Source organism: Vicia villosa, linkage group LG2 (assembly GCF_029867415.1).
Source record: "Vicia villosa cultivar HV-30 ecotype Madison, WI linkage group LG2, Vvil1.0, whole genome shotgun sequence".
Lineage (NCBI taxonomy): Eukaryota > Viridiplantae > Streptophyta > Magnoliopsida > Fabales > Fabaceae > Vicia > Vicia villosa.
Window position 1 is genome coordinate 149,768,271 of NC_081181.1, and position 144,179 is coordinate 149,912,449.

Below are 144,179 nucleotides of genomic sequence, written 5' to 3' on the forward strand. Positions count from 1 at the left end.
TCATGACATGCTTTCTGTTGTTGTGAAGACCTTCCTTGCAGGCCTTTACCTGATGTCAAGGCCGATGTCATGACATTCGCAGCTGTTCGTTATTTTTCTATTACTACTTATGATTTTATGATCTGATAAGACCTTATGCGCTATATTTGGTAATGATGGATTCTGATCTGCTTTAAGGACGATTTGGATGATTTCTATTATCAGCTTCTTGTGTTATGAAGATTTGTTTTATTAGGGCAAAAACTATTTTTATGGATCCAAGGCTCAGTTGCTGTATTGCTGAAGGCTATTTATTCCACGCAAGGGCTACTGTTGCCGTCAAGGGTTTTTGGTTGAGAAACTGTTAGAGTTCTGTGTGTTTAAGGTTCTCGTTGTAGTTTTCTTGTAAGCCAAACAATCATCATGATGATTGTCTTGGTCTAGGTGTTTTGATTTGAGTTGTAAGAAGTACTCAAAGCTTTTAAGCAAGAGTACCATTGTACTTGATCAAAGCTTTTAAGCAAGATCAAGTTGTGTTTTTGAAGAGTGTCTTCTTTTGTTATTCATTGGTTAGTTTTTCATCACTGCTGTGATTGAGGGGGAGTGAGTAGGATCTCTGGTCTGAGTGGTTTAGATTGAAGTTGCATTGGGTAGATATTAAGTGAAAGGCGTAATCTTGTTTTGTATTACCTTGAATTAATATTACTTATAGTGGACTTCCTCCCTGGCTTGGTAGCCCCCAGATGTAGGTGTGTTTGCACCGAACTGGGTTAACAACTCTCCTGTGTTGTTTTTCTGTTTTTACTTTGTTCATTTGTTTAAAAACATTCAGATAGTGATGTCGTGACATCCTGTTTGACATCGCGTGTCTGAGTCCAGAATTTCAAATCCTATTAACTAAAATGATTTTAATTAATTTATTTGTTTTAGTTAAATTCTTTTTAAATACTCATTCATATAATAATGATTTATTTTTATAAATAAATTAATATATGATACTAGTATTTAAAATGACAATTTATTGTTCGTTCCGATTAAATCAACTAATCGTGATGGTCAATAATAATTTTAATTAAAATGATTATTTAATTAAAATGCAATTAATTTCTATTTGATTAAATGGTTTCGACTATCTTATTAGTCGCGATGATTAATCTTTCTATCTTTCTTCTAAAATTCGTTATTCTTTTTAATCGAATCAATCGATTGCGAGGGGTAATGATACAAATTAAATCATACAAATTATTAATAAAAATATCCTAATTCGTTATTAGTAATAATCAAATCAATTGATTAAAATTGGTAACGGTGCAACTTCAAATCTGTTAACTATGGCGATCGAATCTATTGATTGTTGCGGTTAATAGTGCAAAACTAAATCAGGGTTGTACGCCCAAATCCTAAAACACTCAAAATACACTAAACCACGATACTACGGTGTTTCAACACTGCGATGTTCACAACTACGATAAGGTAACTCAAAATACCTTCGAACATTCGCATTTCAAAACAACTTCAAAACAAATTCAAATACATTCAATTCAACTCTAAGGCGTACAATCCTGTGCCCCGAACTACGTAGACTCTGATCCTCCATAAGGAGGTACGTAGGCAGTTGGCAACAAGGCGAGTCCCCTTCCCAAAAATCTCAATTTTTCCCCTTCTCATTTCCTTAGCTATTAACCTCTGTAATTTTGCTATAAACCTTTACCTTAGATTCAAAGCCAATAGGAAAGGGTTGAGGGTGCCTAACACCTTCCCTCGACCTGAATATAGTATCTTACCCCGATCTCTCAACTACGTAAGGTTTCCTATTCGCCTTGGTAGAATAGGTGACGACTCTAAAGTTATAAATTTTTAGGGCAGGTTGCTACAGCTGGCGACTCTGCTGGGGATAACTTAAATGGTGAATACTATGCTCCTATAGGTTTTAGGTTTTGACAGGGTTTAGGTTTGACAACTTTTTAGGGTTTGGCTAATTCGCTTTTTTTAGGGTTTGCAATTATTTTTTTTATTATTTTTTTTAAAAAAATTTTATTTGTTTTTTATCTAAAAAATATTTAATCGTTTATAATATGTTTATATTTAATTGTTTATGTTAATATATTTATATTTAATTGCCTAATTGTCATATTTTTATATGCATTGCTGACATATTATGTAATGTTAAAACCCTAAGTGTGGGAGTTAACTTTGAGATCAATAGGGGACATGAATCGCCTACGAGTCTCATTGATAACTCCACTCGGAGTGGGTTGAATATTCGGAAATGTCCAAAACGAGGCTTGACTTTGTTAAGGGCAGGACTGGATACTTGGCTGATCTCTCCGAGAACCTACCCCAAAAATTCGAACCTCATGGATAAAATGAGTTGTTCTAAAATCCAAAGAGACAAAAAGTCTCGGAGGCTACGAACGACCCCATGAGACCTTCTAGAACCCCCTATAAAAAGGTTGGCTCCCAAGAGCCGCTACGTCGAACCTATGAACTTATGTGATTATGTGCTATATGTATATATATGTGTTGATCATTTTTTTTATTATTTCTTTTTCCATTCATCATACATCAGGGGCATTCTTGCATCATACTTTATTCAAAAAAAAAAAAGAAAAAAAAAGATATCATACATATCATGCATGGCATACACATCATTTTCATGACATTAAGAGAAGATTCCTCTTCTATCTCCAGAACAAGGGACCATTGGGAAGGATAACCTAACATCCCGACCATATTATCCAACAAGATTTCAGCAGAAGAGATCAATGGATTAGAAAAAGCAACAGGGTGGCCAACGCACCTGGAGGTCCAAGCCAAAACGATCATTCACTCAGTTGTACATGCAACTGTCTCAAGCTTTGCAACGTCTGCTCAGTCAGAACCTGGTGACTTTGCTGCCTCCATACTCCATACTCAGCTCCAGCTAACCCCGCTCCTGGGTACAAGCATCATGCTAGATGCGCTTATCATTCAGACAGTCCTGGCCATGATACAGAGGATTGTGGGCCATTGAAGCACAAGATCCAAGATTTGATTGAAGAATGGCTCATTGAGTTCGAAGATCCTCGCAAGTCTAATACCATAGGTGGCTAGAAGGAGGATTTCTTAGATCATTAGTTTTGTTTTCATTCGCAAGTTCTTTCCGTTTGTTTAAACATTAGTCTTACGACATATGCTGTGTACTTTACAATAATCATTAATGCATTGCTTACGTTTGTCTTGATTTACTCCTAGTGTTCCCACTATATTTAAAACTGCGTTTTTACTCGGTCTTCTTATTTGTGATATTCAACTCTAGTTAAAAGTTTTACACCTTTAGAGGGAGAATGACGAAAACGATACCACAATTTCATACACTACGCTTTCGAACAGACCGTGTTGACGATGTACAGGCATTGTTTCAATTCCCAAACAGTGGAGATATAAGGATGTTAATCCCTTGTCAACCCTTTTGAGCCAAAGAAGTAGGAGTTTTCCTTCATATAAAATAAAACCCTTCATATATAACCTGGGGTAGGGTAGTTGCTCAGTTAACTTAATCATTCCAAATTGTTCCTTTGAACATAATCGCTGATGGTTCTCTGTCATCAATTAAGTCCGGCAGTCAATGTCCGCAAAGAAAAAGAAAGCAATACAAGGGCCTGCTAAGTCAAAACCTATTAAGGATACTTAGGCAAAATTGGGGCATCCCGCTGACTGTAGTTTTAAAACGAACAGTTCAGGCAAAGTTGAAAAGGGGTCACTACATACCCTCACAAAAGAAAAGAAAGGAGGATGACTGCCTTTGCAAAGTAAACTTCTGTTTTTTGAACCATCATAAATGTCAACGTCATAATTCCCAAATTCTTTTGGAGACTAAATGCATAGTTAACTGAGCATAGGACTGGAGAACATCACGAAGATGGGGATGGGTACAAATGAACTTTGAGCCTCTATCTTTTGTTTCTTTAAACCCTGAACCAGGCCACGTTACAACCCTTAAAAGTCTTAACTGAAGCATGGTTAGTTCGAAAGCATACCGTTACCAAAGGTATCCCGACTCCTTAAGGTCTACTATAACTCTTGAGTTGATATCACTTTCTTACAAAAAAAACTTCGTTTTACTCAAAAAATGTTTTTAAACTTTCAAGACAGACATATGCATTCGCATCTTATGAATTTCATTACAAAGTACATTTGTCTATGTGGATTCAGATGTTTAAACATCAGGGAGAAGTTGCATGGAGCATGGCTAATGACTAAAAATCCCACTAACTGACAAAGTAGCTTTAGAAGCTCATCAAAAGAAGAAACATCTCTTACACATGACTGAGATAGTTGAGGTGTACGCGGGGCATAACCCGTCATTATCCCATTTATATGGGGCAATCTAATCAAGATCCATGGAATCTCTCAAGGGCGCTGAATAGCCCATGGGGCAAGCCCATTACCTGGGGGCATGTTGCAAAGGTCACTCGGTATCAGATGGCATTAATACCACTCTCACATCCTTTCCAGGAACCTTTTTAGGATATTTCTCAATCTGTCCATATAGTCTTCTCTAAGACATGTTCAAATACTTTTTACCCTTTCCAGGAGCCTTTTTCAGATAGTCTTTTTAAGACCCATCTTCTTATCCCTTCTACTTTCAAACCCTTTCAGATAGTCTTCTCTAAGACATATTCCTTTCTAAGAACCTTTTCTAGGTAGTCTTCTGTAGGACATCTCTTAACTTTGTCAGTTAGTCTTTTAAGATACATTCAAACTTCTCTCATGCTTTCAAGAACCTCGTCAAACTTTGTTTAAAGTACATAGTCTTCTATAAGACAGTCTCATATCCTTTCCAAGTTAATCTTCTTCAAGATGTCTTTTCCTAAGTTTTGTTTAAAACATCACAAAAAAACAGTCTTTATCCTCTATAGGAATATTTTTTACCCTCTGCACAACACATCCCTTTGAGCTTTGTTTAAAGCGTAATCTTGTTTAAGACAATTTCCCATTCTTCCCAAGGACCTCTTCAGGTAGTCTTATAGAAGACATCATCTCATTCTGAGTACTCAGCAAATCACTGTCCGTCAGGACGCAACCGAAACGCATGACTCACTCTGAAAAGCATCCGCTTCACATTCAAATCAATACTTACAATCAAGGATCCTATTGACTAGGGGCATATCTTTCAAGAATTCAAACACTGGGGCAATGCATATCAGGCAAGACATGGTGAAACTCGAGTTCTCTCTAAAGGTCCTTCATTCAGATTAAGGGGCATGCCTCAAAATTTCTGATATTCGGGAAGTCACACTAGTATCATACAAGAAGCATTGTTGCGTAATTAATCTTCCCACGCCTGCACTATTTACGTCCCGCAGTGTGGGATGAGCATACATGCATAATTCTCATTTATTTTGAGGATCTCATTACATGACACATGCATCATGACATTGCATAAAACTAACACTGCCTTTTCAGGTCACTTCATAATCAAGAGGATGTTATCATCACATTACAGCGCCAATACGATCGTATCAACGATTCAATCTCAACATGTACAATTCTAGTACCTCATTCCTAGTCTTTCTTCAAAGACAATCCAGAAGCAATCAAAGAATTTCTCACCTCTCCAGGTAGTCTTGTCCAAGACAATTATCCTAACCTTTCCAAGCAGTCTTGTGTAAGACATATCCTGACCTTTTCTAGGTAGTTTTGTTTAAAATATATCGCGCCCTCTATAGGAACCTTTCGAGGTAGTTTTGTTTAAAACGTTTCATGTCCTTTGTAGGAACCTTTCTAGACAGTTTTGTTTAAAAACGTTCCACGACCTTTATAGGAACCTTTCTAGGTAGTTTTGTTTAAAATATTTCATAGCCTTTATAGGAATCTTTCTAGATAGTTTTGTTTAAAACACATCATTCCCTTTATAGGAATCTTTCTAGATAGTTTTGTTTAAAACACATCATTCCCTTTATAGGAATCTTTCCAGATAGTTTTGTTTAAAACATATCATTCCCTTTGTAGGAACCTCTATAGGTAGTTTTGTTTAAAACGTTTCATGTCCTTTATAGGAATCTGTTTAGTTGAGTTTTGTTTAAAACGTTTCATATCCTTTATAGGAACCTTTATAGGTAGTTTTGTTTAAAACATGTCATATCCTTTATAGGAACCTTTATAGGTAGTTTTGTTTAAAACATATCATTCCCTTTGTAGGAACCTCTATAGGTAGTTTTGTTTAAAACATTTCATGTCCTTTATAGGAATCTGTTTAGTTGAGTTTTGTTTAAAGCGTTTCATATCCTTTATAGGAACCTTTATAGGTAGTTTTGTTTAAAACATGTCATATCCTTTATAGGAACCTTTATAGGTAATTTTGTTTAAAACATATCATTCCCTTTGTAGGAACCTCTATAGGTAGTTTTGTTTAAAACGTTTCATGTCCTATATAGGAATGTTTCTAGATAGTTTTGTTTAAAACGTATCATATCCTGTCTAAGAGCCTCTCCAGGTCAGTCTTGTCTAAGACATATCACACCCTTTCCAAATATTTTTATAGGTTAGTCTTGTTTAAGATGTATCATACCTTTTTAGGTAATCTTTTCGAAACATGTATCCAATCTCTTCTTACCTCTCTAGGTAGTCTTCTTCAAGACATTCCTTTTTCTAAGACCCCTTTTTAGGTAGCCTTCTTCGAGGCATTCTTGTTTTAAGTACCTTTTTGAGGTAGTCTTCTTCAAGACAAATTTTCGTATCCATTCCAGAAACCTCTTCAGGTAGTCTTATGTAAGACATTACTTCTTCTCTCTTCAAATACAATCAAATGATCAAGGTCAGAAAAGCATATGCTTTAGACAAGTATCCTGCCAGACAAATGGGTGGCATCTATAAGCCCATCTCCCACAGAGCTCTTTCCCTACGCAAGCAAATTTCAGGGCATTTCAGTGTCCAATCATCTTCTACCTCTTCAGGTTAAAGAAGATTGAACAGGGGCAGCTGTCATACCCCAAAATTTGCCTCCCATATTCCATCTACAATGGTTCAAAATTCAAGATGCAGTCCCAAAGATTATTCATTCAAAAGTCCACATGATCCACAGTCAATTGGTTTGACCTAAAAGTCAACCATAATCAGAGCATAGTCAAAGCCTCCCAATTTTGGTCAACATCAAGTATGTGAGGTATAACCATCATTTGATCAAGGATTGATCATGATTCCATTAATAGAAACTCAGAGATGAACGAATACAAAAAGGTTCAAATTAGGGTTTCTTAGGAGAAAGTCAACCCAACTTTGACTGGGCATAACTTTCACATGGAACATCAAAAATTCCCCACTCAAAGCCTATTTTGAAGGAAATTGGATTCTCTACAACTTTGTCTCTCACAAGCCAGGGCTAGAAATGATTCATTTGAGAGATACAGTGCAAAAGATTACAGGTCATTTTCAGGCATCCTTCAAAAGCAGTTTTTTGTCAGAGAAGATATGATCAAGATAAAAGCTCCAAATGAAAAATATGTTCCAAAGTGGCTTGTAGAGGACACTTTGAGGTTTCCAAAAAGTCTTAGAACTCACTCATAGATTAAAAATTGAGTGAGATATGCTTGATCAAAGTTGGGCAATTTTTGGAAGCAAAATGTGAAGTAAAGAGGGTTCAAATTGGAATATTTTGCAAATGGGCCTATGTTTTATAACTCAAACTTGATCCACAAGATGCCCAAACCATAAGCCATGAATTTCACCTTTTATTTTATTTTATATGATTTTTTATTTTATTTAAAAATGATATAAAATGATATAATTGAAGAGAATCAAATATTATGTCAAAAATACTCACATAAACCACTTCCAATCAACATTTATGGCTAAATATAAGATATTTTCGTGGATTATTGATTGAGGAAGGAATTGATACAATATTGGTTCAAATATAGCAAGTTTTCATTCAAGAGTAAAGTGAATTTCTCAAATTTTGCAAGATTGGATTTAGGAGGCCTTTGGACTATTTTCTTGACCTAATTGGTGCCTCTATAAATATATAAGACAATGCAATGGAGTAGGGGACGAAAGGCTGGGCAGAGAAAGCTTTGGAGAACACAAAAATCTTCAAGAAATTGAGATTTCGGTTTCAAGGAATTAGTGGCTCTCAACAAAATCTAAAGGTTTCAAAGCGTTCCTCAAGCGATTCTGAACGTGTGGGGATCATTACGCATCATCAGCAACCCCAGAATTACCTCCTATAAGCCGAGGTAGGTCCTTCTAAATCATGTCTCGATTAGCATAATTATGGCATTCATGTGTTAAATTGTATGTGTATTATGCTTTGGGTGGTAACTGTGAATGTTTCTGGGTAATCTAATTGGAGTTTGCGTGGTCCGGTCGTATTCTGCCATTAACGGCCAAGCTAGGGTTCTTGGTCAAAATTTGGGGTTTTTTGATAAAGGGGAAATTAGGTTAAATAAAGCATAGGGTTGAATTCGTATGGTTTAGACGAGGCTTTATGAATAGGTGCGAAAAGTTTATATACGCAGGGGCTCGATTCGTTATTTTTCCAGGTTCTTGTTTGCTACGAACGAAGCGTAGCTACTTCGTAGCTATTTCTCTGAATATTACAGATCTTCATGAAGAAGATGAATATGTGGCAACGTGCCATTGGGTCTTTTAAAAACTTCGCGCGCGTTTGTCTCTTTGGTAATGGCGCATCTGATATACTGACATGGGCGCGTGTTGTAAACAAACATGAATGGTAGATGGGTTGGTGGAGAAACGCGTATCGGAGTGGAGGGTCGCAGGTTCGAACCCTCCCTCCAACATATTATTTTTCTGAAATTTCTAACTCTGGATCCGGTGTGTGCATCATCATAGGACTCACCATACACCCTCAAAATCTGACCATTCCATCACTACCAACTCAGATCTAACGCCCAAGATCTGATCCCCTATAATATGCACCCTCAAGCCACTCATACTGAATCAAAATCCTATTAACTAAAATGATTTTAATTAATTTATTTGTTTTAGTTAAATTCTTTTTAAATACTCATTCATATAATAATGATTTATTTTTATAAATAAATTAATATATGATACTAGTATTTAAAATGACAATTTATTGTTCGTTCCGATTAAATCAACTAATCGTGATGGTCAATAATAATTTTAATTAAAATGATTATTTAATTAAAATGCAATTAATTTCTATTTGATTAAATGGTTTCGACTATCTTATTAGTCGCGATGATTAATCTTTCTATCTTTCTTCTAAAATTCGTTATTCTTTTTAATCGAATCAATCGATTGCGAGGGGTAATGATACAAATTAAATCATACAAATTATTAATAAAAATATCCTAATTCGTTATTAGTAATAATCAAATCAATTGATTAAAATTGGTAACGGCGCAACTTCAAATCTGTTAACTATGGCGATCGAATCTATTGATTGTTGCGGTTAATAGTGCAAAACTAAATCAGGGTTGTACGCCCAAATCCTAAAACACTCAAAATACACTAAACCACGATACTACGGTGTTTCAACACTGCGATGTTCACAACTACGATAAGGTAACTCAAAATACCTTCGAACATTCGCATTTCAAAACAACTTCAAAACAAATTCAAATACATTCAATTCAACTCTAAGGCGTACAATCCTATGCCCCGAACTACGTAGACTCTGATCCTCCATAAGGAGGTACGTAGGCACTTGGCAACAAGGCGAGTCCCCTTCCCAAAAATCTCAATTTTTTCCCCTTCTCATTTCCTTAGCTATTAACCTCTGTAATTTTGCTATAAACCTTTACCTTAGATTCAAAGCCAATAGGAAAGGGTTGAGGGTGCCTAACACCTTCCCTCGACCTGAATATAGTATCTTACCCCGATCTCTCAACTACGTAAGGTTTCCTATTCACCTTGGTAGAATAGGTGGCGACTCTAAAGTTATAAATTTTTAGGGCAGGTTGCTACACAAAGTGGTGCTAAAGATAATAAGTTCATCTGGATCCTCAAGTGGTAATGCGTCGGTCAACTGTTGGTTTCTTATTTTGGTCAGATCATTCTCTCCTTAAACTTTTATTTTATGCACTAGGTTAGCCTCTTCATCTCCTCCACTTCTTATATTTTCAAAATCTTCTTCCTTTTTTTCCAAAATCTTCTTATGTTTGTAAAACCCTTTTTTAAAAACCTTTCTTAAAAATGTCTTTTGCCCTTAGTGGCTTTTCTGCAAAAGTTTAGACACGATTAATTGTTGTAGTGAGTTGTGATACCCCACGATTTTGAAATTGGTTGATATAATGAGATCTTTTCTGCGTGAGAGAGCTAGTGGCATACTCGTTGATTTTATCCGAGTTGGAGCCCTTCTTTCATTAGCGATGCAAAGAACTCATTTGTTCTCATGCTCAAGATCAATGGCCGAGTATTTCTCTCCGACGATGATAAAGTGTTTATTCATTTTTTTTAAAACCGTTTTCCCTTTTAAGCGGAACTACATTAGCTCTGACTTCTCCATTGCACCGAGGAGGTATGTAGGCACAAGGCTTAATGTCTTGCCGAGCTTATTTTAAAAATCAAACAAGAGCAAAAGTGATCTAAGCAAAACTAAGAGCCCATGGATAACCATGGATACAAAGGGTGCTTAAAACCTTCCCTTTGTATAACCAACCCCCCGAACCCAAAATCTGTCAAAAGGTCTTTCCTGTTCTTTTATGCCTTTCCTTTTTTTGGATAAAATAAAAGTCGGTGGCGACTCTTGCAAAAATAAAAAATATAAAAAATCAAAAAAAGAGAGCAAGGAGTCAGTTCGCCTCAAAAAACCGAGTTTACAAAACCCTTTGTGGACTCAGATATTTAACCAATGTGAGACTTGAGTTCTTCTAAATATTCCTCGCAACTCTTTCGTTTCTTCTAAAGTTTACCTTGTTTTCACAACAAGTGTTTGAACACATCTTTGACAACAAATTTACCAAGAAGTACTGATGTGTTTTATATTAAGAGTCCAATATCAGACAAAATATGGCATGAACGTGTCCTTATAAGTGAGGTAATCCTCACTCTACAAGTCGGTTTTGTAAGGATGAGTTAGGCCCAACCGCATTTCTTAATATGGTATCAAGAGCCTCGTTTAAGATCTGGATGAGTCACCTACTATCAGGTTTTCGCATCGGGCCACCCACCATTTATTTTCACGCTCTAGATGTCCAGTCCTGGGCATGAGGAAGTGTGTTAAGAGTTTCACATCGGATAATATATGGCCTCGACATGTTCTTATAAGTTTGAGTGATCCTCACTCTACAAGTCGGTTTTTAAGCTCATTTTGTAAGGATGAGTTAGGCCTAACCACATTTCTTAACATTTTAGGTGGTATGAATGTGATCTTGGCTAATCGAGATAATTGGGATGCGTTTCTTATAGAGTTTTCTTGTAATGGTGTATCAGGCTTTTGTATAGTGTATCTGATAGTTATTCTAAGTTAGTAAAAAGATTGGTTTAGAAAAAGGATGAGGGATGAGATTACCATAGGTTATGCACAACCATCATTTTGTACAATGAAATACTCATGCGAGGAAGTAAAGGTTAAATATGGCTAAGAAGAAAAGGTTAGATTTGGAGAAAAGGTCGGATGAGTTGGTTGATATGGAGTAGAAGATAAAGGACTTATCCTTTATGATTTGGAATTTAACGATGAATTTTTTTTCATATGATAATACTAATATATACATGGAGAAAATGTCGAATGATGGAGTGAAATTGAGGAGATATGAAGAATATTTAAGTAATAAAGCCAAAGAGGCTCTTATGCGCAACAACATTTAATTTGAAGATTGATGATCACCAAGACAGGGGGTGAAAACACTGAAAGTTGATAACATATCTCAACCAAAAGAGGATGAAGAACAAAATGTTGGAAATAATGAAATTGAAATGAACATAACTTTAGAGTTTGAAGAAATATTTGTAGAAGTTGTTTTCCAAGTAAAGATGGTAACCTCCGATGTTAATTTCTCTAAGGTGAGTTTTACTAGGAAAATAAGGATGTTAGAACCAAGTTGGTTTAAAGAACAATATTTATCTCTCATTTTGATTTTGATGGTGAAAAGTATATTAGAAAAAAATTATTATTTAATGTTTGTCACATACTTAGAAAGTCATTTAGAATATTGAAAGGAATTAACATACATAGAAGGAAAGGAAGCTATATAAATTCCTTATGGCACCATTATCTCCATTGTAAGGAACGAGTGCACCATTGTCTCGTACTTTTATTTCTAACCAAACGGGAAAAAGACACCCTTCATGTGATGTGTTATCTCTATAAGAAAGAACGTATGCATCATCGTCGGGAAGCAGTTCCTATGAACAACGAAAAATGAGTTATTCACTCTATTTTATCATTTTGCCTCTTTTAAAGATTACCCTAATCATTTGATTAACAATATAAAAGTCACCACATTTAATCATCTGGTACAAGACCTAAAATAGATATCCTATAGCTATTATTCCTCTTAAGATCAAGTTGGTTCCCTATATTAATTCCCCTCCCAAACAGTAGTTTTCAAATAAACACACCTAAAAATATTACAAGTTACAATATTACAAGTTATGCAGTAAAATAGTACAAGTTGTATGCAAATTACTGAAAACCGCTATAAGTCATACATTGACTCAAATCCCAAAAGAGTGTTTCTTCAGTGGCCCAATCAAGATGATTTAAATATTCAACTTGGGACTTGCATATAAAATTTCAAATTTAAGTATTCACGAAACTATTTAAATTTTGTTCCTTAGGGGACAGGAGTCACACGCAATGTCCTGACAATTGATACGATAACTTAAACTATAACCTATAACAAATAACTTGTACAACATGCAGCAAAAAAGCAATAAATAACACAATCAATTGGTAAGCTAATTCAATGTAACCTGCACCTACGTCTGGAGGATTGGCTTCCAACCCAAGAAAGGAAATTCACTATTAGTAGCTTTGTACAATCACTCTTACAAGCAACAACAAACTCTATGTTTTCCAATGTCATTTCTTTAGAGTACCCAATGACTTTATATTTAGGACTCTCCCTAAATATGAGACACCCTCCCACTTTATCTCAAACCCTAGCCCCAAGTTTTAGGACTCCAATCACTAAACCCTAGTGATCAACTTCAATCACAACTATGAGTGATGTTGAATTTTATAACTCAACCAGACTAATTTATAATTATGCCAAGTAATTGAAACATAGTGTTGTGTGCATAAAACCGAGTCTTTTTTGAATCCTAAACTCTATTGATCTTCAATCTATGATCAGTGTCTTCAAAGCTAGAAAAGAGCTCATTATATAGCATAATTATTATGGACTTTTCTTCATGGATTTTAGCATGGATTTCGTCCAAAAGTAATGCAAATTTTGTTGGATATGATTTTGTCCACAAATATCTCCAACAAAAAGATATGATTTGGTTTGTTTCAAATTCAAATTCAAACCTCCATTTAAATATACTTTAATCGTTACAGTTGTTCAATAAGCCATATAATCATATTGCTAAATAAAAGCAATAAAATCTTTAATAAAGCTTCTGTAGAAAATACTCCAAAACGCAACAGTTTGGCCTGTTGAGCAAAGGCATAACAAAATTAAGGACATAACAAAATTGATTTTCACTTAAATACATAACAAAAAAGTCCTTATTTTTTAAATCAAATTCGAAATTTCTCTTATCTTCTTTGGTCTAAAGTAAATCAGGTTTATCTACTACTTCACCATTAACATAGTGAGTAGGAATAAATAGACCACTAGTTATCATTTCCCACAATTCAAAATTAATAGTTTGAATGAAAATTTTAATTCTAGCTTTCCACAATTCAAAGCTAACACCATTAAACAGCGGAGGTGTGTTTAGGAATGTCCTTTTGTTAAAAGAAGTATTGAAAGTCAACTTCCCCCTAAGACGATTAGTCTTTAAATAGGAGTTAGGATCTAATGTCACTTGTTGGACATTTGGCCTTATACACAAGAGGCAGGTGAATTCTGTAGGTTTAAAAAATATTGATTTAAAATAAAATCATTTCCAAAATCAAAGTTTAAAATCATTTTTAAAACAAACGAGTAAATAGGCAGTGGAAAACCAAAGGAAAGGCAATAACGTAAAGAGATAAGGAATAGAGATATACACCAAATATTTATACATGTTAGGCTTTATTTGACCTACTTTTGTCTCCAAGAACTATTCTTGAGAGTGTCTAATAAACTTGAGGTATTTTAGAAGGATAAATCCACAAACCTCATTATACAAGAAAATAAAGTTTTAAGGCTAACTTTCAACCAACATAACAACAAGGCTTAGAGTGATTATCTTCCAAATCATACATATATTTTCCACAGGGTGATCTCGAACAAAGATGGAGTTTTGATTTGGCTATCCTCTGAACCAAACTGGGGTTTTACATAGGTTGGCCACGAACCAAGTTGAGATTTTATACCAGATAATCTCGAACCAACTGAGAATTTATACCAAGTTGAACTCGGGAACCAAGTGAGATATTAACTAGAATAGTTTAAACCTATTTGAGATTTTGTGTGGGTTAATCTTAACCTAATTGAGCTTTTATACTAGGTTGAACTCAGGAACCAAGTGGAGACGTCCTAAGTCAATCCCCCAAAACAAACAATTTTTTAACTAGTTTAGCTTGTAACCAAACAACTTATTACAAAAGAATTATTTACTCAAGATATAACACACTCTTGATAAATTACAACTAAGCCCTCATCCAAAATAAAGATATTCACTTAGACTCAATAGTACTCTTGAAGCACCAGGACTAAATATATGTGAGAAAATGAGATATTTAAAGAAAATAATGAGAGAGATGAAAGTGAGATCAAAGCTCATTTTCTGGATATTAAAAAGTCCATAAACAACCCCCGTCAAAGTTTGAATTGAAGAAATGTAGGAAAATTAACAAGGCAAATAGAGTTTCTTGTAAGACTCCAAAATCAATGACGTTGGTTATTTAATCCATTTTGCACTTATGGACGGTTCTAAACCTGTTACAACGGAGGAAGCCTTGAGTGATCCAAAATAAATTTGTTCTATGAATGAGGAACTGGAATCAATTCAGTTTTACAAGTACAATAAGGGACTGTTCATGCACCAAAGAAGGTATGCATTTGAGATTTTGAAGAAATTTGAAATGGAGAATTGTAGTGCTACAATTACTCTGGCTGACCTGAGGTTGCAGTTGTCGAAGAATGAGGATGAGCAAGATGTAAATTCAACGTAGTATCAGAGGCTGATTAAATCCTTGCTTTACTTGTATAACACACGAGTGGATTTGGCATTTAATGTCTTTATTGTGAGCATATTCAAGGAGAGATCGAAGGTGTCTCACTTAGCAACAATCAAGAGGATTTTGTGATACACCAAAGGTTTTGTTGACTGTCGAATAATGTTTTCCGCAATTGAAAAGGGCGTAAAATGCAATTTACTCAAATATACTGAGTTCAACTAGTGTGGAAATAAAGATGATGAAAAATCCACGGTTGGATACATCTTTATGTTTGGAGAAACACCAATATCATGGTGTTCAAAGAAGGAACAGGTAGTGGCGCTCTCTTCTTGTGAGGTCGATTTTATTGTAGCTTCGTTGTGTGTGTGCCAAGTCGTGTGGTTGAAGAATATATTGAAGGAGATGGGCATCGAAGAGGGTGATGATGTAACGCTCATGGTGGAAGAGAATGTCATTGGTTTTAATTATAAACCTTGCAAAGAATCTCATTGCACATGGGAGAAGCAAGCGTATTGAGGTGAGGTTTCACTATTTCAGAGAGTTTGTTAGTGAAGGAAGACTGCGGTTCGAGTATTGTAGAAGTGAAGACCTAGTGGCTAATTTGCTACCAAAGGAGTCTCGATTGAAGCATTTAAGTGATTGAAAAAGCAAATGGGTATGGAAGACTTGGAGGACTTGAATTAAGGTGGTGCGATGCGGCGTAGACATGAATAACAAGGTTAAGATCTGATACCAAATGTTAGAACTTGGAACCACAAGGATGGTGAATAATTGAATATGGAGAAGGAGTGAGTGAGAGAGAATGAGAGAGAGTAATTGAGGGTGAAAATATGAGTATTCTCTCTTCGGTGAGATGCCTAAAGGGTGTATATATATATATATATATATATATATATATATATATATATATATATATATATATATATATATATATATATATATATAAGATGAGGTACAATTATCAAACAGAAAACTGAAAAAACTCTCCGATGTAACCGGTTGACATAATATATCAGTCGATTGCATTTAGCTATTGTCTCAAAATTTACAGAAAAATAACAAATGTTACTTATTGACATAATATATCAACCGGATACATTATGGTTCTGTTTAAAAACTAAATACTGCATAACATGATGCAATCCGTTTCATATTTTCTACAACATGATGTACTGATCACTTGCATTATATTATTTTCTCAACAATTTGTATCCCACTTTGGATTACCTAGGGCAGTTCTAACCATCTTTTATATTTAAAGCTCTTCATATGCCAAGGTTCAAATATTCTACTCATTCTCACACTCACATTATTTTTTAATTATTTAATAATTTTGATATTAAAATGTTAACTTTACAGATCCGTCGACTTGACATGACTTTGCCTATTTCACTTTCTCATCATCTAATTTTGGTTCGCAACATAATACAATGTCTATTTTTTCCTTCCTCTCTAGGGGTGGGAATAGGCTGGGCCGAGTTAGGCTTTGTCAAGCCTGAGTCTGACCTACTAAAAAATTTAAAACCTAAGTCTGACCTGTAGCCTGTCGTAGGCTTATTTTTTTTGGCCTGAGCCTAGCCTTTTTGAAGACTTGATTGGCCTATTAGCCTACTTAAAAGCCTATTTCATTTGAACATTTGTAAATAAGTCATTCAACTCAACTTTATATAAACTAACAAATTAAAAGATATGAGAGATTAAATGTTTCTTTGTATTGACTTATTTGAGTTTATCTAGTAACATAAATTTTGTGATACTATTTGTTTGAGAGAACTTATGGAAACAAGTTATGACATTGTTCATAAGTTTTTTTTTTCATCTTATTTTCATAATTTCTTCAAAATAACTAAGATTTATTTTTATATTTTAATTTAAAGTACAAAATATAATATAATATAATATAATAATAATAAAACTATTCATATTTATTTAAATAGGTCGGACTCATAGACTTGAAAGACTTTTTATATATCCCGTGACCTAGCCTTTTTAGCTAAATAGGCTTATGTAAAAGCCTAGACCTTTTCTATTTATACAAAAAGTCTGATCTGGTCTAGTTCTATATAAGTTGAACCGGTTAGTCGGTCTGACTTATTATTACCCGTGTTCCACTCCAATAAAAACTTTTCGGTGTACACTTAATATGGTGCTTACACTTTGGAGAGTTTGAAATTATAAATAAATATAATAAGTATGTAAAAATATCACTGCTCACGTCACATACAATTAAGTTTAACGCGTAAAGATGAAGGCATACTTTGATTTCTTAAAATGCTAAAAGTGAAATAGAATAACATATTACGTTTCTTTCTTCTACTAGTTTTTCTTGAAAATGTACATTATTGTTGCTATTATTATATGTATATTATCATTCATTGACTTTTCTGATCAATTAATTTAAAATTATATATAGTATCTTGCAATGTTTGATTTGTAAAGATTGAAATGAACCAAAGCCACCAAATAGTTGTTATTCTTCTTAAACAATTGACTAATGATAATTAGCTTGGTAATTATAATTAAACCAATGTGTCCTGAATCCTGATATGAATGTATAAAATAAAATTGCCTGTATTTTCTGCGGCTTAGTGCATAATCATTAGAGTTAACATTAAACTCCATAATTAAACATTAATAACCATAATTAAACTCAACAAAGTGAACCCATGAGATGATGGCATAATTTGGTAGATCTCTTTGAAGTGGACATGCCACCTACATATGCTTATGCACTACAAGATTTTGTGCTATTTTACATTCAGACAGGTAGGACCCTATTTTCTACAAAAACATTAGAATTTCTCATGTTATTAGAAAATCTTATATTTTGGAATAAAATCTTTAACAAAAAGGATTAGATGGTGAGAGATGGAATAAATAATATAGAAACATATGTTAATAATTATAATATTTGTGTGAACTAGGATAAAAATGGGGCTCTTATTATTCATATGATAAGAACTTGTAAAGTTATGAAGCAATTAATACATGGCATCCTCGTGGAAGACTACCCTATAACTATTTTAATATTGAGAGGTCAAGTCCCCCTAAGAAAAAGAAAGGGACAGTATACCAATTATAGTTGATAGATAAATATTTCTTCATGTTTTGGTGACCAAGTTGTCCGGATATCATTTTAAATGGTTTTTGTCTTTCATTATTTATAAGAAAAAAGACAGAATATTACAAAAGTTTTTGGGGAGGGAGGACCAAAAGGCACCAAGGGAACATAAGGCACCAAGGGTGCTCTACATCTCAAAGTATAAGAATATGAGAAACAAAAAGTATGTATTAGACAAAATTTCTGCCCTAAAAAAAAAAGCTCGGCGACTATACACAACTTCTCATTAAAAAAATTGAAATAAAGATTTGCCATTTAATACAACAATTCCGTGTGAAAAGATAAACCCTCTAAATTCAATCGGATCATATGCCTAAAAGATTTTATCATCCACTCGGAAAAGAGCATATAGATAACACAAAGTCTTATCAAGAAACTACTTTTAAAAGATAGACAACTAAATCAATTAATTCTTCAAAAGTCACGGTTAAGTTCGAAAAAATATAATCATTTTGAAATTTTTATAAGGCTCACACCACAAAATGTTAAATCAAGATCGAACTAACTCCCAACCTAATCACCTAAAAATTCTATATCAAAAACATATTGCTAAATCCACTAAACCCTAGTGTATATAAAAAGTTCTCTCGTGGGCACTATATTATAAAGTAACGGTTAATAAAAGACGATAATCTTAGAAAAGACTCAACTTTTATAGACCAGAGACAAGTTCTAACATGCTCAAATAGAAGAATCTTTTACATGTAAAGTAAAACCTCATTAAGATATGTAGGCTTATTCGACTCAGAACTCTTGACACCACAACCAATAATCATTTTTCTTGAAAATGAGTGACACCTTAAATGTTATAGACTAGATTATTCACCAGCTCGAGTTCCTTCAGAAAATGTCTTTTCCTTCATCTAAGAATCCAAATTTATGACCCATTTTCCAATAGTACATGTTCCTCACAATTTTTACACGTTGCACTGAAATATGGTAAGTCCTAGGAAACAAAGCCACAAGGAGATTGAGTCCATTTAGGGATCTTCTAAAAAGGAGGTGTGAAAGTCACTACATGCCTTCCTCGACAAACAATCAACAAACTAGTCAGAAGTAACATTTGAATTTGTGCAAAGGAAGAAGATCCTTTTCCACCAAGATGAAGTGGATCTAAATCCTTCATATCTTCTCCCAACATAGGATGAGTTAACTCGAGACTCATGTTTCCTTGAAAGGATATCAAGCTAAAGACTATTATCTTGCAATATTTTCCACCTTCATTTACCTAGCAGTACTAAATTTACTAGAAGAAGATCTCTAACTCTCAACTCACCTTTACATTTCGGCTTGCATACTTTAGACACTCATTTCCCCCTGTCTAAAAAATTTCTTTGGAAGTATCAATAACTTCTTCTAAACCTCAATTGGTATCTTCATGAAAGACATGTAAAAGATAGGAAACTAATTAAAGGTTGAATTGATAAAGATCACTCTATTTCCCAAACCAACAAACCTATTACTACACAAAATCAAAGTGATAAAAATAAGCCTAATAAAGGACTCCTAAGTGGACTCTTTTAAAAGGTTGGACCTACCGAAAATTCAGAGTATTTATAAGGTAGAGTATCTTATCAGCAATGCATGAATTCCTCTACTATTGCTATAAAATTTGGTTTCACGTTAATCTCAATCATACTACTTTCGGGAAAATTGACTTATTGGTTGATGCAACCTCAAAAAACTCCAAGGATGATTTTAATGATCCATAAGTTTTCAATTTGTGTTTATAATTATAAGGCTCTTTCAAATACTGTAAAAAAAATTATAAATATGAGCATATTTTTAAATTTCTATATATTTATCAACTTTATAAAAAAAAATTATTAATACAATTAATTTATTTTAGGATATCAAAATTGAATATGCCTATATAAAGAGGAATTTAATAAAACTCATTCATAAAATATACTCATAAATTATACTACTAATATTTTTAATATATTTAAAAAATATATTAGAGAAGCTTGTAAAACGGGATAGATGAAGCTCAAAATCTTTAAATAATAATAATAATAATAATAATAATAATAATAATAATAATAATAATAATAATAATAATAATAATAATAATTAAAGAGCATTGAAAAGAATAACTAATAGTCTAAAATTATTAAGATATTAAGACATCACGTCTTTATTCAAAATTTTAAAATATTTTATGAGATTTTTCTTTGTTATATTTTAAGTAATTAATTTATTTATAGTTAGATTGTTTATATTTTTTTTACAAAAACAAACTCAATGCATATCATTAATCAACTATTGTTCAATACAAGGAGGAATCAAATTTATAAAACTACATCTAGACTAAAAATTGACCGCCTTTACAAGGAAATGGACAACCAAATTCGCTTAGCGTTTGATAAATTTCACCTCGAAGTTAGGAAAAACATATAACAAATTTATAATAGACATAATAATTAAACTGAATTTAGAATCGCCATTATGCTTAAACTGATTTCCACCAATTTTACTATAGACGGGTTTCAAAAAATTGACTAGTCATATAAGTATCATATATATTAAAAAAATATTGTTTAAATGTATTTTAGTCTCTATTTCACCAAAAATAAAATTTTAGTTTCTCCATTTCAAAGTCTAGATTTTGATCTTCAATTTAACACATTGTTTATTTTTGGTTTAATCCTATTTTTTTAATTGATTCTTACTCTAACTTGATCTCAAGAGAATATACCAAAAATTGCTACTTTTTGAGACAAAAATTACCACTTTAGGGGTTTATAAATTTGGTTTTGAACCAAAATTGCAACAATGCATAAACTATTAAACTGGATGATCAAAACCCTTATTTTGAAATGTGAAAATTAAAATTTTATTTCATATAAAGTTAAACCAAAAACACATTTAAATTTTTTTGTATAAAAATACATCAAATCATTTATAATTAAGCAAACAAAAGTTAAAAAACTATACAATTATATTAAAAAACTTAGATGATTAATTTATTTATTTTAAACCGTTCTCCTAGGAAATGAATATCAACTTCTTTTATATGTGACGAAATAATTATTCAATAATTTATCTCTCATTTGATTGAACATTTAATTCTTTACGACATTCATATTGAACAAAAAAGTATTTTTAATTGTTGCAGTTGTCATATCAAAATATCAAATTTTACATCAAAAAAAGTACATACACCATTAGAATAATTGGATTTACGATCTTTCTTTTAGTTTTCACTAAAAATTTCAAAAAAAAAAAAGTCGTAAGTGGAACAGTCAAAAATGCAGGAAGTAGGGATATGCCATGAGTTATTGTTATCTCCAAAGTATTTGGCAATCATCACAGTTAGGGTAAGTGGAACAGTCAAAGAACCAACAGACATTAGTCAGTCACGATCAAAGGACGCCATGCCTGAAAAAACAAGAGAAAACTTGTCCGAAAGGATCATCCGTTGGGATGCACCAGATAACCATTGATCGGTCTCGTAAAAGCATTTTGTCCTTACGCGACTCATATTTGAGGGGTTGTGTATATGTCCTATTTTTTGGTAGGTCTCGGAAAAGCATTTCGCTCCTACGCGATTCATGCTTGAAGGAATGCATACATGTCTAGTCTCTAGGTAGGTCTCAAAAAAGCATTTTGCCCCTATGCGATTTATACTTGAGAGATTGTGTACATCTTTGGTCTCTTGGTAGGTCCCATGAAAGTATTTTGCTCCTATGCAACTCATGCTTAAGAGGTTCTGTGCATGTCTAATTTATAGGATCAGGTCAGCAAGAGTGGGTTGGGATGCAATCCAGGCTCAATAGAGTCTGCTCCAAATGATAACTCATCCAACAGAGCAGGGTGGGGCTGATGCAACTAACGGGTCAGGTTGATTATGTCGGCTCAAAACTAATACGGAGAGAATATATTGAATTAAGATACGAGAGATACCACGATTATGATTAATTGAGACGAGAGCATTACAGCCTATGATTAGACAATTAAGACTGATTTCCAGTTATCGTAAGAGACCATGCTGATTGGAGACAATCACCTTAAATAATACCTAATAGACCTTAGGTATGAAATGAGTCATAAATGCTATATAAGGAGATTAGGGGTGGTTAACGGGCATGCCCGCCCCGTTTAGGTCCTCCCCGCAAAAACCCGCGAAAAAACGGGACAGAGCGGACATATTTGAAAGTGCGGGTCTAAGACCTTACTCCGCCCCGTAAAAAAATGAGGGCGGGGAAGATCTGCGGGCATTGAACCTTTTAGGCCTAGAAATAGTAAAATTGTAAGAAAAAACTCATGCCTGCAAAAACCCGCAAAAAAACGGGACGAGACGAGACGGACACATTACAGAGAACGGGTATAAAACCTTGCCCCGCGCCACGAAAAAGTGCGGGCAAAACGGACTTTTCCCGCGGGGCGGACCCATTTTGCAACTCCTAAAGGAGATGATCAAAAAGGGAAAAGATATACACAATTTATAAGAGCATTTGAATGCAACTTTAGTGATCCTAGCTGATAAAGTTATCTTTGGTATACTTTTACTAGTAAAGAATTCAAATATAGCAATATCTCTGCATGATACCAAGTACTTTACAGGCTACTAGCTAGCATTGGAGGTATTGAAAGTGCCTAACACATATAGTCCGTGTACAATATGTAAGGGAATTTCAGAACCACTTGCCAGATATTTGGGATTTGACCATACCATTATGTACACTTTGTCTTCTTAGAGTCTGAACAAAACTTATACAGTACCCTGTCTGGTGACACCTAATCCAGATTAATTAAGATAAATAAAAATGATGATCATAACTCATATACTAATTAACAGTGACCTACCTATATCATAGTAATTGCTGCAATTTGGTCAAGTTCGTGGCTCAATGGTCACATGGGATGGTGCTCAATAACTAAACTCATCTACCACAGAAAATAGCTATGTATAAGCTTTTTTCTTTTCAAGTCTCTTGACCTAGCTAGATTACCATTAGTTGCCAATAATTGCCACCAAGAAAATACATATAAACAAATAAAAGACAACACATAAGATCTGTTTAGATTAATTTGTTAATTTGTTTAAATTTATCTACTGCATAGTATTTGATAGTATACTGGTATGATGCACTTCTAGAATCTTGCAATGGACAAAACTGAATCACCAATGACGTACTGTATATCTTGAGATTCAAGAGATGAAATTTTAGTTAGGGTGAAATTATTAATTATCCATTTTGGTAGCTGAGAAAAAGATCTATCAAAAGATCTTGCTCTACCTAAAAACAAAGGAATTAATAAGAAAAGCATTAATGTGCCTTCTGTTGAGAATTTAGTATAGATATTGGAAAGATTTAAACTTTTTTTTTTTTTTTTTTTTTTTTTTTTTTTTTTTTTGCTATTTGCACCGGTGTCGACCCACCACAGGTGGGCCACTAATCCGGCTCGTGCGGAGAGGCATGCGCACTGGCCAAACAAGATTGTTCCGCCTGGGAATCGAACTCGGTATTCCCCGAATACGTCCTTGGACGGGGCTCCTTGCCAATGGAGCTCAACCGCTTGGTTGGAAAGATTTAAACTTTGACAAAGAGCATTACAAGTTTAACAGTTGAAGCATTCAATGATATGATATCCATGAGTAGATTTACTCAAGATGCTTATTTTGGCCAGACAAATTCCTAACTCATTTATCAAATCTAGGAAAAATCTCCTTAAAAACTGCCATATACACCTGCCTCGTGCTCCAGTTTTTGTATTATAGTTATAGGTACTCTTCCTCACCACAATAATAAAGATAATAATGAAAAATAATAGTAATGTTTCCTTGAAGAAACAAGACGTGGGGAAGAGGAAGCATCCTAAAGTGATTAAGATTCATATAATGTAAGGCTAGCTATTAAACACATCATATCATATGTATGCCGTTGACAAAACATTGAGTGGTTTAATATTATAGACAGATATATAATTCATATTATTCTATTTTATCTGCAACTACTAGTACAGCTCTTTTTCACAACAAACTTCACAAAAAACTATACCAATCCCAATATTTTATATTATTTTCTTTAACTGATTCTGAGAATTGCTCTGTCTATTTAAGACATTTTCTGATACTACTATCTTCTCATTCTTACCTCCTTCCACCATTCTAATAAGCCTTTTTCATCTATTTTCGCTACGTCACTCGATATTTAGAGTTTCATTTCATTCTTTTTTTAGAAGAGAAATGTGGGTTTTGTGTCTTGGAGTGTTGGTTATTGTATGCATTGTTACACATTGGGTTTATAGATGGAGAAATCCTAGTTGTAATGGCAAACTTCCACCTGGTTCAATGGGTTTACCCCTTCTTGGTGAGAGCCTTCAGTTTTTTTCTCCTAACACTTCTTCTGATATTCCTCCATTCATCAAGCAGAGAATGAAAAGGTATCTATAAAACTATATTTCAAGTTACCAGTGTAATTAAGTTTAAATTTTCCATTAGAAGGTAGTTAGGAATATCATAGTTTCTTCGGAGAACCGGAATTTGAATTCTGTCAGACTTTACTCACCTTCCGACCAGACTCCGGATTACCAGGGTCCATATTTTCTGGTAACCGGAGGGTTGAGACCAAAAAAGAAAAGAAATATGATGGTTTGTTTTGTCTTTTTTTCAGATATGGACCAATCTTCAAGACAAACTTGGTTGGAAGACCGGTTGTAGTGTCTGCAGACCCTGATCTTAACTACTTCATATTCCAACAAGAAGGAAAAGTATTCCAGAGCTGGTATCCCGATACATTCACAGAGATATTTGGGAAACAAAATGTTGGTTCGTTACACGGTTTTATGTATAAGTACCTTAAAAACATGATGCTCAATCTGTTTGGTCCTGAAAGTCTTAAAAAGATGCTCTCAGAGGTTGAAGAAGCAGCCTGCAGAACGTTGCAGCAATCGTCGTGCCAGGACAGCGTTGAGCTGAAGGACACAACAGCAAGGGTAAAATTGTAACATTATCACACTAACTATTTTTTCATTCCTCTTCTATTTTCATATTCTTGATTTCCATGTCTAAACCTTTGTTTTCTATTTATATTACCATTCAGATGATATTTGATTTGACTGCAAAGAAACTCATTAGTTATGATTCAACAAAGTCCTCGGAGAATTTAAGAGAGAACTTTGTTGCATTTATACAAGGACTCATCTCATTCCCTCTCGACATTCCAGGAACAGCTTATCACAAATGTTTGCAGGTAGGTATTTTATTAATAACGGCACTTTAGCAAATGAAGCTTATTTAATTATAAAAACTAGTACACTGTTAATTTTCTTAAGAAATGGGCATAACCTGAAACGACACTTAATATGAGACAGAGGACGTGTCGAACAATGGTAGTAGTATTTCATTTTGATTGAGAAAACAGCAACGTTAATTTGTTTTGGCTTTTCAGGGTAGGAAAAAGGCAATGAAGATGCTGAAGAAGATGCTGCAGGAAAGAAGGGAAATGCCTAGGAAACAACAGAAGGATTTCTTTGACTATGTTATTGAAGAACTTAGGAAAGAGGGAACAGTCTTAACTGAAGCAATCGCTCTGGACCTCATGTTTGTGCTTCTCTTTGCAAGCTTTGAAACCACTTCTCTGGCTCTTACTTATGCCATCAAATTACTCTCCGACAATCCCTTGGTGTTCAAGCAACTACAAGTACGCCAAAAATATATATATATTCTTATTAAAAAATTCAGAATCTTTGAAACTATTTTTATGGCTTTACGTGGCCTCGTTTTTTACCTTCGTTGGCATTATGTCTTCTAGGAAGAACATGAAGCCATCATTGAACGGCGTGAAGATCCTAACTCTGGAGTCACATGGCAAGAATACAAATCAATGACATTTACATTTCAGGTTGGTTCAAAATTTCTTCAGATTTATAATGAGGGACAAATTTTGTGTTAATTTATCTTATTTGAAATTCAATAATGATTTGTACAGCTTATAACTGAGACTGTGAGACTCGCAAATATAGTTCCAGGAATCTTCCGAAAGGCACTAAGGGAAATTAATTTTAAGGGTATGTCATTGCTGATTTAATAATACAAAATTTTCAAGTTTCAATGTTCCAGAGCATTGGTAACTTGATGTTTAAGCAAAGGAAAAGCACACTGTATTTGACAATATTATCTTACCTCATTTGGTCTACATTAATGAACATGTGCAGGATATACCATACCAGCAGGATGGGCAGTCATGGTGTGTCCCCCAGCTGTACATTTGAATCCGACAAAATATCAGGATCCTCTTGCCTTCAACCCAAAGAGATGGGAGGTGTGTTAAGTATTTTTATCATTTTCTTTCCAAACCTTTCCATCTTTTTCGGAGCTCGCTGCTTCAAAGAAATTCAAAATGTAATGTATTTAGCTTCTTTAGCAAGTAATATAAATAAAAATTCAAGTAACTTAGACTCTAGTCTGTCATCTCTCTTCTTTTACAATTTAGTGACCAAAAAAGAAATGACCTACAGGGAATGGAACCGAGTGGTGCTACCAAAAATTTTATGGCTTTCGGTGGAGGCATGAGATTTTGTGTTGGGACAGACTTCGCTAAGGTTCAGATGGCTGTTTTTCTTCATTGCTTGGTAACAAAGTATAGGTAATAAGCAATGCCATGAATATATAGTGATTTCAAATTGAAATAACATACCATCATTTATGCCTGAATTTAATTTAGAAGGCAAAGTACCTACCCTCTTTAATGTCTGAACATTTCAGGTGGCGACCTATCAAAGGAGGGAATATTGTTCGAACTCCAGGTTTACAGTTTCCAAATGGCTTCCACGTCCAGATCACGGAGAAAGATCGAAGAAAGCGCGAACCAGAATATACAACTATATATTAGAAGACAAAACCTGCAAGGAAGACTTGTAGTAGAAATTTAGACTTGACATCTTTTCAATCATTCATTTTTTATGACGCACAATGCAACAATTTTGTAACAAAAGCCGTAAAAGTAACCATAACGGCCTCTTAGTTTAAAGTCACTTAAAAATCATGCTTCCACTAGATTTTCTTCAAGATACACTGCTACCGAAGGGAAATGGGCCAAGGGGGTAGTGAGGGTTGTATAGAAAAACATGTATCAGAGTATGCCTTACTAGGGAAAGGAAGTTTGACTTTGTAATTATGATGGCAGTGAGGGAGGGGAAGGGAAGCTTCACTTTGTAAGTGTAAATGTTTCAGATTATATATTATATATTTACTATACAAATACATTCACATGACCACATTACAACAATGTTATATTCAATAACTTCTATTCCTCGATTCTTGTCCTCCCCACCCCGGGAAGGGATAGAAATGAAGAGTGAAGACTAGGGGAAACAAAATAAAAATAAAGGATATACCTATGATTATATGAAGTAGATACAAAGTTGCTCTAAAAGACTACTTTCTAAGAGATAACTGACTGGGTTGAATTTTAAAGTCGTGCACAACTTTCTCTACTCAGACCCAGGATCATATACCAAAACTTGTTTGTGTTTGCCATGATTTGCATGCCTTATGTTATCATGCTTCAGCTCTTTGATCAGTCCTGTTGAAGGGTCCTGCTCCTTTCTGTGTCTGTGATGTTGTGCATGATTGTGATCATCATTTTGCAGCAAACTATCTATATGCTTTTTTTGTCTATGCTTGTGCATTTCTTTCTGAACATGGTGTAGATGATCAGAATTTCTTTCAGAATGTTTGTGCTTGTGATGGTGCTCATAACTGGTCTTTCGCCTATTTGGAGTACGGCGGTTCGTGTGCCTGAGCTCTGGTTTATGATGTTTGTTGTCATGAATATGATGGCGTGCCTGGTTAATTTTGACTCTATGTTTATCCATGATGAATGGCTCATCAGCACCAAAAGTATCATCCCACCAGTCATAAAGAGGATCAAATAGACCTTTCTGGTGCAAAAGCCATAATAGCACAAGTACTACAATTCAAAGAACAGTATTTATGTTACTGTGTTCTGCTTAATTTACGAATTGCAGTATATATACATAAAATAGAAGCGATACCTGTCGGAAAAATTGCCAAAAATAGACCAAACAACATTATCCAACTCAAGCAAACATATTGTATGTGGCACTTGAAGTCAAAAAATCCAGAGCATTTCTGTCTGTACACCCACCCAAACCATGGGATGCAGAAGGATTAGATAAGACAAGATAATTTGCCCAAACAAAAGAGTCAATACTGGACAAAGGCTATGATCAAGTAAGGGAATATATATGGTTATTTGATCTGCCAAATTACCAATAAGTTATTTATACTCGCTTATCGAAGTTATAACAAAACATTTAAATTATTGAGTAAACCAACTTTTGGTATCCTTCAGTTGTAGACTAGACTGTTGAAATAATAAGTTCTGCTCAAAATAATCCCCCATGAAAAATATCATTCTACTTGTTCACAGCAGTTAGTGCATGTAAAATGATACAAAATTTGAGAAACCCGCTCTGCCACTTACATTCTAGAATTCAAATGATATATAACCTGTATAGTGGAAATTGATACCTGCAATTTTTTCCGGTAATAAATTCTATTAAGCCTGTCCATAGTTTATTCCACAATCTTTCAATAGAATCAAAGAAACCATTTATACCAGTCTCTGGGGGTTGAAAAGGTATTCCCTGCAATAATCAACGATTTTGGTGATCCACATGATGATATGACTTCATGATTACAGCTTCGTGACATACTTCATTACATCACTTATAATAACTAGCATATTTTTTAACTGTTCTTGACAAAAGTATACTCACTAGGTGAGTCTACATCGATCAAACAATACTGCTTTTTTCGTGTCATTCGAGAATAAGCACTTAACATTTCTAGACTCTTACTCAGGAAGAAACAAACCTGTGTTCCATTGTCAAGAACCGTTCCAGTAGTAGTAAATTGACACTCAGCTCTATCAACTTCAGTATAATCAGAGTCCTTCAATATGGCTTCATTAAAAACACCCAAAAAACAGGCATAATTTGACCATCAGAATTGTCCTTATACTCGTAACAAATAACAATGTATTAATCTTAAGCTTCACCTTTACCTGCACAGGAATATTTGGAAGCTTGATCAGTGTTTGGGTAGATTTTGAATGATCGAGTTGTAATCTCATTTGGCTTCATGATCAAATATTGCTCCTGAGCAATGTTCAATAAAAATTAAACACCCAACCTTGAAGACCAATGAAACTATAAAACTGGAATGGTCAAAAATCAATATGCTGAAGTTGAACAAATGTTTCAGCATAGTACCTCCATCAAGGTGATCTCTTTGGAGCAATTAAACTGCAACACAATATAAGCAAACATCAAATACATTTGAATTAAATATTTCGAGTAGTTACTCTTATTAAACATAAGTATTTGGAGCATGCATTCGTTATTTTCCTTGCCATGTGAAGATGCCAATTCAATTAACTGTCTAAAGATGATTTAACCAATCATATTTTTATCTGAATCTTATGGGTGAGAAGGATGATGTGAAGTACTAAACTTAATGATAAACAAGTTACAATGATAAAAATTATAAAATGCATATTTGACGTTGATTTATAAAAATATCAAATCAACATTCCATCGTCAAAGTAAAAGTAGAATTGTTACAAATAGATTCCATGAAGCATAACAAAGTTAAATAAATATATACAAAGAATGTAAGAAAAATGATCGGAAGGTTGAGAATCAGGATACCGTCAAACTATATGATGCTTCCACCTCACCAGTATTTTTAGTTGTGATTGTAGCAAGTCCAAATTGAGTAAGGGCTTCAAATGTAGGGACACTTACACTTATGATCTTTCCCGGGCTCCTAGAGAAAAGGAAACTTGTCAAACTAATTTTCCAAAACTTTTCCATAGAGACAATAACGCTGGGGGACATCATAGCAAATCAAAAGTAATTCCTAGGTCGTTAATAAACAAAATTGACTGCATTACGGAATCATTTTGACATCATATTTTCTTTGTAAATACCATCTTATTTTCAAAATTTGTATTTTCATTTTAGGCCAGAACTTCAGTATTTATACTTTATTATTGGTAATCCAAACTTCTTATTAAAAAATTGAGTGAAAGAAACATGTGTAGACTATGTAGGAGCAGTAGTAATGAATCTAATGATGATAGCCAACATGACAGATTCATACCCATGACAGAAAAGAATGTCATTGTTTCAAAATAATACATGTACCAAGGAAACAATAGTACCTTTGATAAACATAGTCTACATCATTGGCACTTAATTCTATCACAATATTTGTATTAAGAACCTCTGTAATTCCAATGGAGAAAGAGAAACTCCCAGCATTCTGCAGACAAATCAAATAAGATTCCATTTCTATTAGAATAACCATATCAAATAAAATATACAATCATTGTGTCATAACTGGATGCTGGTTTATCCTTTGATATCTTCCTTCCAAACCATAGAGTGGCACTTGATTCCTACTTAATCGATTCAGGTCGGCCTGTTAATGACAAAAAGTTTCTTTCAAATTTTAAACAACTATAAGAAAGCTGGATATGAATTTTCAGTTAATGATTGGTTAATATAAGAAATAAGATTTGTAACAAAGAAACTTTATGTTTATTGATGTAAAATTCATTTCTTAAAGTCATTGAGATCTTTGGGCATAAAAGCATAAAAGCCCAATGTAAGGTGTTAGAGGCGTAGTCAGTAATGTGTGATTGGGAGAACATAAAAAATTAATTTGAATGAATTTGATTGAGTAATTTTGTTGCTGTTGATTTTGAAGTGAGATGACTTATTTTTGGATGTTTTAAAATTGTTGCAGTACTGACCTCCCGAAAATTCCACAATTGATTATGCAAGCAACTCCAAAAGGGTGAAGCACAAAAGTTTGGTTGTCCATTGAAAGCTTCATAACTGATACCAATTTTGTTGCATTCAATACCATCTAATGTAAATCGGACCCTCTCGAGAAGCATCCACATAGAAATGTTTCTCCCCAAGTCGTGTGGTTGACCAGGGTCACCCTGCCAAAAGAAAAATCTGTTAATATTTGTTTGAAGCTTGAAAAAGCTGTGAATAATGCCAAGGTATGTAAATTTTGTTCATTGCTAATGAGTGTGATATGTATTGGAAAATCACAAAAAAGGTCCTTGACTTCAATACTGTGACTAAACTAGAGATTGGAGGAGACTGCTGAGAATACATGGAGCTTCAGACTTCCAAAACAATAGAAAACTATAATTTAACTAAAATCAAATAGTCAATAGAGGTCAATTATCGTAGATAAGTAAGGGAAGCATACCTACCTGCCTTGGAACAACAAGATAGAAATCCTCAAAATTTGGTATATTCGTATAGCCAACAAAATCTCCAATAAGATTAACCCTCAAAAACTTATCATCAGATGTCACTGTTCTGCTTTCAGGACCCACAACTACTTCCTGCCAGAAGAATTATGGAGGGAAATTTTTTGTTATATTCAAGAAATGTAAAAGAAATATGTGCTTTTTCAAGGATTGAATTGTAAACAAGGTTGCACTTGCACAGTACCGATTAAAAATGATATTATCGTATGACCATATATAGTATACAATTTAACAGCGATAATAACATAGGGTGTGTGTTGTTCTATTGTGTAATTGGCACGCCTCGTGCTTATAACACTTTGCTTAATATATCTTTTGGCTTACTAAGAAAACAATAATATGGTGTAATGGTGCACCAGTTGAAAATGTATGTATAATAAATGTCTTCCCACGACAAATGACATGTTTAAATATAATACAATTTCATAAGAAAAGCAATAATTACATACCGAAACTTTAGTTCCACTCTTCACCTGTATTCGAACACTAAATCCTAATGTTCGCCGCCCAATGCCAAAAACATGAAACCTGAAATGATTTAGAGATAGAGAGAAGGGAATATGAGTTCTACCTGGTGTCAAACAAGGAAGTCAATTTCACTTTTTCAAATTTAACAGGTGAATACGGTTAAAACAAGACAGCATACTACACAATTACAAAGCGTAAACGCTTCTTCGCATAAAGTATTGATCCTTAAAATTAGAACATACTCTCTTACAAGCTATTGTATTATTGCAAATCAACACAATGTCTTGGCTTCTTACATTTGGAACTAACAGAAAAGTAATATAATATTGAATTGTTCATGCAAAAAAAATTAAAATATTTAAAATAAATATGTTTGCAAGTTAGAAAACAAATTTAGAATTTTAAAAATCTACAAGTCTAAGACATAAACAATACCATCTCCAGATAAATCGATACAAGGCCATATATTAACCGGCATGGCCCAAATAAATCACAAATGAAATAAAAAGGATGGAAGCTTACCATTCACCTGGAAAGCGCACACAATGTGCAGTATTGGCCTTTCCTTTTGTCATTTTGTCAACTAGTTAAATAATGTCACCCAGAAGTTAGATTCATGTAAAACATGAGACCTTTTTTATGAAAAGAGCTTAAAAATACTGACAAAAAAACACTTACAGAAGTTTCCACAGGATGATGGCATTCGTCGCTGGGGTCCACATGGACAACATGTAGGCTAAATTAAGATGGAAATAGAGATATTAAACGCTAGTCAGAAGTGGGAGGTAAAATGACAGAATATAGTGGCAAATCAAGAACTATTCTTTTAGCTGAGTATTAGTATAATAGCCCCTAGCAGAGAAATTATAAATACAACTAAGATTGACTCACAATCTTATTCAAAGATAACATTTTAAAATATCATGATTCAGAAAGCTAGGGCAACAGTTGCTGTGGTGTAGTGGTTATCATGTCAGTCTTACACACTGAAGGTCTCCAGTTCGATCTTGGGCAGCAACAAGGTAATTTATTACTTTTGCATGTTTTGATCCCTTTGGCTAAAAGCATGGTTCTAGATAGAACATTAAGGCGGAAGTTGATTCATTTAGCCGACCCGACCTAGTGGAATAAGACTTGGTTGTTGTTGTATGATTCAGAAAACAAGAATATATCTTTTAGCAACAAAGGTGAAGTGCAATGAAGTGTGCATCAATATCACCGCACAAAGGCAGGGAAGCCAATCAAGATTGCTTCAAATTACTTAAACTACCAGCTATGATTATCAAAAATCGATACTAATGACTATAAATGTAAGTGTTCCTCTTAAGATAATTTGGGTGGGTATCATGTTTCAAATGCAAATATGATATTGTTGGGAACTCAATTGTGGTTTTGGAGTCTTACCTAGGTTAAAACTGGACAGTAAAATTAATATGATGGAATAGACCCGAATGCCTAATCTTTTAAGGGTTTAAGTGAAAATGCCTAATGATAACTTTTTATGTCTGTTTTCCTGGTCAACATTGTAAGAAATTGTAAATGATACCAAACCACAGGCTTGTTTTTAACTTCAAAACTACAACTTATAAAGCAAACTTGGAGTGAAAGAAAAGCCCACCTGAGTATTCTCGATGATATGACCATCTTCATCTCGTAGTCTACAACACAAGTACCACAAAGTAAGCAGTGAAATCAATTACTTCTCAGACTCTAGTTAATAGGAAAACTGTAACAAAACATGGCTCACCTCTCGCATATCTTCACAATATTTGCGCCAGCATCTGGCTCACATTTTCGTGTCTGAACATAATACTCTTCAGGTTTATAAGGAACATCCTGCAAAGAAGCCACAAAAACTTTCATCTAAAAATCAAACAAACTATAAAAACAACAATCCTCATTCAGTCAACTGCTTTATAAATAGAATCATCCAAAACCCTAATTAAACATTAGAATCTTCCAATTCCAAATTATTTACCTTGTATTGTATCATACAGAATGCAAAAACCCTAAATACAAGTAGCAATTAAAAGGAAAAAATGATATGAAGCGAGAGGAACATCATCATACTCGTATGTATGTTAACTCATACACTGCATAAGCAGCAGTTTTGTTGATCGTTATGACAGGTGGAATCCGCAATGTCTGCATTTTGGTGGAAGAATTTTCTTCTACCTCCACCAACTCCGCAACAATCGATGCCTCGCCTCCACTCTAGCAAAAAAAAAAAAAAACAACATCATCATAATCATCATTATTTTTATTATTATCAATATTACACCAAAAAAATTCAGTAACAGTGAAAAGCATGGTTGATGAATTACCGAGCCACTGGGAACAGCCATGCTGACAACCATTTTAGTAGTGCAGTTGAGATCATCGGAGTTTGAATTTTTCTCGCATTTCTCGAGCTTTGATTTGGAAATGATTTGAACTCCGGCGACATAGAGTGTAAGAAAGAAATAAACTAAGAAGATGATGGTTACGGTGCTACTGGGAGACGGTAATGCCATTTTTGGCGGTTACGGTTTTCAAAAGTATTCACTAGTTTTTTACTTGCCTGAACAGAGATGGTACATGCAAAACGGAACGGGAGCAGTTTGGCGGTTATTTTTATTGGGCCCATTGGTGGGTCCACGAGGAGAATTTATCTTGCTATCCCAAATTATACATGCCACCCCAAATATATGAAAAGATTAAATTGTTAGACCAATTTTCATCATCACATTTTTACAAATTTATGGGAAGAACTGGATTTTTTTAATTCTCTAACGATATTGAAAATTTCGAAGGCGTACGGGAAATTTGCGAAAACAAGTAAGATTTACGGTATATTTTGTGAAATTTTCGGTATATTGTATCGGAAATTTCAAAACTTCCGGTATTTGTTATCAGAAATTTTTGGTGCGTATTATCTTACCGGAAATTTTGAAAATTCAGTAGTTTTAATTTTTTTTAAAATAAAAACTATTTTCCTTACATTTTTAAATTTTGCAGGGATGATCAGAGGCAAAGACAGCTCTATTGTAGGACGGACCACCGATAGAGCTGGTGCGGTTGCTCGAGCTGCTGATGAGACGCATGCCTGAGCTACGTGTTGGACGCCTTCCCCCGACGGAGGGCTGAGCAGCAGGTGGTGATAGGGTTCCGCGCACCTCGCCGCTGGACGGGTAGAGCATCCATTGTTTTCCAGTATCGACGGGGTCAACGTTGGTCGGCATCGGATTGGTTGAAACAATCGTGCGCGGAAGGTCGGTTATACAGAGGGAATGTATTAGCACCCTAAGTATCTATGTAATCTACGAGAGCCTTTAAGTATTTTTATCTGGGGGTTGGTTATGCTTACTGTTTATTGGGAAAGTTTCTCCTTTGTGATAAGAGGGAGGGTGAATTGATGAAAAGACAAGGAAAGCGGTTGTTTTTTGTTTTTTGTTTGTTTGCTCGCAAAGATTCCTTGTGAATCTCATGCCTACATATCCCTAGTGGAAGTCAGAGCTTTTTGTAGTTCGGAGAACTAATAGAAAAATGGGTTGAATTTTATGTCTTGTTTAAAGCTCGTGATTGAAGTTGAAAGAGTTTGATCTCTAATGAGGGAAAGAGACAAGTCATCATCATAACGGAGAGATATTGCACCTATTCCACCACAAACATTTTTTAAAGTAACAGAAAAGGGGTTCTTTTCATAATAAGAGAAAGACCTTACTTGAATGACGCAAGTATGCCAGTTACAATCTCATAAATGAAAGAACCGTTTTTCAACCATCAAGGAAGGACAATAGCCTGGATTTGAAATCAATAGAGTGTGCCTCTTACATACCTAAATGGGAAAATGATTTGATAATATTTGTATGTTTGAATGTGATGTAATAGAATAAATGTATCGTCCATAGAGATGAATCATGTCTCATCTCTGAAAAGAAGATTTGGGTTTTTGATTGTCTTGTACAAGGCCCAAGATTGAGGCTTTAAAGGAAATTGAGATTGACTTTATTTGGAGATGTCTCCATTGAGATTATTTTGACTGAAAGATTTTTTATGTGTTCTGTATTAAGCCCATAATCGAGGCTGACTCGGAGGGAATATTCTATTGAGTGGAAACTATTTTTATCTTGTATGAAGCACAAGACTGAAGGTGACTCTTATCGTGATGGCAAGGTACTTCTTGTATAAAGCCCAAGATTAAGGCTGACTTGACGGAGGAGTGAGTTTTGAAAACTGTATTTATTGAAAGATTGTGTCTAGTGTCTTGTACAAAGCCCAATATTGAGGCTGACACAGCTGGGACACAGCTTTGAAAAATGATTTATTTCTGTCTTGTACAAAGCCCAAGATTGAGGCTGACTATGAGAGGGAATACTCTACTGAGTTTTTTTGCCTTGTATAAAGTCCAAGAGGAGGCTAATTGAGGGTCATTGAGGGTCCTTGTTATGGCACAAGAGGAAGTTATGTTGGTTTACCTAATTTGGCTCTAAGCAAGAGGTAAGAGATTTCACCGGGAAATAGTCCTCTTCAGGTGGATGTGCCCTATTGTTTAATCTAAGGGTTTCAAGATTTCACCGGAAATAATTCATCTTGTGGGGTGAGAAACTATGTTGTCTAATTAGGAGAGGCTTCACCGAGAAGTAATCCTCAATCTTTGTCATAGTCCTATAATATATATACAGTTGTCAATCTTAGGGTTTCCTCTGACGGAGATCTAAGTAGTATATATACACAATTTATATTTGACATGTATATAACAGGTATAACAGATATGATAAAATATGGCAGTTATAACAAGTATAATGACAAAATATAATAGATGCAACATGTATGACAAATATGATGAAATATGACAGTTATAACAAGTATACAGTGAATGAACAGTTATTTGATTATGAATGCAGATAAATGTTTTTGATGTTTTTTAGTGTTTATGAATTATCTGTTTATGAAAGAAGAAAAGATATTGGGTCTTACACTCTGATTGAGACCCAGAAGATTTATTTACTGTATGAATAAAAAGGTGTTGGGTCTTACACTCTAATAAAGGCCCAGAAGTAACTGTTTATGAAAAACAGTTGAAGGATTTTTGAAGGTGGTTTGGGACTTACAACTCTAGGAGAAGCCCAGGAATAACTGTTTATGAAAAACAGTTGAAGGATATTTTGAAAGATGTTTGAGACTTACAACTCAAGGAGAAGCCCATGATTACTGTTTATGAAAAACATATGAAAGATGTTATGAAAACAGATGAAAAGTATTTTAAAATAGATGAAAATATTTACATAAAAGGTTTGGGACTTACAACTCAAGGAGAAGCCGTGATGAACTGATTATGAAAAACAGATGAATGATGATTGGGACTTATAGCTCAAGTAGAAGCTCATGATGAACTGTTTATGAAAAACAAATGAATGATGATTGGGACTTATAGATCAAGGAGAAGCCCATTGATTTACTGTTTATGAAAAACAATTGAAAGAAAGTTTTATTTATAAAAACAAAGGGGTTGGGACTTATAGATCAAAGAGAGGCCCATTGATTTTACTATTTATGAAAAAACAGATGAAAGGTGATTGGGACTTATAACTCAAGGAGAGGTCCATTAAATTTTATTTGAATGAAAGAAAGTGTTTTGATTTTGAAAGTTCTTTTGAAGATTTTTTAAGGGGGTTTTGTTGACTAAAAACCTTAAGCGTCCGTTTAATCGAAAGTTTTGTAAAACAATTTTTTATTGACAAAACCAAACTAAATTAAGATAGACAAGATTTATTCAAACTTAATTAAGACTTAGAATATTAGGTCTAATTCACAATATTATTTGAAATTGATTAGGTTTTTGAAAATCAAAGGAAAACTTTATTTTAAAGTATTAAAAATACTAAAAAATATCACTTTTAAACCCAATAAAAATATATCAAATAAATAATATTTTTGTGATTTTTTTGCATGATTATAAAATATATGTGATAAATGAAGATTGTGTGAAAAATAATTTGAAAATAATTAATTTTGATATGTTAATTAATTATGTGAAGAGAAAAGGAAAGAAATTGGTGATAAAAAAAATTAGGTTTGACCTTGTAAGGACTTGAACCCACGCCCTTGTGATTAACAACACAAAAAAATACAAACTGAGCCACGCGCGTGGCTTGAAAGAGAAGGGACTCCAATTGGTTTTGTCTTAAAACAAGTTTTTGAAAATAGTTTGAAAAATAAAACAAACAAAAGGTCTGAGGGGGGATTGAACCCCAGACCTTGGGCATGAGGAGACTATGAGCGCATGAGTGGCCACTAGGGCAGACGATGTACTCAATTTAAAATAAGCCTTCCATTCAAAACATTAAAACTTTATCCCTGAATTCAAAAAATGGCGCAAACTCCATCTTCTTCTTCCCCAAGCTTTTTCAAATTTCAGAAAAAGATGGTGGCATTTAATTTCATTTATTTTAAGTATATTTTAAAATTTTACGTATGAACATGAAGAACCCTATAACTGAATTTTCAATATGAAATTGTGTATATGCATGAATTCATTCAATTAAGTTAGGGTTAATGATCTATATACATGCAGAAAGATGATGGAAACTTGTTTGATCGGTTATAATGCATGGATTATAGAATTCGAGTTTGAGCTACTAGCCTTCAAATTAGAAATCTGAAATCTTGATATGGATTTTCCAGTTACAAGATTATAATCGGGGAAGCTTCTATGATGAACATGGAAGGTGTTTGGATGCTTACATTGGACTGAAGCCTTCTGAATTGCTCCACACAACTCCAACTGCAGCAGCACCATGTTAGATATGGAGATGATGATTCTGATGTTTTTGAGCTCCAACAAGGGCTTGGATCACTTCCACATGATGTGTATGAAGTGTTTTAATACTCACTTCTTCATGCCTTGAGAAACTTGAAAATACGAGAAAAGAGGGAGAATTAGAGAAAGCAAGAATTGGAGTTGCTTCGGTGTGATTTTAAATGGATAGGAGCTCTCTATTTATAGGAAACTGAGATGATATGGTCTTTGAGGGCAATGAGCTTGAGCTTAAATAAGTTAGTGTGTAAGTTACGGAATATTCCAATTATGCAACGATGAGTTTTTTAGACATGGTTGGAATCCAATCCTTTAGCTTCTCATTTCTCTAACTATGAATTGGATTCTGATTTTATGATGCAATCAAATTGGTGATTTGGAGATAAAATTGATGAATCATCATTTGCTAATTATTTCAAAAATGTAATCATTACTTTTTCACATGGCAAGTGAAAAAAATGGTACTTCAATATTCTCTTGAAATGATTCAAATTCATACCACTTGCTCTTGGTTGATGACAATGCATAAACATGTGCCTAATTGGTGAAGAACTTGTGAAAATTTGGTCATGAGCAAAACTAGTTATGCATGAAACTAGTTCCATGGAGCCTTCTTTGAAAATCCATAACTTCTTGCTCAAGTAAGATCCAATCATGTTCTAAGACTTTTTGGAAAGCTTAGATGATGTACGTCAACTCCTTTGTCGATGTATTGAAAGAATTCTTCTTAGATCAATGTAAAAGTGTCTTGGAAGTTGGTGAAAAAGTTGATAAAAAAGACTCAGAATTTTTTTCTAAGTTTTGGGAAAAAGTTATATGTTAAAAGGTTGTAGATCTTAATTTTCTCTTCAAATGAAATTTTTTTAAAGAAAATTTGGCCAAGGGATGATAAAGTTATGTCTTTTCAAAGTTTGAATGTGATTTCCTTACTTAAAAAGTCAAAGCCCCAATGGTTAACTTTTTGAATCTTGATTGATTTTATTGATTTCTCTTTATCAAATGGCTTCAATAATTATATGTTAATGATTTTGATCCTTACAAGTCCATAGTTGACCAAATTTCTCAAAAGTCAAAGGTGATTTTGAACAGTTGACTTTTTTCAAATGAATTAAAATCTTCTAAGTATCTGATGAATCAAGATCTTCCAATCAAATGAATGATTAGAGTGGACCATAATGAGGCATTGGAGATTGTTGAACCATGATTTGGGCCATGGAATCATGTCTTGACTAAAAGTCAACCTCCTAGGTGAATTAGGTTAAAAACCCTAATTGGAACCCAGATGAATTTGGAATTGTTGACCTTGAATTGAAGTGCATCTTGGCTTTAGACATTGGAGATGGGATCATATGAAGATACTTGAGCTCTTTGATTTATGTTTTTAAGCTTGAAGTTCTTCCCAGGTGAAAATCTTGATTCTCTTCCCTAATGAATTCAAAACCTTAATCCGGTGCTCTTGGTGAACTTGAGGCTTGATTCCTTGAGATTGGAAATCATATGTAGATGAATGAAGCATATTTGACTTCTATGATTGTATTGAGGGTCATTTCAATCATTGATTGATCCATTGCCTGAATTTCCTGGCTTGAAACCCTAATCTGAGTACTTGGCAAACAAGTGACTGCTCTAGGTATCTATTTTGAGTTGATGGAGTATGTGAGATTCCATATGATGTGACATCTTAGGGGGGTCAAAATTAGGGTATGACATAAACCTTTCCGGTGTCTTCTTTGGCCCTTGACAGGTCTCGATGATCTGGACGGGTCTCTCCTTATGGGGGAGCCTTTCTCTGCGAATGATGTCTCACCGTTGTTATTAGGGTTACGAATGGGAGAGATGACGGGTTTGGTACCGCTGGTGATGGTGTCGCCGGGACTGGCCATAGTCGGTTATTGAGAATTTATTTTGGTTTTTCGTTTCTAGGGAAGGAAAACGGGGAAATAATGCTTCTCACAGATGGCGCAATTATTCTTACCGTGATCAGAAAATGAGGTGCGGTCGGCGATCGGCATGGACGGGAAACAATCAACGGCTGAGGGGGTGTACTTGCAGATACTCTGATGCCAAAGTCATTATCGGTTGTAGATACAAGGATTCGGGTTAGAAATTGAGAATACCAGGCCCTCCTTTAGAGGAGGGTATTTATAGTGAGCCCCTAGCGTATGGCCAATGGTCTCTATTATGGACTGGAAGTCCAAGCCCATAATGGATGACTGCCAGTATTTCCACATGTACATCCGGGTGAGTAGCACGTGCTCACCATTCTGGGTCAACTGTTTTGTGATCCTCAGAGACATGCGCGGAGTTGCTCGTTACGGGGCGTGACCGTCTTACTTGTTGTGCAAGATACATGAGGTAGTTGAGGACGTGCTCGTCGGGTGAGGAGCACGTGGGAAACGTGCTTTCGAGACTCTAGTGGATTGGGCCATCCTCGACACGGACGTGGATTGAGCTTTGCCCCGACACTGGGTCAGCTTTAGGTCCAGTCCAGAACAGTTTTGTTAGTGTTCTCACAGTCTCAATGTGACCTGGATTGGTCATCAATTTAAAGAGTTTGTGAAACAAAAACTTTCGAGCATAAATATCAAACTGAAAAAAAAAAGGAAAAAGTAAATAAAATAACAATAAACGCATATGGCACGAAAAGGAAATTTGATTTCTTTAAGACTAAGTTAAAAACCATTTTTCTTCTAATTTCAGTCTTTTCTGAGTTTTCTACCTTATTTCATTTTGTGATTATTTTTGTTAGCGTGGTGTTTTCAATAATGACAACAAAAGTTTAGTATAAAAAAATCATAAAAGATAAGGAAAAAAGGTGCTAAAGGTATAAATTGTAGATATTATGTATTGTAATGATAATTTTAGTTTTAATGAAGATAAAAGAAAGTAAAGCACCATTAAGCAAAGAAAGAAATGCAAATTAAATCCAAAAATGAGAAAGTACTTGGTGATTTAAAAAAAATCAAAGCTAAAGATCTTCACTAAAAAACGGAGATATTTGCAAAAAAAAAAACTAGCTAGCTTTATTTATTTATTTGTTACTTTAGATTTTTTTTGTAATAATAAGTATGAATAATTTTCAAAGTACTAAGATAATGCAAACACACACCATTTTTTTTCTAAATTCCATATGTATTCAAAATACTCTTTAAAATTTTTCTAACCATCGTCTAATCGATGTTTCTAACCATTATCTAATCGATTAAGGAGCTTAGTAAATTAATTACGAAATGAAAATTCATTCTCTAATCAATTAGACACCAGTCTAATCTATTGTGGAGAAAAACATTAGCTCAATAATTGATTAAGAAGCTTTCTAATTGATTACAATTTGGATCTGACAATTTATTTCCTAATTTCCTCGCCATAATCGATTAGAGACGCAATCTAATCGATTATATTAGGGTTAGTACCTATTTCCCCCCTGCCATATAGGGTCGGTTTGAAAAATCCTCCTGTAAAAAAAAGTTGCAATAATTGCCTTAACAAATTTTAAAAGTTTCAGTTTGTACTTTTAGCAGGCCACATCACCAAAAATGCTGATGTGGCATATATTTTTTTTAAATTTTTAATTATTTGTTATTGCACCTCATATAATCACCCAATATAATGATCTTAATACCCTTACTTCCAATATCCATTAATTATTTGTTCTGCCTCCTTCTTTCACGATTGAAACTCCCTCTCTCACACGTGAATACTCTGCTTCCTATCTCTTTCAATTTCTTCCATCAGTTGTCACCTTCTCCAACAAAAGTCGAGCATGGAAACTCTCTCAAATCCTCTTCACACACCTTCCTCTGTTTCAGACTCAAACAACAATAGCCATGAACTCACGCATCTTATCTCTTTCACTCGCTATCGGTTCTACCTCGGCCCTCAAACACAACAACAACAGTTCTCAAATAACAACAACAAACAAAATATTAATAACATCATTATAGAATTTGAAATGAAATATCACAACAACAAAAATACAGCATCGCACAACAAACATAGCAACAGGTTTTTGAGAAATAGTATGGAGACTACAAGATCGGAGCAAGTCCGATGGTTTCGACTTCGAAGGTGAAATAAGAAAACTAGAGAGGAGATAATAAAGCTTATTGTGCTCCCTTCTACTGGAAACTAATGATTGGATGTGTTGTTGCAGATCGAAGACGATTAATGAGTTGCGATGATACCGATGAACTGTTGATGTTGTTATAATTCACGTTGTTGTGATGCGAGTTGTATTGCTTTGGAAAACCTATTGAGGTCCAATTTACCGTGCTGCTGAAAAGTTGTTGTTAAATTCGTGTGCGGAATCGTGAGAAATAGGAAGCATTTGGATCTGTGAATTGAAGCTACGATGGTGATGAATACGAATCTGATGCAGATATTGGAACAGCTTGCAGATTTGCGGTTGATGAACGGGATGATGTTGAAGTGTTAGGGCACAATTTTTTTTGGGTTTTAATGGATATTGGAAGTAAGGGTATTAAGGTCATTATATAGGGTGATTATATGAGATGGAATAATAAATAATTAAAAAGTTTGAAAAAAAATCTGCCACATAATCATTTTTTATGATGTGGCCTACTAAAGGTACAAAATGAAACTTTTAAAATTTGTTAAGGCAATTATTGCAACTTTTTTTTGGCATGGGGATTTTTCAAAACGACCCTATATGGAAGGGGAAAATAGGTATTAACCCATTATATTATAAAGCGTGAAATTATGACACAGTGAGTCGGTAAACTGATTCAATGTTATTCACTAACGTAACCATGTTGTGCTGAATCAATGGACCTCCCTTGGCGCGACTCGTGGTACCTGCTGTATGGAGGGAAAGTGCCACGTTGAGTGGTTAGTTAATGAGTTCGGTGACCGTGTTTACTAAGTCAGATTTTAAACCTAGTTCATAATGGTTTGCGGAGATTATAAGCTTGATTTCTTCTTCATTTTTAGTGAGAGAAGTTGAGTTGATAGGAAAGTTGAATTTTGAAGTTGCGCCTTGGCCAACTTATTATCTTCTAATGACATTAATAAAATCTTATATTCGGAGCCAGATAAATAAAATACAAACTCTTTGTAGGAGTAAGGTGTGTTTAGACGCGTTGTTTTGGCGCGGCCTCAATTAACAACTAAAGAGATTATAACATACTTGATGATGTTAGGAAAAGTAAAAGAGATGGCGTGTTTGGTTTGATCCTAAAAGAAGTCAAATGATCTGCAAAAAAATTGACTAATTTGTCTCAAGATAAGCATCCATATTCCAGGCACAACAGTAATAACAAGGTCATGATCACTATCCTACTGAGGTCAAGACCTATGAATCCCCCTTGGTCAAGACATTATGCAGTTTCAACACCAAGATTGGATATCCTTCCAAGAAACATCCTAAGGGATCCTCTATCAGAATCCAGAACACAACCTTTAGAAAAAAAATTGCTTTTGGCTTTTTTTAGAACTTTTTCTTTTAACCACATCTGTAAGTGCCTTTATGGGTTGACTTGAGAGAATCCTCAAGAATCTTTGGCAACTTTAATAAGCTGCTGAAAGCCTTCTCCCAAGTATCACAGCATCATAAGGTAGCCTTCAGAGGGAACCATATCATAATGCCCTTACCTAAGTGATATTCCAACATCAAACTATTATAAGGTCTACACACCAGAAGCACATGGAACCACCAAAGGTTTTACATCAGATACACATGCAGCGGAACACACCAAAACCCATCAACCTTCAGAACTTCTTAATACCTATTGCACACAACCACCACACTCTAGTTGACAGTTGAACATCATAGGTTTGAAAATAAATCAAACACACATTCCTCAGAAACACACTTACTCTGTCATAAATACAAAATACTCCCCCTTTAGAGTAATGACCATCATGGTTCACATAGATGCTACACACAGGAACATACAAATTTTTTTTCTAGAGAAACATAAATCCTTCCAACTTTTTTTAGACAAGATGTTAGGACATGTCTGAGACAAGTGTCCCTGCAGACACTCTATACTGCAATGCATAGATAGTTCCCTCTTACTTGCAACAAAAAAACTCCACACACTTTCATATATCATACACTTTCTTGTATTCCTTGTTTTTCATGGATTTGAATATTAAATCCTTCTTCCCTGTCCATTGAACCAGAAAACATCTCCCTTGAATCTCACCCAGATATAGAACAAGATGTCTGCTCTGATACCAATTGAAATTTTAGTATTCAAATATCAGATGTTCTAAGAGATATCGAGACATTAATCTCTAAACAACATACAACGGCAAGGTAAACATGGTTTAAAACAATGCTGAAAAGTAACTTAACACACATTATTGTTAATCTAGTTCGGTGTACAACAACACCTACTTTGGGGGCTACCAAGCCAAGAAGGAAATCCACTATTAGTATTATCAATTCGAAACTAAACAACCTCCCGTTTACAAATTCTCACTTAATCCTTACTCAGTGCAACTCCTACCTAGAAACCTCCTAGATATGAGAAACCCCTCTCACTACCAATCACCGCAGTGATGTCTCACAGTATCAATCCCAGTTACTGATGTTGACAGTCTTTTACCTCAATCTTCAATTACAAGTAATACTAGATTAAGAACCTCTTAATCAAGAAGAATACTTGATATTACTTAAAAGCTTCAATCAATAACAATAGCTTGAGAAACAAGCAACACACACTTAGATCAATGTATCAACGATACCTAAGTGGCATATAAACATTTAATACTTACCAGCATATGAATGAACGACATAACTTACAACACAATGAAAACTGTCATACTCTTCTATCAAGAATGATATTCGAGAGGCTCACAATTAACATACTAACCCTAACCTATTACACCGTAAGTTCTACACTAAAAACTAGGTTTGTTGTCTTCTATTTAAAGCATACGTCAGGTCTGGATATGAGCTTCAAAACACAACAAGGAGACTGCAAAAAATCTGCTAAAGCTTAATTAGAAACTACGAATACATCTTGAAAAACATATAAAATCTTTTATCCTTAAATTAAGCGTCCTATTGGATTTCATAATATTCCCAAAATATTCTGCATCTGTAACAACTTAAACAAATTCCAAAAGCTTAGCTTAACACATGGTTACAATGTCAGATGATCCTGCATATGACATCTCACTTGACATATTACACCAGTTGCAGTTGATAGAACATTTTGTTCAACATATATTTTCTGCAAGTTAGAACATCCTTTTTAACATGTTGCTGTCTAATTTGTTTTACTAAAATTAAAGTCAATCATAAAATCAGAGAATTAACAACCAACACTAAATTTAATGAAGTATTCTCCTCGCCCTTCAATCTTCTTTCTTCAGAAATAATCTTACTAGCAACTTCTTCAAAGCTCAGAGTTTTCTTCTCATATATTAAAACAAGTTTAATATTCTCATTGGAAGATGGAAGAGACCATATGAGTCTCATAGCTCTATCTTCATTATCAATCTTAACTCTAATAATTTCTAATTTAGAAACAATACCGTTTAGAACACTTAAATGAACAAATACTTTTGTATGTTCATCCGTGCGCAAGCTATGAAACTGCTCCGTCAATAATAACCAATTTGATATACCATTTCCTTGATATATCCCGTCAAGTTTCTCCTAAAGCTCTTTAGCTGACGAATGTTCTTTGCTAAAGACATGTGGATTGTACTTGAAGCTCTCAAATCTAGTTCCTCCCACTTTTCGTCGTCCATTTTGGAAATGTTTCCTTTAAATGCCATGTGTAGTATTAATTGTATTAAAATATTTTTTACTTAAATTTTCCACAAGACAAAATTTATTCTTCCATCAAATTTCTCTAAGTTAATCTTCACTGCATTTGAAAAACTTGACGTTGCAGTAAAAAACTTTCCTGCAGCAAAACAAAAATTCCTAACCAACACAGTATAAAATTTATTTTTTGATGTGGAGGATCAAACAAAATTGTAATTACAAAAGTTTATACCCCACAAAGCCAAGGCTATGTATACTTGTTGGGAAAAACAAAACATAGAGGAATAAAATAATAATACAAGAGATTAACATGTAAACTCCAAAACCGAAGAAAAAACCACGATGTTACAACACATATACTACCCTTAACCATTCCAATCCTCCAATACACCCGCACTCTCCAAAACAAATATTTAACTACCACTCACAACACTCTAAAACAAGAGTATAAGATAAAATATAAAAAGTCAAATACAAGCTTAAAGTGCTTTTGACTGGTACATCTTATAAAGAAAAACTTGAATTCTATATATAGTCTTGGACTCACTCTTCCTTCATAAAACTAAGCGATGTATGACTTCTTCAACATGTATATTTCAACCAACCCCAACACACTGTAGGTTCTCGTGATGTTGACGATTATATCAAATCACACATTTAATATAATCTGTAATGAGCGGTATCTAGCATTACATCACTATTACCCAAATCACGAAAACATCATGTGATTTGACAAAGTGATTAAGATCTTTAAAGGTTGTTTAATGAAATTTTATTTCTTCTTTTTTATGGTCGTGTAAAAATAATAAAAGGTGTTCAATAGTAAAATACACACACAAACACAAATGGTTTCTAAAGATATATTATAAAAAATAATTATTCCAAAGCTATTTTTGAGGTAAAAACAATTTGTCTGTTAATAATTAATTATTCCTTTTGCATAATTCATTATGACTATAAACACCCTCCATAATCGATTATGGTATTAGTATTATCAATTATGCTTTTCAATTTAATTGATAATCAACTACAAACCCTGTATAATTGATTATGCATCCTATCAAGTCAAATATTTTCTAAAATGTTTTAAATAATTGATTATGGCACTCTAATAATGTACTTAATATAAATTCAAAGTTGAATGATAGAAAAACACTTAGAAAGGGGAGGATTGAATAAGTGTATCTCAAAAACTTAGAAGATAAAAACAATCAACACAATGATTTTTATCCTGGTTCGTTGTTAACCAAACTACTCCTGTCGACCCCCTTAGAGTTATTTACCTCAACTAAGGATTTAATCCACTAATCCAACTGATTACAATGGTTTTCCACTTAGATAACCTCTAAGTCTTCTAGAGTCTAAAGATCACAACTTGATCACTCTAGGAATCCTTCTATAGTCTAGAGATCACAACTTGATCAATCTAGGAATTCTTTTACAATCAATGTAAAATAAAGTTTACAAGAGTATAGATTTGCTTCTAATAAAGCTGTAATCACAACTGTGATATTTCTCTTAAGTTCTAAACTTAACACTCACTAAATATTACAAGAGTTTGTGAGGTTGAAGATGAAGTTCGTAAGCTTTTGAATTTGACAGCAATTATGTATGTTTGCACGAGTGTTCTATTTTGCTTCTGATCAGAACTTCTATTTATAAGCGTTGGGAGGAAATGACCGTTGGGAGCATTTAATACTTTGCGTGAATAGTACAACGCTGCATTTAATGTTTCACACTTTTGTCAACTACCTCGAACCTTGCTTTTCCTGCTTTTACTGACTTTGCCTTTTGTAGCTTCTAACGTTCCTTTTGTCAGTCAGAGTTTAGACGTTAAAGCATTTCATCTTGTACTTTCTTCTGGACTCAAATTTTGTAAATAACAACGTTTGAATATCAGAGCCATCAGCTTTGGTGCAGAGCATCTTCTGTCTTCTGACTTTGAAGAGCTTGAGCGTGATACCATTCAAAACTTCAGAGCTTGTTCTTCTAACTTCCATTCTTCTGATGCTTTCCAGTTCATGTTCTGATTCTGCATGACCATCTTCTGATGTCTTGCCAGAGCATGTTCTGATGAAGCCATCCAGAATCTTCTGAGTCAATTGCTTCTGAGCGCTGATTTGTGCATACTCTTTATATATTTCCTGAAATAGAAAATGCAAAGGATTAGAGTACCACATTGTCTTATACAAAATTCATATATAATGTTATCATGAAAACACAAAATATTGATCAGAACAAATCTTGCTCTAACAATAGTTGTCATAATGGCAACCCTAGCCACATGTCACCTTGTTAACAACTCTAAACAAAAATTCTAATTTTAACTTTACTAATTTATTCCTACATTAAAAATAAATAATAATGATAATAATACTAATATTAATAATAACAATCAAAATAATAATAATGATAATAATAATATTAACAATAATAATAAACAAAATAATAATAATAATAATAATAATAAACATAATAATTAAAATTCTCATGTTTAAAAAATTATATAAAATAACTATAAATAATTTTTAGATGAATACTTATAATAGAGAAGAGATAAAAAATATACATACAATTTTAATATATATTTATCATTTTTAAAATATAAGTTAAAATATCTCTCTCTCCCTCTCTTCAACATTTCATATTATAATTTAAATAATAATTTAAAATTTCAAAATTAATATGATAAGTAAAATGTTAAATTTAATTTAGTTCAAGTAGTCATATTTTTATAATTGTAAAATTATGTGTTAAAATCCTATACATAAATAATTTATAATAGAGAAAAAATAAAAATAAAAAATACAATTTAATATATTTATTTATAATTTTTAAAATATAAGTTAAAAAATATGTCTCTTCTATACAATATTATTTTTCTTATTTACAACATAAATATTCGGTCGATCAATTAAAATAATAACTTTATATAAATAATTTATAATAGAAAAAAATATGAAATCTAAAATCATTTTTTCATCCCTCACTCTAGATATGCAGTTAATGTATCATTAAAATACTAATGGGTAATTTTTTATTAATTTGTTATAAATCACTCAACTATAACTTTTTCAGTTATAAATCTAGAAATTAAACCTATAGAATTTCTACAATCAACAATTTTTAATATTTAGAATGACAATTATAATTATATAATAACTTTCTTTTACAAATATATATTTGCAAATTTAATATTTTAATACAATTATAAATTATCTTTTAGTAGACACTTTATTAACTTACAATATAATTTTGTTAATAATATAATTGTCTATATATAATAGAACTGTAACCTATATATTGTGAAAATATATATTTAATAATTTAATATTTTAATAAAATTGTGAATCTCTCTTATTTTTTTTATTAAAGTAACTGTATTAAAATATATACTTAATTCATAATTTAATATTGTAATACAATTATAAATCTCTCTATTTTTATCCCTCCATTTTAAAAATATATTATAATAGTTTTCATTAACTTTTTTAGAGTCTTTCATTAGTCAATCATGTCACCTCACCCATAACATCGTGATCATCTTTCATTAGTCAATCATGTCACCTCACCTATAAAAAGATACATTAAAAATGTTATAAATTACATTCTTAACAACAATCATTTTCTCACTCTTTCTCCCTTAAAATTTTAGATATTTTTATCATATTTTAGGTATGATTTGTAAATCAAGAGAGGATGTATCTCTTGGATTAAGACACTTGTTTGAAGAGTTCCTGTAAGTGGTAAAGGTTGAAAATTGACCATGTATTAAAAACTTGTTTATAGTTAAATCCCAAGATTTTTTCATTGGACAATGGATGTAAGCCTCGTAGGTTTTTATAGGATAAACTCTAGTATGATATTTTTTATCACTAATCTCTTTTACTTTTCAATATCTTACTTATTTTCTCCTATTTAATTTTAGTCAACTTCAAACTTTTCTATTAAAATCTATTCACTAATAATGCTTTAGACAAAATAATTATATTTACAATTCACTCCCTTTTCACCCTTTCATGTGTTTGGAGTCACATTTTAAACAAATTTTATTAGAGTCTCTTTTATGTAAAGACTAATCATCTCAAGAGGATGAAGACTTGAAACAATTTACTAAAAATTCATCTTATCAACGGAGAAAATAAATCTTTATTAAAGGGATTGATTGTGATGTTTGTGATGCTATTTTGAATGGTTAGTTTGTCATTAGTCATCTTATCAACAATTCAATAGTGAAGAAACCTAGAAATCTTTGGAGAAAGAGGGAGGGTAAAAGTGAACATAATATGAAAATTGAAAACGAAAATATTGTTGTAGGTATTAATGAGTTATATCGTATATCACATTCTAACATTGTAAAAGAAATATGAGACACGTTTCAAGTTGCCAATGAGAAAACTAGTTAGATAAATAAAGTTAAGATGAAGACATTAACCCATGAATATTTATTTATGATAAAAGTTGCACAAAATATTCAAAATATGCAAGAATATTTATCTATAATAAATTATTTGATAACTGTTGAGGGATTTTTTCAAAATAAAAGCCTAATTTACAAAGTTCTCCAACACTTACATTTGAAAACCTAGAGCCACTGCAATATGTGAATCTCAAAACCTGTCATCAGGAGATTTGACTACTATGTTAAATAAGTGACATGAAATAACTTTGAATTAAATCATCTTATAGAAAATGAAGAAGGGAAAAAAGAAAAAGAAATGACTACCCTTAAAAGACGCATACATGAAGAATGTTGAATTCGAAGATGAAAACTGTTTGTTTGAATCAAAGTAATATGAAGACATGAGTTGAATGGTTTAATAATTCATAAGATTAACGAGGAACACAAATAATGAAAAACAAAATAAAAATGAAGACGAGTCCTTCTTCAAAATTGAAAGGTTATTGATTTGTGATTCCTATTAGTGTAGTAGTATATTTAAATAGTAAGAGGCTAGACACCATGGACCGTTGATCTTTGAGTAAAAAACAAGCTAATTTACCACTATCCTAACTTGCTTACATTTTATATAAAGTTTAACAACTAATTTTTTATTATTTATTTCAACTTTATAATTTATAAAAAATAATTTTGAGGCCTTATGACGCGAGCCTGGTTGTTCGGGCTTAAGGCCGACCCTAATACTCTATGAAAAAGAATCTAGGTGTTATTGGATTAGAAAATTATAAAATTCAAAAAACACTATTAGTGATTAATATTTTTGTCGTAAAACAAACACAAGTTAAATGTTACACATAGGGCTGACAATGAACCAAACTAACTCGAAAATAGTTCAAAATTTGATTCAAAAATTAAATCGTTGAACTAGGTTCATGAACCAAATGAGTTGAATATGAGCTAAAAACTAAGTTCGTTAACTAAATGAGCTGAACATGAACTATACATTATTCAACTCGTTAGGTTCATGAGTCAATTCGATTATATATGAGATAGATTATATTGTCTTTAAGAGTAGGTTTAAAGATTTCCTCTAAATCTTAGTATCATATTTTCTTCTAATCTAACAGTTTTAATTGATAATTTATATTCTCGAGTGAGCAAAATATTTCTACAAATGATTATACAAATAAAATTAACATCGTATAAATTCCAATCTTATAAATTTTATTTTATTTATATATTTTTTCATTAAAAAATATTAATTTAAAATGTCAAATATATATATATATATATATATATATATATATATATATATATATATATATATATATATTAGACTTTAAAAAAATTACTTTTAAGTCTGTGAAATAAGCGAGTTGAACTTAGCAAGATAAACCAAACGAGTTGAACCGAAATGTTCGTGAACTTCTAACAAATTGAGTTTGAGCTGAAAAAAAGTTCGTGATGAACTCGAACTCAGCCAATTCCTAACGAGTCGAGTTTGAGCTAAAAAAAGAGTTCGTCTTGAACTCGAACTCGACCAATTCTTAACGATTCGAACTGAGCTGAAGCGAGTTCGACTCGACTTATTTCTAGTCCTAGTTACACATCATATGTCGCGTTAGCAAATCATTATAATTCTTTTTTAATCAATAAATCCACAAAGTATTCCTAAGAAATTAAAAGTGTGGTTTAGGCTAATTTGAAGTGATATAATTGAAAGAAAAATTACTATTATTAAAATTACATTTTTTTTTTATAATAAGAGTGAACATTTTATTTTTACCGTTGATGAATATAAATTAAATCTTTTTAATATACAAGTAATAGGTAAAATAATTGATAGAAATTTTTGGAAAAAAATAAGGTTTTAATTGGGCCCATGAAATATAACCCGATCCAAATTTATTAAACCCTAATTTGTAATTATAAATAGATGCCAAGTTCCTCTTGAATCTCAAATTAAGAGAAATTCTGCTGCTAGCAACTTCACGTTTCTTTGTATATTTATTTGTCTATTGTGGATCAACTATTCGGCAAGTTGTTCAAGCAATTCATTGTTCCACACAGAAATTTTACTCTTTTTCTTTATTAAAAGCATTTACATGCACACCTGATTTGGTTTTGTTTCGGTTTATAAATTGTTGAGATTATTTTTATGGTGGTTGGTTGAATTATAATATAGAGGGAAAAGAAAACGAAGTGACGATAGAAATTCATTTGTCTGTCAATCCGCTGATATTCTTTGATGTTATTTATGAATCCCGACAGGTTCTGATCGTTTTCATATTTCCCTCTTTTGCTTGATTTGTTGATCAATTATTTATGGTTTTCGAATTGTTTTCAGAATTGGGCAAATGATGAATCAGAAATAGTGTAAATGGGTAATTTGCATCTGAATATCGTTGATGTTAATATCACCTTGGAGAACTGATGCCCTAAATTCGATGGAGATTTGTTACTGTGTTTTGTTTTCTGTTTTTTTGGATCCAACATTTACTTTTTATTTGTGCTCTCGGACCAAATTGGATCTAGGTTTAGGTTTAATTCTTGATTGATTTTTTAAAATCTTTTTGGTTATTCCAAGCGGAGATGTTAATTTGTTAAGGAATTTAAGTCGCTGGCCAAAGTGAATGAGGTTTTTAAGACTAATCAAGGATGATTATCGTTCGGATTAAATGTTGGTTGAAAAACAGATGTTAGAATGTGAATGCAAAGGAGTTGGAGAAACGAGAAGGGTCTATATGTTAGACTCTGAGAAGTTTTTATCAGAAGCAGAACTGGTAGATTTCTTGTTAATTTGTGAAAGAATCACATGGTCCCAATTAGATGTCTGACAGATTGATATTTTCAAAGTGGTGGTTAGTCAAATGGCCAGAATGTTTGCACTGGTGTTTGGATTAAAGTCCCTATCCAATTCTAATTCTCGAGAAATTGAGGTCCAATTTTAATTTGTTAGAAAATGTTGGATATGTTAATTTGTTATTAAAGTTAATTTGCTGGCCAAAGGCAAAAGTGATTTATTAAACGCATCAAAGATGAGATAATGACATTCTCAGTTGTACATAGAGATGAGGAAATAAGAAAGGTTGGTTGGGATTGCGAGAATACGAAATATGTTGACCCGAATAACATAAATTTCAAGTTGCTAATAGTTCTTTTTTCAGAACAGAATGAGAATGCAAAGTAGTTGGAGATATTACTCAAGCAGAAAAAAGGGCTAGATGCTGTGTAAGTGTAATGGATGGATCATTTATGATAAAATTATATTATTATTGTCCCTTCATTGACATTAATGATATTGTCAGAGTTGAATTTAGAGGGGAGGAAATAAGAAATGTTGGTTGGGATTGTCAGAGTTTGAAGAATCATGGCCCAAATAACATAAATTTCAAGTTTATTAAGTAGTTTTGGGATGTGATTGGAGCCGATCAATATCTTTAATCAGTAACATGTGGCTAAAAAAGTTATCTTTGATTTGCAATCTGCCTTCTCAGAGGGCCGACAGATGGTAGATGGGATACTCATAGCAAATGAAAAAGTATATGATTTTGTGGACCGTAAAAATTTGGACTTTGATGATGGATTCAACATTAAAGGGAGGGGCTGGATTTTAGAGTGTCTTCGAACATCAACTATTTTAGTGTTGGGCGATGCAAAAGAATTCGAAGTTGGTAAAGGTCTAGGCAAGGTGATCCTCTATTGTTTTTTTTTTCTATTTTTCTGTGTTATTAGCTGATAGAAAAGATGTTCACTTCTCGGGCATATGTAGTAAGCAAAATATATTTTAATTGTGGGAAAAAGTTGACAAAACATGAAGGCATGAAGGCAAATCTATAGTTATGAGTTAATATTTGGTCTTAAAATAAACTTTTATAAAAGTATTTTAGTTGGAGCGAATATTTCATAATATTAGCAAATCTATTAAATATTAAGGTTGGAACTACTTGATTCAAATACTTGGATACTTCTGTTGGTTGCAAATCTACAGTTATTTGAGTTAATATCTGATCTTAAAATAAAGTTTCATAGAAGTCTTTTTGTTGGAGTCAATTTTCCACGATATTAGTTAGACTAAGCAGCAATTCTGTTTAATTGTAAGGTTTGAACTAGTATTAAATTCAAATACTAGGATATTCCTGCTGGTTGTTGTAATCATAGAAGAAAAGTTTTGGAAATTGGTGATTAATATAGTGTAAGGAAAATTGTCCAAGTGGCATAATCAGCAGTTATCCTTACATGATCGAGTCATCCTTCTAAAATTTGTTATATGCATTACCGGTATATTTCCTTTCTTTCTTTAAAGCCTCGTCAAGTATTATTTCTTTAAAAATTTCTTATGGGGTGGAGGATTGGAAAGCAGAAAATAAGTAGGGGTTAATTGGAAAAGGTATGTTAGGAAAGAGAGGAAGCGGGATCTAGGTATAAAAAATTCCAGGGTGTTATACCTAGCATTATTAGGCAAGTGGGAATGGAGATTACATGCGAAGAAATAAAGTTTGTGGGTTAAGGTAATAAAAGTAAATATGGTGAAATCATTGGTAGAGTGAGTACAATTGAGAGAATGGGGTCAGATTGGTGGCAGGACATAAAAAAGGTAGAAAGTGGGTTGTGGGATTGAAAAATGATTTTTGCTATGTCTTGGGCTATTGTTAGTAACCCATGAAGTTGATGTTGTGTTGATCTGTTGTTGTTGTTGTTGTGTGAACATGTGATGAAACTATATTATGGTTGTTGTTTCTTGTTGTCATAACATGTTGATTACATGAGTTTGGTTGTTATGGTTAGAAATTTATGAGGTTAGGAAGTGATGAAAACATAGTGCATATATCCTTGTATGATGATGAAATTATGGTATGAAATGCTTGAGTATGTTAGAATATGATTGGATATGGTTTGGGTGGTTAGAGGTTGATTGTGTTGAAAACCCTCCTCTTTTTCTAAAATCTAAATTTGATTCTATTTTGAGTAAAACTTAGTTGTCTAATGTGCAAATTTGACAAGTGGTAGGTACATATGTGATCATGACTGAGAATTAAAAGTTGGGGATATAAGATGATGTATTGGTGAATTGTGAATAAGTGTGTGTTTGTATGGCAGTGATGTCTTGTGAGTTTCTGTATAATGTCACTGCCGAGGAGAAAACTATAACCCTAAGACTGAAATTTGAATGTGTTATGAGATAATCAATAGTGCTAATATGAAGAAAATTATAAGATAGTAGATAACTATCTAAGTATTTAGCATAATACTGTTTCTCGATGTTTATATTGTAAGAAATTTGTTTACTTAAATGTACTTATACAAGTCTCCTATTTCATTTCGTTTAGTTAACGGTAAGTCTCCTATTGTCATTGTATTTTGCCAGTCCTCTTCCTGATCTAGATAGAGATTCAAGAACATTGCCACCAGTTTGATGAAACTCGCAAGTGCAGTATGGCTCATGAGTAATGAGATACATGTCGCGACTGGTTCAAACAAGATGATGCAACTCGGAAGCTCGACACAAGGTGTGACTATAAATCGGAAGTACTCACAATCTCTAATACCCGGCAAAATTGACCGATCCTACATACAAGCTTTTTTACATATACTATGTGGTAATGCAGTATGGTTTTTTTCTGTTAAACATTTGCGAGCTAATAATTACAGAACATATAATAAATATTCATGTGCTGTCTGACCTGAGTTATTGGTAGGATGAATGCAAAATGTGATTATTTTTGTTGTTTGTATCGGATTTTGATTTTGCCATGGTTACTTGCACATGTAAATAATGATAGAGAAGATGGATATTAAATGAATTTGGTTCACTTATTGAGTATGTTGAAAGTTGAAACAGCTTTTGGGAGAAATCTCGGTCAAAGTTTCACTTATCTGGCGTAGAATTTGCATCGTATAATTTAGTCGGTCTGCGAGTTCTTATCGAGGAGTGTTCCTGAACAGAGGAGGTCTGATTATTATAGATGAATTGGATGGACAAAATTCTGTGTTTGTAAAATGTGCAGTTGCATAGAGCTGCTGTGAACGTCTTGCGTTGCTCAAAGCTCCCAGATCGGGATGCAATCGGCTCACAATGAGAGCCATAGTGCCAATGTGACGCCGATGTCGATGATAAAGTTGGTTAGGGCAAATCTGAGAGTCGAGATGAGACATGAATCACCATGTTAATACTGCTGATACCGTCATTTGGAAGATAAGTATTTCGCACACATTCTATTGACCGAGTATGATTAACTATTGTTTGTTTACAACGCTGTGTTTGATGATCTAATGCCATATAACTCAACTTACAATGTGTATGTGTTATCTATATGTTGTGGTGTCGATTTTTGTATGTCTTGCTATGCATTTTGATTTTAGAGTTACATTTGGAAGATTGTGAAAATTGTTGGGACAAATTTGCATTTCTACGATTCGGAAAGAAATTGAGGATGACACTATTCATCTAATCATCTACCTGCCAAGTGTTGTCAATTTAATGTTGATAGATCTTCCTGTTTTAGCAAAGGTCGCAGTAGAGGGACAACCAGAAGGGAGTGACATCTAATTCTATCGAAATCCCTAAACAAATTGACCCTTTTGGTGAAAGAAAAATCGGTGTACCATGAATACTCAATGATTTCTGTATATCTCTTACCTTTTTAACTTCCTAAAATCACAGCCGACTATTGTCTATTAACTAAAGTGTCCACGAATGCCTATCTTTATAGACAAGATAAATAAACTATTAATGTATGAATATAGTGGAGATTATAGTTGTTTAGGGGCTTACTCTACAGTTGGTTGATAATAATCACCCTAGATTCATCCTTGGTTCTTGTTGTTTTGTCACATTATATGTTACAGGTTGTTTCTACCAGGATAGTGGGTCATTTGGGTGAACTGAACGCTATTTGTATGACGTGGTTATGATGTTTGATTACTACTTTTAAATGTTTGCAGTAAGCATCCGTGATGACAACGACTACATATCGAGTCTCATGGGAGGAGAAATCAAGATTGCAATGATCGGAGATGAAAAGTCAAGCTGTAATGTCATCGTAAAAGAGTCGGATTGAAAATGACAATGACAAGTCAGTGTTTCTTTTACTTCCGCTTCTCGAATATGAATTGAAGTTTATCATCCTATGTTCCAAACCGGACATGGAAGTTAAGGTGGTTGAGGTGAATCACGTGTAGCAATTACAATAGCTTCAGATCAGTTGCTCTCGCAAATAGTAGCAGATTTCCAAGAGTCGTAACCGAGCAGGAAAAGTTCGCTCACGATGAAACCTGAAGCTGGTATATTTGAGAAACATGGACCTTGATGGCTTTGGTGATTATGGTACTGTTTTGGGCGACTACAAAACTTAAAAGATAGTATGAAAGCAAGATTACTAGTCTTAAGGGATATTGGAATATCATACAGACTGGGAAGCAATTCAATAAAGATACTTTCCCAGCAAGTCTGATGCAATGAATTGTGTTGCACGGAATTGGGTCACATTATTTACAACTTTATCATGGCGAGAGCTCTATCAGTATGAAGATTTATTAATAAAATAAGTATATACAATTTTATATTTTGGAAATGCATTAATTTTATTGTTGGAACTTGGTAAAGTTTACTTTTAAAGGCGTCGCTCATTTCTCCTGTGTGGGCGTGAGGCGCCCCTGTCTTTCCAACCTAAAGAAATTTTGCAGGACTATTGTCGGAAGGACCTATGCCTTACCAAAGAGTATGGCCAATGAGCACTATGGTAAAAAAAACCAAGGAAATCACAAACTGAAAGTCAAAGAAGACAAGTCAATTGATACGACAAAATCGATTCATTTCGTACGAGAAAGAATCTGACACAAAAACTGGACAATATCTTAAAATTACTACTAACTGATTGAACTCTCTAAGTTTGTATATCGGTTTTGCAGGGAAGGAACACGAATGCGCTCCACGAGAAAGCAAACAATCTGGAATTATCAAACTCTGGTCAATGGGTAACTCCCCGGTCAGATGAGTTTTCACTCTCGGCCATAGTGGTAACACTCCGATTTGATTTTGTTTCGGTTTGTAAATTGTTGAAATTGATTTTGTAGACTTTAGTTGAATTATAATATAGAGGGAAAAGAAAAGTGAAGTGATGATAGAAATTCATTTGTCTGTCAATTTGCTGATATTCTTTGATGTTATTCATGAATCCCGACAGGTTCTGAACTTCTGATCGCTTACCTATTTCCCTTTCTTGCTTGATTTCTTCATTTCTTGAGTTTCTCGATTTGTTGAATCAATTATTTATGATTTTTGAATTGTTATCAGAATTGGGCAAATGATGAATCCGAAATAGTGTAAATGGGTACTTTGCATCTGAATATCTAATATCACCTTGGATAACTGATGCCCTAAATTCTATGGATATTTATGTTTGTTAGTTTGCTTATGTGTTTTGTTATCTATTTTTGGATCTATCTAATCTACAATGACCTTGACATTAAAATTATCATCGTACTAGAATGACTTGGTCATTGCTACATGGATGGATCACTTGATTTGCGATAGAATTATATTATTATTGTCCCTTGATTGGCATTCATGATATTGTCATATTTGAATTTAGAGAGGAGGAAATAAGAAATGTTGGTTGGGGTTGTGAGAGTTTGAAGAATCCTGACCCTAACAACATAAATTTAAGTTTATTAAGTAGTGTTGGGAATGTGTACTTTCACATATTCATTGCTGAATTTCATTCTAATGGCAAAATATTGTGTGGAGCTAATAAGATAAATTTCAAGTTTATTAAGTAGTTTGGGAAAGTATTGTATGGAGCTAATAATGCTTTTTTAGCATTGATTCCAAAGATTGAGAATTTGGCGAAGCTAAATTATTTTAGGTCGATATCTTTAATTAACAACATGTGGCTAAAAAAGTTATCACTGATTTGCGTTCTTAGAGGGCCGACAGATGGTGGATGGAATACTCATAGCAAATGAGTTAGTAAATGATGCAAATCTGAGGAAAAAAGAAGCGTTGATGTTTAAAGTAGATTTTGAAAAAGTATATGATTTTGTGGACCGTAAATATTTGGACTGATGGGATTCAACGATAAATGGAGATGCTGGATTTCAGAGTGTCTTCAAACATCAATTATTTTAGTGTTGGTCAATGGAAGTGTCACATAAGAATTTGAAGTTGGTAAAGGTCTAGGCAATGCGATTCTCTATCGCTTTTCCCTATTTTGAGTGTTATTTGTTCGATAGAGGAGATGCTCACTGCTTGCATATGCAATACGCAAATGATAATTTAATTGTGGGAAAAAGTTGGTAAAACACGAGGGCCATGAAGGCAAATCTACAGTTATTAGTTAATATATCTTCTTAAAATAAACTTTCATAAATGTCTTTTTGTTGGAGTAAATATTCCACAATATTAGTTAGATGAAGCAACTAATCTGTTTAATTGTAAGGATGGAACTGCTAGATTCAAATACTTAGATATTCATGTTGGTTGTAATCATAGAAGAAAGGAGTTCTGGAAATTGATGATTAATGGAGTGTCAGGAAGATTGTCCAAGTGGAATAATCAGCAATTATCTACACGTGGTTGAATTATCCTTCTAAAATTTGTTATACGCATTACCTGTCTATTTCCTTTCTTCAAAGCCTCGTCAGGTATTATTTCTAATTTTGAATCTCTCTTTAAAAATTTCTTATGGGGTAGAGGATTGGTAAGTAGGAATGGAGATTACTTACAAAGAAATAAAGTTTGTGCTATTGTTAGTAACCCATGAAATTGATGTCGTGTTAATGTTTTGTTGTTGTGTGAACATGTGATGAAACTATGTTGTGATTGTTGTTTCTTGTTATCATGACATGTTGATTACATGAGTTTGGTTGTTATGGTTAGAAATTAATGAGGTTAGGAAGTGATGAAAACATAGTTGTTTATATATCCTTGTATGATTATGAAATTTATGGTATGAAATGCTTGAGTATGTTAGAATATGATCGGATATGGTTTGAGTGGTTAGAGGATGAAGAAAATGAGTTAAAAGTGAGTATTTATGCTCTTAAGCTGTCTGGTTTGTATTGTAGTTTTCAAAATGAAAATGGTGTTGAAAACCCTCCTCTTTTTCTAAAATCTAAATTTGGTTCTGTTTTGGGTAAAGCTTATGTTAGAATGATTTCAAGTTATACTTACCCGGATTTTTCCAAAGAATAGACTGAGAATGGAGAATTATTCATTTCATTTGACTGGTTTTCTTGTCAAATTATGTGGCAATTATAGTTGTCTAATGTTGCAAAGTTGACAAGTGATAGTTACATATGTGATAATGAGTGATAATTAAAAGTTGGGATATAAGATGATGTATTGGTGAATTGCGAATAGGTGTGTGTTTGTGTGACAGTGATGTCTTGTGAGTTGCTGTATAATGTCACTGCCGAGAAGAAAGTTATAATCCTAAGAGTGTAATTTGAATGTGTTAAGAGTAATTAATAGTGCTAATATGAAGAAAATTCTAAGACAGTAAAGTTATTCTTTGATGTTTATTTTGGCAATTGCCTATATTGTAAGAAATTTGTTTACTTATTCAAGATGGATATTAAATGAATTTGGTTCACTTATTGAGTATGTTGAAATAGCTTTTGGGAGAAATCTCCGTCAAAGTTTCACTTATCTGGCGTAGAATTTGCATCGTATAATTTAGTCGGTTTGCGAATTCTTATCGAGGAGTGCTCCTGAACAGAGGGGGTCTGATTATTATAGATGAAATGGATGGACATAATTCTGTGTTTGTAGAATGTGCAGTTGCATAGAGCTGTCACTCAAAGCTCCCATATCGGGATAGAATCGGGACGAAATCTGCTCACAATGAGAACCATAGTGCCAACGTGATGTCGATGTCGACGATAAAGATGGTTAGGGAAGAGCGGTGAGTCGAGATAAGACATGTTAATACTGCTGATATCGCCATCTAGAAGACAAGTATCTCTCACACATTCTATTGACCGAGTATGATTAACTATTGTTTGTTTACAACGCTTTGTTTGATGATCTAATGTCATATAACTCAACTTACAATGTGTATGTGTTATCTATATGCCGTGGTGTCGATTTCTGTATGTCTTGCAATGCATTTTGATTTTGAGTTACATTTGGAAGATTGTGAAAATTGCTGGGACAAATTCGCACTTCTATGATTCAAAAAGAAATTGAGGATGACACTATTCGTCTTAGCATATACCTTCCAAGTGTTGTCAATTTGATGCTGGTAAATCTTCCTGTTTTAGCCAAGGTCGCAGTAGAGGGACAATTAGAAGGTAGTGACATCTAATGCTATCAAAATTCCTAAACAAATTGACCCTGCTGGTAAAAGAACAGTTGGTGTAACATGAATACTCAATGATTTCTAGGTATCGGGGTGGCTATTATTTCGATTTTATCGACATGCTCATTACAAGCCAGAAAGATAAGTAACTCTTACCTTTTTAACTTCCTAAAATCACAGTCGACTACTGTCTATTAACTAGAGTGTCCATAAAGGCCTATCTTTATAGACAAGATAAATAAACTATTAATGTATGAATATAATGGAGATTATAATTGTTTAGGGGCTTACCCTACAGTTGGTTGATATTAATCACCCTAGATTCATCCTTGGTTCCTGTTGTTTTGTCACAATATATGTTGCAGGTTGTTTCTACCAGCATAGTGGGTCATTTGGGTGAACTGAAACGCTATTTGTATGACGTGGTTATGATGTTTGATTACTACTTTCAAATGTTTGCATTAAGCATCCGTGATGACAACGACTACATATCGAGTCTCATGGGAGGAGAAATCAAGATTGCAATGATCTTAGATGACAAGTCAAGCTCTAATGTCATCGTAAAAGAGTCGGACTGAAAATAACAATGACAGGTCAGTGTTTCTTTTACTTCTGCTTCTCGAATATTAATGGAAGTGTGTCATCCTATGTTCCAAACCGGGCGTGGAAGTTAAGGTGGTTGAGGTGAATCATGTGTACCAATTACAATAGCTTCAGATCAATTGCTCTTGCAAATAGTAGCAGATTTCCAGGAGTCGTAACCGAGCAGGAAAGTTCGCCCATGATAAAACCTGAAGCCGGTATATTCGAGAAACATGGACCTGGATGGATACAGTGATTATGGTGCTGTTTTGGTTGACTACAAAACTAAAAAGATCATATGAAAGCAAGATTACTAGTCTTAGGGATATTGGAATATCATACAGACTGGGAAACAATGCAACAAGATACTTTCCCAGCAAGATTGATGCATTACATGATGCATTGATTCCCCCGACGGTAAAGACAAAAACAAAGTTTCCATTTTCATTCATTCCTCATTTTCCAGTCTCTCACTAATATCTATAAATAGCTAAATAGATATATCAATATCAATAATAGTAACTAACTTTCTAGCCTCTTGAATCATCATAACTTCTTCAAACTCACCTATACTATACTGATAAAAAAACATAAATTCCATCTTCATTAGACAAGAGAAACTAAATGGAATTTTATTCTAGTTCATATTCTTCCACCAATAATTCTTCATACATACCCCCAAAACATCAAGAAACTAAATGGATCAATGAACATAATCAATATCCTTTTCAATCTAAATACTCCTGGCTTCACTCAGTAAGAAAGATACCAGTAAAGAAATCGAAGATAGCACTGATGCCACTAACACTTCAAAGAACTTGTCCAAAGTAGAGAAGTCAAGCATACTATGGTTGAAAATATTATGTGTGTCCCTAATATACGGAGGTTTGTTAGGGGTCTAGAATGCTAATTCAAGTGTAAGTTTAGTGTTAAGGAAATAAAATGGAGGTTGGAGGAATGAGCATGATGTATTACTCATAGTTTGTCATTTTTTGTCTTTGAATTATGAAGAATATATGGTGTAAGCGGCGTCGTCATCGAATCTAGAACTTACCGTTAATTCTTGAAGACTATTTCTATGAGAACAATGAGATCTAGGGAAACCGATCCTTCTACAACTTTGAGGACACAAGGTCTTTCTTATCTTGGAAAGTGATTGTCCTTGAATATGACATGTGAATTTGTAGCCATCTTGAGGTATGTTGTCTCCCTGTGTAGGAATGTTTGTTATCCCGAATGCGGGTCATACTACATTTCATTGACTTCAAGGTTGAGGTTGTTAATCACCGTGAATATATCTCATTCTATACGGTATTCAGTTAGCTGTGCATAGCAAAGGTTTTTCCATTATTGGTATGAATACAAGAAGAGCCAACCTACAATGAACTTTGCCAAATTCTCTTTGGCTAGCCTCAACTTTGTGGCTGCTATATGTGAGTTGTTATTCTTCCCGTAAGTTTTTCCCTTTCTGGTTATAGTTTAATTAATCACTCATGTATTATTCATAATCTTCTATACTTAATTTTTTAAGAAATTAATATAGAATAGAGATGAACAAATTTTCGGAATCTATTTCATGAATAATAATCCTGTCAATTGTTGCAGCTTGTTATTCATCACACTGCCGACAATTTATTGGGTGGTGTTAAATTAGTGTTCGCCAATTTCTTGTTAACTTTTGGATTTGCCTATATTTTCATAGTAACAAAGTACTTGTTTTTTACTCTTTGCACTAATCACACACACGGTTAATTGACACATGCATATATACAGAGAGAAAGTTCTAACCACGGGGTTGCCTATGTTGCTGTGTTTTCAATTAAGGATGACACGCAGACTCAAATACGCGGGGTCCATCTACATTTGAATTCGAGTCAACGGGTGAAAATTCGAGTTGATTAGGTTGGATTCGGATTCGGGTGTCACCCGATATATCGGATGTGCGATTGAGTAATGTAAAATCCGCACCCGAAACTTAAAATCACACCTGCTTATATACATATCACACCAATGCAAATCACAACATTGATTTTAAATCGTATGGTTATTATTAAAAGTTCTCAGTTCTCATAATAACCAAAGTTCTCATTATATATATATATATATATATATATATATATATATATATATATATATATATATATATATATATATATATATGAGGATGATAATTTTTTTTAATTTTTTTCTTCTATATTTCATATATTTCTTTGATTTATTTCATATATTTTTTTAGAAAATTAATTTCTTTTATTTATTTCATAAATAATTGTTTCATTATTTATTATTATTATTATAATAAATTTTAATTCCTTTGAATTTTACTTTTTATTATTGATTGTTGTATCGGATGTAGTTGAGATAATGACTACTCTATAGTTAGATATAGAATTAATATGCTTTATTAACTACAAAATGAACATTCTAATATGTAAATACAGTATGTGTATATGTTATAAAATAAAGGTTTTAAGTCTATTTTTATTTGTCTAATTTTTTTTTAATATTTTAATATTATTTTATCTATTTTTAATTATATAAATTATTTTATTGGATTAGATGAATCATCAAGATCAGAACATTGTTTTTAACAAATGATTTAATTTGCGTCGAAGAATTATAGTTTAACTAATGTGTACTGTTGTTTACTGTTATGTTCGAATTTCTCGTAAGAGAAAATTGTGTTATAGTATGAGCTGTGAAAGATAAAGGGTTCGTGAAGAAATATAATAAGACCGAGTCCTCAAACTTTTATGACCTGATGTGGTATGTTAGAAAGAGATGGGGGATTACAAGCTACCCGATGGTCAAGTGTGAAAGAGCAAGTTGCAAAATTAATTTACATATTAACACATAATGCTAAAAATCGTTGGTTAGAATAATAATGCAAATGTGAGTAAGTGAGGAATAGTCCGACATTGAATTGGAATATGGTGACTTGAACATTTATAAGTGGGATAAGCCGCTCACCTATCACCTTAAAATTTTGGGTGGATAAGTGGTGTGTCTCCCACAGAGATGTTTAGTCGTCATCTTCATCAAATTTTGAGAGCTATTCTTGAATTGGAAGAAAAATTTCTTGTCCAACCCGATGGCTCAATGGTCCCTCATGCAAGTTGTAGTAGTTATAGATTTTACCCGTATTTTAAGTTAAAATTTGTTATTACTAAATTATATTTCCTACGCAAAATAAAATCTCTAGTATTCATCGATTTTATTGATAAAAAATATTATACTGTGTTAGGATTGTGTTGGTGCAATAGATGGAACACATATACGTGTCAAAATATCTGCAAAATATACTCCTAGATTTCATGGTAGGAAAGACTAGCCGACACAAAATGTTTTTTTAGCAACTTGTACTTTTGATTTAAAGTGTACTTATGCGCTCGCGGGATGGGAAGAGACTGCCTCTGACTCAAGAATAATAAAGAATGCGTCAACACGTGAAGATAAACTTAAAATTTCTCAAGGTAATACAAGAATAACCTAGACTTATAGTTATTTATATTATATTTTAAACTATCACATTTATTTTTTACTTTTACTATAGGAAAATATTATCTTGTTGATGCTAAGTTCATGTTGACAAGGATTAATTACACCTTATAGAGGAGTTTGATGTCACAGGGCTATTGCACAGGGCCTCCTAATTAGTAGGGCCCATATTTTACTATTTCACTATTATTTATTACTTTCATAAATGAAAATTAGAAAATGGAATACTAAAAAGTAACATTACGTCTATTGTTTTGCTATGGTATTATTTTACAAAAATTACATTTGTATATTATTCTATTATTGATATTTTTTAATATGCTGAATTTAAATGTTTACTTTAAATAACATTATGTTTGTCTTTGACACCAAAAAGTAATAATAAGTTAAATATACATAAATAAATAAAATTCAATTATATAAACTAATAAATTTATGGTATTTCCTTGAAAATATTATAATAAGAGTTATGAAATACTCCCCTAATTTTATATTATTCCGTATTTTTACTATATGATTTAAGTTAAAAATTTAGTTGATTTTATATAAAAAGGAAATTAAAAAAATATTTATAAAGTTATATTCTATTCAAAAATTAAAAGAAGAAAAAATAATGTTAGATTTTTGTATTATTTACAATTTAAATAAATAAAACTTTTAAAATATTTTTTTAATAATTTTTTTGTACATGCATATGTTTTTTTAGAACAGGGCCTCCGACTTAATCGAGACGGCCCTGACCTGAAAGAATATTCAACTAAAAATCCACCCCAAAATTCTAAATCGTTATTTAATCTTCGATATTCGTCTTTACGCAATGCAATTGAAAGAGCCTTTGATGTATTGAAAAAAATATTTGTGATTTTATCTAATTCAACAGAGCCAGATGATGGAGTCAAAGCTCAAAAATTAATCATTTTTGCATGTTGCATTCTTGACAATTATCTAATGAGTGTCGATCCGGATGAAGATCTTATAGCAAAAGTAGATGCTAACTTGCAAATCAAAATGTATCTCATGACAATCATCAAAGTTTAAGAAGCGACATAGATGAACTTGTTATGGGCGGGGTTATAAAAGATAGTGTAGCACATCAAATGTGGTTAAATTATCAAAATAATAATTTAGCTTAAAGAGTCTTGTGACTTTATCTTTTTTCGTCCCTTAACTTTACCTCGGAGTCCATTTTGGTCCCTTAGTTTTTAAAACGTTCAAATGGACTCATTATCTATTAAAAAGGTGACATGTTAGTCCTTTCCGTCAATTTGATGAAAACATACTTTTAACAGTATGCGTGGCTTCTGACGTGTACAAATGAGTGTACTATTGGACTATGTTCATTTTGGTTGAATGCTTTTTCTTCTGCAGCTACTTATTAACAACCTAATATTTTTATTGTAAAACCTTTTTCTTAACTATGAGTTTTGGAAAACATACATCAAATTACTGATACAATTCAGAATTGAAAAAACATTGGATTTCAGCTATTTTCAATTTGTTTAGTCTAATTTTATAATTAAATTTTTAATTTTTTAATTTTATGGATTTTGTATTTTATTTATTATTCTTATAACTTTTTTCTTTATCCGATTTTTAATCAGTAAGTTTGTTTTTTTAATTAATTAGTAATTCAATAATATTACTCTTGTATATATTTTCTCACAAGTGTTTGCAACTGCATTTTCCATAAAAATATGAATTAATTTTTATTTATTTTTGCATATAATATTTTTTATTATAAATTGAATATTCAATAAATTTTGCTATTGAATCAATCTCTTCTGTAAACATGGTAAAAACATGAAGACTATAAGTGTACTAATTATTTTGTTATTTAACAATAGTGAATTAACATTGAATTTGAAGTAATTTCCAGGATATTTGATGTGGTTTTGTTATTCATTTTGTTTTTCTATTATAAACATTATAATTCAACTTTTTTCTTAGAAAAAAATAATATAGCTTCCTTCTTCCATTTTTATTTCTAAGGTATTTGATATGATTTTGTCTTTCATTTTTGTTTTTCTATTATAAACATTATAATTCAATTTTTTTTTTTAAAAAATTATAATATAGTTTCGTTTATTCATTTTTATTTTAACATATATAGAGATTAAACAAAAAATACTGTTAAAATTTTCATGTGTTTACGAACTAAGAAAAACGGGTAGACGAAGACGGGAGTGCCCGTCTGAACGCTAGTAATAAAAATAATAATAATAATAATAATAATAATAATAATAATAATAATAATAATAATAATAGTAATAGTAATAATAATAAAATGGCTGTACTAGATAAATAAGTTAGCTTTAGAAGGAAAAAAAATCAATCAAAGTGAATATAGCCTCGAAACACACCCATGTTCTAATTGATGTCGAGTCAGAAGTATGAGATTTTCTAATTGAGGTAAATTTTGATGAGCTTTTTGTATTTTAAAATTTTTTAATAATAAATGATTGTATAATTTTTATTAATCTTATATCTTTTATTTATCATACTTTTTCATTCAAAACTAAAGCAAAATAAAAAATATCAAATTGGAGAAAGGTACCACTTACAAATTATGAGAAGATGTTGATACTTTATGGACCTAACCGAGTTGATGAAGAGGAATCTGAAATTTTAAAAGAGACAAGAAAACAAAAGTCATCGGTCATTAATGAAGACTTTGCTGAAACTATTCAAGATATTGATGACCATGTTGTTCGAAATGAGGTGAATTTTGAAAGCTTTTATGCTACTTACGATTTTTCTGTACCTGAAACACAATCACTAGATCCGTTAAGTGATAGTAAAAGGAAGAAAAGGAAACTGGTTAAAAACAAAGATACAAACAACGATATTACTAAACTCCAATAATCAATTATCTTGGTTGCAAATGCACTAACAAAAAGAAATACAACAATACGAAAAGGAAATAAAATAATGAGAGAGCGTCAAAAATATGAGCTGCCTCCAATTTCAGGGGAAGAAACATGAAATTTAATAAAGGAGTGTGGATGTGATGCAAAGTTATTGTCTAATATATATTTCACAGTCATGAAAGATGCTAACAAACTTAGGATGATTATCTCCCTCTCTTCTCTTCTCTTTCTTTTAACCAAACATATATTTATTTTGCTTAGGGGAAAGGGGCCATAGTAATCTAGAGTTCGTGCCGAGAGGTCATGACACTGACTCTCTTCTCTTTCTTTGAACCAAACATATATTTATTTTGCTTTATGCACTTTGGTTCTTAGGGGAAAGGGGCCCTAGTAATTCAGTGTTCGTGCCGAGAGGTCATGGCACTGGTCAATTATTGTTCCCACCAAAAATCGAACTCGTTATTCTCCGAACTTCATCTTTAGTAGGAACTTGTTTACCACTCGAGCCCAATATATTTAGTTAAATTATTCTTCCTCCCTTCTCTTCCATTTTTCTCCCCTTTATTAATGGTGTGTTTGGAACAGGAGAGAGAAGTATCAAAGAGAGAAGTTGAAAAGAAAAGGGACAACTTCTCTTGCTTGGCAATGCAAAGAAAGGTTGAAGAGAGAAAGAATATAGGTGGGTCCCACCATATTTTACTTTCTTCTTATCATAGGAGAGAAAGACAAGAGAAAACTCTAATTTATTTTGTTTCCAATGCTGCCCTTGTGTTTTTTTTACGTATTGTTCCAAATGATACTAAATTTTGTTATTGATTGGTTTTGGTTTTATTATTTCTTAACTTACTTTATATCCAGATTTTGCCAAAATTCATTTTATTGTATTTTTTTAATTTCATTTTATTTTTCTTACGTCAAAGACTAGTGGTTTTTCTTATAAAAAATAAATTTTACAAATTAAATTATTTTAAATAATTGAAGTAGTAAAACAATTAATCAATAGTTGTTATTTTTAATTAACATAAAAAAAAAATTAATAACATAAAATTTTGTAGTATTAGTCTTTAACAAACAAAAGGTATTTTTGTCCTTTCAAAAATAATTACACTTCTCTCTCTTCTATTTCTTTCATACTTCTCTTATAACAAACAATACATTAAATCTATTCTATTTCTCACTCATTTCTCATTTATTTCTCTCTTCACACACTCTTTCTCACATACTTCTCTCTTCTCATTTTCATCTCAATACCAACTGATCGTACCTGATCAGGAGAATCGTCAAGGCGCAATACCTGGCTTGAAGAGCAAGATGGGGGGGGTACCTGCAAGGTTCTCCGATGCTTAAGTCAGTAGCTATCAGAGAATGAGGTTTAGAGTGAAGAATAGAATACCTGACCCTCTAGTGAAAGAGGGTATTTATAGCCCCCAGCGCTGGGCCAAGGTTCCCTAATTGGGCCAGATCCAACTGGAGGCCCACGTGCTAGGGAACTGCCAGAACGCCCCGTGCTAGGGCTGAGTCAGCAGGAGACTCACGTTCTGGATGCACATAGCGTAGGGTTCGGAGATGGTTGACCGAATCCTTCGCTGAGACGTGACGCGTGGTCTTCGCGCGTGAATAGCTCTCGGTGGTTATCCAGTGAGTGGGCCCAAAAGATTTGGGCCTGCTCGGCCGGAGTCTTCGCGCGAGGGCAGCCCTTAACGGTTGCCCAGCAATTGGGCCTAACGGAATTGGGCCTGCTCGGCTGGTAACAAGGGTTGGGCCTGCTCGGCCCAGTCCAGAACAGGAGCCCCCCAAATCATTAGCCATATAAGGGTGGTGACTTTAACGAGGAGGTTTAGCCGAGCACGGGTAACGTTTCCAATTCTTGGGCTACTCGAGGACTTTGGTCGGCCGTTGTCTTTGGTTTTTGACGTTTTGGTTGTCACTCGTCAGCGTGATTGACAGGTGTCAGCTGTACAGGCTGTAATCATTACTGCGCCGTTTTTAGGGATGGAAATAGGCGGCGTCTTTTGGAGTTCCCAAGACCTTTGGGACGCGTGGCAGCCTTTCGTGGAGGGAGCCGCCTTTGGGGTGTAGGCAATGATGGCGTCTCCTAGGCTGCCTAGGCCATCATGACACCCTTTGGCCTTCTTTCCCTATATAAGGAGTGAGGAGGTCACTCATTTGACACTTAACATTTTCCAAGCCTTCAAGATTCGCTCACTGCTCTCCTCCTCGTCTCGTTCATATCTTCTTCGCTTTCTTCAAGTAAGTTCCTCGTCTCCTTCATATTTTTATTTAAGTTTTATGTATTAGTTTTGAGTGCGGAGGGCGCGATTGATGAGTGTGACGAGCAAGATTTATGAATTAGCCGAGGAAACCTAGAAGATAATCGTTTCTCCCATGCGTTTGCCGAGTGAGTTTTGAGTGAACAGAGCTAAAACGTTTGAATGAGACGTCCAGCTTTTAGGATTACTAGGGAGTAGTATGAAGGCCACGAGCAGTGGAGGTTGCATGTCTCGGTGAGGGCATGAATTTGCCGACCTCCGCTGCGTGCGACGATTATGCTGGGCGCTTTAGCTCGTCGGCCATTTGACGATTGGGGGAATTTTCCTCGTCCCTTTTCCTCGCCCTTTCACTTGACTTGCGGTGGAAGGGTGGATTCGACCAGTCGAATTCACGGTTTCCTCTGCTTTTCAGGTAAATGGCTGATGAGAACAAGGATGACGTCGTCTTCGACATTTCAGATGGGGACGAAGCTGTTGGCTCGCAAGAGGACGCTCCCGTCGTCGAGACCTCCCCTAGGGCACTTGAAGAATGGGTGGCCGTTGCTCCGAGGATGATTGCATCGCGCTTCACGAGTCGTCCCAAGGAAGCCTTTAACGTCATCGAGGACCTTGACCAAGACGAGGAGCCTTCTTGGGGCGCCTTTGTGCCCAAATCTCACCAGAGGATCTGCTCGCAATTCCCCGGCCCCCGTTTCGCAATGTATGAGTTCGTCTTTAAGGAGGCTGGTCTTCGTCTCCCCTTTACTCATTTGCAACGGAGTGTCTTCAGTTGGTTGCGCCTCTGCCCGTCTCAGCTTCATCCCAACGCTTTAGCGTTCTTGAGGGCTTTTGAGATCGTATGCGGGTACTTGGAGGTCGAAGCGACTCTGCCCCTTTTCTTCAGAGTGTTTCATTTGCAGAGGTTGCGTGATCCAGACGGCAAGTGGAGTTGGGTGTCGTTTAAGCAGCCGAAGAAGCTGTTCGCCATTTACCAGGACTCTATCAAGCATTTTAAGAGTCGGTATTTTATGATTAAGCCGCTCACTCCTGACGCCGAGAATCATTTGTTCGAGGAGCGCGAGTATATTGAGGATGGGGTGAGGAGAGTGGGCCCAGCTGCCCGGTTCCCGTTAGAGTGGCAACCTGACCATTTCGAGCGTGGGACCGACTATTACATCTTCCGGGACGAGGATCTCAATGAGCGCGATACAGGGGGGTATCAGCGGCTCGTTTCTTTTGTGGACGGGTTTAGACCGGCAATATGTACATATCCCAACGGGGATCCCCTATTCGAGGAAGACGGAGGCCCTATGCTGGAGCCTCGGCACATCAACACCAAAGCTGTCCTCGAGTGCGGAAGTTACGGGGACGCTATGATTTTGTTAGGTGAGATAGCTTTTATTTGTTCAAACAATACCTTTTTGGTTCTAACTCTTTATTTTGCAGGAAAAATGGCCGACTTGCATGACAAAGTTACGAAGATGCGGGCCAAGAACAAGGGGGCCATCAAAGCGTCTGGGAAACCATCGCGGGTCGAGGAGGTCAAGGCGGCTGCCGCGGGTGTCCCTGACAGTGGCTCTCCTTCGTCAGTTGGGACGACCTCGCGTGGTTCTCCAGCCGGAAAGAAGCAAAAGAATGAGGGGACCGCGGAGCTTCGTCCTCTTATCATTGACAACCCCTCTGATGAAGACATAGTGCTGCCCTCTTGTACTCTGCACAGGGGAATCTTCTCAAAGAAGAATGTGCTCCTCGAGCGCGAGGAGGTGAGGCACATCGTCAGGCGGGACCGGGTGGCTCGAGACAAGGACCTGTCCGAGGACCTCGAAAGGATGATGAGGGTGGCCGCCTTGGCCTTGGCTCTCAATGCTCAAAATGTCTGTCCTCAGAAGGACTACGATGCTCTCCAGACTAAATATGATGAGTTAGAGCACGAGTTCGAACAGTACAAGGACAAGTATGAGGTCCAGAGCGGCATAGTGGAGGACCTCGTCAAAGAGCAGAATAAGGTCGCGGACTTGGAGGCCGAGGGAAAAAGGCTCCGCGAGCGAATTGCTGAGTTGGAGAGGGCTCATCTCCCTGCTGCCGAGGAGGATGAGGACGAGAAAGCCTTGGTGACGCGTTCTCAGCTTCTGGGCAAGGTTCGGGAGCTGGAGATCGACTGTGTCGCTACCTTGGGGGTCGGTTTTAAAGCTGCCGTGGATCAGCTGAAAGTCCTCAACCCGCGCCTGGTGACGAAGGGTATTGGTCCATATCACAAGGTCGTGGACGGGCGAATTGAACCAAACCCGGAGTTCGAGGACTGGGAAGACGAGCAGGGGCCCCCGGGTGAGGACAACGGTGCCGAGGATGAGGACGGTGATGTCTGATCTTTTTATTCTTGGTTGTGGCCTGTGTGCCAATTTTGTGGCCTGCGCGCCAATATTTTGTGGCCTGCGTGCCAATGTTTTTAAAGGGGCGATGCCCGGATAATGTTTGTAATATTTGGATATCCCGGCCAGTTTGGTCGGATTTTAATGTCATTGTGCTTTATGTTTCAACATTTACTTGTGCTTATCTGATTTTATCGTTGAATGTTTTATGTCTATGCTCGAATAATGCTAGTGCTCGACCGAGGTTTATGGCCCGGGCGTGTGGGGAACGGTCCGGGTGCGCAGAGTAGGTGTGCGCTATAAGCGAGCTCGAGGCCGCGGTCGGGGCCAGGTGCTCGCGGCGTGAACGATCCCATCGCGAGCTGGGGTTCTGCCGTGCAGGTACTTCCGCGGAGGGTCTGTGTGTAAGGCCCGCCGCGTAGTCGGCTTTGCCTCCTGGTAGGGTTATCCGACTGAAGCTGTCGTGGAGCATACGCGCTTGTACCATGGCGCGAGTCCTTGCCCAGCTTTCCTCGTGTTCGTTACGAGCGGCCGAGTAGCGTTAGGTTGTTTCTAACTGTAGTAGCGTCTGAGTTTTTCAGCGTTCCAAGGTCGAGCAAGTTTTTCACCGAGTAGGTTCTCGAGGTAATACGCACCGTTTTCGGTTTTGTCGTAAACTCGGTACGGGCCTTCCCAATTCGGGGCTAGTTTGCCTTCGCGTGAATCTTTCATGTTCCTACGGAGCACTAAGTCTCCGACTTCGAAGGAGCGCTTGATAACTTTGGTGTCATGTCTTAATGCTATTTGTTGTTTCAATTTCGCTTCTCGCAGGGAGGATCCTGTCCGGATCTCCTCGACCATGTCGAGCTCTTCTCTCATAGCTTCGTCGTTGAGTTCTTCCTCGAGAGGTGACTCAGTCCGACGAGACGGTTCTCGGATCTCCACGGGAATCACGGCTTCGGTGCCATAGGTTAGCCTGAATGGTGTTTCGCCCGTGGTTGAATGTGGGGTCGTCCTGTATGCCCAGAGGACGCTGTGTAGCTCTTCGACCCAAGCTTTTTTCGCTTCGCCTAGCCTTCTCTTCAATCCACGGAGAATGACCCGGTTGGCGGCTTCAGCCTGTCCGTTGGTTTGGGGGTGCTCGACCGAAGTGAAGTGTTGCTTTGTCCCGAGTTTGGCCACGAATTCCTGGAATTTTCTGTCCGTGAACTGGGTGCCGTTGTCAGTTATTATCGCCTGTGGTACTCCGAATCGAGCGAGTATGTTCCTCTTGTAAAATCGGAGTACGTTTTGGGATGTGATTTTAGCGAGCGCTTCAGCTTCTATCCATTTTGTGAAGTAATCTACAACGACCACCAGATATTTGTTTTGGTAGGATCCGACCGGGAAAGGTCCGAGGAGGTCCATTCCCCACGTAGAGAAAGGCCAAGGTGAGGAGAGATATTTGAGCTCGTTTGGTGGTGCGAGGTGCATGTCGGCGTGACGCTGGCATTTGTCGCATTTCTTGACATACTCTTTGGCGTCCTGCTGCATGGTCGGCCAGTAATAGCCGGCTCTGAGGGCTTTCCTAGCTAGTGACCGCCCACCGAGGTGCTGGCCGTTGATTCCATCATGGAGCTCCTGGAGTACCTCTAGTGCTTGCGAGGCATCGATGCATTTAAGGAGGGGGATGGAGAAACCTCGTCGGTACAGCTTGTTTTCGAGGATAGTGTATGAGCACGCTCGTCTCTTAATTGTTGAGGCTTCTTTCGCATCGGCGGGGAGCTCGTCTTTTGTGAGGAAGTTGTACACTGGGGTCATCCAGCATTGGTCGTCCCCGATGGCAAATATCTGTAGAACTCGCGCGTTTTCGCCTACACTTGACCTGGGCAGAATTTCTTGGATAACCGATTTGTTTCCCCCTTTCTTTCTCGTGCTCGCAAGTTTGGACAGTATGTCGGCGCGCGAGTTGTGTTCTCGGGGGATATGCTCGACTTCTGCTTTGGCGAATTTTTTCATCTTATCTCTAACGAGCGCGAGATATTCGGCGAGTACGTCGTTTTTGGCCTGGTATTCGCCGCTGATATGAGATGCGACGAGTTGGGAATCAGTGTAGATCTTGACCTCTCGTGCCCCTATGTCCTCGGCGAGTCTCAGTCCCGCGAGGAGGGCTTCATACTCGGCCTGGTTGTTCGACGTGTTGAAGGAGAGGACTAAAGATACTTCTATGATAAGACCTTCGTCGTTTTCCAAGATAATGCCTGCCCCGCTGCCCGAGCTGCTCGACGCGCCATCTACGTAGATGGTCCACTTGTCTTTAGTTGTGTCGGGCGAATCGGCGATAGAGGTCATCTCGGCTACGAAGTCCGCTAGCGCCTGAGCTTTTAATGCTTTCCTGCTTTCATACTGTACGTCGAATTCCGAAAGCTCGAGGGACCATCTTAACATTCTGCCGGCCATGTCTGGTCGGCTGAGGAGTTGTTTGATGGGTTGATCCGTCCGAACGAAGATTGTGTGGGCGAGGAAGTAGTATCGTAGCCTCCTAGCCGCTATTACTAGGGCCATGGCGACTTTCTCGATCTGTTGGTATCGTACCTCGGGTCCCTGTAGGGCTTTGCTGGTAAAATACACAGGTTTTTGCCCGTCTATGGTTTCTCGGATCAAAGCCGCACTGACTGCCTCGTTTGAGACGGCCAGGTAAAGGTACAGAGGCTCGTTGTCGTCGGGACGAGAAAGGACGGGCGGCGAGGAAAGTACTTGCTTGAGGTGTGCCAGTGCTTGCTCGCACTCTTCGGACCACTCAAAGGCTGCTTCTTTGCGTAGCAGTTTAAAGAAAGGGAGGGCGTGCTGGGCGGATTTCGCGACGAAACGTGATGGCGCAGTGAGCATCCCGTTTAATACTTGGATGGATTTTTTATTGTTAGGAGTAGGGAGCTCAGAGAATGCTCAGCATTTATCCGGGTTGGCTTCTATTCCCCGTTCGGTCAGATAGAAACCGAGGAATTTTCCTGCTCGGACGCCGAAAGTGCATTTCTCTGGGTTGAAGCGCATCTTGCAGGATCTGGCCCGCTCGAATACGCGCTCGAGATGGGAGGTGTGGTCGGTGTCCCCTCGAGACTTGACGATCATATCGTCCATGTATACCTCGAGGGTGTCGCCGATCTCCCCTCGAAACACTTTGTTCATCATCCGTTGATACGTGGATCCCGCGTTTTTGAGGCCGAAGGGCATTACGTTGTAGTAATAGTTGCCCGACTCGGTCATAAACGCCGTGTACTGCTTGTCGCTCCTCGCCATGGGGATCTGGTTGTAACCTGAATAAGCATCCATAAAAGACAATAGTTTATAGCCGGCCGAGTTGTCGACCAGTCTATCAATGTTTGGTAAAGGATATGCGTCTTTTGGACATGCCCGATTAACATCAGTATAATCAACACACATTCTCCATGGAGAGCAAGATGGGGGGGTACCTGCAAGGTTCTCCGATGCTTAAGTCAGTAGCTATCAGAGAATGAGGTTTAGAGTGAAAAATAGAATACCTGACCCTCTAGTGAAAGAGGGTATTTATAGCCCCCAGCGCTGGGCCAAGGTTCCCTAATTGGGCCAGATCCAACTAGAGGCCCACGTGCTAGGGAACTGCCAGAACGCCCCGTGCTAGGGCTGAGTCACCAGGAGACTCACGTTCTGGATGCACATAGCGTAGGGTTCGGAGATGGTTGACCGAATCCTTCGCTGAGACGTGACGCGTGGTCTTCGCGCGTGGATAGCTCTCGGTGGTTATCCAGTGAGTCGGCCCAAAAGATTTGGGCCTGCTCGGCCGGAGTCTTCGCGCGGGGGCAGCCCTTAACGGTTGCCCAGCAATTGGGCCTAAGGGAATTGGGCCTGCTCGGCTGGTAACAAGGGTTGGGCCTGCTCGGCCCAGTCCAGAACACCAACCATACCCTAAATGATCTCTCCTCCCTTAAAGCAAACAACCCTAAGTAATTATGTCAATTAGTAAACGTTAATTCAAACAAATAAAAATAAAAACAAAGAACCGCCATTCATTTGGCGGCTCCTAATGGCGGCTCCTAGTTAATACTAGTAAATGCACATTTCAAAAGCAGTCCACATGGAATAGAATTTATTTAAAAAATAGGAAAAGTAGGAGAGAAAAATTGAAAAAAAGGGAATATCAAAGCAGAGTCCCGAGGGTCTGAAAATGCGGCACTGTTTGGAGAGAAACAATTGGTTATTTACTCCAGCAACCCAATACCTGTCCGCATCACAAACCTTCCCCGGTCGCCGTTTGACACGTTACAGTGCCAAAATCTTAAAAAACTGAGTAACGAATAAAAAAGCTACATATACAATAATGAAACTGAGAAATAAACTAACCACTACAAAACAGCGCGCATTGCACACCGGAAAAGAGGAAAAATTCCGTCGACTTCTTCATGGAGAGACAAAATATTGCGTATCAAATTCTGGTTGATCGGTGTCGGAGCTTGGAGGAGAAACAAGTGAAATTAACGGAGCAGTTCAATGAGTTGATGCAGGAGAAGGTCAAAGACGATGAAGATTATTCAGCCGCTGGTTTCTTTTCCGGTTTCTTCTTCTCTATAAGTCCATATGCTAATGTTTTGAAATGCATGGGACATGCCGTTCATATCCATAGAGTTTCCTCCGGCGAGATCATATACTGGTAATACCTTTCTCCATAAACATTCCACTTTTTTTTTTTTTTTTATCTTTTAGTGATTAGTTACATTTACATTTTTTTTTTGCTTTTTATTTCAGGAATGATTCGGCAGAAACTCTATATGGATGGAGGGAGAATGAGATAATTGGACAAAGAGTAGCGGATTTCCTAGTTGCTGAGGAATATTACGCATCTCTACGAAAAATTCTACAACACTTGATCACAGGAGTGCCGTGGTCTGGGCAGTTTCCTTTCAAGAAGAGGTCTGGTGAAATATTTATGGCAATGGTAACAAAAACTCCTTTTTACGAAGGCGGCGAGCTTGTTGGTGTCATCACTGTTTCTAGTGATGCATCTGTATTTAACTCTAAGGGTTTCGAAGAACGAAGAACTTGCCAATCTCGTGTGAAGGACCAACCGGGAATTCAAAGGTTAAAAAGGATTCAGTGGCCTCCACGTCCACAAATTGCATCATCTGTTCCTAATGTGGTTAGTTTCATCACTACTTCATCTGAAACTTCGAGTTGAAATCCTTGCTAGTGATACTTCATTTGTATGGTTAAATAATTTCAGGCAGCTAGAGTCCTTGCTAAGCTTCGAAGTGGGAGAGGTGGAGAACAAAGGAAGGATACTAGAAGTATTAAAGATAATTGCACAACTGATGATAATTCAGGAAGTAATAGAATGAATAATGGAAATGATTTATCTGGAAGTTCAGTTGAATTAACCATGCACCAGGATATTTCTAATGGAGAAGATAAAGAAGGAAATCTCCAAAAATGTAATTCTTTATTTGATGTAAATATAACAGATCCAAAAATTTCTGCACATGGAACTTCTAGTGATCTCAGAGATAGTTCAGCTAAACCATTCTCAAAGGACTGTTGTGAATGTTCTGGTTCTCCCTATCCCGAAGACCCTTTGTTAAGATTACGCTGTCCGTTCAATCCAAAGAAATTGGAGCCAGAAGCAATGAATAAGGATGAAGTGCAAAAGCAACAAGAAGGGTTGCCGTTGGCGAGCTCGAAGGAGAGTATTGGTGACAATCCGAGTTCATCAAGCAAAGAGAAAGGTGAATCAAACTCTATTGTAGAGTGTGATATCCATTGGGAAGACCTTCAATTAAGAAAAGAGATTGGGCAAGGTAGTTAATTTTGTTGTGAATTTTATGAGTCCCTTATGATGAAAAAACTTGTTGAAACTATCTGCTTCAAGAGACTGAGATAGGACAAAAAATTTATAATGGATGTTCCTTAAAATATTTAGGTAGAATTTAATTTTATCTATATTTTTCTGATGTTTTGCTTTATCTTACAGGTTCTTATGCTGTTGTTTATCATGGAATTTGGAATGCGTCGGTAAAAACTTAACATATTCTTCGATTGTCTTATAAGGAGTATTGACTTGCCATTTGCCTGAAAATTTATTTTCTTTTTATCAGGATGTTGCTGTCAAGGTTTACTTTGGGAATGGATATGCTGAGGAGACTTTAAGAGACTACAAAAAAGAGGTATCTTCGTTTTTTTTATTGCCTTTCAGAGCCACTGGTCCCTGAAACTTTTGGTTTCTCACTTCAGGTTGATATAATGAAAAGATTGAGACACCCTAATGTATTGCTTTTCATGGGAGCAATCTATTCTCAGGAAAGGCATGCCATTGTGACAGAGTTGTTACCTAGGTAAGAGTTTGGAAAACTTCATCTTATAATTGTTATATTAACTGCTAAAGGAGTTATACTTGGGTTACATGAACATAAACTACAATGCATCTATTGCAGTTTTGTTTCATTAGATAATAGGCAAGTGCTTAGTGAATATGAATCTCTTGTTGACTGTGTGGACAAAATATCCAATTAACTTTCATTTTTGTGAAGAAATTATTGGGAACCATCTTGCATTGATTATTATTATGTTTTGCATTGGTAGAGGAAGCCTTTTCAGAACACTTCACAAGAACAATCAAACATTTGACATCAGAAGGCATCTTAGAATGGCTCTTGATGTTGTGAGTTACCCTCTCTCTTTCTCACATAGGCACACAAGTGTCAAGTTCAAGCCTTTATTTGCAATCTTTTGAACCACTTTGCTGTTTTTTATAGGCTAGAGGAATGAATTATCTTCATCACAGAAATCCACCAATAGTGCATAGAGACCTAAAATCTTCCAACCTGCTTGTTGATAAAAACTGGAATGTCAAGGTAAAAATTGCTTGAAAATAAGTTTGATAGTCCCATGTAGATTGAATATCTACCAGTTAATAATGAGTTTTGTTTTTTTTCTCAGGTTGGAGACTTTGGCTTGTCGAAGTTGAAGGAAGCAACTTTATTGACTACCAAATCCGGAAGAGGAACCGTAATGACAACACTCACTTATTTTCTTTTTGATATACAAAATATCTGATTTGAACACCTAGTAACAGTGAATAAAATACTGTTTTTAATTAATTCAGTTTTATTGTTCTCTCTGTCAAATGCAGCCTCAATGGATGGCCCCTGAAGTTCTCCGCAGTGAACCTTCAAATGAAAAGTAACTCTTCGAAGCTGACACTTAATGTTTTGTGTTTAGTCTGGAAAATTTTGACGAAATTATTTTTATACAGGTCCGATGTGTTCAGCTATGGCGTCGTCCTATGGGAAATAATGACTCAATCTATTCCATGGAAAAATTTGAATTCCTTACAGGTTTCTCTCTGTCACATTCTCGCACACACGAATCACAAATACATCAGACATTTGTCTTTGCTTTCTGCTTCTGGACTAAGGTCTACTGCACATGGAATCAAGCTTATCTTGTATGTTTTCACATGCATCATCTCATATTGTAATTTATGTGTTTCATTTGAAAGGTTGTTGGAGTAGTAGGCTTTATGAATAGAAGACTGGACCTACCGGAGGGGCTGGATCCCCATGTAGCTTCAATCATAAATGACTGCTGGCAAAGGTGCTTTTACTGTATACATACATTCATTAATCCCTGCAGTTTTATTATGACAGAGATTAATCATTAATGTCTTGTAACTCAAACTGAAAATTTTACTTTTTGGTAAATATGTGTAGTGATCCAGAACAACGACCATCATTTGAAGAGCTAGTGCAGAGAATGATGTTGATTCTCAACAGAGTAACAACTTTGTCATTGAAGAGAATTGCAGAATCCTGAACATGCTATGTGGTTTAAGGGAGGAAGGTGGCAGGAAAAAATGCAGATTGTCATAGATATGAAAAATACTAGCCAACAAATTAAGTGGCAAATTATAGATAACCAAACAAGGGGGAGAAATAGAACAGGCACCTCAAGTAGGGTATCTTGTGACCCGAGTTACGGTTTAAGGAATCTTGATCCTCTACATCCGACAACAGGCAACTCTGCTAGATTAAGACAGAAAATCTAATGGTCTACAACTGATTTAGGATCCAATTTGTTGTGACTAGAGATGGTTATGCTGACTCTTTTGTGGGGACTACCTAGTGTTGTATAAGAATACACTACTTTTTTGGGCATGGATGATAGATTAATAATATTTATACCAAAATTATAGATACAAATCTTATACCCATTTTCTACATTAACTAGCAAAATACCCGTGCGTCCGCACGGGTAAATTTATTTAATACGTCCGAAGAGTCATTTCTGAAAACTAGCGTTAGTTGTGACTTTTCACTGTACTGAATAAGCACCCTTAAGGGTTGGAAAAATAATCCCCTAAAATTATTATAACAAGTTCATCAAATATAGTTATAGTCGCCACCATGGCTGACCAAATCAATCCAAGACCCATTTTAATTTTAAAAATGGACCTCAATTAAAAAAATGCAATTTAAATAATTAAAAATGACATAAAAATAAATTTAATTATATTCCTTTTGACTTTTGATCAATCTCATTTTTTTTAGGTATTGGATTTTAATCATAGCATTTTTTAATTGATTTTTTTATCATAACATTTTTCTATATCTATTAATATTAATGAAAAAAATTGAACCTTCCAAAATTTGGAGCATATCAAAAATTGAGACTCTGTGCAATAGAGTTTGTTGCTCCTGTATAGGGGCGGCCTTGATCGCCACCATATTGTCTACACATTTATAGAGAGAAAAACTCCAATATTACTTAAACCAACATATAGACATCTCGTGTTGTTTTTTAAGACATCTTGGTGGAAATTGTATTTGTTGTTAGAAGCACAATTGGAGTTTGACTGTATCATTATGATGCATTTGAGTTATATAAAAATAGAGTGAAGATGTTGTCACACTCTAAATCAAGATATTTTGATAATCACATGACATGTATTGAAGGTATAATCTCCATATAAAATGATACATGAAATTTAATACTAGTTAGTGTATAAATACTAAATAAATAAAAATGCAAAGAAATGTTAAGGTGAAAAATATTACATCTTTTGCCTCCATGTGGTCTATTGCATTTCAAAACCCATGTAGATGATGACGAGTGTTATTTGAATAATCCATCCCTCTGCGGCACCATCCTACATATACAAAAATAGAAATTTATTTATTTTTGATATAGTTAAGTATGCATGTAATATAATGCAATTAAAATTTTAAAATTAACTTAACGCATAAGGATGTGTTGCACTATGTCACTAATAGGGGTAGTTAATGACATACATATATATCCCTAATTTTGAAGTAAGAATACCCACCATCACATACTCTCTACTCCAAAATTCAACCGCTTTGCACATATCCCTATATAGTGTAGCCAAACAAGATGAGCCTTAACTATATTTGTTAGATTTATCAAAATCTTTAATCAGAGGTAGCCAACAAGAATGCACATAATTATTACTCTTGTTTGGCATTAAAAATCAAGAAAAAACCGTACAATATAAATGGAATTAAATCGTTGTATGGAAATTGGGAGACATCTTACAAAAACCTTTCGCCATGGTTGTTGGTCATGAAAACACATCCTCATGATACTATTATAGAAATACAAACATTGCATTCGTTTTCAAACAAGGGAACACAACTCGGTGACTGTTGGATCTTCCATCGTCTGTTTTGGGATTTCTAACCATGTATCAACAGTTTTGCATACTGCAAAGCTATGGTGTAAGTTGGCAAAATGTGGTTGTATGGTAAGTATAGAGGGACATTGCTAATGGATGTGGCACAAGATGAGAACAACAACATTTTCTCAATAGATTTTACATTAGTAAAAGGTGAGACAAAAAAATACTTGGAGTTTCTTTCTAAAGAATTCAAGAATGCACATCACACCCTAACCCAATCTATGTAATATCTGAAAAACATGGATCAATTAAGAGTGCATATAATGATCCAAAAAATGAATGGCAATATCCTCCATCGTCACATATGTATTACATCAGACACATTGCACAGAACTTCACACGTGAGAAACAATCTACATTTACGCTCACTATTACAATTTATACCATTATCTTCATATACTTATCTTTGTTAATTTTTCCTATATGGGATATGCGTTGAATGAATCAACATTCAAGTACTACAGTGAAGAAATATGACGAACAAACATACATGCTTTAAGATGGGCAAAGAAGATTCCAAGAGAAAAATGGGAAAGAGTGTATGACGGAGGACAACGATGAGGCACACATGACAACCAACCTTGCTAAAGCAATGAACTCGATGCTTAAGACCACCCGCAACCTATCCATCACTTCTTTGGCACAATCAACATACTATACATTGGGATCTCTGTTTGGGAAACAAAACCATGACTTGACAAAAATGTTGGCCTTTGGCCAAGTTTACATAAATAATTGTAATATAGGTATTGTTGAAGAAATGCTAAAATCCATTACTCATAAGGTCATGCAATTTGATCGTGAAGGATTTACACTTTTCCATAATGAGTTTATGCGTAAGAAAAAGAAAGCTTGCCCAAATAGTATCTGTTTTAGAATGGAAATGAACAATGGTGAGAAAGAAATAAGAAAATGTGGGATTTGTTGCCTAACCAACCATAGTCATAGAAACTGTCCATATGCTACATAATTATGTTTCTTTTTTTATTTAATCTTAGAATCAAGTTATTAGTTTGTATAATGAATAATGCATATACTACTTTCTAACACTCTACTATTTATAGAAGATCACTACACAAACCAATGGACAAAGGTGTTATACCACACCCATTCTTTTTCTCATTCATTTTCTCATTATTTTCTATTTTTTTAATAAATTAAAATTATTTCTTTTAAATATATTAAAAATGATTAGAATAATTATTTTTAAAATTATAAGTTTTAAAAGTTTTTTATTAAAATAATTTTTTAATTATTATATTAATTAAAATGATTAATTTAAAGTATTAAAAATATAGAAAATAAAAAAAATGAGTGTAACCTTTGCCCATTAAATATAATCCTACGATTAAAAGTATGACATATTAAGATTTTTTTTCAAAAGGGAGCATATTAGATTTTTTCTTTTTTCGAGAATAAAACAATGCGCTCATGTAATATCTCATGATAACTAGACACAAAGATGTGAAGTTGATCTAAAATGGCTATAGTAAGATGATGAATATCTATAACTTTTACTGTTCTTTCACACTTTTTTAAGAACCATGTCTAAAAATAATGGATATGTACCGTAATATGTTGTGCTTTAGTTTATAATCGTCAACTATGTAGAAACGTCCCTACATTTAAATTAGAATAAAAAATATGTATATAAAATTCAATTTAAGGTATACTATTGTGTTTAGTGAGGTCTATTTTAGAATTTTAGATGAATTATATGAATATTTAGAAAATGTAAATTAATTGATTAAATATTGAAATGTGTGAAATAATAAAAAAATTAATATGATCCATTTAAATAATTCAAATGAATTCTTTGGATCTGTGTACTTTAAATCACAATTATTGCCGTTTTTATATCATACTTTCACTCATTCCAAGACTATTGTGTCAGGATGGATGGATAGTTGTTACGAAAAGTGAGTGTTTTAACTTGAATACATTCTCACATTAAAAATATATTTTTCATTTTATTTGGATAAAAATATATATAATACACTTTTGAGATATAATATTGATTTAATGTGATCTATTTTAAATTTTCTAATAGATGATACGAATATATAACAAAATTGTATATGAGGTATTTAAATTATACAAATACCATTTTCATAAATGAAGTCTAAGAAAGGAATTCGTGTAAATATAAAAAGAAAAACTTAATTTTTTATTCCATTATTTCATAACTAAAATCTACCATTTTGATTAAATAAAATAAGAGTCGAACAAACGACACCAAACAATTAGTTGGTACCATATCTCAATAAACAAAACAAAGAAAGAACTAGTTGTGTCATCACTCATCATTATTGTTTCCATTTCTTCCCTTGATTCTCATACCCTATGTCTAGATAACTACTTCCTCCGTCCCAAAATAAGTGTCACATTTACTTTTTAGGTTCATTGAATATTTAATGTATCTAGTCTGTATACAGACTAGATACATTAAATATTCAATGAACCTAAAAAGTAAATGTGACACTTATTTTGGGACAAAGGGAGTATTTCTTTTACACTTCTCAATTCAAAACTATAATCATCTCGTATCTTTCTCTTTCAGCCTCACTTCAACCATTATTCATTTCTTTAACATAATTATCATCGTTTTTTATTCATGTTCTAAACCGGTTCAATAACTGACTCGTTGAGCCACCTCATTGATCCATCTTTCTAATATTTAGAACATGAGAAAAATATTTCATCAAAAACTTTTCTGCAAGCTCTTGCCAAGTGTTACAGAATTTGGTGTAAATGATTAAGTCAAGCCATTGCTCTATCTCTCAAAGAGTGAAGAAACAACCTTAGTTTAAAATTATTTTTCTACACCTGTTTTTTGAAATTGCTAGCAACCTCAATAGATTGCTTCAAATGCAAATATGACTCTTTAGTTGGTACTCCACTAATTGTCTAAATTATTTACAATTATTGGAACATCATTGATTTCAACTCAAATATTGTTGTTGTGATCTCAAGAATGACATTACTTGTGTTTGGATCAAATAATCATATTTCTTAATGGTTCTTTCTCAATCATTGGCAAAGTGAATGGTGGCTAGAATGATTGTCATGTTTATTGGTCATTTGAAGTCAACCCCCACTTGTTTAAGATTAAGTTCAATGTTAAATCTTGTTAAGTCTTCCATTGTTCTTAGGGTATGTTTGGATTGATGAAATATGATGGAATAGAGCAGAACAGAATGAAATAAAGTTATGTTCCATTGTTTGGATTGATTAAAAAAGGATGTAATGGAGCGATATCAGATGGAATGCATTCCATCCCATTCCATCACTTTCCATCATTTTTTGTACCCTCCGATTTGGACATAATGATAAAATTACTCTATTCCATCATGACGTACCCAAATAATGGAATGATATATGATCGTACCTGATCAGACTGGATCATCAATGGTCTTCAACGGTTGGGCTTCGAGTGAATAGGGGTGTCCTGCAAGGTACTCCGATGCTAAAGTAAGAATACGAGCAAGGGAGAGCAAGTACCGAGATTAGGTTAGAATGAATGAGTTACCTGACCCTCTAGTGAAATAGGGTATTTATAGTCCCCAGCGCGGGGCCAAGATTTCCCTATTTTAGGCTAGATCGTAGGAAGCCCAAAACAAAGGAAACTTCCAGGAGGCAACGTTGTAGGGCAGAGTCAGCAAATGACTCATGACCTGGGTGAACCGACCGTAGGGTTCGGAGATGAAGTTGACCGAATTTCTCACTATTGGGTGACTAAGTACTCTTCGTGGAGCACGTGGGCTGAAACTCTAACGACAATTGGAGAGTGTGTGCTCAATTGGGCTAGACCCTGAATCGTGCTCGCTTACCATTGGGCCAGCTCGGCCCAGACCAGAGCAATATCTTTATTTCATTCTGCTTCGTTTCATCCCGCTCCGCTCCATTTCACTCCGTTCTTTTTTATGTATTCAAACACAACCTTAAAGTTCTCTCTATCCCAGGTTCAATGTGGAATTTTGACGAAGATTATGACATGTTCATATAACTCACTCTTGCTTGGCACTAAAAAAAAAGTTAGTGACCAAAACAATCAAGTTTTTTATTTATATAATAGTTAAACACAACACTTTGTAATTCCCACAAGGTTGCTGGAAATTTGCTATAATTTATATATGCAAATGAGGAGTGCTAGCAACACTCTCTTTTCAACACTCTCTCCAACACCCACTTTCTTATTGGTTAAAACATGTGTGAGTCATCACTTTGAAAATGAGTTCTACATAAAGTGGTAGGACCCACACATATTTCAATCAATAAGAAGATGAGTGTCAGAGAGATTGTTGAAAAGAGAGTGTTACTAGCATTTCTCGTATGCAAGAGGATATATTCTTAATAGTGCAATCCCCTCTCTTCATGTTGTTGTAAGCCAAAACATATATCAACAAATCTAAAATTGTTCGAATACACCCGAGTTTGACTCAAATGTTGATATTCCCTCTACACCCACCCCACAAGTGAAAATATACTTTTAATTTTTTATACACATACTTATTCATTAATTTCATTTTCAATTATATATTACAAATCTTTTTTTCAATAGAAAAATATAGGTTATCATACGGTTCTAATTTAATCTCAAAATTTGTTTCGGGTGATTTTAAATTTTTACAATGTTATATATTTTTATTAAATTTTTTTATAAAAAATTTCAAATTAAAAAATTGTTTCAATAATTAATTTTAAAATATTATTTTAAATTTTCATCTTTTAGTTATAATTTTTTTAATATCATGTTTTTTCACAAAAATGAAAAGTATAGGAAAGTGTAGAAAAATATCAATTTTTTTTCTTCTTTTGGTAGATTTCTCTTGGAATAAATAGTGTTTTCATAAATGAAGTCTAAGAAAGGTAGTCGTGTAAACGTAAAAACAAAAACGTAATGTTCAGTCTTATTCGTTCACAACTATAACAATCTACCTTGATTAATCCGAACAAGAACCGAACAACCGGCACCGCTTGATTGGTACAAAATAAACAATACAAACAAAAGCAAACTTGTCTTGTCGCCATTTCCATTTCTTTCCCCAATCCTCAATTCTCATATACCCTATTTTCATTTAATTAATTAATTAATTTATCTCTTTCACTTCCTCTTCTTCATTTCTTCAACCATAATTATCATCATTTTTTTTTAATTCATGTTCTTACCCGAGTCATTACCGACTCACTGAGTCACCTCACCTTGCCTCGCCTTATCGAATCGTCTTCCGAAATTCAATTCACCATGTCGACGACAAGGTCTCCGAGCCGCTCCTCCGAAGACATCGTCGATTCGACGCCGTTTCTTCCCAATTCCGGCGCCTCCTCTGACGAAAACAACTCCGGCCGTCGAGTCGTTCGTCGACAGAGGCTTCTCCAAGCGGCGCGGTTCCTCCGGCAAGCGAGCGGGAGGAGAATGATGCGCGAGCCCTCGGTTGTTGTCCGTGAAGCTGCGGCGGAGCAATTGGAGGAACGGCAAAGTGATTGGGCTTATTCCAAACCCGTAGTGATTCTCGACATTGTTTGGAACTTTGCGTTCGTTGTTGTTGCTACAACCGCTTTGTTTCTGAGCAGTAATGAATCGCCGGAAATGCCTCTTAGATTGTGGATTGTTGGTTACGTTCTGCAATGCGTTCTTCATATGGTTTGTGTTTGTTTTGAGTATAGAAGACGGAGAAGGTTTCAACGTTCATCTTCTGCTGTAGCCGTAGCAGGTTCTGATAGGGTTGGTACTAGCAGTGGGAATTTGAGTTCAGCTTCTCCTTCTGTTTCTGGTTCAAGTTATGTTTCGTTGGCGCAATTTGAAGAAGAGGGTACAAGGTGAGTTTCTTCATTTCTTTTTTGAGCTTATTTAATTTAATTCAGAGTTATATTTGGTGAATAATTTATGTAGTACAGACACCTCTGAAAAGGTGTGTCTGTGTCACTGTCGGAAACCAACACTGACACTTGCGATTACGAATAATTTTTTCAATTTTTTCAAATTATTCCCGGTGTCAATGTGTCAGGGTCGACATCCGTGCAAGGTCCGGGCTTCATAGTGAATAATAATATGTTATCTCTCTTTTAATACTTGTGTTGAAGAATGAAGCATATTTTGTGGGGACTGTTTGGTGAACTTTGAAACTCCATGATGCATAGAGAAATTTAATGAGTTTGTTACCATGTTAATTGTATTTATGAATGGTAGTACTAGTACTATATTAAGCCTATGCTTTTAAAACCTCTAGTTAATTTAAGAACTTGATATAGCAGATGTAGCTTTCTCATTAGGTAAGAGAGGGGAGAAAATCATCATGACAGTTCAAACTGTATTGAAGGTTTTTAATTTTATACTCAATATGAGCATTTTTTGTTGAAGGTGAAGAGCTCTAAAGTTTTTCTCATATTGATTTGGGTGGTTGAAAAAGGTGAGAGGGAATTGGGTTTCGTGTAGAAAGATATGACGGAAATTGCTACGGGGTGATTGATTATTTTTCTGTGAAAGGAGTTGTATTTGTTCGGTTTTTCAAAGCACAGGTGCAAGATTGTAAGTACATGAATTAAAAAGTGTCATTTTTTCAACCTTGAAAATGAAAGTAGAAAGGGGGCCTTTTAATTTTAGTAATCATGTTATGTGTTCAATGACATTCCTAGTTAACAATTTCAAATGATTTAGTTATTAGTTTATACTACTATTAATATTTCAAGATAAGAGTAAGAAACCATTAATATTTCTTTGTTTCTTGTCTCCACCATTTTCATTCTCCACTAGATGTTATTGTTTGCGATAGTAACCAACCGTTGCACGTGTTATTTGACAAAGCCTTCATTTTTGTTGTTGTTTATCTTGTCTTCCTTCCCAACTCTATCTCTGCTTGAAGCTCAATCTTCTGCCGAATCTAGTAACTGTTCCGTTCCTTAGAAATTTGATATTCCCATGATCTACAAGCTGAGAATTGATGAGGATTTATGAGTGAACTTATAGATTGTCCCTAACAAAGAATTTATGTTTCTTAATAAATTCTAATGTTTTTCAAAATTAATATTTAAATTAGGTTATGAACTATATTCCAAATGTTTTTAGATTGCGGCACTATGGTGTAGTGGAATTTGAACGAATATTTATTGTTCTCTAATACACTATTTAGTACAAAATATTGTCAAATAGTAGCTATAGCGGCGCTACTACTTTGTTGTGTAGGGGAATTCGAACAAACCACTATTTGCAACAATCTACTATTGACAAAACTGCTATATTCTCACTCATGTCGCCTAAATGGATCTTATTGTAAACACAAGATGGTGCCATGCAAGTGGTTTATTCCTCTGATTTAATAGCCAACATGTATTTTTTTTTTACTTGGTAACGAATCTTTTCTCCAAAGCAATCCTTTTTTTAAGATTGATAACGCGCCATGTCTTAATATATAATATTTTTACCTGGTTTTTTTTAACCATCTATCTTGAATGCGTGAGGTACTTTCTGATTTTGTGCACATAAAACTGTTTGGTAGGGGTGAAGTGCTATTAACATTTATTAACTTCTTTTTATTTATCAGGACCAGAGCAATTATTATTATAAAATGTTTGATATGCGTGCCGTCTATTTCACAAGCTATCAATGTTTTATATTGCTATTTTTCTCGGCAGTGTTGCAAAGCATTTGGAATCAGCCAATACTATGTTTTCATTTATTTGGTGGATTATTGGATTCTACTGGGTATCAGCTGGTGGTCAAACTTTATCCCAAGATTCTCCTCAGCTTTACTGGTTTGTCCTCTTTCACTATCTCATTCAAATTGTTCAAATATGCTTTCGTTACGATTTACTAATCTTTTGGCAAGTCAATTGATATTTACTTATTTTAGTTATGCTTTTGACAAAATATGCATGCTTTGCAGGTTATGTATAATCTTTCTTGGTTTTGATGTTTTCTTTGTCGTTTTCTGTGTTGCGCTGGCCTGTATAATTGGTATCGCTGTTTGCTGCTGTCTTCCATGTATCATTGCACTTCTTTATGCTGTTGCAGACCAGGTGACTTATTCTCTTGTGTTTCAAACTCTAATTGGACTTGCTACATTATGTGTAATTTTGGTTCAGAAGTTGATAGGCACTAATGATATTTGAAGCAACTCTGCAAATTTAACCCTTTCAACATGTGTGATAATAACTGTGACAGATTAATACAAATATCTTTTTATTTGTATAACTTGTGAATGAACTTATTAGACAGGTATTAAGTCTGGATTTATTTGTTTCGCCGTGTTAATATATGGACCGTACATAGGTAACTTGTAATGCTACTGTACTATTTTGCCAATACAGGACATAACTCCTTCTTAACGTATGATGGAAAGGTTAACAGATATTATACACATATTCCTGAAATTAGGATTCTCTCTCTAGGTCCTCTATTTTTCTGCTCATAGGAAAAACTCGAGTCTGTTTATGAACATCTTTTCCTCAGATTTTTCAGATTTTAGGGTGAGGCATATTATAACATTTAAATACTATTTTATTGTGAAATTAGAGAGTTAGGAATTGGGTAGAAACCTAATTATTAGTATTATTTATTATAAGTTGGAGTTTTATTATGAAGGATGCATTCTACAACCAACATACCTAGTGGTACTTTGAGAAGACAAGGAAGGGCCATTCAGTAAATATTCTGAATTCCAATGCAGAATTAGGCATCATACGATCAAATTAAGATTGTGTTTAGGAATTAGGTGACATAAAAGTATTGTCTGGCTCATGTCTGCTGGAACAAGCAAATTGCAGTCATGTTACTGGAGGGAGATTTAGATTGAGTTGGAGACCAAGGTGAAATTTTGAGAAGGTTAATTTCTTGAGACCAATTGTGATTAGGAAAGGGATATGAAGGCTATTCAATCAAAGTGTAATTGGTAATAAAAGGAAACTTTTGACAATGTTCCAATGGATAATTGTTTATGCAAGATAAGATCTGTAACTCAGCTGTCATAAAGAAAAGTGATGTATTTCACATAGAAAAATGGTAAAGCCTTGTCCTAGACTGTTTGGGTATGCTGGAGATTGGAGAAGATGTGTAGATGCGCCAATGGTTGACTAGATAGAGAATTTTCCTATACTTAGAGACATATTAGAACAAATTAAATTATAAGCCATTCAAGCTATTAAGAGGGATTTAGAGCTATATAGTTTATCTCTAAAAAGTTCATCTTTGAACATAATACATGATAGAGAATTATAGCGTTGTCAAACGAGAACAAGCTAAGTTGTCGCGGTTGCATTGTTGGGATTGTTATTGACATATTGAGTGAGGAAGTTAGGTGAGAGTTCATATCTTTCAAATATTTCGAATAGTTGGACAAGCTGTATCATGGTTGTCAAAGTCACAAGTTGACTCATAGGCTCGTTCGAGTTTACGTTTCTAGGAAGGAATCTGAATTGACTCGCTTCCAAAATCATTTTTGAGCAACTCGGTTGAACTTGCTCCAAATCTTGTGCTTATGGCCTAGTGAATATCGCAAAAAACAAAATTAAACCCGACAAAGAGGAGGTGGAGATTGAGAAGTGGAGAGGGCAGCTGAAGTGATAGTGCCAGGAGAGAAAAATGAGAGTTGATAATGTTTGCCAGGAAAGTAGCGCATATTAAATTATTACTGTCTTAAGATTTATTCTAGTTACACTCTATGGACTTTTGGTTAGATTTTTATTTGACGAAAACCCTAATGACAAACCCTAATCTTTGATCATATGATTCAACGTGTTTTTGACTCTTTCCGTGCCTGTTATATTTCACTTTCTTTTTTTAATCTAAATAATAAAAATCCTTGAATCCTGTCTTATGATTTAAAGTATTATAAAAAGTCCAGTTTTTTTGGAGTTTGTCGAATCATGTTTGTTCATCTTTAATGGATGTTTGTGAGAGAAAGGTGATTTAGAGGGAGTAGTGAAAGAAAGGGTAATTGTGAAACTTATATGAACAAGGGCTTTTTTTTTGGTATTTTCATAAAATTCTAAATAGAATTCCGTTTAACTGGATATTTTTGGGGTGTTACTAGAAAAAAAATTTGTCTTAAAGGTATTATATTATATGTATATATACCATTTATAGGACTACACCAAGGGTCAACTCTAAGCCTTTATATCTTTGTTGCTCTAGTTTTGAATGTACTTACGGAACAATTCCAAGAGCCAACATTGAAATGCATGCTTTTTGCGTATAATATAGTCTTACGTGGAGAGTTGGGGGGAAAATTAAATGGGAGGTTGAAGACAAGTCTTAGAGGCGTGGATATTAAGATTAGGTGGCTTGATCATGTAGGGAAAAGACTTGTAAATTTTGTAGTGAGAAGAATAGTCATATGAAGGTTAGTCAAATTACTAGAAGCAGAGGAAGATCTATAAAAATTATATGAGAAACTATTAAGAAAGATCTAGATACTAATAATGACTTGATATAGATATGATATATGGTAAAATATTATGGTGTTTAATCCATGTAGTTAATGCCACTTAGTGAGATAAAACTTGATTGTTGTATTTTTAGTATTATTTGATAAATGCGTAAACAAGTTTAGTGTACTAACCTCCATGGATTTATGTAGAATCTCGAGTTTAACAGCCTTGAGTGTTAACTGATATTCCACCTTTCATTTGTATGTGACCTCATCTCCTGCATTGTCTTCCAATGATAGAGCCATTGACCTAGGTGTCTGTTAATAATTGTTGGCCTAGCATTATGGTGATATCTGAATTTGAGTATGTTTTTGACCAGTCCTAGATGACAATGTTGTGTAGCCTTGCACTATTTAATGGAAGATATATACTGTTATTTATTTGTTGTCCTAGCTTTCATCTCTATCTTTATACCTATTAATTAACTAATTAATTAGTTAATTAATTAATCAATTGATAAAAAAGCAGGAAGGGGCATCAAAGGAAGACATTGAGCAATTGTCAAAATTCAAATTCCGAAAAGTTGAAAGTAATGAGAAGCAAACTGGTAATACCGAAGAACCTGGTGGAGGAGTAATGACTGAATGCCGGGCTGATTCACCTGTTGAACATGTTCTTGCTGAAGAGGATGCGGTATGTTATAAACATTTGTTATTAGTGAGCTTAATCTTTTCTCCCTTTTCCAATAGTCATGTTGCTTTGATTCTCATCATATTCTTTTCACTATATTTCAATGGAAAATCTGCATGTCATGTTTCAAACAGACTCGGTTGCATACTGTTTTTTTTTATTATTTCAGTTTTGACATGTAAAATCCATCTTCACCTTCTCAACACATTCTTACACTGAAAAATGCAATATGTATATTTTGGTTGAATGTGACTTAGCTTCCCTTTTTGGTGGTATATTATTTATAGGAATGTTGCATCTGCCTTTCCCCTTACGATGACGGAGTTGAACTACGAGAACTTCCTTGTGGTCACCATTTTCACTGTGCCTGTGTGGATAAATGGCTGTATATAAACGCCACATGCCCCCTCTGCAAGTATAACATTTTGAAAAGTAGTAGCCTCGGTGAAGAGGGAGTGTAGATGATCTCCGAGAAGTTTATAGATGCATAATAGGCTCAACTTGTCAATACAGTTCAATACAGGCCTATATACAATTGTCCTTGTTGTTGCTGCTTTGTGCTGTAATCATGTAGTGATAGTTAGTTGCTTTGTTTATTGGTAGTTATTGTGGCTTCTAACTGGTTGTGTATATCAGCGCTTGTTCAAGTGCGCTCAGGCGATAATTTTCTTAAGAGCCACAATTCGGTTGTCAATTTCTTATTTTATTTATTATTTTTATTGTTGAGATTATTATTGTTGTGCATGAAATCTATAAATGTCTGGTATGTAAGTCTATGTATAACGGCCTATCATGTCTCAGATATGTTTTTAAAATGTTCAGTACAACATTCTCAATTTTATAACGATGGCTCTTTGTGGTACTCCAAATTAAATAAAAATGTGTAACATTATAAAAATTATTAAAAAAAAATTGAAACAGTGTGAGCCGGTGTACAAAAAAAAGATTACCAGCTTAGTAGATTTGTTACTTGATTTGATTCATTCACTCAATTTACCACCTGTTTGTGTTGTGGCAGTAACACCGTGAAAAGGAAACACTTTTCTCTGTTAAAATTTTAATGTCTTGTTTGGAGGATAATGGAGGGGAGTGATGTGAAAAAAAGAGAAGAATTGAGTAAAAACAAATGAAAGATTTAGATGGAGAGGATTTTAGACCGAGAAAATATTTGAGAGTCCCTAAATCTTTAATGCTAAATTTAGCATCTAACAAAGATTTGGTGCGTGTGATTTCTTCAAGATCAGATCATCAACATACACTAGGATTACAGTGAAGCCTTGAGTTGATTGTTTAGTGAAAAGAGAATAGTCTGCCTTGGACTGTAAGTAACCAGATTCTATAAGAGTATCAGACAGTTTGGTGTTCCACTGTCGACTAGCTTGTTTTAAGCCATAAAGGGAACGTTGTAACTTGCATACAAGGTTAGGTTGAGGTAAGTCCATGCCTGGAGGAGCCTTCATGTATACCTCTTCATGAAGATCTCCATGAAGAAAGATTGTGTTGACATCAAGCTGAAATAATGGCCAAATGTTAGTTGCTGCAATAGTTAGAAGGACACGTATGGTAGTCATCTTCACCTCAGGGCTGAAAGTATCTGTGTAGTCTAGGCCTTCAACAGTGTCATTTGCATGTAATTTCACTTTAAACACCCATCTACAACCGATAGCTTTCTTCATTGGAGGCAAACGCACAAGCTCCCATGTCTTGGTTTTAGTCAAAGCAGACAACTCAGCCTTAATAGCTTTTTGCCAATTCACATCATAAATAGCAGTCTCATAGGATTGAGGTTCATGAATAGAAGAAATGTTTAAAAGGAAATGTTTATGAGTAGATGACAAGAAATCATAATTGAGGACAATAGAAATAGGGTACTTACAAGTAGAAGAAGATGATGGACCAACTAAATTAAGATTGGTGGATGTATCTGATAGTATATTACAATGGTAATCCTTAAGGTAAGAAGGTGGTTGTGCATGTCTGGTGGATTTTCTAACAGGATTAAGGTTAGGAAAGTTTGGGGTGGAATCAGGTAAGGTTGAGTTGGAATCAGGTGAGGGTGAGCTGATAGGAGAGGATGATTGAGTAACTTCAAGAAAAAGGTGAATGGGCAGCAGATGGAGCAGACTGAGGAGAAGGATTAGATGGATGATGAGGAAGGTTGTTTGGGTTGTTCATGAATTGATGATCAAACAAGTCATCAAGTGAGGTAGTTTGAGTTTGAGATGTGTGAGAAGTGGAAAGAGAGACTGCTTTGTATGGAAATATATTCTCAAAGAATATAACATCCCTAGAGAGAAACAATTCTTTACACCGAAGATCAAACAAGAGATGTCCCTTCACTCCAATTTTGTAACCTAAATAAAGACACTTTCTAGACCTAGAATCCAACTTTCTCCTATTGGCTTGCAAAGTGGTGGCATAACACAATGAGCCGAAGACTTTGAGATGAGACATATCAGGTAGAGATTGGTGAAGGACCAGATAAGGTGACTTATGCCCTAAGAAAAGTGTTGGTAATCTATTAGTAATGTGGACAGAGTAACTGACAGCATGTGCCCAAAAAGTATGTGGTAGATTGGCTTGGAACAAAAGGGCTCTAGCAGTACCAAGTATATGTTGGTGTTTCCTCTCAACAATTCCATTTGGTTGAGGGGTACCAACACAAGAGGTTTGATGTGTGATGCCACATTGCTGATAAAAAGTATGGAGTTTAAATTCATGGCCATTGTCAGACCTAATAGACTTAACTAGGTAGTTGAATTGAATTTTAACCATGGCTACAAAAGATTGAACTATTGAAGTAGTTTCAGATTTTAGCCTTATAAGGAAGAGCCATGTGAACCTACTTTTATCATCCACAACAGTGAGAAAATATCTAAAATCCATCATGGAGGGAGTGGCCAAAGGCCCCCATATGTCCATGTGAAGTAAGTCAAAAACAAATTGAGACACATGATTACTGATAGAGAAGGGTAGTCTCTTTTGTTTGGCATAAAAGCATACATCACAAGGTAAATCAGATTTGGCAGTTTTGATAAAAGGGAAACTTTTATTGAGTTCAATAAGCTTGGCATGTGAAGTATGTCCAAGTCTAAGATGCCATAGGCTACAATTGGAAGAATCATTAACATGTCTAAGAATCGTTGAATTAACAAAGTGTCTAGGTGGATTGGGAAACAAGGAAACTAAGGGAGTCTTGAGAAGATACAGTCCACCATGCAATTTAGCTGTGTCAGTCATCTTCTTGGAAGATAAGTCCTGTATAACACAATCAACATCAGTAAATTGGAATTGACAATTAAGGCTTTTGGTTAACTTGGGGACATAAATTAGATTGAAAGAAAAATTGGGCATATATAAGACATCTGTAAGATAGAATGACTCAGTAAATTTAATTGTGCCTGCAAGATTGGTTGTGACAAGACTGCCATTAGGTAGTTTGATGGTAATAGGTTTAACTTGTTTGAGGCAGTGGAAGTAACTTTGAGTGAAACAAACATGGTCAGTGGCACCCGTGTTTAGGATAAAGGTTTCGGGATGAAAAGAGTTGGGAAGAGTGCAAATGATACCTGAACTAGAAGGGTTTTGAGATGTGAGATGGTTAATACTATGAGACTGTAACTGTGAAGCATCTTGGAGTAAAGCTAACAAGGCTTCGTGCTGCTCTGGAGTAAAAGCCAATCCCGAAGATACATGTGCATTAGCTTCAGACTCATCTCTTGGTAGCACCTTTAACTTGTCTTGAGATGTAGTATAATTGTTGACTGTACCATCTAACTTCCAATTAGGAGGGTAACCATGCTTTTTGAAACAAGTGTCAATGGTATGATTTGTCATTCCACAATGTGTGCATACTCGACTGCTTCTGCCTCTACCACTAACAGATCTGCCACCTTTAGAACCACCTCTGGAGCCACCTCTGCCACCAATAGATCTGCCACCAACATGATTTCCTCTTGATTGAGAATCTCGATTGAGATTAGGAGTGGATAACACTTTTGATTCATCAAGTGGAATGTGAGTTTGTCTTTCTTGTTGAACAAGCAAAGAGTAGACTTTGCATATGTTTGGTAAAGGATCCATTAGCATAATCTAAGACCTAATTGCAGCATATTGTTCATTCAATCCCTTTAAAAAACGTATAACTTGATCACTATCTCTGTATGTACGAATCTTAATGATGGCACAACAAGTAGGAGCACAATCACGAGTAAGGATAGGTCGAAAATTGTCTAATTCTTGCCATAAAATTTTCAGCTTTGTGTAGTAAGAAGAAATAGAGGAATCACCTTGCCTCAAAGTACAGATTTCTTCTCGTAGATCAGAAATACAAAATACATCTCCTTGGTAGAATCGTTCCTTCAACTCATTCCACATGTCAGCTGCATTATACATCCAAAGAATGCTTTGAGCAATCTCTTGTTCAACCGAATTCTTGATCCATGACATGATCATAGTGTTGCACCTATCCCAAGCAATTGAATTGAAGTCAAGATCTGCTGGGCAAGGTAAAACACCATTGATGAAATGAAGTTTGTTCTTGGACCGGAGCACCATAGTCATCGAACGAGACCAAGAATGGTAGTTGTTGCTCGAAAGAAGATGAGTGACAAGAATTAACGCAGAATTCTCGTTGGGATGCATGAAATATGGATTGAGAGTATCCGTTTGATACCCTTTCTGGTGATTGCGAATAACAGATTCACCATGAACGCTCCCCTTAGAATTTGCGGACATGATGAAAAGAGAAACAAGCTAAAGAATGAAGCAAAGAGAAGAAAAAGATATGGAGATTGAGAACTTGCGAGGTGCAGCGGAAAAAAAAAGGATCACAGGTCGATGATACCATGTGAACATACAAGTTCAAGTATGCAGAAACCTAAGTCTGCCATTGATGAATGCAAAGAAAGCTTGAACTGTATGCTGTAGGAAGAAGAAGAAGAATGGTGCAAGTTGTTATTATCAATCTCAGAATTTAAGTTGGTTACAACAAGTATTATATAGTTAGATAAAGTGATTGAAAAACCAACTAACCAACTAACATACAATCTAACCAACTTAACTAACTATAGAAAGTTAGTTATGGAACTTATTACACGTGGGTTTTCTCTTTTTCATTGGCTTTATCATTTACACCAACAGCCCCAAGCTTCGTTCAGTGCACCAAACATAAATGAGCTCCTCTTGAAATTTTGCAATATGATACTACAATAGGGAGTGAGCTCTTTCACATTTAAGAAAACCAGATGAAAATAATACCTGTCATCTGAGATAACAACACGTCTATATGTGTTCCAATGCAACCACTCCGAAGTTAATCCAAGAGATGCTCTCGTCAACGATGGTCGCAATCATCGAGAGCTCAAGAGTTGCCAAGAAGGCACCTTCCTCCTCATTATGACAATGGTTCACTTCCATATGACTCTGTTGCCGAATATACCAATGGTACACCACTTGATATAGATCATCATTCAAAGATACCTTCTTCCCATCGTCCACGAAGGATGCATAAGCATAACTCCATTGAAAAACATGTTGCCCACCGTTGACAGAACCTGTTCATAAAGAGAATCATTGAGTATCACATCAATAAGTCTTTGGAGAAGCCTCAAAAGCTAAAAAGTCATGATGGTATCTAAGACATAGAAGAAGTGAAGTGCATGCTTTTAGTTCTCATCTTTAAGGGAGAAACCATGATATGGTTCAGTGTCCTGATAGACAACTTCATAAGTTCTAAGAGAATACTATGTGATGAGTTCATATCCCATTTCACAACATGAAAATTCCAATCAAAGACAATGGTAACTCTCAACGCCATTATGCACGGGAAGAAAGAGACATTGTAAGAATATATAATGATTCACCAAGGAAGTTATGGAAGTTAGAGGATCTAATGACAAACTAAAATGTTGGATCTTTGAGAAGGGCTTGAGGTTGAATCACATGTTCAGAAAGAAATTGGGTTTGGAGGAACCATAAAGCATAAGCGAGCTACTTGCTCCAGCTCAACCATATATCACATATGAAGATAAAGTTACTCTATGAATACATAGAGAAGAAAAAGTCATATGGGAAACATAGTTGTTCGATAAAAAAATTTCCTTTAATTTGAGAGGTACTTTTGCATCACATAAAACACCTAAGGTCCTCTTCCATTTCAACCATCCTAATTAAATTCGATGTTTTACGTCTTCTTATATTTCTATTTTGTTTTGCTTTATGGACCTAGTATATTTGAATTGCGTAACTTTGTGGAATCTTATGCTCTATAACTTTCACCTCTAAGTTAGATATGTTTTACCTTTTGCTAAAAGTAAGTTCCATGTATTCTTCCTTGTTTCTTCTCATGCGGAATCCATAAATTTATAAGGCTCATCTATAACCTCTCATTTATTTTGTCCATCGACTTTATAAATATCATTATATCATCTACAAGAAATATGTATCTCAGATCTAGTTCTTGAATGTATTCTGTAAGTACATCTAAAACTAAAGTAAAAAAATATGAGTTTAGGGTTGAACATAGATTCAATCTTATTATCACAAGAAAATTGTATATGTCTCTACCCTGAATATATACTCACACTAGTTGTTGTGACAGCCTCATACATATTCTAGATAATTTGAATTTAGGAAATCCTAACTTTTTTTTCTTTTTTTTTTAATAGTAATTTTCATATAATCCCTATAGGAACTCTATCACAAGCTACTTCAAATCAATGAAAACTAATTGTAAGTCTTTTTATCCACCCAATAATGTTCTATGACACGTATGAGTAACTAGATCACTTTCATGATCAACTTCTCAAGAGTTAAACCAATTTGATTATCAATAAATTGAGCTTATTTTCTTAGCCTATGTTCAATCACTATTTAACCATATAATTTGCACAATTTTATATAATTCTTTTATTCATATAAATAAAATTTAAAGTGTTTTTTCTCTATTCATCTAACAATTTCTTTGACCTTATAATTTTGTTCAAAATTTTGGTGAGCCACTCATTTCCCTCTATCTTCAAGACTTTTCCATGTTGCAATAAATATGCTGTCTGATCCAACAAAATGCTTATTACTGAACATTTTCAATGTTTTTACCTCATATTCTTGAACATGACGATAATAGTTATAGTTTCAATTTCCCGATCTCATGTCCTTCATTAAATAAATCATGTAAATACTTCTCCCACCTATGTGTTATATCCTTATACTAATTTTTTTTTTTTGCTTTCTTCATATTTAACACACTTCACTTGATCAAAGTATCTTATAATTTTACATCTCTTTCTTGGTATATTTCTTAATTTTCTTATAATTTCCCTAAGTGTCACCATTTTTACACCTAGATCAGTATTCAAAACATTCCTTTTTTATTCTAACTTTACCCTAAACATTTTTGTTTAACCACTAAGATTCTTTATCCTAGGTCCAAGACCTTCTGACTATCCCAATATCTCTTTTGATACTTCTCTAATTCTCTATGTCATTTTATTCTATAAATCATTTTCATTTCTTTGTGGTTTCCTGAAGCCTTTTCATTTCTTTGTGGTTTCCTGAAGCCTCCCTGAAAAATAATATGCTGAAATATCCTTTGTTTTTCACCCTTCAAATGTCACCACTTGATCCATTGAGGCACTTTGTAGCCTTTTCTCTTTTCTCTTCTATTAACCCTAATATCCATAATCAATACTCTATGTTGGATAGTCAAATTATCTTCAGGTATGAATTTACAGACTAAGAAAATATCTTATTTGATTTCCTAATAAAAAGATGTGCGAGTATGTGTGTGTGTGTGATAATTTTTACATAAAAATAAATTTTCTTATAAGTTTTTATTCCTCCATAAATATTAGTTATAGTGTGGGGGATGGGAGGGGATAGAAATAATATAAATCATTCGACAAGAGCCTATGACATTGACCTACTAAAAATCTGACTTTACCTGACTTGTTTATTAATAATGATAGGCTAAGGTTTTAAATAAATCCTATTTATTTTAAGGGTTAAATAAGTTTTTAGTCTCTATAAATATACCATATTTCGATTTTAGTCCCTCTAAATGTTTCCTTTAAAAAACATTCATTTTAAAATTTTTGTCCATATATTTGACCCCTCCCGTTAGTTTCCACTAACAGAGGCTTACGCGGCACTGTATATGTGAAAAATTTTAATTGAATTGGCAACGTGGTATTTAGTGAGTTTGAAGGTCAAAAATTGAGATTCGCTTTAAGCAACTAAACACCATATTCTACATTGCCCTAGAAATAATTGTGGAGTTGAGATACACACAGAGGTAAAACCAATTACACGAGAGACCACCTTTATGGATAAGGTTAGAGAGAAACATAAGGGGACTATTTGTTATCAAAAGGTTGAGAATTCTAATGAATTTGAAGGTGAATTTAGTGATAAATCTGTGAAGGATGCACTACTATAAAAAGTTCTTTTATCCTTGGATGTGAAATGTGTTTTACCTCGGCTATAGAAGCGAGGTAACGAAGGACGTCATAAAAAGTAACGACTTAACACCTCAGATTTTAAAACACCAAGGGGTAAAATTATTTGCTCATGGGTTCGAACCCCATCATCTGCACTTTTATTATTTACAATACTATCGCCTCATATATCTCGGTTTATCAATAAAACTGAGAGGTAAGCCCGTTTTTTTTAATTAAAACTCGTTACATTGTTTACACAAAAAATTAATAAAATAACTTGTAGGGTTAAATATGTTTTTGGTCCCTATAAAATTATAAAATTTTATTTTTTGTCTCTATTAAAAAATGACATGTTTTGGTCCCTACAAAATTATTATGCACGTAGTCTTAGTCCCTACTGTTAAATTGATGTGTATTTTTGAATGATTATTTTACTGACATGTTTAGAACATTATAAAAAAGAGCTCCTCTAAAAAAAAGTAACTCAAAATTTGATTTCTAAGTCGAGATTTGCATTACTTTTATCATTATCTTTTGAAATTTAAAAAATTCATATTTAATTCTTCTCATTTTAAAACTGCATGCATAAAAATTTTATAAGGACTAAAATATGTCATTTTTTAATAGGGAATAAAAATGAAATTTGAGATATTTATAGGGACCAAAAACATACTTAACCCTAACTTGTTTACAAACAACATTGTTTACCTAGAATATTACATTGTTTACCCAAAAAATATTAATTTCCCCAAGATATAAACTTTAGATCTTCAAATCATATAATTTTGGGGAAGATCAAATGATGGGTGCATAATATTATCTATGTTGCATTTGTTTTTATATGAACAAGTTTAGATAAATAAATGATTTTCTGTTCAAATAAATATTTAAGAACACAAACCTTAAACCCAAATAATTTTTTTCTCTTACAATCCATCAGAGAAAACTCTTCATGGCAAACACTCTTACAAACTTTAAAGTGGAGGATAGTTTCAAACGCTTCATGATGTTTCATTATCAATTTTTGATATTCATAATGCTTTTATAATGGAAGTTATTTATGTTTCACGCGGATCACTAATGATAGTGTCTTGAGAGTTTATAATTATAAAATGGACGACGAGGATTTAATTAAGGACGGTGATAAATATCCTCAATTTCAACGCTAAATTATCCCATCGGTTTTTAGGAAAACTCAGGTGCAAAATCTTCTTTTTTTGTTGTTTTAATGTTACATTGTTTATATTGAATATTAAAACACAATATTAATTGCAACAAACCCAACTTCTTAGCCGTGAGAAGTTGTTTATTCCAAACATTGGAAAATGTTATATGAATTGAATGTATCCAACTTCTAAAGAAGATATCTGTTCAAACTATTGGAAAATGTTTTTCTACTCTTGCAATCCATCATAAAGTTCTTTTTCAAGCTTCTTAAAGAAAATGATAAGCATTTGTCCTAAAGAATGATGCGTACTAGTTAGGATTAGGGTAAAATCTATTTAAGGAGTGTTTTATAGTTAAATATGATTATCTTATCCCTCAGTTATTATCAAAACCGATGGGTTAGATCATTTAATTTGCAAATAAAAAATATAATAAAAAGAGAGGTTTCAATTTGTTTTTGCCATCGGTTATGCAAAATATGAGGTAATATATATTTTTTTTAAATAATTAAAATGTGGCACACATGCATTGAAATCATATCATTAGAATAACAATGATCATCTATATTTAAGTCATAACGTTTTTTTTTTTTTTGGATTTTCAAGGAGGCTTTTGAGCTATTTAAATGTCTCATTTCCAACTATTTGTATTTTCAAATATTGTTTCAAAGTCTTTTTCGTATTTTCAAAATCTCATTTCAAACTTTATGTCTCTTGTTTCCTTGTTTCAAAGTCTTTTTTTAATTCAAAAATAGATGCAATTTTTGTTTGTTTGTTATAAATGAAAAGTTTATTAATTTCAATGGTTTTGATCATTTTGAACTAAGGAAAGTTGTTAATAAACAAAGGTTTAATGTTTACTTTCAAATTCTACATGACCCCATATATACTAATCTCGTTAAAGAGTTCAGGATAAATGCCTCTGTTATGTCACCTCGTCATGATGAAGTCATCCAATCCTATGTCAATGGCTCTCATTTCTCCATTACTCCATCACTGATTGCTAGGGAAATCAACTATTAAGAGACATGTAATTGTGTTGAACATTATCAATTCAATAATGTCTACTCAACCCAACTTCACTAAATTTATGCCAACCATGATAAGCCCACCAGCCTTGCTTCTCTATGGTCTATTGTAAAATTTTGGTTTAAACTTCTAGTGGAAAACTCCGTCCAAGAGAGAAACAACTATAAACACTTACTTGGTAGGACAAGCATCTCTTTTAATTCCTCACCTACAACGTCAGAGTTAATCTCCCTCTTAACATTTCGACGATTTAGAAGCTATATCTTTGACCTGATGCTTGTGGGGATTTGACTAAGACTTCTTTCCTTGAGTCTTATCGAACTTGCCTTTGAATTTGTTGGAACCACCATTCTTTTTCCATGACTGAGCCTGCGGATCTTGTATCGAGTCTTGAGCTATTTTCCTTTCGACAATCCTAATATCATGTGCTTCCAATGAACTAACCAAATCTTCCAATTTTAGAGTTTCAAGCTAATTGGATTCTTGAATAGATACGATAAAGTGATTGTTAGGTGCCAAAATGTGTTTATATTTAGTTTAATTAATGGCACCTTTCGACCGTTTTTATCGGATATTCGTACAATTCCCTGAAGTTTTAGATAATTATTTATAGTTTATAATATTAAGCTTTCATTTTATGTTAATACTGTGTTTTAGTTATGATTTTGTAGGTTTTAGCCAATTTTGGGGAAGTTTGGAGCTTGTTTTGAGCTTGACAAGAGAGTGCCTGGCAGAAGTTAGCGCGCGTCGCGCCCTGGGCAAGATATTTTGGAGCTTCAAAGCAGAGAGTTGCGCGCGTCACGCGCATGGGCGGTTTAAATTTCTTAAGTGTATTGGCGCGAAGCGCGCTGGAGGGCGCGACGCGCCCTGGACAGAAAATGGTTTTACTATATAAAGAGTAATTCTGATTTTTGGAAGGAGGACATTTTATTCTTAAGAGCTCATAAACCCTAATCACTGTAGCAAACTAATAGTTGAAGATTGGAAGCTTTGATCGTCGATTAATCGCCTTTGATGCTTGTTGATCTTCATCCTTTACTTCTTGAGCAAGCTACGATTCTCATGGATAGCTAAATCTCTTTTGTATCAAGATAAGATGTAATCTTCCTAGCTTTTTGTATGTGTTCTTGTGAATATATTATGTATGAACAAGTGATGATCAATATAGATGGTTTAGTTTGTTTATTAAAGCTTTTTCTTTGGTATAAGTGTTTGAGACATCAATATTTGTATCTAGATCTAACTTTATCATCTATCAAACTATAAATTGCAGACATGGATTTAGCATTTGATGTTTACTTAGTATCGGTTTTAAAACGTTATTTGTATTGTTTAAAGGATGGAGAAATCGTCGGTTAAACAATACGGTAAATCTAACTATATCATTGCGGACACGGATGATATAGGCGTCGATACGTAATTATGTTGATCGTTACCATGTTCATATACGTATATTTATAAGGAGACATACAAATTTAGGTCGATGAAATCGAATCTTGATACATTTTCTTTAACTTAGAACTTTCATTAATTTACTCTTTGCTACTAAAAGAATTGAATGATCTTTTGCAAACCTAAAACTAAAGTAACATTAACTCAAGACAAAATAGGCTATAGAACGGCGGTGATATCGCAATAATCCCTGTGGATACGATAATAACGAAAAGTACACCACAATACTCTTTCAACAAAATGGCGCCGTTGCCGGGGATTGTTGTTTAGATATTGCAAGCATTGCAATAGTTTGTTTTGTATTGAGTCTTATAATTAATATCTTGTTTCTAAATTTATTTTCCTTGTGTTTGTTAATTTGCTTGGTTAGTTTTTCAGATTACAGTTTATGCGAGGACGTATACCTGCAGATCAACTCCTTTTTGATCCTGAGATTGAGAGGACTGCTCGTAGAGAGAATAGCAAAACTCGTAGGAGGAGACAACTAGCTAGGGAAAGAAGACAACAACAAGAGGCATCTTCTTCTTCAACTCCGGTTGAAAACTTAGTTGAGGGAGAAATGGCAGGAGAGATCCCTAATGTTCCAGCTCGAGGGCCTTGTGTTAATAGCCCTCGACTCAATGCACAATTTGCTCGTGATCAAGCCAATGGAAGAAACTCCGAGATGAAGACGGGGTTACTTCAATTATTATACCAAAATCCGTTCACAGGGGCAGATCACGAGGATCCATTTACTCATCTAACAAAGTTCTACGAGATCGCCGGAACAATTGGTGCTCCGGAAGACCAAGAAGAACAGGTGTTCAGGAGACTTTTTCCTCATTCCTTAATTGGAAAAGCTAAGGAATGGTACCTTGATCAACCAAATAATGTCATGACAAATTGGAACGAGTTAGAAAAGAAGTTCTTGGATCGGTTCTTTCCTCACAATAGGTTCATGGAAGCGAAAACTTCTATTGCAGTGTTCTCTCAAGGTTCGAATGAATCTCTCAATGAAGCATGGGAGAGGTTCAAGTCCATGGTTAGAAAGTGCAAAGGTCATGGGTTTGATGAATTGTCTCAAATCCATATCTTTAGGAATGGACTCCAACCTCAACCAAAAACTCTTTTAGATGCTACCGCGGGTGGTTCGTTGATGTCAAAAACAGCTGCTGAAGCAATTGCTATCATTGATAGGATGGCTTTGAATGATCATCAAGGGCAACACAACCGTAGTGCATCGCAAAGAAAACCGGGAGTTCTTGAATTGAATACTAGTGATGCAATACTTGCTCAAAACAAGTTGTTGACACAACAAGTAGAATTGCTCACTCAACAAATGTCAAAACTCCCTCAACAAATCAAAGAGATAAATGGGAGCCCTTCTAAAAATCAACATGTGATGTGTTGTGAATTGTGTAGGGGTGACCATCAAACAGGTTTTTGTCCTCCACCGGGTGAAGAGGTGAATTATGTGTCTAATCCTAATCAAGGATATGGTGGGAGACAACAACAACAACCTTACAACAATAACCAAGGTTACCAACAAAGAGGTAATCAAGGTTATCAACAAGGATGGAGGCCGGAAGCGGGCCCATCGAATCGTCAAAATCCTTATCAAGGCGGTTACAATCAACAACCTCAACAAACAAAGCTTTCAATCGAGGACACTCTTAGCCAATTCATGCAATTGCAAATTGCAAGCCAAAAGAGTACGGATGCCGCAATAAAGAACCTTGAAACTCAAGTCGGGCAATTGTCAAAGCAACTTGCCGATCAAAACAAAGGTCCTTTTCCGGCTACTACACAAGAAAATCCTCGTGAGCATTGTAAGTCAATTCTAACTCGTAGCGGTAGAAATATTGATATGGGTGTAGGAGAGATAGTTGAGGAGGAAATTGTTGAGAGTGAAAAAGATAGGGTGATTGAAGTAGAAAAAAATGTTGAGGGTGATTTAGTTGAAAATGAGAAAGAAAAAGAATTAGTGGAAAAAGAAACTCTTGAGAAGGTTGTAGAAAAAGAGAGAAAAAAATTGAGTGTGAGTGAGAAGGGAAAGAAGAAGGTGGATGATTATATACAAGTGAAGAAATTACCTTACCCTCCCGGTCCGTCAAAGAAAGAAGATGCAAAGCACTATGCTCGGTTCTTGGATATTTTTAGCAAGCTGCAAATTAATGTTCCTTTTTCCGAGGCATTAGAGCAAATGCCGATGTATGCAAAATTCATCAAAGACATCATCACTAAGAAGAGAAGATTCTTGGATCCGGAGGTAGTAACGGTGAGCTCTTGTTGTAATGCGTTAATTCAACGCACTACTCCGATAAAATCAAATGATCCTGGGCGGGTAACCTTACCGGTGTCTATTGGAAATGTTCACATAGGCAAAGGTTTGGTAGATACCGGTTCTAGCATTAATTTGATCCCATTGTCTATGGTGAGAAGATTAGGAATCAACGATTTGAAGCCGACAAGAATGACGTTATCATTAGCGGATAAATCCACAACTCATCCTCATGGAGTTGCGGAAGACTTGCTTGTCAAGGTTGACAAATTTTGGTATCCTGTTGATTTTATTGTCATAGACATGGAAGAAGATCCTGAGATTCCATTGATCTTAGGAAGGCCTTTTATGAAGACGACCCGAATGATGATAGATATTGATGATGGCTTAATGAAATTAAGGTACCAAGATGAAGAATTATGTCTTGATCTCTTTGAAGCCATCAAGCATCCTAGTGATGAGGATGATTGTTTTAGAATCGATGCTACCGAAAGGGCTATTATGAAAGTGGAGAATCAAATGCACTTGTCGAATCCTCTTGAGAAGACTTTAATGGAAGCTCTCGAAGTTCTCACCAAAGATCAAGAGAAGGAAATTGAAGATTGCTTGAGAAATTTAGAGGCTTGTGAGGAGATGAATCCATTTGAAACTCAAATTGAAGAGTTGAAGGATGAACCTAAAGTTGAAGAGCAAAAGGTGGAGTTGAATGTGTTACCATCTCACTTGAAATACGTGTTTCTCGGTGACAATTCTACTAAGCCGGTTATCATTAATAGTGGTTTGTCTAACAAGGAAGAGCATCGATTGAAGGAAGTGTTGACAAAGAATCAAGAAGCAATAGGATGGGTTTTATCCGACTTGAAGGGTATTAGTCCGGCCTATTGTATGCATAAGATTATGTTAGATGATGATTTTCGGCCCGTGGCACAACCTCAAAGGCGATTGAATCCAACCATGAAAGAAGTTGTTAGAAAAGAGGTTGTGAAGTTATTAGAGGCGGGGATGATTTATCCCATCTCCGATAGCGAATGGGTGAGCCCGGTGCATGTGGTTCCTAAGAAGGGTGGATTGACAGTTGTGAGAAATGAGAAGAACGAGTTGATTCCTTCGAGAGCGGTGACCGGGTGGCGTATGTGTATTGATTATAGGAGGTTGAACCAAGCAACAAGAAAAGATCACTTTCCATTACCTTTTATGGATCAAATGTTAGAGAGGTTAGCCGGAAGAAATTTCTATTGTTTCTTGGATGGTTATTCGGGATACAATCAAATATCAGTGAATCCGGCGGACCACGAGAAAACTGCTTTTACATGTCCTTTTGGCGTTTTCGCATACCGAAGAATGCCATTTGGACTATGTAATGCTCCTGCAACTTTTCAAAGGTGCATGCAAGCTATCTTCTCAGATTTGATCGAGAAAAGCATTGAGGTGTTCATGGATGATTTTTCTGTGTACGGGTCGTCATTTGACTTGTGCTTAAAGAACCTTGATGTGGTAATGGAGAGATGCATTGAAACAAATTTGGTTCTCAACTGGGAGAAGTGCACTTTCATGGTAACGGATGGGATTGTTCTTGGCCACAAGGTTTCTTCAAAGGGGCTTGAGGTCGATCCGGCAAAAATTGAAGTTATTGAAAAGCTTCCCCCTCCGGTGAATGTGAAAGGCATAAGGAGCTTCTTGGGACATGCTGGGTTCTATAGAAGATTCATCAAGGATTTCTCCAAGGTCGCAAAGCCTTTGAGTAATTTTCTCAACAAAGGTATGGAATTTAATTTTGATGAATCATGTCTAAAAGCTTTCCTAGAACTTAAAGCAAATTTGACCACCACACCCATAATTGTCGCTCCTAATTGGTCGCTTGAGTTTGAACTCATGTGCGATGCGAGTGACTATGCGGTTGGTGCGGTCTTAGGCCAAAGGAAGAACAAACAATTCCATGCTATACATTATGCGAGCAAAGTTTTAAATGAGGCACAGATTAACTATGCCACTACCGAAAAAGAATTGCTCGCAATTGTATTTACATTGGAAAAGTTTCGCTCTTACCTCATTGGTTCTAAAGTGGTGTGTTACACTGATCATGCCGCAATCAAATATCTTCTCACCAAGCCTGATTCAAAAAGAGGCTTATTCGGTGGATTCTTTTGCTTCAAGAATTTGATCTTGAAGTGAAAGATAAGAAAGGTACAGAAAATTTGATTGCTGATCATTTGTCTCGGTTAGTGAATACCGAGGTGACCAACAATGAAAAAGAAGTGAGGGAAGAATTCCCCGATGAAAAACTGTACATGGTACAAGAAGTTAGACCCTGGTTCGCAGATATGGCTAATCACAAAGCATCTGGCTGGATACCGGAGGATCTAACTTGGAATCAAAGAAAAAAGTTTTTAAACGATGCTAATTTTTATGTTTGGGATGATCCTCACTTGTTTAAGTTGAGTAGTGACAATCTTTTGAGAAGATGTGTCGCGGATGCGGAGGCAAAAAGCATTTTGTGGCATTGCCACAATTCGCCTTATGGTGGTCATTTTAATGGTTTGCGTACGGCCACAAAAGTCCTTCAATCGGGATTTTGGTGGCCTACTTTGTTCAAAGATGCTTACCACCATGTTGCCTCATGCGACAGTTGTCAACGAACTGGTGGAATAGGGAAAAGAGAGGAAATGCCCCTCCAAAGTATTGTAGAAGTAGAAGTATTTGATTGTAGGGGCATTGATTTTGTTGGACCATTCCCTTCCTCAATGTCAAATGAATACATCTTGGTAGCTGTGGATTACGTGTCTAAGTGGGTGGAAGCGATTGCTTCACCCAAAGCGGATGGTAAGACCGTGATAAAGTTTTTGAAGAAAAATATATTTTCGCGGTTTGGCTCGCCAAGAGTGATAATTAGTGATGGTGGATCTCATTTCTGTAATGCTCCGCTTGAAAAAGTGTTGGAGCAATATGGAGTAAAGCACAAGGTAGCTACTCCATATCATCCACAAACTAATGGGCAAGTTGAGAGGACCAATAGAGAGATTAAGAGAATTCTTGAGAAAACTGTGTCTAGCTCTAGGAAGGATTGGTCAATGAAGTTAGATGAAACCTTGTGGGCGTATCGGACCGCTTTCAAAGCACCGATCGGTCTTACACCATTCCAAATGGTGTATGGTAAAAGTTGCCACCTTCCCGTAGAACTAGAACATAAGGCATATTGGGCCTTGAAGCTTTTGAATTTTGACCACAAGTTGTGTGGAGAGAGAAGAAAAATCCAATTAAATGAGTTGGAAGAGATGAGATTGCATGCCTATAAGTCTAATTCAATTTACAAAGAAAAAACCAAATTCTATCATGATAGTAAGGTTAGAATGAAGGACTTTAAGGTAGGGCAATTAGTTTTACTCTTCAATTCCCGGTTAAGACTTTTTCCGGGAAAGTTGAAATCTAAATGGTCCGGACCGTTTTTGGTCAAAGAAGTGAGAAGCCAAGGGGCTATTGTGATAGAGGACCAAAAATCAAACCAAGAGTGGGTAGTAAATGGTCAGAGGTTGAAGGTTTATCGAGGAAGCGATTTTAATCGTGAAACTTGCGTTTTATCGTTTGGCGATCCTTGATTGCCTTTGACCGTCGAGCTGACCGACGTTAAACAAAGCGCTCTTGGGAGGCACCCCAAGTTGTATATATTCACTTGTATTTGTGTTCTTTGTGCAGGTGGGATTTTTGAGTTGTCGTCGAGCCAGAAACGATCTACCGGTATTTTTGGGCGTGCTGAAACAATGCAGTTTTTCTGCTGTTTCTGGTGTAGCGCGCACCGCACCCATATGCGCGCGTCGTGCACTGGGTGAATTCAAGAACCCCTTCCTGGCATAGATGAGGGCGCGTCGCGCCAATTCTGCGCGCGTCGCGCGCTGTGTATAATTTTGAAAAAAAAAAATTTTTGATTTGGGCCCACCCAAAGCTGGGCCCGACCCGGTTTCGTTGGCAGAAGAGTTAGTAGGGTTTTTGGAGGTCTTTGCCTCCATTCAAACCCTTTTTCCTCTTTGTGTGAAGAAAGTTCAAACAAAACACCACCTTGTTCTTGCATTATACTGCATTCCCTCACTATTTTCGTTGCTTTATTGTCATCATCATCAAAGGTATGTTCTCTCTTCCTTTCTATTTCCATTAGTTTAAGTTTTAGAAGTTTAGGTTTTTAGATTTAGGAATTTTTGATAGATTTTGAAAAACTAGGGTAGAAGACATCCTTTTGCTGTATCTTTAGCCTGCTGGAACCCTTAGAGGGGAGGAGAAGCAAGTTCTTCTTTTCTGTTTTGCAGAAAAATGAAGTTTTATTCTGGGTTTCGCAGAGCGCGCGTCGCGCCCTGGGTTCATTTTTGAAATCTTTTTTATGTTGTTTGGGGTGTAGATAGGGTCTGTTTGATGATTGATGATGACTGTGGCTTGAATTGTGCTGTTAATTTTGAGCATATGCTAACTTTGTTTCAATTTTGTGTGTTTTGGTTTGATTTGAATTTGTGCAGGAATGGCACCCTTTTTGAAGAGAAAGAAGACTGGTTCTGGTGAGGGATCTTCCTCACAAGCTGGCAGGTTTGATCGGACGAAGTTTCTAGGTCCGGAGCAAGAGGCGAGGTACCATTAGCTTGAAAGCCGAGTTGTGTGGAGTGAACGCACTATGGTTCCTATTGACCACGGCCTTTTCCAAAGGGCGTGGACTGCTTTGTCTGAAACATACTGGGACAAGTTGTTCGCTCCACCAAAATTCTATCAGGTGGAGATTGTCAGAGAATTCTACGCAAACGCCTTGCCTCCGAGCGGTTGGTCAGGTACTGAAGCTTACCCGTTTAAAACATGGGTGAGAGGTAAGGCCATTGATTTTAGCAAAGAGGCTATTTTTGATTTTCTGGATAACCCTCTTGCTTTGGTAGAAGAATGCCAGTACCATCCCAGGTTGAATAGAGGAAACTGGGACGTGGAGAGTATTAGGGAGAGGATTTGCAGGACTGGTTTCACCTATACTCTGACTAAAGCTGGGCTGCCAAAGACTTTTACTCGTAGTCAGTTGACGGAGGAGGCTCAGTTGGTGACTTCGGTGGTCCTTTACAACATTAGGCCACGGAGTCACACTTCCCCCCTCACCATTGATACGGCAGGTTTGGTTCAGGGTATTTTGAATGGTGATAACATTGATGTGTCCAGGATTGTGGCGAACGAGCTGAAAAGAGTCGCCCTGAATGGGACTCTTCATGGAGATGGGGTGAAATGTAGGTTGATTTTTCCTGGTTTAATAATGGGTTTGTGCAGGAAGGCTGATGTCCGGTTTCCACCTGGTGGTAGGATTCCCATGGATGGTGTTATAGATGATATTTTTGCTAACAGATACTGTTTGCCTGGAGGTCGTCCTTTTGGTGTTGCTGCTGGTGCATCTGACCTTCCCGATGCTTCTCAAGCTGTTCCGGTTGCTGCTGCACCGCCTGCTGGTCCACAGTATGGTGATGCAAGTGATTGGAACTATCAGATGCATATGGCGCATCAGAGAGCGTTTATGTTTTTGCAGGATTCTATCCGGCAGCTTTCTCTGCAGCAGCCTGTTGGTACCCGGGATGATCTATCTGCTTATGCTTCATGGCCTGAGGGCAGGCCAGATCCTGAGGAGGGGATGGCTGATGATGAAGAGGTTACTTCCGATGAGGAGTAGTTTTTCTGCTTTATTTTTACTGTTTTATTTTTATTGTTTTTAGTTTTATGTTAGAACAATGTTTTAGTTACTTTGTTTATAATTTTGTTCCATCCTTGTGGATGAGGTACTTTGAAAGGCTAAGTTTACGCCTTTGGATAATTAACACCGTTTGGTGTGGTTTTTATTTTATATAAGTTCAGTTTATTTTATTTTTGCATTTATTTATTTTTAAGTAGTTTATTTTAGTTTAGTGTTTATATTTTAGAAACAATGGATTGATAAGTTGTCCTGATGATTAATTAGCTGGAACACGAATTTTTGTTGCCACGATGAATTTGGATGATGCAACACAATTTGAGTGGTGATGATATAAGTTGAAAACTGTACGCGCAAGGTACATCCTTTATCGTTTTATTTATCAAGTACCTTTGATTGTGATGCTTTTAATTGTACAAATTAGGTGTCATTAATTTCTGTGGATAAAATTAGTTCAATTGTGAATCACTTTAGCCTAGCTGTAGTTGTGAGGAGACTTTCCACTGTGTATATATATAAATTGTGCTGGATACCAGCAATGTGCGTTTTAACTCGTTTTTATTATGATTAATCTTGCATTGTTATTAAATTGTGTTAAGCATGAAAGTGATCAAGGCGTTTTGTTCTGCACTATGAGAAAAACTTCCAATCCAAATGTAACCTACCCGGTGAGTGTGTGAGTATTTGCTAACCACTTTGAGCCGTTTTCCAAGATTCTTATCGGTTAAGCTTATGTTGTATATAGATCTCTATACCGATTTTTGATAGAATCTTGATGACTTTCTTTTCTTTCTACCTTGAACTGTTGCCATTTGATATGGTAAGGATTGATTCCTTTTTGCCTTAGAATAGGGAGCATTCTTAGTGATGTCTTGGTAATATACAAGTTGGGGAGAATGAAATAAAGGTGTACATTGGTGAGGATAAATCAAAAGATAGTGCTCAAGGGGTATATATTTATGTTTATAATAAAGAAAAGACCAAGAGTAGAAAAAAAAAATATATATGAAAAAAAAAAAAAGGAAAAAGAAAGAAAGAAAAAAGTTGTGACCCTTGAGCAAGTAATGAATAATGTGGTAAACTTCGTTGTTTAGGTTGTGATAATTGAATTTGAATGCTCTCTTACGTTTTGACACTTTCGATTCAATGGCCGTGAGATATGAGACACTTCCTTGTTAACCAAGCCAAGCTACAACCCGAAAGTCCTTAGTGATTCATGCTTATATACTTTTTATATGTCTTGTGCTTAGATGAGTTTATAATTAATTCGGTATGTTTGCGTCATTGTCTGGTGAGTGTTAGGATCCTCCATTTTTGTTCTCTCAGTAGAGAAATACGTAGGTGTGATTCATTCTTGAACTTCTTTTGTTTTGTGGAATTTCTGACATAGAATTTGTATATAGGATTAGCATTGTTATCATGGTACTTTGATGAAAACTGGTAAGGATTGATCTTTGTGTACTTTTGGAATTTGAACCATTCAATTGTTCTTGTTTCTACCTTGTTGTTTCATTTGTGATATTTTGTGTTCCCGGTAATTTATCATTGTTTTGTTTGAGGACAAACAAGAGTTTAAGTTGGGGAGAGTTGTTAGGTGCCAAAATGTGTTTATATTTAGTTTAATTAATGGCACCTTTCGACCGTTTTTATCGGATATTCGTACAATTCCCTGAAGTTTTAGATAATTATTTATAGTTTATAATATTAAGCTTTCATTTTATGTTAATACTGTGTTTTAGTTATGATTTTGTAGGTTTTAGCCAATTTTGGGGAAGTTTGGAGCTTGTTTTGAGCTTGACAAGAGAGTGCCTGGCAGAAGTTAGCGCGCGTCGCGCGGAGATGTGGGCGCGTCGCGCCCTGGGCAAGATATTTTGGAGCTTCAAAGCAGAGAGTTGCGCGCGTCACGCGCATGGGCGGTTTAAATTTCTTAAGTGTATTGGCGCGAAGCGCGCTGGAGGGCGCGACGCGCCCTGGACAGAAAATGGTTTTACTATATAAAGAGTAATTCTGATTTTTGGAAGGAGGACATTTTATTCTTAAGAGCTCATAAACCCTAATCACTGTAGCAAACTAATAGTTGAAGATTGGAAGCTTTGATCGTCGATTAATCGCCTTTGATGCTTGTTGATCTTCATCCTTTACTTCTTGAGCAAGCTACCATTCTCATGGATAGCTAAATCTCTTTTGTATCAAGATAAGATGTAATCTTCCTAGCTTTTTGTATGTGTTCTTGTGAATATATTATGTATGAACAAGTGATGATCAATATAGATGGTTTAGTTTGTTTATTAAAGCTTTTTCTTTGGTATAAGTGTTTGAGACATCAATATTTGTATCTAGATCTAACTTTATCATCTATCAAACTATAAATTGCAGACATGGATTTAGCGTTTGATGTTTACTTAGTATCGGTTTTAAAACATTATTTGTATTGTTTAAAGGATGGAGAAATCGTCGGTTAAACAATACGGTAAATCTAACTATATCATTGCGGACACGGATGATATAGGCGTTGATACGTAATTATGTTGATCGTTACCATGTTCATATACGTATATTTATAAGGAGACATACAAATTTAGGTCGATGAAATCGAATCTTGATACATTTTCTTTAACTTAGAACTTTCATTAATTTACTCTTTGCTACTAAAAGAATTGAATGATCTTTTGCAAACCTAAAACTAAAGTAACATTAACTCAAGACAAAATAGGCTATAGAACGGCGGTGATATCGCAATAATCCCTGTGGATACGATAATAACGAAAAGTACACCACAATACTCTTTCAACAGTGATCAAACTGAAAGGTCAATGTTCGCATTAACTTCTCTTATCTATCATCTTATCAGTTATGGTTTCACCACAACCCTTCATGAGATGGACGAGTTTCTGGACATTTGACACATATTCTGTAACTTTTTCTTCTTCTCTCATCGACAACAATTCATATTGTCGATGCAAGGTCTACAACTTGACAACATTGACTTTCTCACCTCTCTCATAATACTTGACCAGAATATCCCATGTCTCCTTCTCCGTTTCAGCATGAGAGATTCTATCGAAGTGAGCAGCATCAACCGCCGTCTAAATGCAATAAGCAGCCTTACAATCTTTCTTCTTGACTTTGTTGCGGGAAGTTTTCTGTGCTTCAGTTGCATTTGTAGCTAGCGCAGGAATGCTGTCGGTAACCACTTCTTGGGTATCATGGAAGTCAAACAAGGATTGCATATTATTTCCATCGGATCCAATTTTTGCTGTTAAGCATTGGAAGAGAATTCGAAATACTCTTATCGCCAATCATCTTCATAACGATTGATTCACTTACCCTAAAAACACGATCTCTGACGTGAAGTTCTTGAAAACCCGATCAAGAACAATAACCGAAAGCTCTAGATACCAATTTGTTAGTGTGTGAGACACTTTTAGTGATAGGAGAGAAAGAGAGAAAATAAGGAAATAATGATTTATATTCACTTGAATTGTATTAGTGTGTACAAATAATGATACAGACTATGACTATTTATATACAATCCTAATTGGGCTTGAACTTACACAACTTGAGTTATATTTGATATTATTAGATTATATTATATTTGATATTATATCTAATATCTCAATTATATATCAATCTCAATAATATCTCAACAAATTTCACAACAAATTGGGGCGGTAAGTGTGAAGTGGAATGCCGTAAAAAAGTATAAGACTGAACAGTTCACCAAAGTTAATCATTTCGGTCTGTGGCGCTTGAATATGAAATTCTTATTGGTTCAGAAGGGTTGTTTAGAAGTTGCATGAAGAAAGCTAGTTTGTTCTCGTGATGTTATAGAGTTTGTTCCAAGGTGGAGATTTGAGAGATATTGGATCGAACTCTAGTATGGTCGAAGGGTAACTTCTTGGTTCGATAACTTGATAGGATCTTAGCATGCCATCGAAGTCTGTTCATATGTTCTAGTCGAGGCACTACAATGGTGTAGTCGAAGTATGCTCAAGTATGCAGTAGTCAAAATGTTATGATTGTTAGTATGTCAAATTGAGCATGTTTGTTAAGCCTAATTATTTAAGTTAACTTATGTAATGAACCTATGTGTAAAAGTTTATTAGTTCAGTGTGTTAGTTTTATTATAAATAACATACTAGTCTCTCATCATTGCATATTGTAAGTCCTAATTAGGGTGAGAGAGGTTATTTGTTATTCTGTAACACTTATAATCTTGTTTCAAAGTGAAAGTAAAAAACAACACTTTATAACCAATTTCATTGTGTTTTTCTTGCTTCCCTATTTCCTACACTTGTGAATTTTTTTAAAATAGAAAAAAAATCTATTATATTTTGTTCTTGACATCGATTTTATAACATATATATTTATAAAATGTATGCATAATCCTCTCTTATCTATTTATTTTCTTTTTCTCTTAAGTAAATCATCTATTTGAATTGTAATTTTTTCTCATTGTATATCTCTATTTTCACAAATTATCTTCTAAATTAAACACACTTTAAAAGATAAAGGGATAATTATTTTAAAACTTTTAACTTAGACTTGATTTTTTTAGTTAAGTATAATCTTAATTTTCTATTTAAACTCACCATAAAATTAATCATCTATTATACATCTATAAAAATCTAAGTCCTATGAAAAAATCAAGTATACCCTTTTGATAAAATGTTTAAACTTTTCTAATTCGAGGAATATAAGTGACTATTCCACACATGCTTTAAACACATTCACTTGGCAATTAATATTGTTGACATGTCATTTTAATAGATTTTTCATTATTTTTTCAACTATTCTTTCAATTATTTTCTATTAATTATATTTCAATAGTTTTCTATTAATTATGAGAATAATGTTGTTTTAATAAAGTTGGTCAAGATATTATTTGATTTTGTTGGTTAACGTTATATAGTAGTATAGGAAACTCCCTCCCTCCTCATTCTCTACGACTCTTTCTCTTCCACTCCCTCCATCCTCATTTTCTAATTTTTATGCGCAGGTAAAATGTTCACCTTCCCCTGATTCTTCATCATCATTCTCTAAGATCTTCGTACAAAACTGTTCTCCCACCTCAAGAACTCCTTCATGATCTTTGCATGTTCGTAATATCCATTTTTTTGCTTTCGATTCGATTTTTTTTCTAAAATCACCTTAACACCGATCACCTTCTTCCTCTTCTCTTCAATGGCTTCTCCCACCTCAAAGATTCAACAAGAAGCATCTGTTTGTGTACACCTTTGACATCGAACCACCTTTAACCCTAACAATGGTATGCAAATGTTTTTGTTAGTTGTTTTGAATCGTAAAATTTTGATTTTTAGATGACGAGTTTTATGGGTTTTGATGCAGGTCAAATCTATGGGCTTCACGGTTACAGATGTTCTTAGTTTGTTCCAGATGAAAACGAGTTTCGATTAATAATATATGTTTTTGGTTTTTTGAAGGTTCTATGGGATCAATGGGATACAATTTTGAAAATCTTTTTCTTATTCTATGGGATACCTCTTTGCATGAATTGGAGAAAGTACTTGATTCAAAAAAACAATATGCTTATGCTTCATCTGATTGATCTTCATGAAACTGAAACTCAGTGGCATGATATGTATATTACCTGAACCTAATCAAGGTTTTATGTTTAAATTGTAAAGGTTTCATTTGATTGTTTGATTGTTTCTCTCATTCTCTCAATTTTTCATTTATGAACAAAATGGATGAATTTGTGGATTTAGGGTTATTATCAGATTATAATGAATATATGATTTCTCAGTTTTCTGCACTTTCAACATGAGTTTTCACATGCAATAAGTTTATTGTTGGAAATTCCACAATAAGTTGTTATTCTATTGAATCTTTAACCTAATTGGTTCCAAGTTTATGACAATACTTTCTGAGTCAAATGCATATAACATTTGATATCTGATGGATGCTTAAATTTATACTTTGCTGTTGTAGTAGTGTTTTTAGTACTAACACTGGTTGTACTGGGAGAGAGTGTTGAGATTGATTTAAGGGCATTGGAACTCTATGTATTAAGAGAGGCGCAATAGGCATTTTTTTATGTATATTTAGTTATAAAATACATCATGTATCCTTAATTATAAAATAGTGACATTTATAAGTGCATTTATATTGTGACTAATGTGTGTGATTGTATGATATAATTATTACCAAGTTGGATATAAGTGTGATTAATGGTTAAATGCACTTACATACATATATATATATATATATATATATATATATATATATATATATATATATATATATATATATATATATATATATATAGGGGACGACTCAGGTGAGAACACTTGGTTATTATGAGAAATGAGAACAATGAATCACGACCATTAAATTTTGATTTTGTTGATTTTAATGGATTGGATTGGTTTCTCTTTCTATGTTGATTTAAAATAAATATTAAGGATTCTAGAAAGAGAAACCAATCCAATCCATTAAAATCAACAAAATCAAAATTTAATGGTCGTGATTCATTGTTCTCATTTCTCATAATAACCAAGTGTTCTCACCTGAGTCGTCCCCTATATATATATATATATATATATATATATATATATATATATATATATATATATATATATATATATATATATAGGGAGCGTATCCAGTGAGAACTGATACTATTATGAGAAATGAGAACTATTAATATCAGCCGTCAGATTTAATTAACGTTTAAGATTTATTGATTCCATATTAAGAATACCTTATTGAATTTTTATCCATTATGATCAATATTTAAAAATTCCATAAATAAAGTATCTTTTCAAAAATATTTTTATTTTTTTAATTATTATAATATTCTCAAAATGAGATAATCATTATAAGAATTATTATGCTTAATATTCAAATGTAATCACAATAATTTTTTATTTTCACTATTATTCTAACTCCATTTTAATTTTGATCTATAATTTATTTTGAATGAAATAAATTATTTTATTTATAATTAAAAAAAAACTTATTCTTCATAATTGATATTGATTTGTTAACTATTTCATTTTGAATAATACTATGAATATAAAATTTAATTTATACTTTAGAATTCATATAATTTTATTCTTCACAAAATTATGAATATAACTTATTATTAATTTGGCACTTATATTTTCCTTTAATTTAAAAAATTTAAGAATGTAAATTTATTACTTATATTTTGATTCGGATGATTTAATTTTTTCTTTTGAATTCTATACGGGAGAAAATGAAATATATTACTTATATTTCAATTTTATTTTTAATATTTTTATTTGATAAAAAATATTGAAGAAAACGAAATTATTACTTATATTTTAATTTGGTTGATTTTTTTATTTTAAAGTTCGGAATATTTTGTTTTTGCAATTTATTATTGCAATTATTTTAAATTAAAACACATTTTTGATTTATCAAATATATTTTAATTTGATTAAAAGTATTAATAATCTAAAATTATTAGATATATATAGATTTGGTTGAATTATTAATTTGTAAGCTCGGTAATTTTTTTTTTAAATTTTAACAATCATCAATATTTAAAATAAATTATATTATTGTGTTAAAATTTTAATAATTAAAACAAGAAATAAATTCCGGAAATAATATATTTTTTATGAAAAATTTAAATTCTGAGCATAATAGATAAAAAGACAATACTGTACTACTTGTATGGAACTAATAAATATTATGAGTGATAAATATGATTAAAATATTGTTTATTCATTCATAAGATTAAAATATATTTATCACCAATATTTTAATTTTATTTGATAAAAAAAGCACATAAAGTTTAATCTTATTTACCACTCATAAGATTTATTAATTCCAAGTAATAATAGTATTAGTAAAAAAATTGCGACAACATTTAAATATTAAGCATAATAATTCTAAAAAAGATTCTCTTATTTTGATCATATTTTAATAATTAAAAAATAAAAATATTCTTTTGAAAAGATATTTTATTTATGGAAGTTTTTAAATATCGATCATAATTGATAAAAATTCAGTAAGGTGTTCTTAATATGGAATCAATAAATCTTAAACGTTAATTAAATCTGACGGCTAATATCAATAGTTCTCATTTCTCATAAAAGATATCAGTTCTCACCGGATACGCTCCCTATATATATATATATATATATATATATATATATATATATATATATATATATATATATATATATATATATATATATATATATAGGGAATATCATATGAGAATGACATATTTATATGAGAATATGAGAATGAATCCGAACCATTGGATTTTAAAATAAATGGTGGAGATTATGAGTGAATCTTTTTTTCTCTCTCCTACTTCATTTATTTCAAGATACAAGAGAGAGAAAAAAAAGATTCACTCATAATCTCCACCATTTATTTTAAAATCCAATGGTTCAGATTCATTCTCACATTCTCATATAAATATGTCATTCTCATATAATATGCCTTATATATATATATATATATATATATATATATATATATATATATATATATATATATATATATATATATATATATATATATATATAGAGAGAGAGAGAGAGAGGGATATATTTACTCTTAGAGTAAGTATGGAAGACTTACTCCAAATCTTAGCAATTCATTATCATTAATCTAACGGCTTTAATTAATTTTTTATTTAAGAAAATATTTTTAAAAATAATTAGATTAAATGATCAATTAAGACCGTTAGATTAATGATAATCAATGACTAAGATTTGGAGTAAGTCTTCAATACTTACTCTTGGAGTAAATATATCCCTCCTCATATATATATATATATATATATATATATATATATATATATATATATATATATATATATATATATATATATATATATATATATATATATATATATATATATATATATATAAGGGACATTCTTACTTCAAGAGTAAGTTATCAAGACTTACTCCACATCTTGACAATTAATTCTGATCAATCTAATGGCTAAAAATAATAAGCAATTAAATATGGATTGTGAAAATAATACTCATTGAAAACTGAAATAGTCATAGCAGGTAGTGAAATATAGTTTGTAATATTCTTTTGAAATAAAGAATGTAATGCACCATATATTATGCAACACTATTTCAATTTTCAATTTTGTAGAATTAAACTTTTATTATGAAATTCTCCTAAATAAAAAAGGTTGATTAAATATTTATTTAAAACTGAAATTTTAAGATATCATGGAGTATAAAATATCCATTTAGAACTGAAATTTGACGGGGAGCTGTCATATATTGTAGATTTGTAAAAATTGTAAATATGATATAATAAGAAAGATTTAAATTAATATTTGACGGAAAGCTGTTATAAATTTTAGGTTTGGAAAAATTGACTAAAATCTAAAAAGTAATTTTTGAATTAGAAAAATTGACTATTATCTAAAAAATGAATTCAACTGAATTTTGTTAATTCACGGGTAGAAGTAAGCATACCTATGAGATACCAGCGGTAGACTGTTCATTTTAATTTCCATCTTTTAAATATTTCTCTTGTTTTATATAATTGAAGTTAGAGAATCTATTGTACGATTTATTGCAAGTATGAATCAATGCTTAAAAATTGGTATATATTATTAGCATACATTTGTAACTATGTCAATGTTAACCAATTGAAGAATGAATTCAAACTTTAAACTTTACAAATAATAATTTGATAGACATGTAATGTGAATTCAGACGGAACCTGTGCGATAGCACGAGTTTCTTACTAGTTACATTTTAAATTCTAACAAGTCCTTTTTATATTTTTGCATTAAAAATAAATTTATTTATTTTTAATAACATGTAATTTACATATTTTGTCTTTAAAGTTTTAAAAATAATTTATCACATTTCACAACCAATATTTCCTTTCAAATTTTTGCATTAAAAATAAATTTATTTATTTTTAATAACATGTAATTTACATATTTTGTCTTTAAAGTTTTAAAAATAATTTATCACATTTCACAACCAATATTTCCTTTCAAAATATACACATCATCAGTTTTAAATAAAAAAATACATCATCAATTTTAAATAAAAAATACGAAGAAGAAAAACCCAAAGTATTTGGATTAGAAATTTTAAAATGATTAATTTCATAATGAAGATTGTAATTAAGGTAATCTTTTACAATAACTTTCTATTGAGAAGTGCTATTTATACATCTAGAAATTTGATATAAACATTCAACATTTTTAAATACTTATTTAACACAATAAAAGAGAAATAACTAATGAAAAATATAATTATATCTAGTTTAAATACATGATGTTGAAACTTACAATGGTGTCAAAATATGTTTCTTATTTGTATTCAACATCAATAAAACCAAGTTTCAGAATAAATTTATTAATAATTGTAAACAAAAGTCCATTATTCTAATAAACTAATTCAAAACATATATCAAAATGACCACGTTATCTTAATAAAATAATACTAAAATTATGTAATGTAGGAACAAACTTGGTCCATAGGTTGGAAGCATCCTAGTAAATGTATCAAATTGGAAATAATTCATATTATCAACCACAAACAGTGTTGATTGTTGAATATGTATTCCGCAAGCGTGTCTAAAAAAGACAACTTTGTGAATACTATAAACTTATCAAACTTTCCGTTGATTTAGCAAATCCATTTGCATGTGTTGATAATCTTTCTTTAACCATTGATGTCGACAATATTAACTTTCTTTTGCATGGCTTTCACTCTTTGCTTAAGAAGGAACTAAATTAGGAACAAGAACTAGTCAAGCAAAATATACAAACAACATGGAATTTCAATTTCCAACCACGTCCTTGTCCAATGGCACTGGCACAAACGTTAATGGTAGCGACACGTTACTTTAATAATCCATTGTACTGTAACGTGTTCGTCATGTTCAAACATGTGTGAAACGTAGCATTTTCCGAGTCCAAATTCCAAACATTGCCTTTGCACTATTTCATCAAATCCCAACAATGCTCTTGATCATCCGAGTCATCGTTACCATCATGCGGTTCAGATTTCACATCTGATCCTCGATCATGTTCATGAGAGGATTGTGTTTGCATCTGCATTTGCATTGGCGTTTGATGCTGATCATGTTCATGAGAGGATTGTGTTTGAATCTGCATGTGCATTTGCATTTGATGCTGATCATGTTCACGAGAGGATTGTGTTTGGATCTGCATTTGCATTGGCGTTTGATGCTGTTCCCGTTCCTCTCTCTCCGGTTCAGCCTCACTCTCTCTCCTACATCGTTTAAGCCCAATAGAAACCCCAAACAGTTTAGGAACTTGAGCCCCATGCTCATTCTCAGGTTCAGGTTCAGCCAAATTCGTGGTCTCACAAGATGCACCACCACCAACACCAGCCAAATTCGCTGTCTCACACGATGCGCCACCCGCAGCACCACCCACATTAACAGCCACAGCCTCCTCAGCCAACGAAACATTCCTTGTATGCAACAGATCCAACGCTTTCCCTCCTTCTGTTACAAGCACAGCCCGTGCCGTTGCGGCGCTAGTAGATGACTCTAACTGACGACTAAAACCAGAAGCATAATTACTCATCATAGACAGTATACTATTACAAAGACTTTTCAATTGACCCAACTCGTTATTCAGTTGCATATTCTCTTTCTTAAGCCTTTCATTCTCTTCAAATAATTCAGGCGAAGTAGTGCTGCGGTGCACTGTAGTACTATTGTGCGTCACAATCGGAGATGAGTTCGATGAAACAACCTGTTCATCACCAGAAGTTGTTGGAGACACCATTCTCACCGGTGCCGCCATAGCTACCGTTACAACATTAGTCGCCGCAGCTACCGTCGTAGTCACAACCGGCGTCCCCGCCGCCGACAATATTTTCCGCCGCTGTATATCACGGAGTAGATTCTTCTCGCCTCGTCGGAAACCGTCGTTCGCAAATTCCCAACGGTCAGGCACAACTTTCCGAAATCCCTAGAAACGAAACACAAAAATTACTAACAGTTTAGAAAACTAAATCCTAGAAAAAATTACAAAAAAAAAAATACGAAAAATAAATGAAATTAATAAAATCAGATAAAGAAAGTTAGTTACATAAGTATTAAGCTGACGAACGAAACTGGAGAAGTTGTTATGCTTGAAATACTTCGGTAACAAATCTCTTGCGAATTCAGCCGGTAACCAAACTATGAAGCTTGTGCCATCTTCGTTCCACGAAATCAAATCATCAACAGAAGGATCATCCACGAGTTGGTATGTTTTGGTCAGAAACGGCGTCGGAATGGATCTCTGCGATTCCATCGTCGGTGATTCACCTGTTTGCTCCACCGGTAATGCCGCCATCAACTACGTTTCCAGATCTGTGCCAAAACCACCCTAATTTTAATTCATAACCGTTTCTTAATCAAAACTATAAGCTATAATATATTTATATACTAAGAGTATTAATACGGTCAAAAGATAAAATAAAACTATAGTATTGATTAAGCGAAATAAATAACTATATGCGTTGTTAATTGGTTACCTTGAAAGAGATGAAGTGCGTTGAACGGAAAAGAAGAAACCACCGGCAAGGGCGGTTGAGAAAGGGATGGGTTAGTGTTTGTTTATTACTCCCTCCGTTTTTTATTATATGTCGTTTTGGAAAAAAAAATTGTATTTTAATATAAGTCGCTTTACAATTCCAATGAATAATTAATGCTATTTTTCCTATTATATCCTTAAATATTTATTATTCTCTCTCCTTTCAATTATATAAATTTATTTTCCACATGTCATTAATGAAGGATAATTTTGTAAAAACCTTCATAATTTCTCATTTTCATACAACAATTATTATTTTTCTTAATCTGTGTAAAAAGTCTAAAACGACTTATAATAAAAAACGGAGGGAGTATTCTAGAAGTTTCTAGGGAGAGAGTTTTTAAATTAAAGATAGGATAGGAATAAAAAAGGAGCGTGAGTATCCGTGCGTTGTAGAATGAAAGGGAAATAAGAAGAAAAAATTAAAGAAAAGTGAAAAGGAAAACAGTGGGGTCCACAGAGAACAATATAAGAAGGCGCTAGAAGGAATGGATAGGTGGAGAGATAAGAAATGTGACTTGTGAGTTGTGACTCGGCGGAGGTGCGATCGGGCCGTTGATTTGTCTGGATTAGGGTTTCAGCCGTTGGTTTTGTGATCCACTTTTCCAGAACCTTCCTTCTCCTTCGTTTTTTTTATGGTTTTAATTTTTTATGTTTTTTTCATTTATATTAGTTTTTTATTTGGTTTTTTAATTTTGTCCAACGTTATCACGCACTTTCTGATAAACACGTGTTCCAATGTTTATGACGATAGCGACCCACTTCATATACTTTCTTCTATCCTGTTCTAAATTGCAATGGCATCTCAGCTGGATGGATAAGAAAATTATTTGAGAGAAAATTAAAAGTTTAGTTTGTGATCTTTTAAAAAATTAAAATATATAAATTGTTCGATAAAAGAATAAATTATTTCTTAATTACTAATCCATTTTTATAAATTTTAAAAAATTATTTTTTACTTATTTTAATTTTTTTTAAGAATTTGGTTTTAAAATAAAAATGAACGATCTAATCCAACTTTATAAAATATGTCTAGTAAAAGTGGGAGCACCTAACTCAATAATTTTCTAAAACTAGTACAAAACAAAGAACATTTGAATATAAAATGACAAGATTGCTTAATGAACATGTGATCAAGCTCGCCACATTATCTCTTAGATGAATGTTTTAAGCCATATTTTAAGTAAATTCAATAAGATTTTTTTTTAAGTTAATAAACAAAAGTACTCATAGTTTTATGAATTACATACTACTCCTACATTAAAGGGGTGACTCATCCAACTCATACAAGGGGAGAAGTCAAAGTTAGGAGACATATAGTCAAGTTTGTAAGCATTAAAATCGATCTCTCAATAAATTTTTCAGTTACGCGAACGAGTCTATAAATACCTGGTAAGACAGAAAACTAAGTAATAGTCAAAGTTGACGTCCACTATGGGATTCAATCAAACTAACTCGAATCAGACTCTCGTTTGAAACTTTTTTCAGCCCAACCACCAATCCAATTGGTAAGACCTTTTTCCAGCAGCAACAACGGTGATCGAGATGCCATATCTAAGATGCAAGTCGTTATGGATGAGTTTGAAATTGCTCAATTCATATTATCTTTATTTTGATGATTTGTTAAATTTTTGTTATCTATAATTAATTTGTTATTATTTGTAATTTAAGTGTAATTTGAATTTTTCATTTATTTGATTAGAATTATATCTTGAGTTGCCCTCTCGTTCAATAAATTAGATTTGAACTAATGTCAATAAATTAGATTTGAACTAATGTCATTGTTTTACATGTTTGAGCAAGTTGGTCAGAGTCGACATCCTGTGTGTGTCTTAAATCACAAGTTAGAAAATTTAAAATAGAATTTTTTAAAGTTTGATCTGAATCAAGCATATGACATATTCGAATCAAACATCAATTTCAAATTTGAATTTTGCGCCTGTCAAGTTAATTCGAATCAAACAGATTTGTGATTCGAATCACAACACTTCTTAAGTCAAATCACAAGGACTTTTAACTTGAATAATGATAATACACTATTCAAATCAAAATGCCAATTTGAATCCATGAGGAATTTGGCATTTTGACTTCAATTATAGCTTGTACTCACTATTTTTGAATAATGAATACAAGCTATAATTCAAGTCAAAATGCCAACTTCCTTATTTTACTACCTTGATTCAAGTTATTCTTTTTGTAAATTAAAAGCATAACCTCATGATTTGACTTAAATCATTTGTTCTTTTTCTCAACTTTTGTGCCCAACCTCTAGAACCTATATAAATTATTTTGTGTCAATTTTCTAAAATGGATGTTCATGCTGATATCTCAAAGAGAGATGGGATTCAGAGAGAATGTGAGTGAGAGAGAGAGAGAGAGACCAAGTTGAACCAAATCCATATTTTTCAAAAGTCTTGAGAAAACACATGAGGGTTTACTCTTTTTGGTCCCTTAACTATACCCCAAGGTCCATTCTGGTACCTTATCTTTAAAAAGTGTCAAAGGGGTCCTTTAATTGTTCAAAAAGGTCCACGTTAGTCCTTTTCGTCCAATTTTTACTAACGGCGTCAACTTTTCTATGCTGACATCTGATGTGGCGCTGAGTCATAGGCATGACACGTGAGTTGGCACACATTCATCTTCGAGTTCGTTAAAATTCTAAAAAAACATTCCAAAATTTTTGCTTTTGCCAAGATTCTAACCCATGACATCTAATTTGCAAGCAATAACAACTTTCCACTACACAACTTCACAATTGTTGCTCATTACGAAGTTCATAACTTTCCACTATTCTTCAAATCACGAAGTTCCAATTTTTACAGTTCATAAAACCTAGATCTCCGAATTTTCTCACGAAAATGTCAGGTCGTGGAAGGAGAAAAACGTGATTCGTGATGCTGTTACATATATTGTGAGCATGCAAGGAGGAAAATTGTTACTGCCATTGATGTTGTATATGCTCTTAAAAGACAAGGAAGAACCCTATATGAATTTGGATTTGGGATTTAGGATATTCCTTGGCAATTCAATTCAGTTATATAAAGTAATAATAATAATATGACTCAGCGCCACGTCAGATGCTAGCATAGAAAAGTTGATGTCGTTAGCAAAAATTGGACGGAAAGGACTGACATTGACCTTTTTGAACAATTAAAGGATTAATTTGACACTTTTTAAAGATAAGGGACCAGAATGAACTTTGGGATATAGTTAAGGGACTAAAAAGGGTATTTTTTTCCTTTTTCTTTTCACAAACAAACTTCCTCCTTGATTCAAACTAATGAATAACTTCCTAAAATGTTGATATTTGAGATCTAAGTTATGTTGTGTGAGATTATTTAAATAACCTTCATCATCTTCAACCTTGAACTAAGAAATCATTATTGTGGTGCTCAACTCTAAAGATCAAGTTTCATTGGTAGATCCTATTGGAATAAGATTTGTTCAAACCCTTAAAAGATTTTGATGATAATAGAGTATTTAAAGAAAAATAGGGTTTTACTAATGGTTATTCAAGTGTTCAGAATCTAAAGACATTAACCTTGATATAAATCATGATAAATAGTTAGAAGAATCATCAAGAGAGATGCAAAGTTGTTAGGAATCAAAAGGATCAGAACCAAGGTTTCATGCTCTGAAGAAGTCAAACTCAGGTCTCTCAGATGCTATGCTAAAGCTCATTTGGAAATCTAAAGACCATCAATATTTGAATACTGGATTCATTTGAAGCAAGTAGACGTTGTCATAAGGAATGACTCTGCAACTTCTGAACAAAATTCATCAACAGTTCTGAAGTCTTTGCTTCAAAGGATTACGGTCTATATCAAGTCAACAACTTTAAAAGCATTCATCTGGATTAGTTCTGACCAAGACTCTGATAAAGTCAAAATCAGAACCTGTGAACTCAAGACTCTGAAGTCTCACTCTAACCAGGTTCTGAAGATATACTCTAACTTGTAATCAAGCCTTAATTGATTCTATAAAAATCCTCTGATTCAGAAAGTTAAGTATAAAAGACAACAATGACTCTACTAAAGTTTCAACAAACGTATACAAAAAGTCTCCTGTTAGAAGTTATCTTAAGAGGATCTCGTGACAACGTACAACTACTTTATGTTTATTCAAGAAAGTAACATTGTCAGGATCCCATCTCTTCAGCTATTCTGCAAACTCTACTCTACTCATCTCATCGTATTTATGATAGTTGTACTTAGAATTCAATTTACGTGTTCTAGCTAAAGACCTTCAACTGCTACTTGTACTATAACAGTTACAGCCTTCAACAGCTACTTACACTATGAGTTGTTTCAACCTTGAACACCTACTTGTACTATGAGTGGTTTTCAATCTTCAACGGGTCTATTTTCAGATTCTATAAATGAAGAAGACAATTGAAGACAAAGGTGTGTGTATGTATAATACCATGTACACAAGAATGTGATACCATAATATACCATGGGAGTTGAGAGAAAAATTGTGTCAGACAAAAAACACAGTTTAGATTAACACACTAAAGAAGAAGAAGAAAACCAAGTCGTATGAGTAAAAGGAGCCTCGTTTGTATAGTGAGTTGTCTCTCCTGCCTTGTTGATGATAGAAAGAAAACCATCTTCTATCCTTTGAACCTTAGCATCTAACGAATTTGGAGCAGGCTCCTCAACTAACCTCTTTTGTCCTTTGAGGGAGAAACCCCCAGGATGGCTTTTTAGGTTGTTGGTACTCGTACTAGCAGACTTAAGCTTCTCTCATCTTTTCCTATGCTCCTAGGCCAAAATCCTTTCCATTATATATGTTAAGAAGTGTGGTTGGACCTAACTCAACCCTATAAAACCGGCTTGTAGGGTGAGGATTACCCCCACTTATAAGGACATGTCCAGGCCATATATTGTCCGATGTGGGACTCTTAACACACCCCCTCACGCCCAGGACTAGACAATTGGAGCGTGGAAATAAATGGCGGGTGGCCCGATAGCGGAAACCATAGAAGGTGGCCCATCAGATCTTAAACGAGGCTCTGATACCATGTTAAGAAGTGTGGTTGGACCTAACTTAACCCTACAAAACCGGCTTGTAGGGTGAGGATTACCCCCACTTATAAGGACATGTCCAGGCCATATATTGTCCGATGTGGGACTCTTAACAATATACAAAAAAATACACGAACCATAAATGGTCAACAAAAGTCTACGAAAGGAATATAAAAGACCATTTACCAATATAGGCGGTGAGATGCTTGCCACCCCAAACTATAGATTAATTATTTCTCGCTAATCCATAACATCGAACTACCACAAGAAACGAACAATCACCTTTTCCTAGAGGTAAAGAAATGTTGAGTCATACCCTGTGACTAGTATTGGATCATCCGTCCAGGACAGAGGAAAGAAGAGGGGATGGGGGCGCCATCAGATCCCAATATCCCTAGGGAATCGTCTCACCCCCTCATCCAAAAAAATTGTCCTTCGAATACTTATAATGATTGGAGTGGGGGTTAAAAGGCCTCTCGCCAGTTGTATACCCAGGGTCACCCAACTACCTCTCGAGAGGTTAGTGATAAAAAAAGAGAAAAAGACCCCCGCAATTGGAGTAATGTCCAGATCTCAGAAAACATCTCGAAGGCCCTGATAGAGCCCCAACTATTGGAAAACATTTAAGATGGAGTGAAATTGAGAAATTTTAAGATCTCCGTAGTGTTTACCCTTGATTTTGGCAAACAAGCGCCAGTCTTCCGAATTTCGATATTTCGGTTACTCGCAAGATCGACTAGTTTGATCCTAAAGTCATATGTGTTCAGTTTCTATGTACTTAGATTTTCTAGGCCTAAATGTAAAGTTAATCTTGAAAAAAAAAAGAATAAATGACTGCAAAGGTTTGTGTTTGAAAAAAGATAAAGTTGTGCAAGAAAAGTAAAGGGTTTTTGACGAGAAAGATAAAGAAAATTGTAAAAGACATTGAATGTAAATAACTGCTTTATAACTGAAAATAATGGTGTTTCAAACATACATTCTCATAGTGAATTATTTTTCAATACGGTAGATACTTTGAGTGTATTTGAGTATTTGTACAAAATTGAACACACGGATAATCTATTTACTAAGATCCCTATATATACAAATTCAACTATAACGGTCTTCTACTCTGAGGATGACACGTTCTCGTCTACATGCGCTTCGCCTCTTGCAAGCCTCCACACGTCCTTCTCAAGGGACAGATAACGCTAAAAATTCCGCCATTGGCCTATTTCGAATTTTGCTTCATCCAATTCCACGTTTAAATGACTTAAAAATATTTCTGAGTCCCCGATAACACAATTAACCCATCAGGGTGACTAACTTCTCGTCAAATGACTTTGTTGAAATATAACTTCTCTCGTTGAAGTCAATATTTCTTCATAAAATCCAATCCTTTATTTCCTGAATATCTTCCTATTGGAGAGCGCCGAATTTGCAGCTAACACGAGGAAAAGGGAGAAAGAGGAAAAAAAAATTCATATCTTTGATGAAAGATGGATTTGTTTTTGAGACGCGTAACTAGACATAATTTCACCAACAACCTTAGACACGATGGAGGAGGAAGACATTTTGTTCCAGAAATACCAGTAGAACAAAAAGAAATCACCACCACCGTTGTAATCGTTAGAAAGGGACCGATGACCTAAATTCCTACATCTAGTTTAAAAAACCACATGTCAAACATACATTTGCAAACAAAGAGATGGCAAAGGAAAGTAACTCAGACAGACTTGCAAAAAGAGGGAAAAATGGAGCAAAATGCAAATAGGGAAGTCTTTTATAGTGGAAAGCATAAAAGACTCTTTGAATTCCCTTAAGATTTTAGAAAAACTCAGCACATTTCTGACATGTGCCACTAACGTTTAAGGTCTCGAAAAGTAGGTAATCAATGATTATATTAAATAAAAGTAAGCACAAATATAGTGGGATTTATTGACATCCATGCCTGACATTTCTTTGATTGACACCTCCTACGTCTTCTTAAGAAAGGAAGACATCAAATAAATGTTCACTTAAGGAAGTTTCTCTATCAAGAGAATAACTAGAAAGCCTCTTAGACTCATAATCATCATACACAAATATAACAACTGGAACTGATTGACTATTAATTAAGTGGTGAAAATATGAACTAGAGAACGCTTCTGCCCTAACTAAAGGGAAATAATCACTACTCCCAGATAAAACAATTACTGAAAAATCCATATAAAATCTTTAAACAAAATTATCAAGTATTTAAAAAATTGATTTTTTATTTTATTTTATAATTTTTTTAATAATAAATTAAGAAAATAAACAAAAAAATAGAGTTAAATATGTTTAAAGTCCCTCTAAAGTTAGATATTTTTACTTTTCATCCCTATAAAAAAATTTCGTTAGGGAATCATCTCTCTAAAGTTAAAAAAAACTTTAGAGAGACAAAAAGTAAAAATATCTAATTTTAGAGAGACTTTAAATATATTTAACCCATAAAAATAAGAGCAAAAGAAATATATTAAGAAATACCATATACTAAAAAAATACGAAGAAAGAAATAAATAAATAAAAGTAAAAGAAAATGTAATAACCATCAACATTGAAGATAAAGATTTTGAAATGAAATATCACAAAAAGATAGAGAAAATCTCAATCCACCCCTTGAATCTCTTACCCACCTAGAGAAATTCCAATTTTGCCCCCTGCTTTCGTAGATGCACTTTCGGAAGCACTTTTTTTTTCAAAACATTTGTTTTTTTCTGTAGGGACATCTACGAAACGTGTTAGTATTCTGTAGATGTATCTATGAACAGTCCGCTAAATTTTCAAATGATATACATTTGACTCCAAAATTCAATTTTTAAAACAACAATGTAAAACCCAATTACAGTCAATTAAAATAATGCAATTTAAACGCAATAGTAAATAGGACACCAAAAAAACACATCGTATAAATCGTTGAGTAATAATGTCGAATACATATATCAAAACCTCGTACATAAATGAAATCAAAATACATATATCAAATAAATTACATGTATCACTACTGTGTGTGTCGGACATCATCTTGCGCCTCTTCGTTGCCTCTGGCCCTGCCTCCGCCTCTGCGTCCACCGTGCAGTCTGCTGGCTACTCTGCCTCTACTATTGAGTGCACCACATGTCCTAGAACGGTTTCTACGGTACAAAAATGCCTCATCTGCCACCCTAATGATACCCTCCACAAGACGCAGACCAACAGACTTCTCAAGGATCAAACCATTGGCAATGCTTGCCCGCGCCATGTCAGCAATATCACGACACCGAGGAAGAACATCCTGAGTGTGGTCCATCTGAGCCTGATGAGCCCGCAGAATCTCCTCGTATGCTGGTCTGGACGGTGATCCAGGTGCAGTGGGAAGCATGTATAGATGCGATACTTTATAGTACCAGGTGATGTACCCGTCGACGCAACTCCAGTCCTTCTCTAATGTGGTCGCCCGAGCCTTGTTAGGAACCAAGTGGTGCTCTCAGTCTGCAAAGACCTCATCTAACTACTGATAGGTCATGGCGATAGAAGTGGAGTCAGAAGGCAGGCGAGGTATGGTGTGCTGGTAGCCGGACTGACGCATGACACGCTCTGGAAGATAACGAACAATGATGGTCGAACTGGAAGCCAACCATCCAGAATATAGTATAATCTTATCAAACGAAACCGTCTCACGGTGATCAGCGTAGCAGTTGAAGTGGATGTCCTCAACAGCCAAGCGGTTAAGACAACACCTGTAAGGCTCCGGCACCTAGTTTTCTTTGAGGGGACGAAGGCTCTAGCACGCGACATGTCCTCAGTGTAACCTGGCCTTCTCTCTAGCTATTAATGTCAGAGAAGTGTTGTAATATCCAAGCCTAAAAAAAAAACGGTGATCAAACATACTATGACAAATATATATTAAACTTTGAGAAACACAGAAGGATATAAGACTGTTACCACTAAGAGGGTACAACTACCAGTCACAGTCCTCGCCTTCCACGGGCATCACTCTCCGAGTCTGTGGTAGGTGTACGCCAGTGTATCAATTCCTTAGTTATACTCATGGGCACGTGCGAGGCCCGATAAGTACGTTGGATAAACAACGTATGTGTATGTCGAGCTTGTGTCAACAAAGAGCTGAGTGCCTATCAAATATAGTAAGTAAATCCTCAGTATTTGCTCTCTATGTATATCAGCCTCTGCCTCGTCACCAGCAGCCTGATGTGCCGCAAGAACCTCCTCGTCATATATCCGCTGTAAGGTCTGAAATCCCTCGTGCGCCACGTGGGTCCTCTCCACCTCCTCATGTGCATCAGCAGGTGTAGCAGGTACATCGGATGTAGCAGGTACATCGGATGTAGCAGGTACATCAGCTTAAAAGGCACCTCCATCTGTCACCTATGATACTACACACATCTGCTCACGCCGCACAGATGCATGTTGTGCAGTCCTTCCACGTATAACTCTGTCTGGATGATCGACCATAATGTCTGCATTGTGATTTAATACAATCGAGTTAGTTACTACGTAGTTATAACATGAAAAAAAAGAAAAAAAATTAGAACCTTCCGTAGATACATCTACGAAAATATCTTACATTTCAAAAAATGGGTTTCTTCCGTAGGTACATCTTGTAACACCCCAAATACACCCCGCAATTTAATAAGAAATCAGAGTGCAAAATCTCAAAGACAACAACATATTTGAGGCGTCACATTTTCAAGTTAAACACAATCTCATGCAAGCTCATTAATAAGGATACATAACACAATCAACGGAGGAATCATAATCCAATAGTCATTCAAAATCAAAACAACTTTTAAACATCGCAGCGGAATTCACAAAACTTATAGACTTCAAGTCACAACATTTCTGTCAACATGAAAACAACTAAACAACATGTCTCCAAACATCGATATCAAAATCCAATTGAAACATAACAACATAAAGCAAGCAAACGACAAATCCCCCGAGTGCTACGTATCAGAGCAATACACACTGACTCGAGCTACAAAGGTAAACGACTACTCCACATCGTTACTTGCACGTTACCAACAAAGGGTAACATTCAAAAAGAAAGGGTGAGATATCAAACAGTATAAAGGAACGTATGATAATACTTATACCAAAGAAAAGATCGTACATCGTTCACCACTTCTCATCACAAAACCACTTTCATCTCAACAACAATGTTATTAACCATATACAATAATATATTCAAAAGCACAACTATATCACCAATACATCATAACCTTCGCATCATAAACACAACCATTCAAAATGCAACTCAATATGCGACTTGACTTTATGCACATGCATGTGGTACCATTTGAAGTAAAACTCTCGTCTCAAACATTGCCACTTGGGTCATCAACGTTGTCATTTTCAAGCTAATAGTCGTTGCCATTTTCAGGCTAATAGTCGTTGCCATTTTTAGGCTAATAGACACTTATGCAATGGATGCGACTCAATGATGCACATCCACAAAAGACACATTCACAATACACAACAACATAGTCTCATCAACATCAACTCAATGCCAAAGTTCTATGGCAACAACAACATCATTACTCTTATAGTAATTTATCACGTCTCAATCACTTCTTTACGGTATACAAGCATACATAAACATTCAATCTTAAACAAAACATCATTAAATTAGAAAATACAATTCAAGGAGGTTTCTAAAGAGTCATTACAACCACATTCATTAGTTAGACATTGATTTCAGCGTTACGGAGGTTCAAACGGCGCTTAAAAAGAAGTTACGGATCAAAAGATACATCAATTAGAAGTTTCAAAAAGTTTTCAACAACAAGGTTCGCTTAGCGGGCTCAAGCGCGCTTCGCATAACTAAATTCAGAAGTGAACAGTTTTCGCAGCTCCGCTTAGCGAGCTCGCAACTTTTCAAATTTGTTCCTATGGGTCGCTTAGCGGATGCGCGGTTTTGCAGAAAAACAACAGCGATAACAGACCTGTGAAATCACTATTCCACTAACCAAAATAATTCTAAAACAACAATTTAAGACACATATAACCAACATCTAACATTATTCATCAACAATCTTTATCACAACATGATTAAAGGCACAATTTCCTGGAAATCTATCTCAAACCCTAACAATTTCAATTCACACATTCTTAGATAACAAACATACAATCAATCCCCACCATAAACTACTATCATACAATCCCTTATCATGAAAGAATCTCATCCTTACCTTGGGTTTGGATTGAAGACAACTCTAATCTTCAATCTTGGGGTTGACCTAACTTTCTCCTCTTCTCTCCTCTCTTTCGCTTTTTTCACTAAAATGAGCTTCTAATTTCTATTTTCCCCAATTTCCTTGTTTTTGTTAAACCTTACTAACTTTCTCGTAATGCTAATGAGCCCTAATTAGCACCTCTCAATTACTTACTCTAACTTAGGCCCAATTACTAATAGTTTTACTAACTCATGTTATTTACTAATAATTCCCAATAAAATAACACAAAACCAATTAATCACATAATTAACACATAATTATCAAATAATTCACATAACACAATAACATAATTAATTAAAAGAAAAATGGTCGTCACACATCTACGGAATGACCCAATGTTCCACTCTTCCATAGATGCATCTACAGAAGGTTCTGAAACCTCCAAAATGCAACAACGGCGTCTGATCACTGTTGCAGAGGGTTAAAAACACCCTTTTTAATGGATTGATCATCCATTTTACACTTGAAACAAGACCTACAATATCGATAAACCATATTTCTTACACTACTCAATCATTTCTACACCTAAATATCGAATTCAATCTCTATTACAAAAACTATAAAATAACTCGAAAGTGTTGAAAACTTACCGGTTAAATAAAGTTTGGAACTTGTTGGAATGTGTTTGTAGTTGTTCTTGACGTTACCGTCCGAACTCGGGAGGAAGAAAACAACTTCATTGAAAGTTTGATTTTAGAGGTTGAGAGAGTTTGATAATTTGGAAATGAAAATGTGAAGAATGAAGGAGAAGAAGAGTCTGACGCGGATAAAGTATCAATTGTTTCCGTAAATGTAGCTACAGAAGCTTCCGTATATACGTCTACGAAACAAGACAACGTTAAAAAAAAAATTACTTCCGAAAATACATTTACAAAAGCATGGGTGGGGTAAGAGTTGTCAAAACATAAACATAAAATTGTTGCTTTCCAATTTTATCCTCAAATTTTTATTTAAAGATACTTGTACTATAATTTACATACTAGTATTTATTTTTTCTCAATTTATCCTCGATCAAACAAGAAAAATAGTTTTTTTTTTTTTTTTTTTGCCCTTCAAGATGTTTTTTTTTTATAAGCAAGTAATTCACTGAAAAGGAGTACTAGGGGTACTCAAAACCCACTTACAAAAAGGAGGATCCGCTCCAGCCAATAAACAAAAATTACAGCCCAAGTGAAATCTACTTAAAATATAAAAGAGGATTTCTACTGAAATCGTAGAAGTTACACTTGGTGTTCGCAATTTTACCAATTGACAGCCACTTCCAAGACGACAGCTTAATGTTCCACATGAGATTGTTAATATTGCAGGTGCCACCCTTAAAAATAACCTCGTTTCTCAACTTCCAAATACCCCAAACAGTCGCCGCCCAAACAACCCCCGCCTTTCGCCTGCTGATGCCGACTCTCCCAACGCCACTGCACCAAGAAAAATAGTGTATGTGAAAGTTGTCTTCTTTCCTTCCATTTTCTTTTTTGTTTTGTCGTTTTTCCTGAAAAGCTACTCTATTTTATCGTTTTACCAAAACCATTCAAAATTTTGTCTAATTTTCTACGCACCTTTCTTTTCTTCTCCTTTCTTTTCTCATTTTCTTTTCACAAACCAAACAACCAAAAAATGATGTCACTATCCACATTCATTTTGTACTTATATTTATATTTTCTAACATTATTTTCTTCTATTCTTTTTTTATGCATTTCTTTCTCATTTAATTTATATACGTTAATTAATAATGTGAAGTTCTTTACACATCAAATTAAATTACACTATATAAATTACACGTCAATTCGTAAACATTCATCTCATTTCTTTTACTTTCTTTTTCAATCAAGAAAAATGGAAAAAGAAAGCGGGATAGTTTAGCCAAAAAGTCTACTTTTCAAATATTACAAGCATAGTCAATCATTCCATTCCATGTTTAGGAAGAAGTGGAACAAATCCTTGGTTGAGATTTAAATTATCTAAGCCAATTCTTGATGGTGTTTGGGAATTGCCATAATTGGCAGCATTACATTCCTTCCTAGAAGTTCTTTTCCTTATAATAGAAGGAATGTTCTCATAGGTCATTGCTAAGTTTCTTAGTACACATTCTGGGCTCATGTCACTTTCGCTATTGTTTCCCCTTCCAACATGAACTTTCTTTTCATGATTAACCAATTTTAAGTAGCTTAAATGGGAACTATCAGATTCATTACCAGCAATAAACTTTGAATCTGTAAAAGAAACCTTTTGCCATTTGGGAGAATTATAGGACTCATTAGAAACAGTCCCAGAAGAAGGGAAACAATCCATATCTGTAGCAAACAACGTAGAGTGGCCATGGTCTTTGCAACTTATAACTGTTTCCATCTCATTCGGGGAATCAAACAATCTTCTTTCACCTAGTCCTAAGGCCCTAGGAGTTGCCAAACCAAAACTGTTATTAGCATTGTGCTTCAACCAGTGTCTTTGCTTGGGAGAAACAATTCCATTAAAACTTTGATCTTCAGCTTTAACCAAATCATGTGATGGATTTATTGAAGTGCAAAAACCAGAAGTGGAAACATTCATATCACACCTAATTGGTGATACAGACGACTTCTTCTTCATTGAGCAGTTCCAATGATTTTTTATAGCATTGTCACTCCTGGTTCACCCAAATGATACAAACAGTTATCACGTGTCATTAGATACAACGAATATAAGTGGCTGCTTCAGAAATGCTACATTGATTGATAGCTCTAGCACAATTGTTCTAAGTTTTGGCATTCTCTGCTTAAGAAATCTCAACAACACATCTTTTGCACACGCATCTGGTGTGGTTCATTCCTCTAATAAGTCAATCCAGTTTTTAAAATATAATCGATGTAACAACTAAATTTTTATTATTTTTAACATAAACCAATCAAAAAGATGTGCTGTAGATTTGCTTTGCTAAGATTTTCTAACATAAAGGTAAGCATCGGAATTAAGTTCTCGTTTTTCCAGAAACGGGTTTGTTTTGAATTTGAAGTATATAATTTTAGAGTGCAGGTTGAAAAGCCTGCATAACATTATCAGATAAGTACCTTCCAGGAAGAACCCTAGCAATTTCTGACCATTTACTGCCATGTATTTGGTAATAGTGAGCAAGAATTGATTCCTCCTCCTCTGACCAAGCATCCTTTTTTATAGTCGGATCAAGGTGATTATGCCACCTGAAATGAGTAACTAGTAGTTCATCTTCTAGCCACATATTCTATAAGAATAAACACAGACTATAATGATCTACAAAATATAATATCAATGTGGCAACTGAGATTATCTAACATATGCATAGTAGATAACCAATCTATAGAAATCCAACAGCAAAAAGCAACAGAAAATTGTTTGTGAATAGTACGAATGCATACAAAAGTCGTTGTTGGGACTGAAGAATAGCAATACATCGAAAACAACTAAAGACAGATTCCCAGTATGCTTTCCTCTCTTGATTTTGGACACTTTCTAAGGTCTATAATTGCCTACCTCTCTCGACATTGTTTTCCAATACGACCCGGCATGGATTTTGCTATGAAAGACCATCTCTTGAAACCATACTTTCTTACTAGTTCAATTAGGGACTCATCCTCCTGAAACGTTAACAACACAAAAAACAATCACCATCAACAATCAGCACCAGCATTTCGACAAACACAAATCGGCACAAAGAATAATTACAACATGTATAAAGAAGAGCACCTCCTTTGTCCATGATCTCTTTACAAGATCAGGATTTGAAACCTTTTGCCAACGATGGAAGCATTGAGCGTCAGTTCGCCCAGGAAGATACGCAGCTGTAAAAGACCAATTGAACAACCACACTAACTTAAGTTAGAAATAAAACAAACTAAAATGTCAAACCATTTCTATTTATGCTATATATTTCAAACAGAAGAGTAAAACCCAAAATGCAATTAAGTTCGGCATGTTACTTTAGCCATTAAGATAAAACTCAAATGAAATAATGAATAGACGGTAGCAAATTGTTGATTAGCCAGCAAAAAAATTAAAAATAAACTATTAGTTCAATTGAAATTGATAATTATACTGATATATACTATGGCATCCACCTATATTTTTCCAGTTGCTTCCATCATGCTTCTTGACTGTCTCAATCAAAAGATTATCCTGTTTGTCATAATAAGATTACAAAGTCAGAGAGCATTAACATTGTAAACTAAAAGTACAATAATTATAGCCAAATCAAATTTCACAGTTAAGATCAGAAACTGTAGCACCACACAGACGCAGACACTGAACTGATACTGACGACACTTCGACACGGATAATAATTTGAAAAAATAAATAAAATGAAGGTAATTGTTCTTGGACACGCATTTTTTCAAAATTACTATTGATTTTGAATTAAAGCAACAAACCTCTTCCTCTGTCCATAATCTCTTTGTCAAGCTAATTTGGGATTTTCTGTTCCTACCAAATAAAAATTCTGAAAAATTAGCAATAATGCAACAACAACGTACATTTCTAAAAATTTTGACTTCACTTTAAAAATCGAAAGCATCAAGTACTTATCTTACCCTGTAACAGGTGTTGATTCGAGAAAACAAGTGTCGCTATTACAGTTAGGCGAAGAAAGACATAAATGAAGCAAATCTCGATGAGGTGATTCAAATTCAAAATCCTTAAGCTCCTTTTTGACTTTCAACATTTCTCTTCTTTTTCTACCTAAATCAAAAACCATTCAACACAAAAAAAAAAAAAGCACATAGAAATGATCACATTGGGAACAAAACCATGAATAACAAAAATTAGCATAACGGATTCAACTTCATGTGTGATTGATGATAAATAGACTTTAATATACGTTACAGAAAATGGAAAGCAAGTAAAAATATGAAGTAGATGATGATGAAGATGAAGAGTGGAATAAGAGAGAGAGAGAGAGAGATGATTGAAGCGGTTTGAAGCGGTTTTAAACGATCTATAAAGTGTTGAGCTTGTGTTGGAAGCCAAACGAATAGAAAGAGAGTAATAGTAATAAATAATAAAAATTTAACGGATTGCTTTGCAATTTACTTGTTATTATTGTTATTTAATTTAAAGGATTTAATTATTTAGTGAGTGAAGTAGTAACCGACACGGGCACTTAACTATGAAAATAACTCAGGTTTTAAAATTTAAAGTTCCCATACACAAATATGCTTAATTAGTTTCAATTATGAAGGTGTTGGTAAGTAAGTTCTTTGATTAACTTATTTTTGTTATATTATTTTTAAGAAAATAAAAATAAAAAAATTAAATTCAAATAAAAAAAAATTAAATTCATTGTATTGAATACACAAAATATTATTTTAAAAAAATTAATTATTTATATTTTCAATACATTGAATACATATCTTAAGTAAACTTATACTCCATCCGTCTCATAATAGGTGTGCTCTTTGAAATCTTATTTTTTTAAGAAAATAATTAATTATGTTGATTTCAATGATAAAATGAGTCTCATTTACTAAAATAACTTTATTAATAATAGACAGTGAAGTACTTAAATGAATTAAAATACAATAAATAAGAGTAAGTTAGTGGAAAGAAAATAAATGTCACATTGATATTATAAATTGACAAATAATTTGAGACAAATAAAAATAGGAAAGAGGACACCTTTTGTGAGACGGAGGGAG

General features: G+C 34.5%; 6 protein-coding genes, 1 long non-coding RNA gene, 3 other non-coding genes and 2 pseudogenes across 16 annotated transcripts; 9 read left to right on the forward strand and 3 right to left on the reverse strand.

The window, feature by feature from the left end:
• Window positions 1-24,320: 24,320 nt before the first annotated feature.
• LOC131652431 (cytochrome P450 87A3) lies at window positions 24,321-27,216 on the forward strand. The gene is made up of 9 exons (XM_058922279.1): window positions 24,321-24,737; window positions 24,968-25,289; window positions 25,397-25,546; window positions 25,745-25,996; window positions 26,108-26,197; window positions 26,285-26,363; window positions 26,511-26,617; window positions 26,814-26,941; window positions 27,061-27,216. The coding sequence occupies exons 1-9, from the start codon at window positions 24,541-24,543 to the stop codon at window positions 27,185-27,187; spliced, it is 1,452 nt and encodes a 483-aa protein (XP_058778262.1). The 5' UTR covers window positions 24,321-24,540; the 3' UTR covers window positions 27,188-27,216.
• A 542-nt stretch (window positions 27,217-27,758) lies between these two features.
• On the reverse strand, window positions 27,759-34,669 carry LOC131652430 (protein HAPLESS 2). The gene is made up of 18 exons (XM_058922278.1): window positions 34,471-34,669; window positions 34,217-34,360; window positions 33,894-33,982; window positions 33,765-33,804; window positions 32,825-32,882; window positions 32,669-32,729; window positions 32,128-32,206; window positions 31,619-31,753; window positions 31,142-31,336; window positions 30,727-30,807; window positions 30,548-30,648; window positions 30,033-30,150; window positions 29,595-29,627; window positions 29,387-29,480; window positions 29,197-29,285; window positions 28,852-28,967; window positions 28,353-28,453; window positions 27,759-28,267 (listed from the first exon to the last, which is right to left on the reverse strand). Exons 1-18 carry the CDS (start codon window positions 34,657-34,659, stop codon window positions 27,789-27,791), a joined length of 2,202 nt encoding a protein of 733 aa, XP_058778261.1. The 5' UTR covers window positions 34,660-34,669; the 3' UTR covers window positions 27,759-27,788.
• On the forward strand, window positions 33,094-33,166 carry TRNAV-UAC (transfer RNA valine (anticodon UAC)). Its single transcript has one exon. It is a non-coding gene; the product is annotated as a tRNA-Val (tRNA).
• An 18,405-nt stretch (window positions 34,670-53,074) lies between the features above and the next one.
• Window positions 53,075-63,649, forward strand: LOC131652432 (uncharacterized). 3 transcript variants are annotated; one of them, XR_009298712.1, is made up of 3 exons: window positions 53,075-56,691; window positions 56,934-62,386; window positions 62,480-63,649. It is a non-coding gene; the product is annotated as an uncharacterized LOC131652432 (long non-coding RNA). The 3 variants fall into 3 exon arrangements; XR_009298713.1 differs by having other exon boundaries at window positions 58,037-62,386; XR_009298711.1 differs by having other exon boundaries at window positions 53,075-54,782; window positions 56,460-62,386.
• Window positions 53,289-53,373, forward strand: LOC131654484 (small nucleolar RNA snoR14). Its single transcript, XR_009299513.1, has one exon. It is a non-coding gene; the product is annotated as a small nucleolar RNA snoR14 (small nucleolar RNA).
• Window positions 53,440-53,533, forward strand: LOC131654466 (small nucleolar RNA Z101). The gene has a single exon (XR_009299502.1). It is a non-coding gene; the product is annotated as a small nucleolar RNA Z101 (small nucleolar RNA).
• LOC131654487 (small nucleolar RNA snoR14) lies at window positions 59,204-59,296 on the forward strand (annotated as a pseudogene).
• Window positions 59,389-59,474, forward strand: LOC131654469 (small nucleolar RNA Z101; annotated as a pseudogene).
• Window positions 63,650-78,322: 14,673 nt separating the features above from the next.
• LOC131647034 (serine/threonine-protein kinase STY46) lies at window positions 78,323-82,097 on the forward strand. 3 transcript variants are annotated; one of them, XM_058916949.1, is made up of 14 exons: window positions 78,328-78,601; window positions 78,697-79,087; window positions 79,172-79,274; window positions 79,410-79,742; window positions 79,916-79,956; window positions 80,040-80,108; window positions 80,176-80,276; window positions 80,524-80,602; window positions 80,697-80,795; window positions 80,881-80,949; window positions 81,047-81,123; window positions 81,197-81,278; window positions 81,443-81,537; window positions 81,654-82,097. In XM_058916949.1, exons 1-14 carry the CDS (start codon window positions 78,354-78,356, stop codon window positions 81,754-81,756), a joined length of 1,890 nt encoding a protein of 629 aa, XP_058772932.1. In that variant the 5' UTR covers window positions 78,328-78,353; the 3' UTR covers window positions 81,757-82,097. The 3 variants fall into 3 exon arrangements, with proteins under 3 accessions (XP_058772933.1, XP_058772931.1, XP_058772932.1); XM_058916948.1 differs by having other exon boundaries at window positions 78,327-78,601; window positions 79,172-79,742; XM_058916950.1 differs by lacking the exons at window positions 81,197-81,278; window positions 81,443-81,537; window positions 81,654-82,097 and having other exon boundaries at window positions 78,323-78,601; window positions 79,172-79,742; window positions 81,074-81,127.
• A 6,472-nt stretch (window positions 82,098-88,569) lies between these two features.
• LOC131652433 (E3 ubiquitin-protein ligase At1g12760-like) lies at window positions 88,570-95,424 on the forward strand. Its single transcript, XM_058922281.1, has 5 exons — window positions 88,570-89,458; window positions 91,271-91,390; window positions 91,522-91,654; window positions 94,532-94,696; window positions 94,981-95,424. Exons 1-5 carry the CDS (start codon window positions 88,884-88,886, stop codon window positions 95,152-95,154), a joined length of 1,167 nt encoding a protein of 388 aa, XP_058778264.1. The 5' UTR covers window positions 88,570-88,883; the 3' UTR covers window positions 95,155-95,424.
• A 29,705-nt stretch (window positions 95,425-125,129) lies between these two features.
• Window positions 125,130-127,366, reverse strand: LOC131652434 (heat stress transcription factor B-2a-like). Of its 2 annotated transcripts, none has more exons than XM_058922283.1 (3): window positions 127,222-127,366; window positions 126,792-127,057; window positions 125,130-126,671 (listed from the first exon to the last, which is right to left on the reverse strand). In XM_058922283.1, exons 2-3 carry the CDS (start codon window positions 127,038-127,040, stop codon window positions 125,667-125,669), a joined length of 1,254 nt encoding a protein of 417 aa, XP_058778266.1. In that variant the 5' UTR covers window positions 127,041-127,057; window positions 127,222-127,366; the 3' UTR covers window positions 125,130-125,666. The 2 variants fall into 2 exon arrangements, with proteins under 2 accessions (XP_058778266.1, XP_058778265.1); XM_058922282.1 differs by having other exon boundaries at window positions 126,792-127,073; window positions 127,222-127,350.
• A 12,957-nt stretch (window positions 127,367-140,323) lies between these two features.
• On the reverse strand, window positions 140,324-143,514 carry LOC131647035 (transcription factor MYB3R-3-like). Of its 2 annotated transcripts, none has more exons than XM_058916953.1 (7): window positions 143,076-143,514; window positions 142,917-142,962; window positions 142,608-142,665; window positions 142,237-142,331; window positions 142,024-142,127; window positions 141,585-141,713; window positions 140,324-141,163 (listed from the first exon to the last, which is right to left on the reverse strand). In XM_058916953.1, exons 1-7 carry the CDS (start codon window positions 143,237-143,239, stop codon window positions 140,440-140,442), a joined length of 1,320 nt encoding a protein of 439 aa, XP_058772936.1. In that variant the 5' UTR covers window positions 143,240-143,514; the 3' UTR covers window positions 140,324-140,439. The 2 variants fall into 2 exon arrangements, with proteins under 2 accessions (XP_058772936.1, XP_058772934.1); XM_058916951.1 differs by having other exon boundaries at window positions 142,917-142,968; window positions 143,076-143,513.
• Window positions 143,515-144,179: the final 665 nt, after the last annotated feature.

What these genes read in the sequence shown, in the direction of transcription:
- LOC131652431 (XM_058922279.1), top strand. Translation starts at nt 24,541, where the DNA reads ATGTGGGTTTTGTGTCTTGGAGTGTTGGTTATTGTATGCATTGTTACA. An exon ending in ATCAAGCAGAGAATGAAAAG is followed by an intron (nt 24,738 to 24,967) that starts GTATCTATAAAA and finishes TCTTTTTTTCAG; the next exon opens with ATATGGACCAATCTTCAAGA. An exon ending in AAGGGAAATTAATTTTAAGG is followed by an intron (nt 26,364 to 26,510) that starts GTATGTCATTGC and finishes GAACATGTGCAG; the next exon opens with GATATACCATACCAGCAGGA.
- LOC131652430 (XM_058922278.1), bottom strand. Translation starts at nt 34,659, where the DNA reads ATGGCATTACCGTCTCCCAGTAGCACCGTAACCATCATCTTCTTAGTT. An exon ending in ATCATCCTGTGGAAACTTCT is followed by an intron (nt 32,730 to 32,824) that starts GTAAGTGTTTTT and finishes TTATTTAACTAG; the next exon opens with TTGACAAAATGACAAAAGGA. An exon ending in ATTACCGGAAAAAATTGCAG is followed by an intron (nt 28,454 to 28,851) that starts GTATCAATTTCC and finishes GTGGGTGTACAG; the next exon opens with ACAGAAATGCTCTGGATTTT.
- LOC131647034 (XM_058916948.1), top strand. Translation starts at nt 78,354, where the DNA reads ATGGAGAGACAAAATATTGCGTATCAAATTCTGGTTGATCGGTGTCGG. An exon ending in CCAAATCCGGAAGAGGAACC is followed by an intron (nt 80,950 to 81,046) that starts GTAATGACAACA and finishes TAATTAATTCAG; the next exon opens with TTTTATTGTTCTCTCTGTCA. An exon ending in AAAATTTGAATTCCTTACAG is followed by an intron (nt 81,279 to 81,442) that starts GTTTCTCTCTGT and finishes TTCATTTGAAAG; the next exon opens with GTTGTTGGAGTAGTAGGCTT.
- LOC131652433 (XM_058922281.1), top strand. Translation starts at nt 88,884, where the DNA reads ATGTCGACGACAAGGTCTCCGAGCCGCTCCTCCGAAGACATCGTCGAT. An exon ending in TTTGAAGAAGAGGGTACAAG is followed by an intron (nt 89,459 to 91,270) that starts GTGAGTTTCTTC and finishes TTTTCTCGGCAG; the next exon opens with TGTTGCAAAGCATTTGGAAT. An exon ending in TTCTTGCTGAAGAGGATGCG is followed by an intron (nt 94,697 to 94,980) that starts GTATGTTATAAA and finishes TATTATTTATAG; the next exon opens with GAATGTTGCATCTGCCTTTC.
- LOC131652434 (XM_058922283.1), bottom strand. Translation starts at nt 127,040, where the DNA reads ATGGCGGCATTACCGGTGGAGCAAACAGGTGAATCACCGACGATGGAA. An exon ending in TTCGTCAGCTTAATACTTAT is followed by an intron (nt 126,672 to 126,791) that starts GTAACTAACTTT and finishes TTTCGTTTCTAG; the next exon opens with GGATTTCGGAAAGTTGTGCC.
- LOC131647035 (XM_058916951.1), bottom strand. Translation starts at nt 143,239, where the DNA reads ATGGTTTTTGATTTAGGTAGAAAAAGAAGAGAAATGTTGAAAGTCAAA. An exon ending in AGAGATCATGGACAAAGGAG is followed by an intron (nt 142,128 to 142,236) that starts GTGCTCTTCTTT and finishes TTAACGTTTCAG; the next exon opens with GAGGATGAGTCCCTAATTGA. An exon ending in GGAAAACAATGTCGAGAGAG is followed by an intron (nt 141,714 to 142,023) that starts GTAGGCAATTAT and finishes TACTCATTTCAG; the next exon opens with GTGGCATAATCACCTTGATC.